General features: G+C 39.9%; 2 protein-coding genes across 6 annotated transcripts; one reads left to right on the top strand and one right to left on the bottom strand.

Annotated features, from left to right (window-relative positions):
* Positions 1 to 8308: 8308 nt before the first annotated feature.
* adm2a (adrenomedullin 2a) lies at positions 8309 to 23518 on the bottom strand. The gene is made up of 3 exons (XM_042511156.2): positions 23410 to 23518; positions 22740 to 23057; positions 8309 to 12614 (listed from the first exon to the last, which is right to left on the bottom strand). The coding sequence occupies exons 2-3, from the start codon at positions 22835 to 22837 to the stop codon at positions 12197 to 12199; spliced, it is 516 nt and encodes a 171-aa protein (XP_042367090.1). The 5' UTR covers positions 22838 to 23057; positions 23410 to 23518; the 3' UTR covers positions 8309 to 12196.
* An 11959-nt stretch (positions 23519 to 35477) lies between these two features.
* sbf1 (SET binding factor 1) lies at positions 35478 to 121078 on the top strand. Of its 5 annotated transcripts, XM_042511531.2 has the most exons (43): positions 35478 to 35690; positions 64454 to 64539; positions 66042 to 66179; positions 66428 to 66556; positions 67365 to 67475; positions 69948 to 70019; positions 74119 to 74148; positions 77718 to 77823; positions 78477 to 78609; positions 79394 to 79502; positions 81121 to 81234; positions 88399 to 88476; positions 88905 to 89018; positions 90016 to 90144; positions 90270 to 90368; positions 90695 to 90902; positions 91639 to 91751; positions 91953 to 92102; positions 92519 to 92587; positions 92797 to 92955; positions 93163 to 93428; positions 94716 to 94888; positions 95003 to 95076; positions 96940 to 97132; positions 97392 to 97519; positions 97609 to 97784; positions 101230 to 101366; positions 101611 to 101818; positions 101917 to 102113; positions 103146 to 103283; positions 103367 to 103462; positions 103756 to 103830; positions 104353 to 104525; positions 105106 to 105282; positions 105400 to 105501; positions 105581 to 105766; positions 108250 to 108376; positions 108539 to 108669; positions 109475 to 109819; positions 113078 to 113283; positions 113485 to 113572; positions 113719 to 113850; positions 115606 to 121078. In XM_042511531.2, exons 1-43 carry the CDS (start codon positions 35636 to 35638, stop codon positions 115702 to 115704), a joined length of 5829 nt encoding a protein of 1942 aa, XP_042367465.1. In that variant the 5' UTR covers positions 35478 to 35635; the 3' UTR covers positions 115705 to 121078. The 5 variants fall into 5 exon arrangements, with proteins under 5 accessions (XP_042367465.1, XP_042367466.1, XP_087928886.1 ...); XM_042511532.2 differs by lacking the exon at positions 69948 to 70019; XM_088072760.1 differs by lacking the exon at positions 74119 to 74148.
* Positions 121079 to 122393: the final 1315 nt, after the last annotated feature.

The raw sequence follows: 122393 nt of genomic DNA, 5'->3' as shown, positions 1-122393 counted from the left end.
ATCAGGAACTGCCACAGAGGCCATTTTGGGTGTTTTTTTTGGTGTGTCACCCCGTTAGTGTTACAGAAATGAATGAAATGACGGCAGAGGTCGAAGATGGATGTGGTCCTAGCAAGAGGGCCAGAAGACCCCCCCACCCCCACCCTATCGCACACCACAGAATTCAAATACGTTATTTACATGGCCTGAGAAAAGTTCAATAAATATTTGTGAACATATCTACTCTCTCTCACTCTCCAGGGTGCACCTGGAATCATAAGGATGTCATAATCCTCACTTTGCTGAGCCACAAAATACTGCTAAGGTAGGTAATTGTTTATTATTTTGTTTGGCCAACCACTGTATAAACTAACAAAGCCCAACAAACTATATGAACCTATGGGTGTTACAGACAAGTGTGGAAAGTCATAAAGTATTTATAGATTACCTAAAACCCTTCTAGTTTTGGTATTTTCATGGAATTTTCTGACACTTACAAAAATGTACACTAACACCAGCCCCATTCTTTAAAGCTGATTGTTTTTACATGTAGTGGAAAAGAGACTGCCATCAGAGAGCTGCATATCAAAACTTAACATTATTGAATATATTTCCATGTCTTTTCCCCACTGTATACATCTTCTCATGGCTTCCCTTTTATATGTTATGCAATAACGCCACTTTGGCAGCTTGAAATATATGACTTTAGTGTGCCGTGACCCCTGTGACCCTTAAAACCTGTGAACCTTCAGACTGTTAAAATTTACACCACACAATTACAGTCAGTCGCTGTACAGCTGCAGAGATGTGGGGCAGGCACTTACCACCCTGAGCCTCTCACAACATGCAGACTATGTTTGACAGAACATGCGATTGCAGTGTCATGTCTAGTTTTCCCTAACATGAGCTGTCTCAGATGTTCTCACAGTGGAAATGTGTGGCTTGCATTCCACGTTTGTTTCCACCCTCACATTCAAGTTAAAAACAGTGAGCGCCAGAGGTAAATGATGTTTGAGCGAAACCGATACAGCCAAACTCATCTGCCTCCTGTGGTGGTGTATTATGACAACCACAGACTGTTCTCTGTGTACAGTCAAGGAAAATGGAAAATGACAGCTGTAATCTCGGTGTGTTTCCGTCTGTGTGTACTTCTGTTTGTATTTCCGACACCAAGTCTACACATAGCCACCTTCCCTCAGTCCTTATTTGAAGTTTTTTAGGTGTGTAAGGCTTTGCATGAATAAGTATGATTGAACTGCGGTTTCTCAAGGGCACAAACCTTTTTTCAAAATCCCTGCCTTGGCCCCCCTGCTAGGGTACAGTAATGTTTTCTCAAGCCAGTGACTCACTGCCATGTTCTTGTCTCAGCAAAAACCACCAGGTGACTACACAACACTTTTCTGAAAGCAGATTCAGGATTTAATTGGACCAAAGTGCAAAAAGATTCCAGATAGTTGATGAAATAAAACTACATTTAGGAGAACACATTTGGCTAGTTTTTATTTTTTGCAAACCTGCAAACTGCAAGCTGGGATAACAGTTGGCCTGGTTCTGTCCAGATTTTTAAAGATAAGTCTCTTTTAGTTAATCAATACACAAACAGAAATTTAGAAACATTCACCTCTATTATTCAGGGATGGAGGCAGATATATGAAACAGCAAGATTTCCAATCTGTGCAAAAAAAAAGTCAAACTTTCTGCATTGCTACATTTCATTGATGAGAAATCATGTGTTTGTACTTTGGATGAACCCTTGAACATGTATTCTGTCAACTCGGACTGGATCCCAAGGTGAGGAAAAACATCGATTGGCAATGTAATGTTTGGCTTTCTGGACTCGTTTTGTTGGCCTTACTGTTTTTCAATAGATGAATGGTGTCGTGTCGACAAAGAGAAGCTAATAAATGGTGGAGTGTAGACAAAGTGACGTCACGCTTGAATATTTCCCACACTGCTTAAATGGATTTAGATAGCAGAACTTTTTTTAGCTATTCAAATGTGTTCATGTAAACACTGTTGGCCCTTCAGATTCAAACAGCCAGAGTTATGTTTTGACTCGGCTGTTATGCTCTGACCCACTACAGAAAAGTTTGTTTCTACCCCTGACTGTAGCAGGAAACAGACCAGACACAATTAATTGTGGACAATGTAGGAAACCAATAACTGAAGTGCAAGTAGATATAGCAGGCTGATGCTGAAGTTGGTCCTGGGTTAGATGCTCATCATGATGGCAGTCTACAAGTACAAGTACTTCAAAGACTGATTAATTAGTTCAGTTGGAAGTAGTACAACCCTAGAAGCTAGAAATTACTCTGTAGTATCACTGAACAAGAACCCGAACTGCTCAGTCACTGCAGGTTGGAGCCAAAGAAACAAAAATTAGAAGCTCAGAAGGAGCAGAGCAACCCAAAACCTTGGAAGCTATCTTTAGGTCATCATTATCTAGGCCTTAGTTATCTCAGTGTTACAGCCCAGCTAACAGATAGTCTCTGTGCACATCGTTCCGTGTATTGACACTGGGCCAGTCACTGATAATTTTATTCAGACAAAGTATCAACTTTTATGGCTACAGTCTTGTCAATTTGGATCATTCAATCACCAAAACATAGAACTGCTGGCTGTTCATGCCACTTCTTATCCTCGTTGGCCTGCTGATATGCTGATATGGTAGCCAAATTCATTGGCGTAGGTTTTCGGGGGTGGGGTGGCACTTATGTTTTAGAGCATATACATTGCTCTTGAATAACTTTATTGACCAACGTAAAGAGCTGAGCAGAAATTAAACAAACAGAAGGCAAAACAAAGCGTTGAACTCTGCTCTGACAGCACCTTTAAGTTGGGAAATACTAAAAAAAACCCTCTAAATTATGAGACTGGCAGTGAATTCAGTTCATACCCCGTTGCCCTGTTAAACCCTTCCTGTTCGCCTTTATTACTCAATGATCTTCTGTGTTGTTTGTCTCCATCTTCATGTTACTACTTTATTTACATTCTGGTCAATGTCTGCTGTCTCTTTAAAATAAAAGCAATTCCGTATTAAGAAAAAATAAACAAATAAAAGCCACATTAAGACACAATGACATTAAAACCAAAAAAAAAAAAAAAAGCAGAAAATGTACAAATTGGTGCATAGAATTTACAAGAATACAGAAAATTAAGTGTTTAATGCTCAAACCCTCTGTTTCATAAATGCAGATATTTAATAAAACAAAAGTCACTAGCTTAGCCTCCTCCCACAAATACTTCCTAAGTTGTCAATTTCCACATAAGCTCTAGTTACTCTTGGCTTCTGTATGTTGGTCTTTTGGTGCATGCTTGGTAACTGACTAAGTATTTTGCCCTTTCACTTCTTGCGAGTCGCTCTCAATATGAATATCAGCTGCATTCCAGCAATGTCAAATGTACATACATGAGCTTCTGACCTTAACAGGTGTTTCCGTCCAAAGTATGTGCCTGGGCGTGTATCAGAGATATAGTGTATCAGCGTTGGTTACATAAAGGTTGGACCTGAGTTCTATCGCATTTTGGAATGTAAATGTTATGACAGTGAAAGGGGGTCAGTATGGATCCAGAGGCCTCTGGGGTCAGGTACATGAGGTGAGGATGGTGTCTGCCTACTATCTGTTCACCAAACCTACATATGCACAGTGTCTAGTGTGAATCTGGTATAGTGTGGTTATCCCTTCCATTTGTAGAAAATGGCTATTCTTGGCTAATTTCCTTTTTTGGTAAAAAGGACAAGGTCTTCTGTGACCTAATGGAATAAATTCTCAAAAACAGACTGATATCATCTAATCTCCATTGTGTCCTCAAAGCACACTGATGGGGCCATATAAAATTATCACCCAACTCTGAAGCTCTTGAAAAGCTCTAATATGGTACTGGTTTAGCTTATATGACCTGCAAATCAGCAGCATCTAGCTACTAAAGATGGAAGTATTTTTCTTATGAGCTGGGGAGGACCAAACTAGAGCTAAGACAGCGAAGCTTTTACTTTCTCGCTCTCATGAAACTGAAAAAGGTGTTTAAAGAACAAAAACAAGACTCAGTGATGTTGCTCTATTTAAGGTGAATGTGTAAAAGATGACATTTGCTTGCTAACATATTAGCTGCAAGATCTTCATAATGCCATGTAAGTAGGCATTGTTTTTCAAGTTGTAATAGTCCAATTTTACTCTACTTATAGCTCTGTTTTTGGTCTCCACCTACTAGTGGTGTAGTATTCAAGATCGGTCTTGGTCTCCCTTTTAGAGGGTCTCTGTCTCATTTCAGAATCAACAGCGTTTGACTTGGTCTTGTCTCGGTCTTGGACATAGCAGACTCCGGATTTTTAATTGAGACCGTTTGAGACCAAAAAGGATTTATTTGTTAACATAATTACTGTGATTGAACTTCCTTCTTCATATTCAGCCAATCATGTAACTGATTTGTAGTTTGCTTTTTTTTGTCACCGATAACAGATGCCACTCTTCATGGAGACTGGAGGCAATACAGTAATGATAAAAAACATTAATTGTTTAAATAACTCTTATGAGCAAAAATGCCAACAACTGATGGTGCCAGGTTCCCACATATAAAAATTCACTGCTCTTCTTGGTCTTACATTACAGTACATTTTGGACTATCCAACACCTTTGGACTGTTTATCACACAAAACCAGACATTTAATGAAGTCACCTTGTGCTGGGAGATTAAGTGAGAAGCATTTTTTTTTTTACAATTTCCAGATGTTTCATCAACCAAACAAAAAATTATGAAGGTAATCAAAAATGATTGTTACTTGCAGCCTTGCATCTACTGTTACTTTTTCTGTCAATTCAAAATGTTAAAGTGCATTACTCTCTTATAACATTTTGCCTCTCTGTCAGCTCTGCTGTGCTAAATTTAGGGTCTTATGTCTATTTTGGAAGTCTTGGTGATGCTTTTTGTGGCTGGCTATTGATGGCGATGGCATGCGATAGTGAGTAACTCATCAGGATGAGGAAATCAACTCATGAGTCTATAAACTCTTTCCAGATCAAGGTTTTTAAATATAAACATAGCGGAAAAGACAGAGAAGAATGAACAAGAGCTGAACCAGCACCCTGTTAGCCATTGTACCGGAGCTGAAAAATAAATTGGAGTCGGATCAGTTTCCAAAAGGATATCAGGAACTGTAATATCCTTTGATTCACCGAAACTTTACAAAATCCTGGACAACACCTTTCAACCAGGTGACTCTTTTTCTATGTGCTGATCTGACAAACTCTGGCGAGAGTCTGTCAGGACAGGTGTGTCAGTGGGAATGTGAGGTGCTGTCCTGTTCCTGCTGCAGGTCACTGCTATACACAGCGTAGAAGTGGCTGTAGAGCTGAGTCATTGCCCATGTTGCTGGAGGATTAACCATGTAGCCATCTTGTTGAGGTCAGGAGGGGGAAAGTTAAGAAGTTTTCAGATGATGCTTTTTCTACAGTGATTTCAGTGTAAGATCCCGACACCAAAAACAAACAGTCGGTTGGAACACTGACATAATTTAAGGAGCATGATGGTCCCTGTTAGGTGGGTTCAAGGGGCAGTGGATGGGTCCAACAAACCCAGAATGTTCATACGGGAGTCCAGTGTTTGTTTCCCATCTGATTTTTTTTTCAACAAATAACCACATGCAGCGTTATCCTACCATATGCATTTGTTGACAAAAGATACAGAAGGATACATAGAGCATAACATATAGATGCAAAAGTCCGCTGCAAAGTTAAAGACTACCAGGACCATCTAGAAACATGGAGAATTTAAAGCAGTAGCCAACAACATTAGGAAGACACACACACACAAAAAAGAAAATTGCAGAGCACAAGTTAAGACCTTCTAATTTGCATATAAGAGGTGAATCTGAAGAGGCCACAGAGCCTGGGCTTGCTTTCCTACTCTGTATATCTCTTCTTCCTCTTCTGCTGTCAGTGTCACATCTCTGATTTACACTGCAGGAGTGCATTCCACTGACTGTTGCAGAACATTTTGCTTATCCCAAGTTTGTGCCCATCTGGCGTTTAAAATTTTGATGGGTATTTCTATTGACTTTACATTATGCAACATGAACTGGATCCATGAGTTTCCACTGCATTGCAAATCACTTGCAGTAAGTCACCTATCTCCAGTCGCCTGATCAGTGCTTCAGTTAGTGGTTAGTGTAGACACAGTGTGCTTTTAACGTGCAATGATTAATCTGATTATTTTTATTACTTATTCTGCTGGCCTAGAAATTGACATGAATATTACAGTCTCTTATTATATGAGACTCACAGACTATGAGTGTCATTTAAAAGCCTAAAATGTAGATGCAAGGAGAGATTGGTCGCTGGTATGTGGCACAGTTTCCACTGGCTGACATAAATCAGCTGCAGGCGGGACATTATGACATCATTCCTGCCCGTGGACTTTTTGGTATTTGTTGTTTACAAAGTGATAAAACGTAAGAGCAAAGTGATAACAGAAAGGCACGAGGACTGAATACACAGCTAGAGAAGGAATGTGCATTTCTACTTTAAAAATCAGAGAAGGCCATATAAAACTCCCCTGTCCCCTCCAGTGATTTAGAATTGCACTTCCACAAAGTTGGGGGAGTTCAACATGTTCAAGACTCACAAAAAGTTTTGGTCCCTACCATCTCCCGAGGGAGATATCTCGGTCTTTTAATTCGCTAAATGTTGCAGCTAGTCTCTAACTGCGTCTGTCTGCTGTTTGATGCTGAGAAAGTGAATTTTCATGCCAAAACTACTGAAAATGCATCAGCATTAATGTCAGTAACTATTTTAAGTAAGGAGCAATGAAAGGGATTGTAACTTAAAATTCAGTGCATTAAAGTTAGTAATCGTAGTAGTGCTCAGTTACTTCAACTTTTTAGGGTTGTTTGCTGTCTTAGCTGTAGCCCTTCGACACACTTTTCTCTGGGCTTGCTTGCATTAGACCTGGTGTAAGAGCCCGGAATGGCAGGGATTTGCATCTCCACATAACAGGGCAATCTGCATACAGGCGTGTCTTTTGCTAAGTGGGTTTCCATTAACCCTGAAATTGCACAATTTAAAATTGCGAATATAAAATACGCCAAATGGAAACACTTCAGTTGAAAAAATCCCCAAAAAGTTTTTATGCTCGCATGAGGTGGTATTTCATGTGATTCAGTGTATTCATAATTGGCAAAACTTCAATGGAAACACTATTTTGGCTTTTAAAGGTCACATGATGCTATGGCTATGTGTCAGTAAAAACCAGATGATGCATGATGCAGCCGGTGCTACAAGAGGTGTTAACTGCATCACGTAACTGTTTAGAAGTTGAGCAGATCATCTGTAATCTGAAATCGTGGACTATCATCTCCCAGAAATCCCTCATACGTGGCCTCTCCCACGTATAAGGGGCTTGCCTTTTCATTATCACTTGCATAACAGGCCTACATCGCCTCGGATTGGAAATAATGACGGCTAGTGTGGTGGCTGCAATAGAAAGAAAGCTACTAATGTTTGGAACATCCATCACCATGCTTCTTGGAATGTTTTCACCAGAGAAGTTACACATCATCACAAGAGAAGTTGCAAAATGTCACTCGATGGAAAAGCAGTCATCTCACAATTGTGTTTTATTGATATTTCAAAAATATCACTTAATTCAATTCAAGTCAATGCAAAACTTCATTGAGGACTGAGCTCATATGCAGGTCCAAAGGCAATAAAACAAAGTAACATTAACAAAATAAAATGAAAAAGGCACACAGAAAAAAAGATATATCAAAATATATAAAAAGTTTTGCACAAATCTGTAATGGAAACCTGCCTATAGTGATATTTAGCTCCTCTAAAGGAAAAGCCAGAATAAATACTAAATTATCTCCAAGAAACAATTAAATTTGCTTTCATTCTAGTTGTGAAAAGTTGAAGTACATAAATTCCTAAATCCTCCTGTCGTCCCTCTTTCCTCTCCTTTACCATATGTGAAATGAGCCAATAGCTAGTCGGCTGATGACCAAACCTCCTGTCACTCATTAACTCCATCCTGTCATACGACCTTCACTGCTAACGTGGCTGCTGACGCCATGGTCATATGGTTCTCACTCACATCCGTCCCTCCACTAGATTTGTTAGTTTTGTAGTGCAGTGACTTGTAATGATTGACTTCTCTGGGAATTACTGGGTCAGAATACTTTAGTCAAGGACAATGTAACATGGAGGAGGGTGGATTTTTTTTTTTTTTTACCAAATATACTTTCTCTTATATTTTGTGATTTTTTTCAGGCCTTATGTTATTCTATTATGTATGTTTTTATGTCTTGTAGGAATGCACACACACTCTTAAAACATCACATTACAGTATAGTTCTTTATTTTACAGAGTGAAGGACATTTTCAAACAGTAACATTTTAACTACAGTTAAGACTTTGTTTCCTACCATAAGGTCACGTTTAAGGAGCAGTGTAAAAGGTGAGATAAATACTCTTTGGTGACATACAGATATTAACATACAAAGATAACTTAAATACATAACTTTCTTTAAATAGTTTGACTGAATATATATCGATATTCACAGGTGCACACTACGTTCACTGTCATCCCAACGCCACATGGAGTGCACTGACGTCTTCAAACACATTTGCAGATAATCTCAAATGCAACATTTTCAAGAGGAACCCTGTCCAACTTTCACGACTTCATTACAATGAGTGAGATTCACACGTGTTTGTGTTAAAGTGCTTTCCTGTGACCCTAAAGGACATCGTGTGACTTTTAAATGGAAACAGCAAAAACAAAACAAAACATCGAACTGGATCCACACTATCTTACAAAACTAACATTTTACACTCTGCACTCTTTGCAACACAGAGCCATGAAAGGTGTTTCTGTGGGGAGGTATTGGCGGTCACGCACAGTTTGCTCACACATCTCGACGTGACGCAACTCCTGACGTCACAAAAACATACTGCGCAGAAAAAAAGAAAGAAAAAAAACAAAGTCTGGGAGCACAATGGTCCAGAGCACAGATCAAACACAGGAGATAAGTGTCCTGATAGGCTTCATACAGCAGCTCAACACATACGCACACACACATCTCGTGTGTCTGGAATAGTACATTTTTAAAAAGCAGAGAGATCCACCAGGATTTTTCAGCGTTTTGAAAAGCCTTTTAATGATCTGTCACGAGACATCGATTAGCTCCATTACAGCAGACAGAATGGCATGTTTCACCTCAGCAAGCCTTTGAACAGATTAGATTTAAGACACCACTGATTATTACCCTGTGACCTCCATGATTATAGTCAGAAGAGAAAAGAGAGCCAGGATGGGGCTTAGAGACTAGATGTATAAAAAAAAAGAGAGAGTAAAGACACAGTAAAATCAAAAGACACAAATTAAGATATAAAAGAATACATTATTATAAGATGCAGATCACATGTTAAGTAATTTGATTTGTCAAGTATTACCAGGTATTTGGTGAATTTAAACTAATCCTTTTTTGGAATACCATATTTGTGAAATTGTATGTAGATGAAAAAGAGTGAAAAATACTAGATGTGATGATCTAAATAACTGTGTTCATAAGTGGGCAAACAGTTTGGCCTCTATTCCCGCTGTGAAACACTCAACCACTCCCTGCAAGTTAAGATCAGGCTGCCCAAACAGTAAAGTCCTGGAATAGACGTGTAGAAATATGTCAGCAATATGTCATAAAATTATGTTTCTCAACCAAAATGTGAGTTTCATATACACGGTTGCATATTTGGGAACATTTTGGCCAAATGTTAGCATGCTTGATGAGTGGAGCGTGACCTCAGTTATTCTCGGTCCATCGCACGCCCACCAATTCAGAGAGGGACATAAAAAGAAGCATGTTGTTTTTTTATGGCGCTATGTTATTTTGTGTACATATTTGAAATCAGGCACACCTAACATTTTGGTCACCGCGGTTTCTCATAAGAAACCGTCTATGTAGCAGTAGAGTCTTTAACTGTCGCTTCAGGACTAACTCAAAGCTATTAAACATACTACTGCCAACAGAATAGTTTATATAGGCCTATGCATACTATAGGCTTGGGTGGTATCATGGTATTACGGTATAACAGGATATTTAAAAATTTGGATGATGTTATTTTGAGTAGCGATAAAAATACGGATGTTCATCTTTCTAATGGATGGAGATGCTGTATCGAGGATGTATTATATGTTATGCGCATCACGCACCACCAGAGATCACTCTACTGGTGGAACAGGCAGCTGGGAAGATGGCAGCTGTGATTGGTGGGGATAATGTTACAGGACTGTAAACAACCTGCTGGCAATGGCAGGGAAAAACATCGTACTTTCACATTTATCTCTGTGTTTTGGTTTGGTTAAAACCAAACCAAAACTGGTGATTTTTGGAACAGTGGACTCACTAACTAAACCACTAACAATACTAGCTTAGGTGGTTTTGGTACGTTTTTTTTATTGCTATAATGAGTTAGCACAAAAATTAAACTAATGTTAGTCTTGGTTCGCTAAAAGAAAGGAACTTGATTTCAGAATGTGTACAGTTGTATTTTTTTGTTTAATAAGGAAAATAGGTGTATTACCTTTCTTGACATTTTGTAAGCTTATATTGTTCATTTATTAGCCAGAAAAAAGCCAAGAGAGTTGGCGAAATATAGCAAACTCACCATTTGGGGAGGGGCAGACAAGGTAGCACTGCACACAAATACGATCATATACCGTACACCCCAGTTTAGTTTCAGTAAAATATGGATACCACCCAAGCCTGTAGGGTTAGTATGAAATGTAAGGAACAGTTGACCATTATTTCTCCATTCTTTTGCAACATTTCTGTTTGACTAACTACAGGTGTATTTGCCAACTTTTAGAGATTTCTACCTCCATCTCAATACAGTGGGGGTGAATGGAATTTTTGCTGTAGTACTCAGCACTAGAAAATGGCATTTAAAACATTCAGTAGCAACATTCTCTCCAAAATAAGAATCCATGTTACTCTGGAAAATCCCCAAATATTCTTCAAAGTAGGGGGAAATTCTTTGTATCTGCAAACCTTAAGGCTGCATATGTGCATATGTATGGAAGCCACATGCCTTGCTCTTCGTATTTATGTATTAACATAGACTGTGTAGACCATGGGAGGTTGAGCCCCCTCCCCATCCTGCTGTGGCGGCACATATGCCTGAAGTGATTGGGTCAGGTTTATTAAACTGCTGTCAACCTAAAGTCCTGACTTGCAAGGGGAACTTATGAATCACGTGAAAAGGCTAATATTTCAGGCTTGGCCTCCTGTGGGGAAAGTGCCAGCAGCGTTGCGATGGAGCCCTGATCCATGGCTCCAAGGCTCACGTTGCCACCTACTGTGTTAGGCCAACAGGCTACTATAATGCAGTTTCTTTGGAGAGTCCTTCCAAGGCACTGGAAGCTGACCCTCTTCTTTTTCGTTTTCAGCATAGAGTTTGTGTGGTTTAGTTGTGACTCAGAATGCTCTTAAACTCGGGTGTAACCCAAGTGCTGTGGCTGGTTTCATATGTAAACTGTGGTTCTGAAACACAAAGTCCGGCTGAGTGAACAATTCCCAACTGAAAAGCTTGTGGAATATTCCAGGGATGTCAGTGTTCATGTATATGCAGTTGTGAAATGTCCTGGGAGTTTCAGAGTTGGCAAATGGAGGCACAGATGAGAGGTAAAAGGGTTCATTGGGTCATTTACAGGGTCTATGGGAATACATTGGTTTTGACAGGGCTCCAGCTCCATGTGCAGGTTGAAATCCACATTAGGGGCTTAAGTGTTTGATCAATGAGCCGCAGGATAACCACCGAAGGGCGGGTCAGTTGGCAGGCAGGACCAGGCCACTGGATGGTGTTGAGGACAAGCCTTCATTCTTATATTAACAGGATTAAGATGTCTCTTGGCTTCTTTTGAGCATTCAAGGGGAGGAGAACCAAACAGACTCTGATGAGACTAGAACGTCCTTTGAAACGCTCTCGGGGTGGTGGGAGAACTCAAATTGTTTTTTAAGCATGATTAAGTCAGTCATGAACTTGAATTTGAATCTTCAAATTCAGAGGCACAACAGTCATTTCTTGGGAGTATAATTGTCATGTTGAGATTAAAGAGATGGACTACATCAAACTCTAATGCAAAGACTACCAGTAATACATTAAGAGATAAATAACTGGAGATAAAGATAGACTCGCTGCCGGTGTTTGAAGGTGTCAACTAACTCATCCATAACTATGGGGGCTCCTGGGGTTGATGGGGGATGAGTCTTCTCTGCCGCTTTGACCAATGAGCTGATAGAGCCGATGGCTGAGATTCTGCACTTGGCAGGTTCCCAGGACGCAACCTACTCTCATCAGCTGGGCATGGTGGGGGTAGTGGTGAGAACCTCGGGTTCCTGAGTGGGCATGACGACGAGCTCTCAATGGCCTCCGCTCGATCTGTGAAGCCTTAGTGGGTCGTGCCCACGCCAGGCTTGGTGAGGCAGTTCTTGCTCCTGAAGCTGGTTGATGCCTCAGGAGACGGAACAGCCAATTGGGTGATTTGCTCGGAGCTGAAGAGGGGATGGCGATGTGACTCTGGCTTTCTGACATGGAGGCTTTATCCTCTGTCCGAGTGATGAGATTGTTGAGGTGGTCCAACCTGAGGAGAAGACAGGAATCAGGTGAAAAATTGTCCTGCAGGTCTCTGAGTATCATTCATGTGTCATCTGACCAACTATGACATTACTAGCTAGCATCGATTATAAAATTAACCTCTGTGTCTTAATGATTGGTGCAGCTTCTGATAAAATGAGGATGGAAAAGGTTTTCAAATTTAAAAAGACCTTTAGTCTTGCATGCACCTGCCAGCATTGTTACTATAACAACTAATGTTGTAAGGGTACAGGTAATTCTGCAGAAATCCGATTAGCCGTGCAAAGCAGCTTTGGTAAACAAATCATTTTTGCCTGCTGTGTGAACACAGAACGGCTCCTTGCACAGTCAACTGGCCACGTGGACACCATGCTCATCTCTTAATGCACAACATAGAAGTTAATGGCTTTTAACATGGGCCTAAAACAGCAGGTGCTTTGAGTCCACCTTCCTTCTTACATTATACAATCAAAGCACCTTGCTGCATTTTAATGCCCAGCTGGGTTTCAGCAAACACTAAGTACAGGAGATTTAGCTGGGTGTAAAGTGGGGGGGGTCTGACCAACATTCTAACCCTTTTTTCCGGACGCCTTGCTCAGACCAAACCCATCTTCAAACGCTTTCATTTTGATCTGTACTACACCGCTATTAAGCGTCCGGATTGTATCTCTTATTGCTGTGGTGTTAAAATCTGTCTATGGGGATTGACTTGCTCTTGGAGCCAGCATCAGATGGCCATAGAAGAGCTGCAGTTTTTGACACATCCATGTTGGCTTCATTTTTAACCCCAAGGGTTGCCACTTGACACAAACTCACAAGGTGAAACCAATACCAGTTTTTGTGTCGTTGTAGCAGCTGATAACTATCGCTGAACTAGAGTTAAATTGAAAAATATGTTTTTTGTAGTTAGTATGAGGAGCCCCTTTCCAAAAAACAGCAGGTACAGGCTGTTCAGCAAACAGCAAGACCATCTGTTCATTGTTTGACAAAGACACTCGCTTCTTGTAACTTGACTCTGCACCTCCTCACCGAACTGTCACTGCTGTGTTTGTACAGCTCAGTGTGACTCAAGTCCTTCAATGTTAACCCATCACCACTGCTGAAGGTCAGGGATAAGTAAATAGGAAAGTGCAATTTTACCAGGCAGCCAGAGGATAAATAACATAAAACAATGTTAAATGTTAGCAACAGATTCTAATTTTATAATGAGGTTTAAATACAGCTTCAGGGCAAATATATATACCCTTTGCTTTTCTGAGTCAAAGGAAAAAATCTTCCACTGCATCAGGTTTGGCATTAGTTTCCCATGTTTGGAGAGCCAGAGGCCACGGTTGATCTAATTATAAAAAGTGTGTTCCACTTGTGAAATGCTGACTCATGTCATTTCACCATGGACAGTCTTTACTCGTAGTGAGAGGTTTAGAAGAAGACATCACAGCAGATGGCTCCTCTAACAGTCAGTGCTGTGGTGGGTTTGGGATCTCTCTGTGAAATGTTAAGCTTCTGGTTTATTCAGCTGGTTCGGCTGCTGGCTCACTGCTGGCAGGTCTGGTAGCCTGGAGGTGACCTGCTGTGCAACAGTGGCTGTATAAATAGTTGCATAACGCCAGGCCGCAGACGGAGGCAAGCACTATTTCCAGGATAGGCTTGGTGTGCCATGATGCCACATCACCAAGTTACACCCACCTGGTCTGCAGAGGGAAAGTGGCATTTGACTGCATAGGAAGGACATTTACAAAGGCAGCAGTGGTGGCCCTGCACCAATTTCTTATTCTGACTCTAATTTTCTAAACAAGACAGAACTGTAATCTTCCTTTATGTATTTTGGTTCCTGGAGGAAGAGAAAAAAAAACCCATCTTAAGTAGGAACACTTTATACCCAGGGCCAGACTAGGAGGTCCGCAGTTAAAAGTTACCTTTGGGCCCCTGTTGACCAGTCCCCCTTAGAGGTAATACTTTACTTTAGTTTTGTTCTTGGCCAGCTCACCATCTTCTTGAAGCTGGAGACGATGCCCAGTTGCCCTTACAATTTTTCTACAACAATCTAACAGAAATCCTTTAACCATCGCACAGAATTGGACTTTGAAGGACTGCAACTTATTCAACTTTAATTCACCACAACCAGTTGGCCAGTCGAAACATCTGAAGTGGCTGGCAGACGTGACTGTGCTAAAACAACAATTACAGAAAGCCTAAGGATTACAGAGGCAGATCATTTTTGCTCTTTCAGTAATATTAGGTTACATGCATTTGTGTGTTGGTCTCTGGAGGTCTTGTTTGGTTTTCAAGATTTCCAATGCAGTCATTTTCTTGCAATTTATCTTTCAGTTAACCACATAAGTACTTTTTAAGTAGTTTTCTAATAGTATACAGTAGTATATGTAAGGGAGGCCAAAGTCAAGGCCAAGCTCCTCTTTAAAAAGACTTTGGACTGCCATGCCTTTCCTTTAGAAGTTAAAAGAATCTTGTGGTAGAGAACTGTCTCACAAGACAGGCTAATTTGGCTTTTTTTAGGAACCTTATCCCAAATCTCCACAGTTATGGAGGTCTTCATGATTGGCAGACGATCAAAGACATCCAAGCTACTTTGCACTTAAGTGCTCAGCCCATTATGGTTCTCAACGCCTTGCATGGTCTCAGTTCAAGGGCTTTATACTAAAATTCCTTTTGACTGAAGATGATTTCTAAGAATGTTACAATTTGATAAAAGGCCAAGCCAATCCCTTTGTGCTACCTTGTTTGATTTTTATTCTGTATGAACCTCCCAGCATGCTTTCTTCAGCTACCAAGCCCTCCCTACCCCTAACCCCAAACCCTAATTAGCTCTCAAGGGTTAGGGTTAACCCTACAGGTTAGGTTATGCTAGAAAAAATAGTTTGTATAATGTGCTGTCTGACCATGTTGTGAGTGTGAAAAATGTTTATAACTCTTCTGAACAGTCATTCTTGACAACAGGGTAAAGTCCTAGAAGACATTGATAGGCTGTTTCCTGACAACTCTGCACAATGTCCAGAGAATCACGTCCAGAGGGAAGACAACAAAGTCTCTTGCCGTTCCTTTAATTTGTCTGACAATTTCTACATAAGCCCTTACAGAAAGAACTTTCGTTTTAGTGTAAAATGACCCTTCCTCTCCATCCTTGCATGTTTGTTTTCTTCCTGTTTTGGGTAAGCCTTGCTGTGAAATCTCCGGACAATCACCTGCACTGCTCACACATGGGTTCAATTGGACATTACGCATTAGGGAGCTAGTAGGCTAAAGTTGGATTAATGTCTGATCCAACTGCTTCTGACATTTGCGTTCTCTCATACAGCTTCCGGGTGTAATATTTTGATAATTTCAGGTTTACAGTTACTTGAGTCTTGCACTCAATTGTACATATTAAAAGTGACAGAAACAGTTGCCCAACCTCTCCGTAAATCGGGCGTGAATGTTGGATTGTTGGTTCTGATGAGGTATACTGGTGCCTTAACCATAACTCTAAACCGAAGCCTACCCCTACAGAGGGAAACCCCTCCCTCACCCTAACCCAAGTGCCATGCTGAAGCTTATCAGGGGCTTTAATCAGCAGTAAATATGGCACATTTGTTTGTAATCTCCCAATAGGTAACAGTGGGGATATTGTGGTTAGCAAAGAGCAGGACAAAAATAAAGGAAAGGTGATTAATTTCACATGGAACACTGGTCCTGTTTGTTCAGGAGCAGGTCTGCTTTCGTAACCTCCTCAGTGGGATGTGATTTACTTTATGCAAGTAAAACTGGACACTACTTAGTAGAGCCAGTAAATTACATAGAAAAAAGGATGGCAAGTTACATTCTCTATATCAGCTCTGAAACAAAATAGCAATGCAAGCAGACAAAACACTTGCAATAACAATGTCAATATTTCAACTCCTTTGTTTCTTAAGCCTTTTGATCCACAATATCACTATAAGCTACTCCTCTTATATACATGTATTTGTATGCAAGCACATTCATGCGTCCAGTACGGTGTGACTTTCTGTCAGGAGCAGAAGCCTGCTCTTTAAGGATGTGGAGGGTGGAATTTAGGTCTTAGCCATTAATCCACAGTGGAATTCATTGCCTGCTTGGTTACAGCTTTTGCCCTCCTCAACTCTAGCCTGGGTTTGGTCAGACTGACCCCCATGGAGCCATACAACTGTTTATGCCGTACATATATCTCAGCAATCTAAGCCAAAATTCCTGTTTACAAGACATACAAGAAGAGGCCTCTCTTGAGATGATTTACGGCAAAGGCAAACCTGGTTTCCATCATTCTGCAATTGTAAAAGTGTTTTTCTGAGAATGTATACGCGATAGAGAGAAAGTTATGTTCTTGTTGTTCCTTGATAACGTGTAAACATGTCAGAGTATAGATAGCAAATCACATGGATGGACCCAAAGCCAACTGCATGTGCAGTGCAGCTCAACAAACATCAACAAGGCAGGAAGCCTCCCTGTGTGAGACGAATTCATTCTGTTTCTCAGGTAAATATTATGTTAAGAGTATCTACGTTGGACCCCACGCAAATCCACCCCTACGACAATGAGTTAATGATTTAGCAAATGGTTTTGGGAAAAACATGAGTTTATTTGACCTTGACAAAGTTTAAGCAAACTTGTGACTGCAACTTCTACACACAGACTGATTTGTCATGTCATCGTACCCCAGTCCCAACAGAACAGAGTGGATCTGCGCAGCAAAAGCTCAACCGCAAATCAGCTTTACATGTCATTCGTCTCGCAGCAATGAGCCGCTTCCCACTCTGGAAACTGTATTGTAAAGCCGCTTCACTGCTAAAGCCATATTTAACTTGTTTGGCTGCGCACCCCGGCTATTTTCCTTTACAAAAAAAACCTCGAGACGTTATGTAAAACGACAATGAAGGGTATGCGCTGCGTGTGATCCCAGGGAACATGCAATTTCTCCTTGTTTGGGAAGCGGCCATCAGGCATTGTTACAGTGTCTTAGGTTTTGCTGTGTCCTTATCGGGACACACTGAAACAACATGGACACAAAGACAGAACAGGGAAGGAATTACAGACATCTGTGCTCAGACACAGAGAAAGTGCCCAACAGCACAAGGAAATGTCAAGTAGTTATGTCTGTTATAATCATGCTGTCAGCATGTGATGGTAACAGAGCAGCATGTGCTTTATGGAGCCAAGAGAAGAGGAAGAATTTACTCTCTTAATAAAAGCAGGACAGGACATTTATGAGAGATGTGCAATGTGAGAAATGTGGAGGCCTGTAAAGCAGAGGGTGTGTTGGGGGAGGCAAATCTGTATTGTCAGAATGAGCTATGTTTGTATGGAGTGTAGTCAGTTACAGTGCGCAAGGTCTTATAAAAGTGACACTACCCAACCACAGGCCCTCAGTTAGTGAACATGCTTAATAACACTGTGATTACTAGGAAGCATTAATGGGATGAAATGGGATTCTCTAATGGGATTTTTGATTTATCAGACTCGAAGGCTGACAAAAACATATCAAACAGTGACAAAGTGTGACTTGTGGCAAAGCTGTTATAAAATCCTGTGTCCTTTTGATTCTGCAGGGAAGTGCAGGCAAACAGAAAGTCGGGAATAGTTCAACTTTAAGCGACAAATTGTGAGGGAAAACTACTGATGGCCAATCGGTAAACACAGTCCAGTGACTACTCAAATTCTTTCTGCATAAAACAGGCAAACACTAGTCCAGAGAAAAATTGTATTATTGTGGCAAGCTACACCCGCCAGTGCTTGGGGTCTTTTCAGAGTAAGAAGTCTGATCTAAAAGAGGCCAGAGAAGTATTTGCCCAAGACCACAAAGTTTCAGGGTTCAACCCTTAGCTGTGTTGACTGTGGACTGGTGCAAATTTGAGGTCATGGCCAGTGAGGGATTGCATACTTGTTGTATTCATGACTTCTAGAGTCTTGCTAGTCACATTAGTGGTTTTGTCGGTACAGCTGGAGAATTCGATGTCAGCAGGATTGAACACGACCTTCCATAATGCAAAACGATGGATGGTCACACAGGACTTTGTCCAAGTCATAAAGTGGGCAAAGTTCTAGAGTGTTAGCACTGATGTACTTTCCTATTACGTGCTTGTGGGGGATGCATTAGAGTTTGCATTTCAAAAGATATGTAGTCAAATGCGTCCAAGACTACCTCTGCAAGTGATCTGAGTGATCGAATCACAATGCATCTTGGTGTTCATTTACATTCGCCTTGTCCACTTGCACCCATGGTGCATGTTAACACAATAAAGAGGCCTCTACTGGTTGACCAGGGTTTAGTTGAGGTTACACCCCCTTGGTGAGGTTGCCATGAGTGCCCTTGTAAGGGAAACATATCAATAACCTCCCCAGAGTCACCAGTGACAAGAATAGCAGTGAGCTGGGAAATGTTATCCAAAGTGAGTAAAACATATGAAGAAACCATGCCTCCTCTGGTGAAGATAGGCAGGTAGAGGTGTTCTTGTTGCAGTTTTTTGAGCATCACCTTACTATGATTTAGATGACATTTTTAGCATTGTTATGTAAAAACACTACATAATGAAAAAACAAGAAAAGAATTCCCCCGAAAATCACAATTGATGATAAAGAGCAGCTACATGTAAGCATGCAAAAAACAAAGATTTACTGTTGATGACCAATGACAGAAAAACAAAATGTGATGGGGACATTACTGAATGTTCTGTGGAGATATGGGGAAGTTTAATCACACCACTAATACTTTTTTACTTAGAAATCCCACTCAACTGCTGCATCAGACAGAGATATATATAACCGCATGTGATGACCCGTGCTGGTAATGACTTTCAAACAGAGATGGGAGTGATGGGGGATTACAGTGCAGGGCAGGTGTTGTTAAGGAGGCCAGAGCAACACAAACAGGAGCATTGCTTCCCTTTATTTCAGTTAGCTTTCAGCAGCAGGTGTTCACCATTTGAACACACACACACATACAAGGGATTGCCACCTGGAGGAAAATTCCACTCGCAGATCCTCTTACATTGTCACTATTTGATAAATTAGATGATCATTGCTTTCTTTCTTGACTCCTGTCTCACTTTAGGATCTGAAACATCCCTAAATGTGGATCATATTTATGCGTTATGCCTCATAACTGAAAATGATACTTTTAAAAGCTAGTTTGTGGTCTGCCTTGAAATTTTGGGTTGACTGAATTTTAGAAGACAAATTGAAGTAATTTTGTAATGATTCAACTTGTCCTCTTGAATTCAGTCAACTTAAAAAATAAGGCAGCCTGGACACTTATTTTTTTAGGTAACCCTTTGAAACCTGAGTGAATGGCTTGATTTCTTGTGAAAACATGAGGCGGAGGTGATGAGCAACTTAAAAAGGGAAGGCCCAAAAAATTCGTAAAAATGTAAAAAAAAAAAAAAAAAAAAAAAAAAGCAAAAGATTTTGAAAATAGAAAAGTAAAAAGAAAATGCCCTTGTCTGTTTTGACAAGTGCTAAATTTATAATTTTTTTCTTTAACATAAACTTAAATATATAATTGAAAAAAATATGAATATAGTTTCCTGGACATTTTCCCTAGTTTTTTGATAATATCAAAGAATGCCCGCATGCTAATGTTCAGGTGATTATTTATTTATTTTTTTGCAATTTGTGGGACATTTTTTTCCAAGATGCTCATTATGCTGTTTCCTGTGTTTTCAAAAGAGATCAAACCAGTATCTTCAGGTTTCAGAGGCTTAAATGCTTGTGAAATGCGTCCGAATGCTGCACAAGAAAACTGATGTCTATCCAGGTTAAAACAAGCAGTAAAGGGTTAAAACAAGTAGTTTCTTTTTACAGTGTAGTGTAAATGTGAGATCCACAAAAGAAAAGAACATCGTATAAATCTAGAAGATTTTTTCAATTCATTTGAAAATTATTTTCTTTTTTAGAAACCTCTCCTCCAGCCACATCCCTTTAAGCTATATTCATCTCCTTTATAGGTATTATTTCGCAATTTTTTCCTGATTAAAAGCACCTAAAAGGGCACGCCCCAGGAGTCTTCCAACTAAGCTGTGTACCACATAACCGCAGCCTAGGGGGATTTTGTTGCATGTCATAGCCCTTTTTCTGTCCCCTTTTTTGTGTCTTTCATTACACCAGCAGTCAAATAAAAGCAAAATGTCAGACAATAATCTTTAGGAGATTAAGTCGGAATCAGCTGTTGATCAGTGTCTTGTGAATCAGCGTTTGCTTTGCTCAGTCACAACTTGAAGGTGATGCATAGTCAAAATGGATATTTAAAAAGAAGTCAGGGTAGGCCCACATTCAAGGTCCCTCCACATCACATCACTTGACCCTGCAGCTGCAGATCCAAAATCCACCAGAAGAGGGCGTTCACACACCAAACTCATCATCCACATTCCTCACTGCTCCTCCACAATGCAACTCCACAGGCGGATTGCATCGCTGGCAGACCTCCCTCACTAATTAAAATAGGTAGACTGTACTGTGCATGTGTTGGACTGCCACTTAGGGGGTGGAAAAGTACAGGTGCCACTCAGGGCCTAACAAGAACCTTTAAAAAAAGTCCAAGCTGGTATTTCTGGCCACACTGTGGGACAAACTGGTTTTCCCACCTCGGAAATCACAGATTTCCATAGACAATCACAGGGAGATCAAAGCAAACAAAACCACGATAAAGTGTCATGTGACAGCTGTTTGGGAGCAAGGGGTGGAGGAAGATGAAAAAATGAATCACTGGAATGTTCAGAAAAAAAAGAAGATATAAAATATTGCCAATAAGCTCATGATAATTAGGTCATAAACAGATACTTTAAACTCTAGCCTACTTTGTCTTTAACCAGTAGTAGGACGATAAGGTCATGGTGAACTTGCAACTGTTACAAACACTGTTCGGCTACAGAATTGCAAACATATTGTAGAAATAATTTGGATTTTCATTTAATAGGGTCATTTTTAATGTTTTCAAATAGTTTTAATGGTTTATTTGAATATGAAATGCCAACAGTATAGCTTATTCCACAGCTGATGTGCGCTCTAATAGGGCTTATCTCAAGTAGTGTTTTATTGTATCATGGCAGAGCCACTGACCTTGCAGTCTACATTATCTGCCCGACATAACACAACACTTTCACTTTTACACAAAAGGCTGGGGCAGCTGAATTACTGAATAGTTAACAAAAATTAAGTTAAAACAACGCATTGGAGAGAGGTGAAAGATTTAGGAACGCAAATGCCTAACGTTTGTCCTAATGTCTGTGGGTGTAGATTTTTTTGGGGGGGGGGGGTGCCTCAGTTTTTACACATAAAATATAATAAATGTGCATTTGTTTCCCCTATTTAAAGAATTTAAGTAGAATAGAGCTCTTATTTTGACCAAGTAAAGACACCCCCCACCCCCCACCCCCCGCCACTTCAGGTGTCCATCCGCAAGTTGAAACAAAACTTAAGCCCCTCTGTGTGTATTTGAATGTCTGCGTACCTAGGTGTAGATTTTTTGGGGGGTGACGCAGGGGACATGCCTACCTCGATTTTAACACATACAATACCATAAATGCACGCCCCCCGCCCTATTCTAAGAATTTAAGTAAAATCAAGCTTTTATTTTAACAAAAATAAAGACAAATCTATCATAAGTTGGTGCATAATAACCACCAAAATGCAGGAAATTAAGTATTTTACACACAAAAATTACCAGTGGGGGACCCTGAAAACCCCCATTTCATATGTGTCCCCCCCGAATGTTGACACAAAACTTACGTCCCTGCCTGTGTATTCAAAATGCACAAAATACGAAAATTTGCTTGATAAAAAACGATGTAAGCTTAACTTAGCAAAAACGTATAGCTCAGTGGCGACTTTTAACACATTTAAAATATTACTTCCATTGAAAAAAAAATCAACACATTATTGAATAGGTACCCAAAACGCCATTATAGCTCAGTTCTATTTAAAAATTCATATAAAGTATTTTAACCCTAAAGCAAGCAGGTCTAAGTGGTCAGTAAGTGCCTACCCGGTGGCGAAAGGATATTTAAATTAACTGCAATGCGGGTCCATGCGCGCTTATAATGTATATTAAAGACTATTGAGCCAATCAGAGGCGCGGAGCGGCTTTTTATACTTATAAAGTAGTAACCAAATAAACCGGGTGTCCTACCTGTTCCTGTCGGGACGCTCCTCCGCCGCCACCGCCAGCAGCTGCTGGAGGGAAACCAGGCTGATGCAATACACAGCAAGCGGGAGAAGGGACTGCATCTCCGGGCCAACTTTTACTGTACACCCTCTCTCTCAGGCGGGAAGGAGGGGGGCGACCTCACGGAGGAGTTTAAAGCCCAAGAGAGGGGGTAAAAAATAAAACTAAAAAAATATATATAAATGACAAGAAAACTAAGAAAAAAAAAATAGCCTAATGTTCCCAAAAAGTTGATGTGAGGTTCAGATATCCCAGTGTGGCTATGGAGGTTGTAGGTGAAACCTTTGGAGAAACCAGGAGTAATAAATGGTCAGTGAACCTGTTGCTCTAAAGACAACTGAAAATAGAGCTGGTGAAAGTGCGCCTTTAATTTACTAATTTCCTTTGCATTCATTTAAATCATTAATTAAACGCTTTAAATCACACTATCTGCACTAAAAATACACACTGATTTTTCATCACAACTTTTTCTTCTTTACCTATTTTTTCCCACAACATTCATTATGCACCACATGAAGTTCCTACATTCTTTAGAAAATGTCCAAAATGCAACCTCATTGCATTCTGCAAATACTTCAGTAAACTACACTTTCTGACTAAATCTGCTCATATAATAGGTAAAGATTAGTCTCACCTTCTTGGTAGTTATAGCTCAGAATGGAGGTGTAATTGTAAGGGTTTTTTTTCCCATGTATCCAAACGTGTTGGTCAAGATCAAGTTCTCCAGTGTGAAGCTGAGCTCCTGGTGACATTGTGGGTTTAAATACTGAGTGGGCGGAGTTCTCTGCCTCAAGTGCCGGTGGGCAATTTCAGAGGCAAAGGTGCTGTAACGTTATTATCTGCCCTGCTGGGAATATCCTGCTATTCATGTGGTCGGAGGAGATAAAGTGAAAGCAATTTATGGCATTTAAAGGTCCACATACGCTTGGAAGACAGGACTTTGGTATTCCTTTGATATATTTTGGAGAAATTCATTCTAACAATAAACTATATCCAGGGGCGTAGCACCAAATTCTGGACCATGAGCAGTCTCAGTGCAGGCCCCCGACTTTTCTCTTCTATCTTCCTCTCTCCCTTGCTTTCTTTCTTTCTTTCACTTTTAAGCAGCATAAACAGTCACTCACTCGACTCTAGCCTGATACAGAGACAAACTGTAGTGCAGGGGTGGAAAAAAACATTTTGTGCCTTTAAGGTGTGAGAGTGGTTCCAGAGAGATTTCTTTTTTTTTTTTTTTTTTTTTTTAAAAAGTTTAACCTTTCAACAGTTTATACAACCAATTTTTATTATAATTACATAGAAATACAGGTTGCACACAAAACCAAACTTTTTACTTATGTTTTTTTTTTTTCATTTTTCATCGTTTGGTTTTTTTTTTTTTTTTGGTCAAGTTTTATACATTTTTTGCAATTTAGAAGAAAATTCTTTCCATTTTTTACCCCCCTGTGTTTTCGAAAGAGATTGAAACAAGGTTTCAGTGGTTCAAATTTTTACGAAATGCTGCACAAGTGAACTGATGTACATCCAGGGGCTAAAGGGTTAAAACAAATAGTTTCTTTTTACAGTGTAGTGTAAATGAGAGATCCACAGAAGAGAAGAATGTCATATATAAATCTATAAAATAAAAATTAAATTAATTTGGAAATATTTTCTTTTAGGGAAACCTCTCCTCCAGCCACATTTTGAAGTTAAAATATTTTTTTTTATTTATTGTTTATTTTTTACAGTGTAACATTAAATACGTGAATGGTCACTGTAAGGTCGCAGTTGAACACAACAGAGACACTATACGTCCCCGGTTGATGGTTAATACTGCTTATATTTACTACTATTCAGCACAATTTTTTTTACGCTATCATAATCCCCCATGTGCATTCTCAGGAAAATAGCCTAATTTGCGTGAATTTCTCAGGCAGTTTGTCTCGCTGACCAAACCCTCTGCTATCTCTTATCACTGATGTCAGCCAAGTGTGTGACACAGATAGACACAAGGAGGTAATCCTCGCAGAATCCGCACCGACAAGTCACATCTACTGTCCCATCATGTAGCATCATTAATACATTTCCTTCTCACAGTTTATTACTGCTTTTTTAAGGTCTGGTTGGAAACAGACAATAATAGATACACAATTCACCAGGCAGCTGCAATCAAGCAGAAATTCCCTTAAAAGTAGTTAGCATGCTTTGTTACCAAACCAAACTCTATTACTTTCAGTTGTGTTTTGAAGCGTGTTAGGACAGATGTGAAGCAGATATGTCACAGGTCTCGACATGCACCGCACAATTCAGTTTAATGACTCAGATGAATTCTATGCAGCGTATTTCATCTCATTAGCGAGGATTTTTGTACGCTGTCCAAGCTCCCTCCTTCCTCTCTAATTCCACTGACTGATGTAGAGACACGCTTGTACATATATACACCTGATCCTGCCTCACATGCTGTTACGCAACATTCGTTTCCAAGGAAGCATGTTGAGCAGGTTCCCAACAGTTGAGTGGACGCCTTTACTGGTGCAACAAAGACGCGGCGCATCCATGTGCCGGAGAGACAAAAACAGAGTCAGAGACTCCATGAGGAATGTAAGGATGTAATGTTTGTTATTTGTCTTCTGGCTGTTGTACAAATCAGCTCGGGCTCATCTAAATAAACATCAGCAGGCCTGCCTCAAGAAAAAAAGCACATGTAGTAGACGTAAAGACTTTTTTTTTTTTTTAAATACAGAATAAACTGACATGGCCATAACCATCTGGATGAAAATAAACTCCCATCTGTCATGACAAAAACATTTTTTTAAACTTTTTTGAGAAGTTTATCTAAAAGCATATCCATACTCAGGGGTGTAGCCAGATGTTGTAAACAATGGTGGCTAAGCCCAAAATGAGGGGGGTTTGGGCGCACGCTCTCTCATGGAGAGTGTTTTTCCCATTTACAGCAGCTACATTTTTTTCAAGCTATTACAATTGTAGAAAGCCTAAAAATCATCTATAAAAAACCCAATAGTTGCCCATAAGTGCGAGCCCTCAACAACATTTTGTGTGGCTCCACAACATGACTTGAAATGCATTTGTTTATTATACATCAATTATTTGCAGTCCATTTCAATACTTAACTTGCAATAGCGAGCCTTTTCTTTTTCAGAATCATCAAATACAACCTCTTGGTTAGGGATTTTGGCGTCAGACACCACACCAAAAGACACCTTTCTTGTAGGATACGTTTAGACGGACGAAACTATGGTGTTTTCTTTTCTAAACCTAACCATGCATTTTTGTTGCACAGGGAAATAACATAATAAACATAAAATATGACATTTTTTGCCATTAACAGAGCAATACTGTGTTCCGCGTTAAATACGGGGATTGTAACAGTTCTTGACTTGACCATCATTTTCTTTTTTTTCTGATTTTGAGTGCTTGTTGAAAGTGGTGGCTGGTGTACTAGGTTTTGGAGTGCTGAAGAGTGTATTTGCAGCTGGGGACTGGGGGCTGGCTACCTCGGTGTTTGGAAACTGGAGGTATGTTTGGAGGAGAGACTCACTGTGGTCAAACATTGTCTGAAATGCTGTTGCAGATGAATTTGAGTCCAGTTTTGATAAGTTGTTAAAGTTCATCAGTTTGCGTCCTGGTGTGACATCATCACGTCCGTCGCTGCGACACCATGAGGTGTTTAACTGATGTAAGTTCATTTTGGAAAGAGACTGTATGCATCTAATGAGCAGAAATTGTACTTTTCCTGTGAAAATGGAGGTGTATTTTGAAAAGGCACAGTGCATTTATCAAGATCATTTGACATGCCGTCTTGCAACACCAACAATAGTCGCAGGAGGGTACCAAACGCATTATATGTAGATGTGAATGGAACCAACTAAGCTGTGATATTTGATGCGTTGGGATGCCTTTTCACAAACATGGTGAAAAGAGTCTGAGGAGTGTGAAAATTATCGTAAAACTAGAAGAAATCTGTGAAAGCAAATGCAGTTTCCAGCTAAGTAGCTTGAGTAAGTCATTTAACTTCCCGAAATCTTTTACAGTGAGTAAAGGCTAAAAGTATCAAGAATTCTTCACAGTCGTGTGTATCGTGCTGTGTAATTGTTGCTAACCCAGGACTTTAATGTACTATGTGATCCCTGCCTTGAGTGTAATGTGAAGCACCGCGAGGGATATTTGCTCGGACAGATTTGTCAGTGATCGTTGCCAACTTCTCACTCCTGTCGCTATCATCTTACAGACCTTTCTTTGATCATCTCGTGTAGTTTCTCAGCAGTTTTAATGCTATCAGAGTTAGTGCCACAGCTTGACCGGCCTCTGACACACTAATCCACGTTCAGATGCATTGAGAGAATTCTTCCAGTCTTCATTTTCATTTTCACAAGCTACTTTGGGACAATTTGTTGCCCAAAACGTGTGGTCCTGACCTTTGACATTCTTCCTGGGTTTAGGGTGCATTTATACACATTGACTTTCACCCACAGCCCACATATTGACTTTGGCTTTGATGACACAATAATCCATGATACATTTCCCATCACAGACAGCTGATAGTAACTCATTCATCACTCGTTCTTGGCTGTGGAATCAGGTCACTTCTTCACTGATTCTGACCCGTTTATGTAAGAGTTCTCTGGCATGTGACAAAAGCCAGTGAATCAGTTGTGAACACAGGCTTCCCGCCGGGTTTGATCTCTCAGTCATGCACTGGTTTTACTTTGTTTTTAGGCGGCAATTAGCAAATATGAGCACATGTACTCTGAGCCGGACAACGCGGCACTTTTTAAAAGAGCCTCCATCTGTGGCTTTGAAACTCGTCCGAAAAGGAGAAGTTGCGGAACTTAGTCAACTGATCAAAGAGCAGAGGGATCTTTGCTTGTTTGTGTGGTGTTTTCTGTCTTTGTTGTTAATCTTTGAATGGGTGAGATGGGGACATAGCCTGTTTTTAAGGTTGCGTAAACAGTGCAAATAAGCAGATGTCTCATTAGGCGGGATAACGGCAAACACTAACTGCAGTGAAATGAACTTTCACATGCATTTAGGTTCACTTGGAGCAAGCCCCAAGTGGTCACTAGAGGAACTGAAGTTTTTGAAATTCTATTTTGGCTTAATTTTTTAGTCCAGCAGGTTGCTACTTGCTCATGGTGCTGATGCAGAAACTTGAACACCTTCTGCTTTTAGATGATAGTATAAAAACAGAAATGAAATGTTTAGTTTCTAAATGCTAATAGATTGTTGATTCAAAGATTAGATTTGTTTCGTACATTCAAAAAAATGCTGTATGTAACAATTAAGATTTTTTTCACCTTTTTAAAAATTTGTTTGCAAAACAAGAGAAAGTAGCTAATTAATTGTTTATATAATGTTTTAAATGTTGCCATGTGATTTATTATTCAATAAAAGGGAAAGGGTTAAAATTATACCCTAAATGGCCAATGTATCTTGGGGGATACAAACTGTAATTTGGAAACTAAAGGTCATGTTTTTTTTTAAAAAAAGAACTTACAGCCAAAATAGACATGTTTCATGAATGTTTCAAGGAACATTTTGGTTAGCTAAAAAAGTTCAGTATTTGGTTGTATTAAAAGACCCTATAAGGAGTCAGATATTAAGTTTTTTGTTTTTCTTTTGGTAAGTACATAGTGTTTTGATGGACTTAAAAAATTAATTAATTGAAATTAGCATTAGCATTATCACAGTTAACAAAAGCTGTAAATGTACTATGCTAACCAAGCTTGCAGCTAGACATATATATTCATTTCTGACTCTATGAAGTAAAAATGGTGACAGACAAAATATTAATCTCAAGGCTTCAAAATAGTCTACGCCAATTATTTTATATTTTTTGGTCTTTTTTGTGGGATTTGCTGAGTAAGTGAAAAATAGAATGTCAGCAGATTTATTGACGCTTTGTCACGTCCGTTGTCAGTCATATCGACATTAAAGGCCGCCTTTTTGTGTCTCAGGGTTTCAACTAACTCACACCGAAAGCAACTGATGCAGTATAACAGGGTGAGAGGGAAGGGAAGTGGATGTGTCAAACAAACACAGGACTTTCACCAAGGAGACAACAGTTTGTGTCCTGTGTGAAACCAAAAGTCAATGATGTTTTAATGTAACGTTGCACTATGTATGTAAGGCTGTTCAGCATTGACAACACTAACTTATGTCATGTTATATTATGTAGCAAACTTCCTTATTTTAACCCAGAACATCTTTATATACTTAACAAAGTAGTTTTGATACCTAAACTTTACTGCAACCATATCATAGAAACGACGTGTTACAATGTGTTTCAGCTATGTGTCACATAGAGATGCTAAAGGGTGTCATGTGTGTCGCTATGAAACGCTAAGGGGTGTGACAAAGCTTCTGTATTTGACCACTGGGTTGAAAATACAACTACTTTTACAGTTTGAGTGAATCAACCCTTTATCCTTGTAGTAAACAGGTTCAACATGTTTTGAAATTTTTTGCTGTGACGTGTTTTGGGGGTTTAATGTCAAAATGCACATAAACATCAGCAGCTTGATGCTGAAGTGTCCTGGCTCTGAAGTAGTACAACACAGAAAACAAATCAATCATCTGAGCAGAGGCAATGTGACCTCAAGTGGCTGAGCCAGAGGACTTCATATACAAATACACGTGACCTGCAGGTTTGAGGAGGACTAATGGCTCCTTTGGGAGAACGTCTGGTTTCTCCTGTTTTCGAGGAAACACTTCATCCAAAGTACATGTTTTCTTTCTCCGCAGCACCTGATCTGATTGAAAACTGAATGTTTTCTCAGGTCTCCACTTCAGTAGCACGTGATTTAGACTGCTACATCCCTGCATCATCACAGATCCGTCTGTCCTGCAGCGCCTCTTCCTCCCTGATTATTAGAAACCACATCTTACTTCAATATTTTGTACATTTCAGCCAGATTTTTTATTATTATTGGTTTGTTTAGTGTTGAATCAAGCAAAATTGACCACACTTTGAAAGCACATGCTGCACTTCTTCCTCCTCCTTCCTTTCTGCACAAATAGGTGACACAGCCAGAGATAATTAATTGCAGCTTTTCTCAATAGACTTTTAATATCTGTGTTAATATCTGCTCGCTGTTTTGGGATATTTTGGACTGCACTGAAGCCAGACTTTTCTCACTTGGTGTCAGGTTTGTTCCATGAGGAGGATGGAAGCATAATGATTGCTGCCCCCTAGTGAACCTCATGATACATCAACAGAATACACTGTAAAGCAGCTCTAGCTGAGAGTGACTCTGTTTTGATGCTTCCCATGAGGACCAGACTGAGTTAACCTCCAAAATACAAAACGAATATCATTTATTAGTATATTTGGACATCAAAAACAAACATTATATCAAAGTGTCGTCTTGGATTTTGAAGTAATTGTTGCACAAGTCCCCCTGTAGACTCAAATTGGAGTCATTTTCCCACTGCTGAGCTGTCAGCATCCTCTTGGCTGCCTCCATAAACTTTATTTACATTGCTTGTTTGAGATGGTGTACCAGCAAGTTTGTTGCCTCAGTCTGAGTCAAGTTTGTTTGCCGTGGCTGCTCACCAGCGCAGCAGCGTGTGGGAGGAGACCTGAGAGGAGGGAGCTAACCAGACAGTGTTCTGCCAGTTTTGTGGACAAATGAGAGATTGGATTACAGTGTGGGAAAGATGATGGCCAAGGACAGAAGTGGCTGATAACAGCCGCAGCTCCCAGGAATCACAGCATGCAATGAAGAAAACTGAGCTTCCACATTTGTGGCAATTTTTTTGGGAGGGAAACCCTCCTGTGCACAAAGGCCTTTGAGTCACAGCTTACGACCTATCAGCGTTTTTATGTGTGATTCATGTACGCTATTTTGAGTTTTGATACTGCTTTTCTCTGTGCCATTTTTTTATAATGTCATTCTTTTTACCAATTAAATTAAAAATACAAAGCAATACTCATTTTTTTGTGCAGGAGGCATAGCAAATTAATGACGCTGTTATGATTCCCTGTCTGTGGTCATCTTGCTCGGGTGTTATGGGTAAAAACATGTTAGTTACAAATCAGGATTTACAGCAGTTTACTGTAAACACAGTCTTTTGCCACATCCCAGAAACAGAGGAGCTCCAGTTACAGCAAAGGGAAGTGCTGTGTTTATGGTTCATCATTCACGACAGAATAAGTTACCTACGTGAGTATCACTCACAGTGACAGTATTCAATTAAAACATTGCTGTGACTGTGAGCAAATACGTTTGCCAGCTCTGGGGAATTAATCTCATGGCTGCACAACCTGACTAATGAAGCGTTTTCATGTGCTATGCTTCACCTGAGCTGAACGGAAGTCGACTGCTGGAATAGCCTCGTGAAGAGCAATGATGTGCAAGAGGCCTTGAAACCACTTCCTGTGTGTTGGTTAGTCTGCAGGAAGTCACATGGCTGTTGCATCCTGCACAGAGTGAATTTTTGCTCTGATTGGGCTGTAGGTCTGAGGAACCGGAATCAGTGAGGGGAAAGGTACCTAGCTCTCTGTCTTCTTCATTCCTAAAAATAAAAGGTGACCAGAAAAAAGTAAGATGATGACAGAATATCAAAATAGCAAAGCTCTCACTGTACATTGACATCACTGATAAACATATTGGCAGTGAGTGTGGCTCTGTGCTGGCAGGGTTATCTTACACTCCTTCCTGCCTGCTGCTGCCAGTGCATGGTGAAAAATCATAATTACAACAGAAATGCACATGAATGATCCAACAAAATTATAATTGTGTGGAAAGAGTCTAGATTATAGTGAGCTTTAAGTTTTGTGTTTTGTAAATTTTAAAAATTTATGTACAAATCTATGCCTTTTCTACAGCAATTTGTAGTGTAAATGTCTTTAGTTTTGTTTAAAAGTCATCTGCTTTTAAGCATTGTAACTGTTGTTTTCACACTATTTTCTGACATTTTATAGACAATGACTTGAGATAAAAACCCTTAAGGACTGTTTGCCGCAATCTTTGGTTCTAAAATCCTTCTGAGAATGGTGCAAAACAACCAATGCAATGTTTTAGTAACGTTTTCAGTTTTCTTTTAGTTCCCAGAACATTCTTTTTAAATCTAGGGTAACATTCTCTTTAAACATCAAAAAATGTTTTTTTTTCAGTTTGTTAACATATCACATAACATTACATTTTCATTTTTAAAAAAGGTCTATAATCTCAGCCCTCACTGACATGTTCTGAATGGTGCTTTGAAAATGTTCTTCCTTTGTTCTTATGTAACATTGGGGAAACATTTTATAAAAGAACATTCTATGATCTGTCACCAAAACAGCCTCAGAATGTTGCAGTTGTAATGTTACGTCTTTGTCAGCTTATAACCTTACAGGAACATAATTTGAAATTATAAACATCCTTAAAACATTTTTTGAACATTAGATTAGAATGTTTTCTTTAATGCAACTTGTTGGTAACGTTAGCCAATGTTGTGGGAACGTTTCCTGCTAGATGGGGAGTCCACTCTTGTCTTTGTCTGTCTGTCTGTTTCTCCTGCTGTCTGTCTCTCTGGCAACTTGTCAAGTGTGGTTCAAGGTTTCAGTACAGTAAATGTCAACTGTAAGAATCCAAACCACAGCGGTGACCGAAGTGTGACACCCTGAAAATAGTACCCACAAACCGGTCTGAGTTTATCTCCTGTAGCTCAGGTTGTCAGAGGCCGTGCTTATAACAGAGCAGCGCTGTCCTCCAACTCTCCGATAACTGTGTGAGAAAAGAAGTTGTTACTGAGTGATAGGAAAACAAAGCTCTTAAAGAAAAATGTGACATCTCATACTCCGGATTGTTTTCAAGCAGAGAGTGATAAGCGCTATGGGGTCAAAGGTCACAGCACAGGAAGTGTCAGAATTCTCTCGAGGCTACTGACAGCCAAGGACGGGCCGTGCGGATGTGTGACATCAGGTCTTCCTCATGTCCCACTCACATGTTATCTGCATAAGTGACACTATAACATCATGCCAAGGTTTTCTGCAGGCTTACTTAGCATGTTTCAAGTGTTTCAAGTTCAACATTTTTTACGTTTGCTATATTTTCCGGCTTGGTGCTCTGAGGTTGGTCAGTGGGGGGGAAATATCGGATATAAAAGTGATGGATATTGGAGTTTTGGAAAAAGTTTGGCCGCAGAAGCTTGGATAAATGATGACCAAGGTGAAATCTATCTCATTGACATTTTATGCTTCTGGAAGCTGTAAAAGGATGTTTCATTAACTAAAGTGGTTTGGCACAGTGGTTATGTATAAAGCTTAAGACTGAATTCTAAATTAATGGCTGAATTTTAATTTTGAACTGTATGTGCCTTTAACCCTTTGAAACCTGGAGCAACATTCCTTTTCTTGTGTTGCTTACGGATGCCTTTTCACAATTATTTAACCCCTTGAAACCTGAGCAATATGACTAAATCTCTTTAAAAAATTTGAAAATTACCCCAACTTTTCAGAAAGTTACAAAAGACTTACCTGAAAATTAGCACATGAAAAAAAAAACAAAAGAAAAATGTTTAAAAAAAACCCAATGAAATTGGTGGCAAAAAAGTGCTAAAATGTAAATCTAATTATCATTAAATATATAATTATAGTTAAATTATATTTTTTTCTCTTCTCTGTCATTTTGAATTTTATTTTGTTTTTTTATTCACTTATTTTACAAATTTTCAGTCCATTTTCAGACTTTCCTAATTTGAATGCAATTTTCATGCCAATCTCTTGACAAGTTGCTCATTGCCTTTTTCTTTTTAAAAGAAATCAAACCAATTTGCCTGGATTTAAACTCTGAAAGGCATCCAAAGGTAACACCACAAACTGATGCCGGTCCAGGTTTCAAAGGGTTAAACCTTTCTACCTTAAGCACACTGGTGCGATTTCACCAGAAAAAAGTGAATAGCAACTTGGTAATATATGTTACACAGATTACAAGAAAGTGGTAGATTTAGAAAAATACTTTTCAAAAGCTAGGGAAAATTGTCTAAGGAAAAACTCTATGTATAATTCTCATAATTATAGATTTAAAATCACATTACAACTCTCATTTTTAAATAATTATTAAGTAATTTTATTTTTTTCTAAAGTAATTTCTTGCAGATTTTTGGATCATCTTGTCTTTGGCTGCTTGCAGAATTCTTCAGAATTTTTAAGCCCATTTTTTGTTGTAATTTCCTTTTTTTATTTACTTTCTGCTATCTTTTTTTTTGCCAATGTTCTGGTAAATTTTGAACTTTTTTAAAATGTTGTTTTATTTTATTTCAGTATTTTTTTTTTTGCTTATTTTGGGGTCATATCCTCTTAAGTTGCTCATTGCCCCCTCCCTGTGTTTTTGAAAGAGGGTTTCAATGAGTTAAATGACTACATGTTCCCAACATTTCCCTCAGTTGACTAACTCCCAAGCTAGCAGAGCTACATCACATTAGAGCTGGATCGTTCATTAAAGTCCTGGCTACGACACAAAGAGAATATATTACAGCTGAACTTTTACACACCAACACCCAACCACATCTCTTCCTGGCCACGTCAATAACAACTGCACTCAGATCAGTTTATGACTGGGACACATCATCTTAAATGTCATTCTTGTGCAGCTGATTTCAATAAACACGAGGCTTTCACAGTTTTTAAAAGTTTTTGATGTGCAGGTTGAAAAGCAGAGATAGATAATGTCAGCATTCTAAAACTTGCAGTCTTTTATGCTTTTATTTGTTTATTTGTTTTTATTTTATCTACGCTGAGAGAAGCCTTGCGAAATTTGATTGTACCTGAGTAAAAAGACAATAAAGAGTATTCATTCATTCATTTATTCAAACACGCCACCCCTACAAAATCAGCACAATATTCTTCCCCAAACAATCACACAGTTTCAACCAAATACTGAACAACCAGCACATACTGTTAGATAAGGAGTCCCTTCTTTAAAGCACAGTGAGCAGGGGCGTCTCTAGGATTTAAAGACATTGGGGGCTCAGCCTGCACCTTTGTAAGGAGGTCGCAGGGGGAAGATGTTTTTGATGAACAAGCGTTATTTTGCTGCTTTTTAAAATGCACTCTGGCACATTATTTACCCTTAAAAATATTTGCAACTGCTATATTAAAAAAAAAGATATACCAGAGTTGGGAAAAATAGTAACATGTAGGCATGTATTCATGTTAACATTGGTGGAATGTAACTAAGTATATTTAAGTTGCGTATAAGTATAACATATAGTATAGACAGACATATTATCTTTTTAGAATTAGGCACAAACAGACACACACACACACACACACACACACATATAGCCTGGGCATTAGCACAGAGGGCATTAGTGCATGAATACATTCAAGCCATATATATATATATATATATATATATATATATATATATAGATGTATGTGTGTGTGTGTGTGTGTGTGTATTGGAAAAAAATACATTATTTTGTTTTCAACAGTATCTTCTGTACTAAAAATCTGGGGCAATTCGGGGCCCCCAGAAATAGCCTGATTCTGCTCTGGGATGACCGTTTTAAAATAAAGCACTGAATTTATTTTTTAGTTTTAGGGCTACCAGAATCACCACCACCTCTCACCCCTCTAGAGACGGTCACGGTACTGTTGGGTTTATTATAGGTTTTGGTCAGACTTTTGGCCCCTGAGCTGGTTTGGCTTCTCACATGGGACATTCCTGTCGAGTAGCCCCTCCCTGGAGGTCCCTGAGTGCGCAGACTCGCGGCTGTCAGGGCACGGCACACTGACAGTATGGCGGCGGGGTGCAGCTGGAAGGATGCTACTGTCGCCCGTGATGTGTCTATCGCCGGTAGGACGTAAATGGACAATTGACGGCAAAAAGCGAAGAGGATTTAGCGAGAAAGGCTTGTCGCCGTGAGCTCCAAAGATGGCCAGGCTCGCCGACTACTACGTGGTGGTCGGCTACGACCTCGACAAGCGAGGTGGGTACTTGAGTTAGCCTGTTCTGCTAGCTTCAACGGCGTATTATTAGCTGTGGGTAAATAGGAGGCGGGGAGGGAGGCGGGGACGGGCCGGGCAGACACTCACAACAAGCTGACGATAAGTGCAGTCGGCTGGCGGTTAGCTTACAATTTTGGGCCGAGGCTGCGCAGGCCTCACCGGATTAGTGTGCTTAAATGCCAGCCTGTCAGCTGGTGTCCAGCATTTCTGTGGGGAAAACACATTGAATGCACAACTCTAGTGCAGTGCTTAACTTCCAGGTGTGATTTAAAGTTAGCCAAACAAACAGTGTTACTCTGTTGACAGCAAACTTAAGCTAACTTTATCTGGTAGGAGCTAACGTTAGCCGGGCTAGCTCTGAGGGGGGCTGGCTGGCTGCTTGGTCGGCTGTGACCTAAGACGGATTTATTCACCCTGCATCTTTCTCTGTCGTCATTTACAAATTATACTAGTGCAACAGTCGTCATTTAAAGGTAGCATTTTAAAGGCATAATTTTTTGGACAGTGAGTCGTTAGTGTTGTGGCTGCAGGGTCCTGAGTAGGTAATGGGGCAGCCGGAGCATGAAAACCCTGCTGATTTCCGCTTGCACTTTACCTAAAGCGTGATTTTTAAACTGGAAATCGATGCTTCTCCTCTGCGGAATTGCGGATTGTTTTCTTTGTCTGTGTTTTGTGTGGATTAACCCAGATGGCTTTGCCCCTCCCTGAGCCCCCTCGGACCGGAGCTCTGTTCCCTTGTGTTGTTGGGACGGGGTTTGGACCGTTATCTGAGCCCCCCCTTCCCTCCCTTTAGCCGGAGCCTTGGCCTAGATCCGTGCAGTATAATGGCCCGTTTAATCATGAAATATTCAACCCGCCTATCCAGTGGAAGCATGCAGCTCGTAACGTGCTACAGTCTTTTATTCAGAGTGGATTTTTGCCTATGACTTATTCAGGAGAGGCAAATTGTAACATGACAAGCCCTGTGCAGCTAAAAGCAGCCAGGGCTTTTAACTTGATGATGCTGGAGCAACCTACATCAATTTTCTGATTGCACTTATTGCATCTTGTAGGGTTTTTTTGTGTTTTGGGGTGGGGATGGGGGGTGTTGAATGCAGGATGTTATAACGTGGACACTGCAAACGCTGCAGAAACTCTCCTTCCTGTTCTACCCAGCCTGGATGCAATGCAGAGCAGAACACGCCTGTAAAAAAGCATCTGGGAACCAGACATTAAAGCCACAGTGGCTTTAATGGATCAAGGCTCCCATGGCTTGTAAAACCAAACACTTAAGGGCGATGATGATTGTTGGCGTTGCCCCACCACTGCTGCTTCAGTGTTTACAAAAGGTTTCTAGGTGGAGGGACTGTGTTTTTCATCTCTGATAGCCTCATTGAGGTGATTCTCATCATCATTGCCATCATTTTATGATGCTCTGGCAATCATCATTAACTTCCTATCCTCTGCAGTTAAAGGGATAGTTCAGATTTCTTGCAGTGGAGTTGTATGAGGTACTTTTCCAGTGTTATGCATGCAGTAGATGTTAGTCGGCACACCCCCAGTTTGAAGAATCAGGCTGGAGTCCGAAAAGGAAGCCAAAGAACATACTGCTGTGGAGGGGTCAGCAGCAAAACATATTTAAGTAGGGCTGTACCTACTTATTATTATGTTGGTCGATTAAGATTTGGGTGTTGAATATGAATATTTGACCATTTTTTCCATATCAAGTTTGTTTATTTATTTAACATTTATTTAACTGGGGTGGTCCCATTGAGATTAAGATTCTCTTTTTAAGGGAGACCTGGCCAGGACTACAAAGTTGCAGACAGAGATACAAAGGGAGACAAAATACAATTCACAAGTATTACAATTTGCATTAAAAGAGAGCTATCTATGAGTCAAAGTGTCTCTTTCTCTGTGCTGCTGCATTGCATCCGCTGCAGCCTCTACCAAAGAGTACTGCGACAGTCAAGAGCACTCACTACGCATCAAAGTCTGGGGACAAATATCTCCCCAGAAGCACTAGCAAGAAGTTAACAGCTTCCTCATCAAACCAGGCTGTCTGAACGAAAAGATAAAAGAGGTGAAAATAATCTCAATATAGTGTACACTTAAAATGATATTGATCTTTTGAAGTCAGATGTTTTTTTAGGTGGCTAGAATAAATTTTATTGCTGGTCCGCATCCACAGCAGTATGTGGCTTAGCTTTCATGTCAGACTCCAGCCTGCTAATTCAAAGTGGGGGCGTGCAGACTGACATCTACTGTAGGTAATACACTGACTTTGGTAAACCCTTTGAGATCAGTTTTCTTGTACTGTGTTCACACGCTTTTCACATGCATTTAAACCTCTGAAATCTGACCAAACTGATTTTATTTCTTTTGAAAACATGTCTAAAAAGGTAATGAGCAATTTTGCAAGAAATGTCCCACAAATGACCAAAAAATTGGTGAGAGAGAGGATATTAATAATAAAAGATAGGGAAAATGTTCAGGAATTACATTTGTTATTATTATTATGATTACTATCATCTGTTTTATCTTAATATTTATTTATTACTTTTTATTTACGTGATTTATGTTATCATGTTGTTTTATTGGTTGTTCATTATTATTATTATTATTATTATTGACTTTTTTATTTTTATTTGTTTTTTTTAATTTAAATATTTTTCTTGTCTTTATTGTGTTAAATTTCAGGTAATTTTTTTGTAACATATAACTTCTTCCCATGTTTTTTTTTATAATCTGGTCAATTTGCTTAGATTTCAAAGGGTTTCATAGCTCATACAACCCCACTTCAAAAAAAATCTGAACCATCACTTTAACTTCCTAAGTGCATCCTCTGCAGTTGGATCAATATGCTTCTGTACAGTCTTTATCACCAGGCTTCCACAGTAAAGTTACAAAGTGTTGAGACTGAATTTAGAGTCTGACGCCAAATTTTTATACGTTTGTACAATAGTTTTTCATTGTAATTAAATCCTTTCCAGTCATAATGCTGTTGGCACTAAATGAATGTAAAAAAACCAAAACAAAACACTTGGCTGTGAATCGAGAAAGAACAGTCCTCGATCATAAGAATACCAGGAATTCTGAAGCACGGTGGAGTTTCCTCTTGTGTTTAAATATTTCATACATCCTGTGTGTGTGCGTGTGTGTGCGTGTGTGTGCGTGTGTGTGTGTGTGTGTGTGTGTGTGTGTGTGTCTGGTTGCTGGTTGTCACTCAGTCAGTGGAATGTTTCGCAAGCGTGGGCACTGACAGGTTTTCAGGGCTGACATCATCACTGCTCATCTGCCTTTCCAAGCGCTGTCACCAGCAGAAACCTTGTGGGTGTTTACAAACAGGAACATGCTGCAGGCAGAACTGTTTCTTGCCCACTTTTTCTTCTGATTTTTAGAAGCAGCTCTTGTTCCTTGTTAAAACACAGTGACAGTTTGGCTTGTCTAATCTGGAGGGAAGAGCCTTGAATCTCCCATTCACTGTCTACATTTGTCTCTGAAGTGTCAGGTGTCACATTGTGCTCAACCTAGAGGCTATACGATCAGTGAATGTTACTTAGAGCCAAGATGGCTACTCTTTGGTTATGAAGGGACCATAGTTGCTGGGGTGTGGTCCTCCTAGCAAGGGTCTCGTGAGAAACTGCACAGCATGTCACAGTGTTTTGACAGCAGTTCCTCCACAGCGCAGAGTCCTCAGCAGCTAAATGCATATGAATTCTGACGCTCAAACAGGAAACTGGCGAGAGGACCTGAGGGAGACTTGTGTTTAGATCGAGAATCCAGATTGTCTCCCTCTGCGTGTCTGAAAACCAGGAAAGGGGCGTTGTGTTTGCGACTGTGCGAGGCGGTCTCATTCAAGACAGTGAAGAGACACATGCTGCATTCACACAAACACACACGCAGATGCTAACATACAGGCTCTATTGTAGCGCCATCTGTGTGCCTCCGGCGCTGCAGTTTGAGAGTGTTGGTCATTACAGCAGCAGCAGCAGCTCTAAACAGAATGGTTGTTTTTAGGCTGGAGTGACAGCTCAGGCACACACATCGTCCACTGAGGCCCGGCCTCTTGTACACACACATACACAAACTCCTACAGCTCGCAGTCAAGCTAGCACCATTCACAACATCAGAGGCCAGTGAGGACACAAAGAGGAGCACCCAGGGCAGACTGAGCGTGCATGCGGGCTGTTTTGTTTACAAATCTCAGGTTGTCTCTGTTGCTGCGATACAGTGTGGTCATGATGTGTGGTGTAAGGGTGCTGTGATATCAAACAAAAGCCATCAAGCAGTGTGCTGTGACTGTTAGCTGGGACAGCTTTGTATCAGTTATGGTGGCTCTGTAAGCAAAATAGTTTCATATTTCACTTCTGACACCGGTTTTATCTCCAGTGTTGCCTATGATTTTAAATAATGAGGTGACACCGGACTGACTGACAGTGATATTTCTGTTCAGTTCAGTAAGGGCTGGCTATCAAACCTCAGTAATGCAACATACTGAAAACTGTCTTTTATATTATGCCCAATTTTAGACTTTTCTATCTGGGCAAATCTTTTGTATGGCCGCTTGTGTTTAAGTTACATTTAACATGTAGAAATTTAGGCTTGTTGAAACACCTGCAGAGTTAGATACAGAGTAAGGTATAGACAAACAATTATGTTGGTATCTATACTGAAACTCATGTATCATATTGACTTTAGCAGGGTTTCCCACACATTCATTTAAATGCGGCAGCCCGCCACAACTAAAAACATCTGCTGTCACAAATAGATATTTTATTATTGGAGCTGGATCATTCATTAGGAGTGGTATTGGAATACATATACTTTTCAGTTGTTTATTGTACAACACTCTGGGCACAGATGGAGCAGAAGATCGTCAGGTGCTGTGAAGTGAAACTTGAGGTTTGAACAAATGGATAAATCAGTTATCCACCCTGAAATTTACATATTGCTGCTGAGGAAATAAAGAGAGCTCGACCTGCAAATCCTCTGAATTAAGAGAGGGGGCACAGAATCATTTAAAGTGACACATCTGGATTTAAAAGAAAAGAAAAGTTTGCTGTTGTTGTCATCAGCTATAGCCACAAATACACTCTCATTCTGTGGGAAACACTGCCCAGTATTATAACATTTCAAATTAATTTCATATGTGAAAAAAATCAGTCTAAATTATTTAACTATAACTTGACTCCAACTACATCAGATACACCACGCTCAACTCCGCCACACCACAGACTGTATGGGTTATAGCTGCTGCTGCAGTGGGCCAATCACACGTCACCAATCGAAGAATGCTTGCAGTGATCGGCTGCGAGCAAAACAAAACAAATGGCCATATTTTTTTCTAGGTACAAAAACAGTTAAATTCAGGTATTGTTTGACTGCAAAAGTTTAGATGCTACTTGGTACAGGGTCATTTTCCATTTCTGTTACCCAGTCTTAGATAGAACCTCAAATCCCCAGGCCACCAAGCTGTCCGGCGTCCGAATAACTCTGGTAAAACTATTGAACATTCATAAAGTATTTAATTGAGATGCTGCAGTGTTGAATAGGGATTTCCATTATTGTGTCAAAGCTGTGACTAATTCATGTTGCGCTCACAGGTGCACTCAGCCGAGTGTGAATGCAAGCAAGGCTCTGCATGAGGCTGCATAAGGCTCCGAGGGGAAATAGAAACCTCTCAGATTGAAAGCAGGATGAAGTGAGTGGAGGAGAGAGGAGAGTGTGTGATGCTGCCAGCAGTGCCTGCCTGCGGGCAGCCACTTCCTCCATCGCTCCCGAGCAGGGCCGCAGCCTTTCAGGCCCTCCAGAAATAGACCCTCACAATCTGCCTTTCATAGGGGGACAGAGTGACGCTGGGTCGTGGCTGCGGCGCACTGACGCTTGTGTGTGTGTGTGTGTGTGTGTGTTGGCGTGAGCTCCTTTCCAGTCTGCCATTCACATGGCCGCCTGAATGATTGTGGCTGTCTCTGTGTGTTTGCTGCGTTACCACGGCAACGTTTGCCCCACTGTGGGCTGCAGGATGTGGTGAGGGATTGTCGCATTTTGACCAGTTTGTGACAAATCTTGATGCTAATATTTCTTGGGTGAAGATAGCAGCGGCACCTTTTGTGCTTATATGCAGTCGCTTTGAGTCTGAGCAGTTCTTCAGACAAAACAAACTTTTTTATTTCAGTAAACCAGCATTTAGACCTCCACAGGACATCAGTACTCCTCTGGCACCAAACTGAGGTAGTCATTTTGGTGTTAGCAGCTCATAAAGGCAGGTACACATCAGCTTTATTATAGCAGTAAAGCTAAAAAAATAATCTTATAAATCATAATTATGCAATTAAAAGAACAGGAAACATGTTTGCAGCATTTATAGACAGCTGTCATTGTGCTGTGGTCAGGGGGGAACCTCCAGTGTATCACTGTTGTGACTTTGCTCTTGTCCGACTGTGTGTGTGTGTGTGTGTGTGTGTGTGTGTGTGTGTTTTTGTGTGGCTGTATTACAGCAGTCTGTCCGCTGTGCTGAAAGCTTGTTATTCATGAGGAAGACAGTGGCCCCAGGGCCCCAACGCTGCCCTCATTCCCTCATTCCTGTTACACAGATACATGCATGTGTGTGTTTGTGTTTGTGTGTGTGTGTGTGTGTGTGTGTGTGTGTGTGTGTGTGTGTGTGTGTGTGCGCGCGCGCTTATGCTGGGGGTAGGGATGCAGATTTGTACACATGTTGTGTTACTTACACATGGCCTGCAGACAGGGATTCTCCTGTCATACACTTTATACTCAAATTGTAATTCAAGGCTTTTTTTGTGTGTGTGTGTGTGTGTGTGTGTGTGTGTGTGTGTGTGTGTGTGTGTGTGTGTGTGTTGCTAAGTAAATGTGATCTGCAGCCTGCAGGGCAACAGAGGGCTTGGTCTTTCACTCTGCATTTAGACATTTAAAGATTCAGGGCAATTAGCAGCATATTTCCTGTTCTTAGGGGCTTCAACAAAGGTGCCTTTTAACCCCTTGAAACCAGGATCAGCATCACTTTCTTGTGCTGCACTCAGATACCTTTCATAAGTTTTAAGTTAGTTTCATTAGTTGATTTCTTATAAAAACTTGGGGAAAAAGGCAAAGAAATGTCCCATAAATTTCAAGAAATTACATTTGGGAAATGACTTTTAAAAAAGCTAGTAAAAATGTCGAGAGAGCTATAATTATCAGAAAATATTATATATATATTTTCTTTTTCAAAATTATAAATTTCAAGCAGTTTTTTTGTGGTAATTTCCTTGTAATTTTTTTTGTTTTTTTATTTTTCTCGTTTTTTATTTTATTTGATTCTTGCATTCAGGTAATCCTCATACTTTTTTTTACTAATTTCATACTAGTTTTTGGATAATGTCTTCTTAAGTTGTTTCTTGCCTTCCCTGTGTTTTTGACACAGATTTTGCTCTGGTTTTGAATGGTTAATATTCACATTGTTTTGGTATTTACAGCCACACAGGACGTGTGTGTGTGTAAGGGGGCATTAGGGATGCCCTGCTCCTTGGCGCTTTGATGGTTTCCCTGGAATTCAGAGAATGTCTCTGTCCCCTCTCAGTACAAAGGCTGAGTCAGTGCTGCTCAAAGTCAGCCTATTGGTGCTCGAGGGAGCAATCGTTTAAGTCCCTGAGGGGTGATTCCAGCATGTCCGGAGCAGTTTTGATTTGAAGATAGGGGGTTGTTAGGATTAGCAGAGTTGGCTGTGTGGCTGGTTTGTAACCACATCACTGCAACACCCTGTTTGTGTCACACTTTAGACTGTGTATGCATGGGGTAAACCCTTGCACATGCAATATTATTGCCATTTTTTCCTCATTCATTAGAGATAATATTGTCAGATGTGTGCATCATGATTCATGATTGATTTATTTCATAAATGAAGTGTTTGCGCTCTTTTTTGAAAGTGCAATTTGACTCATAATCTTGGAATTTCAAATCTTTATATTTTTACCTCCATTAGACATTGTCAGGTGCGTCTGAGCTGCGTGTCAGCTGCAGCACATCTATAGAAACGGTGGCGCGTCTCTTGTTTTACTCGTGTTTGTTGACTCTATACCATTTTATACCGTAGTTTAAAGTCGCTGTGTCACAGAGGTGTGGAAATACAAAGATGTTTGTTTTACCTCAACTTCCTTGCTTCCCTTTCAAAACAAAAGCTATCTGACTGTGTCTCTGTTGACAGAATGCCATCAGTTGCTGATACAATGCATTTTATTTTGAAACATTTACAGGACAGGGTTGTCAGCTGTGCAGGAGCTTGTATAACTTAATAGAGGAATATGTGCTTATAAATATGAAAATACATCACTCATATCAGCAGGCAGCGGTATGCCTGAAGGCCCAGTTAAGGCTGGACTATTCTGATGCAGAAAGATTGTACTAGTTATAATTATTTTTGTTAGAGAAAAGTTATAGTGCTATTAAAATTGCACTAATTTTACTATAAGATATTTTGTTGGACTGTTGGATTTGAGGTTTGTTACTGTAAAAGTGACTTGAATTTTACATTGTTTTATTTATTTTGCTGTTGGATTGCTAACTGTAGATTGCACTACATTCCTTTTACTTGAGTGGAACAAGCTCTTGCATTAATTTTTTTTTGGAGAGACTTTATATCAGACTGTAAAATACAGATTACCAGTTAAGACTGGGCTATTTTTTGTAAATTCATTGTTATATTTATAGAGTAATAAAAAAATAATAGTTAGATCAATTAAAAAAAATCTAGAGATTAATCGATTAATCAAAAAAAATATATATAATAATATGTATAATACATATAATATATGTCGAAATAACAACAATATAAGATAGTTTTTGAGAAAGTACTCTCCTTATCTAAGCATATCCAAGGCTGGATTTTTATTGATTGGCATTGTTACAAATATCAACAGCCCCTCATTTTCCAGTTAATATCTCTGTGATGCTAAATAAATGCATCAGAAACACCAAAGTGAGTGACTGATGGTAAAGGATTAAGCCTCATCTTTATAAGGACAACCTCAAGATCATATCTGTCGTTCAGAAAAGAAGGAAATCTGCCTCCCAGACGTCCACTGTGCTCGCTGTAATCTTGCCGGTGATTAGATCGACTATACAGATTAAAGGAGTGTTATGGGTCCAGACCTGGTTTGATGTCTCTGTCACTGTGCTGTATTAATGCCACGTCTGCTGCTCTCCCCTCCCCCTCGAAAGAGGTCTGTGCTGTTTAAAGGTTACTCAGATTAAAGGTGAAGCAAAGGGCTTTAGATTTGACTCCCGGTGGCAAAGACTCGGAAATATGACCAAAATATTACATCATGCTGTTTGAGGGTCTCTGCTAATAACTTAAAAATGCAGACTTTGTTGTATACACAGGGTACCGTTTCATCATTGCATCACTCAAAGGCTCGTGCTCATGTGAGCTCCACTCTAAAGCATGTTCAGACATGCAAGTACACTTGCATTTAATGGCACTTATACATGCTGGTCACATGTCTGAAATTGAGCCCGAGTCAGGTTTACACTACGTAAATGTCACAATTGCAGTAATACTAGTTTTGAGTGAGTAACATTTCTATAAATACTTCGAGGCAGCACAACTCAGAACATGCTGTTATTACTAATGGAAAGGCTGCAGCAGCACAAGGTTAAATAAGCACAAAGTGAGATTAAATGTACATCTTGTTCTGTCCTATGAAGAGCACGTTACATTTTGGTTGAATAAAAGTTTAAAAACACCACCAAACACTGTGAATCAAGTAAGATAAGATAAGAAGCCTTTATTGTTATTATATCACAAATACAATGAAATTGTGACTGCCCCTCTCAGCAGTGCTTTAAAAAATTTAATCATACTGGAACACATGCACATAAAAACCAGTCATAAAACAAAAAACAGGGGCAGGGAAATCGTGCATTAGTATAAAATAAAAACAAGTAGAACAAATAAAATGACTGTGGTTGTGTGGTAATAATATGGGGAGATTCTTCTTATTTCACATCTATGTTTTTAAAATGTTTTCATTCCCATGGCTATGTGGGGCAAACGAGGTAAAGATGAAATAACATTGCAAAATCAGAATATTCATCGACCACTACTATTTTAATAAATCTTACAACTGTACATTCAGGAAAACACTTTAAGCATCTCGCATGCACATGACGAACATTATTTAAGATGCTGATAGCAAAATCTGTTTTAAATCTGTCAGTTGTTGACATATAGACAGCTATTGTCTGTCTTAATTGACAAATTATGGAGATTGGAGATTGAGCCATGTCTGAAGGGCATGAGCGTAATGTTCAAAAAACGTATCTTTGAATTAATCTGCTGTTGCAATAAAATTAAATGAAGTACTGATATCATAAAGGTAATTAGAGTACTGTTATAATAAAGGTAAATAAGGAACGGGTTTAATGACGGTAAATAGAGTACTGTTACAATAAAGTTAACTAAAGTACTGTTACATTGAAGATAAATTAAGTAATGTTTTAATAAAGGTAAAAGTACTGTTATACTAAAGTTAACAAAAATACTGTTAATATGAAGTTGAATTAAGTGATGTTATAATATAGGTAAATTCAGTACTATTACACTAAAGTTAATGAAAATACTGTTACAGTGAAGGTAAGTTATTTACTGTTACAATAAAGTTTGTTAAAATACTTTTCCAGCAAAGTTAAATTAAGTACTGTTATAATAAAGGTAAACAGTGTACTGTTAAATAAAGTTACCTAAAGTAATGAGAAGTTAAATTGGGTATTGGTATAACATAGGTAAATCAAGTGCTGTTCCATTAAATTTAACGAAAATACTTTTACAATAAAGTTAAAGTGCTGTTACATTAAAGTTAATGAAAATACTGTTTAAATGTAACTGAAATGTTGTTATAAATCAGAAGGTAACCACCGGAATGAGAGAGAGGAAATGACAAAGCCAGTCTCACGCTGGTGGCTTAAACAAAATGACGGCAATTTACACTTTATGTTTGCGATACAGTCATTTTCTACTAAGAGTACAATCGACATATCACCCGCCCCTCCGCTGCATTAAAAAGCTTTTGAGGCAACATGAGACCCAAGCACTGTCTCTTAAAAACCGCCAGCCATTGTAATATGCTGTGTAAGGAACTGCAGGCGCATTTTGACGGATAAGTGATATCAGTGATATACCCAATTTAAGTGATCATTGCCAGTAAATTCAGCAACCACAGATAGCACAGAAATGCGCTTTTATGGGTTAATTATGTGTGTTGCATTTTGCTCCTTTTGTGTTGAGGAGAGATGAAAGGAATTAACACAAGCATTTTAACCTTTGAAACCTGAGCAAATTGGTTTGATATCCTTTGAAAACATGGCTAAAAAGGCAAGGGGCAATTTTGCAAGAGATTACCCACAATTTGCAACATATTAAAGAAAAAACGAACAAGAAAATGACCTGAAAATTCGTTTTTGAAAAGAGAGACAGAGAGAGAAATTATATTAAGTTAATATTTTGTAAAAAGGGAAAAATATATATAAAAAAAAACAACAAGCTATATTAACAATTTTTGTCAACGTTTTTTTATGTCTGTCTGCCTGCCTATTTTTCTATCTTTCTGTTTGTCAACTTGAACCATTTTTGTTTTTTGTTGTGCTAAATTTCAGATAATGATTTTACAACTCGTAACTTTCTACCGTTTGCTCAGGTTTCAAAGTATTAAAAAGGTTTAAACAGGCCAGATAAAGTCAGTGAGCTTCTGAACCTAGCTGTCTGCCCCCGTTGGTTTGTAGTCACTTGGTCTGGTTCCTGTTTGGTTATGAGACATCATGCACGCGTCTGTCTCTCGGCTATCAGTTGCCAAGGTAACGAGATGTAATTTCCGGGCCATGTGCGTACGTGCTGTGGTAGGAGAAAGATTTTTGGGGTTATTTTGCAACTCAATAAAATCTGGCCCTATAATATAGTAGAGGTGATAAATGAGGAAAGAAGAGTGTTTGGTTGAAGTGATTATAGAGGGATGTAAAGTAATGCTGCTGAGGACAGACAAAGGTCTGCGCGGCAGAAGATAAGTTGTGATTGAGTACGTTAGCCCACAGCTATCGTGTTTCCTGTTGCAGTATTCTGGGGTAGCACACGGAAGTCTTGTTTGCGTCTAAGGAGCTGCTTGCATTAAGACCATATTTCCTGTATGTCATTGTGTCTGTGGTGATTTCCTGGGTTTATTAAGACAACTGATATCCTCTGGTCAACTGTGACTGTCCTCCTCGGAATCCTGATGCTACAAGTACAGAGGGACGATTTAATGACGTCCTCTTGACATCTTGAGGCTGTTTGTGCACAGTGAATACACGCTCCTTTAAGTGCCACTGGACTGAACTTTATCCGTGACAGCATCATGTCAGCATGCAGGCCATGTGCCTTCCTCATCATGTGACAGTCACCCACTGATGAGTCCAACACACTGCCCCTGATTTATGTCACTCATGCCCCATCACTCTTGGAAGTCAGACCAGCCTCAATGTTATATTCTGGTCTCTCTCTTTACATACTGCCAAACATGCTTACCTCATAAAAGCTGACTTGCAATGTGTCCCTGACCTCCACTTGATCTTTTTTTCTCAGCTTGTTGGATATTTCTCAAGGCAACACTTACTTTAGAAAAAGCTTGATTTTAATAACTTTAAGAGATCTGACCTCGTTATTTCCACTCACGAAAATACACTTGTTGTTGCCGCTTGATAAATTACACATGTTCATTCTCCGCTGATTCATAAATTATCTTACTGTTATATTCTCAAACGTGACGTGGATGTAAATATAAAAAGGCGACTTTACCTCAGTAGGCAGGTGTCCATATGCCCTCAAATTGCACGAATTGAAATTGCAAATATAAAATAATTGAAACATGTTGATTTCTAAAAAATTCTTTACATTTTTACATCATACAACTTTAAATCAGTGATAATGAATCATTGATCATGATTTGGTATATCAGTCTAGATTGATGTATAGTTAAATCCCGACTGAAGAGAAGACAGATCTCAGAGCAAACAGCCGTCTAACTACCACTGATCACCTGGCCTTTACTTCTTTGTCCTGTGACGTATCTCACCTAAAAAAATATTTCAGTTGACTAATCCCAGGTACATATTACCGGAAAATGTAGCCAATTTTGGACCTGATTACCTCCTATCAAAAATAACCAGCATAGCCCCGGGGTTTTTGATGGTTCTAAAGATCATCTTGCCAGATTATCCTGTGGTGTGAGTAGGGATCGGGATCAAAACCCAGTTCTGTTGAGGACTCGTTTCTGAAAATCAATAAAGTTTGACCTTATCGATACTGCTATCGAATCTCGTGGATCTGGCAATATAGCATTACATTCAGTCACGTCATTTAATCCAATCACTGGTCTGCATACATCAATTGTCCAATAAAGTTTTTGAATACAATTCAGCTGCCAGCCGAAAGGTATCAAACCAAGCGAAGAGGAAATCTGATGGCTGAACGTGAGAAGAGCTCTACAGTTTGGCTACATTTTACCAAAGCAAAAGATGAGGAGGAGTCAAAATGCAATTCATGTTGCAAAATCATTTCTTTCGCTGAGGAGTCTCGACAATGGTATCTACATCAATAAAAATCAACAATCCCCATCCCTAATTGTGAGGTATGTTAAGAGTTAAATCACGGGATCTGTTCAAGAGTTTGCAGATTTTAAACACATAGAATATCTATGACGTATTGTGGGGGGAACCCTGAAGATCGCTGGTGATACTCCAGGTTTCATAGAGATTTAATGTAATGTTAAAATGAGATTTAACTCAAAGATTACTCTCCATTTGCTCGAATTCTAACATATACAGTCCATGTTCACATTGTCCGCGACTACATCCATATTAATTCATTTTTTTCTTCATGAATTTTCTGTTAAAAGTAGTGCACAAACTAACAGCTAATTTTTCCTGCCCATTGTCCAAATTGTTTTTTACTCTGGCGTCACTTTTAATCGCAAAGGATTTACAAGACTTCTGGTTTTGAGAATTGGAGACTCTGGTTGTTCTTGAATGGAATCTCTTAGTGTGTGGTGTGCTGTTTTGCCAAATTTTTGCTCTTCACACACAATAGGAACAGAACTGTTTATCATTACATGGCCCGATGTGTGGGGCCTCGCACATTTTCAACATCTGTTAAAATTTGAAGTCTTTTCATTATGGGCCAGTCTTTAAGTCCTGTGTTAGCAAGTGTTACTGCAGACGCTGGCTCGGGAATTGCTAAATTGACATTATTATTCTGCCAGATTGTTGTCATAATTATTCTGAATTACTCTTGGCATCCCCAGTTCACTTCAGTAGACTTTGCAAGTGAAATCAATTATTGCAACTTGCTTTGTGGTCTGCAATTTCAAAATAATTCAAACTAGTGTAGAGATTTAGGAGCAGGATATGAATCACTAAACAAGCCGAGGTGTGTTTGTGTTTTAGTGGAAGCATTATCCTGGATGTTCTTTAGTCTAAGACACTGCCCGGAGTGAGTGCAAAGTAGATGGCCTGTGTTGTGTGAGCGCTGGCAGGTTTCCCTGCTCCAACAGTCAGTGTGGTGGCTCAGGCTGAAGCAGAGCACACTTGCAGACGGCCACCTGTAGCTGCGGAGGCGAAATGAGAAGTGAGAGGAAATAAAACTCATGTTATCAGTCATCGCTCTGAAGCAGTCTGCTACCTACAGCTGAAATAAGTTCAGTCTCTCTAGCTGCTGTGTCCCTCTGAGGCCATTTCCCCTCTTGGAAAGCCTCCGTTTTTGTTTGGATGTTCGGGTGGTGGACAGCATTAGTTTTGCAGGAAGGATGTGAGTTTGCTGAAGAGCTTTTGCACAAAGAAAACGTCCCACATTGTCTCCAGGGCGACAGCGCTTGCCAGAGAGAGGTTTTTTTCACCCTCTGTTTGGTTCCTAAATGGCAGCTTTGCTCAGTCGGGTGTTCAGCACGGACTAGCTCATTTATTTATGCAGGATTATCGTCTTTACGGTCATCTGACACCAAATTTAGACAGCTCTAAATGTCAGGTGTTACTTATTGATGTGCTGATCAGTGTGTTGCCTCTGACCCCATGAGGGGCCCTGATTCTGGAGGTGCTGCTTTTAATCAGAGTGACTCACACTTCTTTGCATTACTCAACAACACTGTCCTGCATTTGTGTGTATCAGAAAGAGAGTGCCCGTGCATTTGTGTGTGCATGAGCAAACTGGGTGGACAATAGCTGAGGGAGCACTGTCAGAGGGTGCGGCATTCAGCCTTAATATCATGATGTCATAGTTTTGTGTGTTTTGACTTCATCTCTGTGGATGTTTCTGGAGATGTTATCTTAACTCAGTGCAGATAGTGTTGTTGGTAAAAGTGATGCAGTGATAGCAGCTTCTCTCATGAACACTCTGATCCCTCTTAACATGCTGTGTACTGTTGTTATGTTGCTGCAAACGGTGCACGAGATTTAGAACGACTGAAGTAAGGGTGAGCGATGTATTGAATACACTAAATGTGGGGCTTGTTCCCCATCTGACGGATGAAATGACGATATCGCAAACATCGGGTTCAAATTAGGCCGCTTTCTATTAACCCTCAAATTGCCCAAATTGAAATTGCAGATATCATCAATTTAGAAAAAACTCCCATCAGGTGGTATTTCAGACAAATCGAAAGAGCTATATTTGGCAAAAGTGCAATGGAAACAGTTGTTTGGCTTTTCTAGGTCACATGATGCTATGGCTACGTGCTTGTCAGTAGGAACTGGCTCCCTCATGATGCAGCAGGCACAACAAGATCTTTTATTGCATCACATAACTCTTCAAAAGTTATGCAGATCATCTGGAAGTTTTGAACCCATAATTCCTCTGTAAATCTTCATGTTTAATGGTGCCAAAGTAAAAGTTTAACTTTAAACAAGTGTAACAATAGTGTGAGTAGTTGACTGTTTTTGCATCTGCAGAGATCTGATAGTGAATCTTAAGTCACATTTTCTAACCATGAAGCACTACTGCAATTTACAAATATTGTTAATATATGTAGAGCTCTTAATTTGTTTCCAGCTCACACAGCGATTAAATCCTCACATTCAAAGGCACCACACCAACTAACTGTTGACCCAATGCTTCAACTTTAAAACAAAACCATCAACACTTCCAGCCCAAGACAAGATGGGTGCTTCAAAATAAGAGCACCAGGAGTTCTGCTTAGATTTATTTAACTACAACAGCACTTTTTAACTTTATTATAACAATATTTTATCAAAATTGAATTTTATAGCCCATAGTCATCACCAAACTTGTAGTTTGTAGTTTCCTCCCTGGAGATGCTTTGCCAGGCCTTCACTGCAGCCATCTTCAGTTGCTGTTTGTTTGTGGGTCTTTCTGCCTTCAGTTTTGTTTTTGGTAACTGGAAAGCACGCTCTATTTGGTTGAGGTCAGGTGACCTACTTGGTAATTGGAGAATAGTCTTTTTTTTGCCTTCAAAAAAATCTTGAGTTGCTTTTGCTGTATGTTTAGGGTCATTATCCATCTGCACGTTGAAGCACCGCCCTATTAGTTTTCTAGCATTTGGTTGAATATAAGCAGAGAGTTTAGGCCTATATAACTCAGAATTTATCTCGCTACTTCTACCAGCAGTCACATCATCAATGAACACTAGTGAGCCTGTTCCATTGGCAGCCATACAGGCCCATGCTATGACATTGCCTCCACCATGTTTGACACATGATGTGGTGTGCTTTGGATCATGAGCTTCTTCTTTCCTTCTCCATACTTTTCTCTTCCCATCATCCTGATATAAGTTTATTTTGGTTTCATTTGTCCAAAGAATCTGATTCCAGAACATTTGAGGCTTTTTTAGATGTTTTCTGGCAAAGTCTAATCTGGCTTTCCTGTTCTTGAATGGTACCATTAGTTTACACCTTGTTGTAAATCCTCTGCATTTATATTCATGAAGGTGTCTCTTGACTGTAGATTTTGACAATGATACGTCTACCATCTCCAGAGTATCCAGAGTATAGCTATAGTCAAACTGTTGCCAAATGCCAAAACACTACCGAATATCAACTCCAGACCTTTTATGTGCTTCATGTGTTCTGAGGGAACGGGGTAATGGAACACAGCTGACCGATTAACTTCTTGTCCATCACTTCTCATATCCTCATATCTTTGATTCCTTGAAAATAATGGTATTCTGCTACAAATGACTTAGACTTGACATAGTAAATACCATATTTTTGTGAAACATCTCAAAATAAAGCTAAAAGTCTACACTTTCATTACAACTCCATTGCTTTATTTAAACTCCATTGTGATGGTGTACAAAGGCAAATTATAAAAACTCTGTCATTGTCCAAATACTTTTGGACCTAACTGTACCTTTAAAATATTGCAATGTTTTTAATGTCACCCAGTCCTATATAAAATGCACTGTAGTTCTGTTTCTGCAAACTCTGCATGAGATTTAACAATGATACATGGACATTAGTTGTCTTTTATGCAAGCATGATATTTTCAGTATTATATCGTACATTTTTGTTGCAGCAATGATCTGCTTATAAAAGAGTGTGTCTTTAAATGGCCACAGAGCTTGTGAATAAGTAGAAGAAGTGCATACCAGCCACACAATGCATCAGTAAAATATTGTTTCATTAGTAATAAGTAAACTTTGTCTCAAAGAGCCTTCTGCAGGAGTGAGCTTACTTCAGTCCAAACTGTATTCCTTGTTTTGTACTCCAAGTCTGCACACAAAGACGCATGAAAACGCACAAGGCTCAGTGCTCTTTTGTCCCGACTGCTGCAGTCGCTGTGGAAACCACCCGATGTCGTGTCATTGTGGTTTGGAAGCCTGCAAACGAGAAGCTGTGGTCTGGTTGAACACCAAGAGCATGACAGACACACAGACACAGACACAGAGACACACACACACACACACACACACACACACACACACATTTCAGCTCTGACTGCCATCATTCAGTGATCACATGACCCAGGCGGTCTCCTTCCATCCTGTGTCACAGAGTATCACTGCGAGTAGTCATCTGTATGAGGAGTCACCGCCAGCTCTGACACACACATGCTCACACACACAAACACACAACCACTATGTTTGACCCATATTTCCTCCCCTGCTCCCGCCTTTCATCCTCTTCAGGCCTGCCTCTCTCTCTCTTTCTTTCTCTCTCTTTCTCTCTCTCTCTCCCTACCAGATTATGTTTTTTTTTCTGTAACCTTTATTCAGCTGTGTTATCTTAATGTGTGTTATTTCGAGGAAGCAGCCTGCTTGAGGTTCATACTGTGGGCCACCTGGTTGATTGCAGCTGGCATGAGGCTCTGATTGTATTTACGCTATTGGTCTGCAGTATGGTTGCAGCTGTATACCATGGTAAACTGTGGCACGAAAAGTGACAGTAAACATAATGTGTACATTTGCTTATCTACAGTACTGATAAAAATTAAAACCAGACAGAGAGTCTCACCCTTGTTTTAGTTATTTTTAAAAGGCAGCCTTAATACACATACTTAAAAAAAGTTTTTAAGTTTCAATTATAGCACTAAAGCGTTTGTCCAACCAAAAAAAAATTTCTGCATTCATTCCTTTAAGTTTCATTCTAACTGATATTATGTATGTATATATATATATATATATATATATATATATATATATATATATATATATATATATACATACACACACACACACATATATACATATATATATATATATATATATATATATATATATATATATATATATATGAAATCTATCGTTGGATATATTCCTCTATTATTGCACATTGTTGTCTTGCTTTAGCTAACTGTATGCTGTCTAATGCAGTCTCATTGTGGAAAGAAAATGACGTCAGGCTCTATGTACTGTATTTAGCATAAATTAAATAGTGAACAGATCTCTTTTCATAGACTTTAACAAATGGACTTTGAAAGCTTTCCAGTTTCGAACCACTCTGAATGCCTACAATCAGTTCCTAGAGCGTTTTAAAATAGCCAGGCTGAACTATTGTGTATGAAACAAAATGACTTTGGTTGGTAAAGCAGGAAGCATGGAAGCCTGATTTGGCTGTTACTGGCTGCTCAGAGAGAGAGTTCAGCGGTGGTCCAAAAGCCTGTTGACAGTCTGCACATTGATTGGGTCTCTTTGGTTGCTCAGCACTGTAGGAACTGAATGCACTGATTGTGACTTGCTGATTGTGTTGCTCACGCTGCCAACACACAGCTGCTGTTATACTCCTTCCAATTCATGAGGTTGTAAAAATAACAAGTAATACAACAATACAGTGCAGGAGCCTTACAGCACATACTAATTTCATACCAGAGTGTTTTATTCTTATAAAGTGCTTCAGGGGTGTTAAATCAGGTTGGTGGCCATGGCTTTGAGGTAGTGTGCCTTGTGGTCACTGTTCTTTTTTAGTACTTTTTTTTGTCATGCTTTTTGTTGGAAATGAGGAGATGTTATTATGAGTGTGGTTGTGTGACGTACAGTTTTTGCATCAGCTTTTATAATGAGAGAACAGTCCTATGCATGTCAGTTAGCACAGTTCTGTGAGAAAGCACAGTCAGTAGCACTTAATTTTCATTGTTAAAGCAAGACGTGCATAGAAAAGCCGACCAGGAGAATTTTATTTTATTTTTTTAATTAATTAATGTAATTTTATTTTGTTTTATTAGGTGATGCAGACATAAAAAAATTAAGGTTATTGCAAAAACAATTCTATGTGGGAGAAAAGATGTGTGAAAAAAAGTATCAGTTGACACATTGAATTACAGTTACACATCATGCATATCATGATATAATGCATTGTTAGAGTTACATGCACATCATGTGTTTGTGTTGTGGTGCTGCTCATATCAACACAGAGATGGCTTAACCCAGTCATTACTACGCAGGTAACGTTAGCTGTGTGATGCAAACAGTTATCCCGGTCACTGTGTGTGACCGTCCCCAGTGCAGCAGTAGTGTCATGATAAACAGAGAGAGAGAGAGAGAAAAAGAGAAAGAGAGAGGCGAGGAGGGGGTGAACAGATCAATATGCTGCAGGCAGTTCTACTGAAAAGAGATCTACTTAAATTGTCAAATTTGCAGTAAATTTGCAGTAATTGGACAAAATTGCAAGATCGTGCAGAATTCAAGATGTGCATTTATTGTTGTCATTGTCTTGAATACCTGGAGTGACTGAGAACAACCTACATGTAGAGTTCATGGTCATATTCTTTGTTTGAGTTTGGAGGAAATGTTCTAATTCATTTGGTGCCAGAATGAAATTGTCCAAAACCTAGAACTGTGGTGTGTAAGATTCAACAGCATAGAGATAATGATCGTGTCTCAAAATGAAACCAATAGCCTTCTAGTTAGTGTTCTGTTGTTATTAAAGCTCCTAGCTGCATGTCACATACCTGCAAGGCCACTCCACTTGTTTGACATTCCTCTCACACAGCGGACTGATAGTGGACTGTTCTTACGTCATCATGTGCAGATGTGCCTGCAGACTGCCCACTACTGACTGAACAGCAGCACTCTTTGCTGAGCTCTAACTTTTTTCACCTGCTGCTTAAACACACCCAGTGTGGAAGTTTGCCAGATCCATTTGTGCCTCTTCATCCTGGGCTGTTTGATTGTGGTTAAAGGAAAATTACTTTAATTGTGTTTAAATATCTGCACTCACGGCTTTGAATATAAACATCATGACTTTGTTCTAAAGCAGTGGGAGGTCTAAGTGAAATGAAGTGTTTGATGACGATTTGTGTGTGACCTCTTTAGCCCGCACTACAAGTGCTCAATTAAAGATGAGATGCAGGGTTTGTTGAATAAAACATGAGTAAAAATGTCACAACTTCTCAATTTCAACCTGAAGGAAATACAAGTATTTGGAACTAAAAGCACAATTATTTAGTGTGATACATCTGTGCGCCACCGCTGTACATGGCGGCTCCTTTGCACACAACCTACTGGAGCTTTGCCAAGTCTCGATTCATTCAACTGGAACTGACTGGAAAGCAGCAGGTGTGACTCGAGGGGGCCCATATCACGAGAGATTTTAGTCAGATTCTGCTGCTGTCATTGCAGTCCAGGTGTGGTTACCTTGAAGCTTGAGTCATTGGGCCTCATGCAAGAAACAATACACAAAGAAATTTCCCTTGTTTGTGCTTCAGAAATTGTTTGAAAGATCAGCTTGAAAATAATGGATGATTTTGAGACTTGAACAACTCAGTAAACACTGACGGGCGGACTCACACACCATGAATTGCGCATCACTTGCAACCACTATTTGCCCTGTTCCTAGGTCCGATTCCCCGAAGATTTGCACTAACGACATAACAAACAAACACGTCCATAAAGTATTGCAGCTGAGTGCAATTTTCCCCCTTTTTTTGCGCCTAAATGCAATAATCCATGTGGCAAAGTATAAATGTTGCCTTTGTGCCAAGAACACAATGGGCAAAACAATGACAGAGAGAGAAACTGAAATTTTCAGACCGCAAGCTACAAGTCCTTATCCAAGTGCAGAGGCATTTCCCAAAATCTCAGGCAAGGAATTTAAAGTGTATGTGAAACCGAAATACTGTGATATATTTTCCAGTGAAACAGAATATTTTAGAGCTATACAGTCACAAGAGGCATTAAACTAAATCTTTCGTATTTGATTGGACCATCTAAAGTGGGCTGGCTGAGAGTTTCACATGATATGGAGCTACAGCTGACTTTTCACTCCACACACACACACCTTCCTCACCGTTACATTAAGGGAGGACGAGAAAGAGATGAATGAATGAACGAATTAGACCTCACATTGTTTTGGAAAGGAAAACAAAGGTTTGATTGTTGTTGTTAGGAGTGTCCTAACAGTGAGGCCCCGACTGTGTACACCATCGGTCACCACCCTATCAGAGAATCAGTGTTACAGTTATAGCCGACTTGTTACAAAACGTAATTACCCATCTAATCAGATTCTGTGTTTTCACATTATCATTATTTGATACTCTATCATTTTTTGATACAGATATCTGATTTCCCATCATTGTCCACTTCAAACTGCTGCCCCGTGACCTTGATTTCTGAGCACAGTGTTGAGAAATAGTGCTATCTGCAGGTGCAGGTGGGCATATTGCAGCATGTCTGTTTCAGTACGGTGTTGCAGAATAAAGTATTATTTCTTAAAAGTAAACATTTTCATCATTGCTTTTTTTTCCCATTTCATCATCCTTAATAATGCATTAGTTGCAGTTCCAGACAGCTCTGTCTTTCCACCTCATATTGACATGGGTGTGATTCCTTATGTTCACACACTGTACCAGGTACAGGACTGTCACTGTATTGACATAATTTTAATTTAACTTCATTGTGCAGGGGAATTACAGGTAGTATCACGAATGATTAGATATCATAGAACTTAGGATTCCTACCCTATTTCTCAACTGCAGAAAGAACAGATTTTTCGTCAAGGTAAATTCTCACTTTGCTTAAACAGAGACTGTTAACCCTTTGAAACCTGAGCATATTGGCTTGACTTAAGACCCACAACTTAGAAGAAAAAAAAGTTGAAAAGTATAAGAAAATTACCTAAAAAAAAGAGAAAAAATGGAAAAAACAGTCAAATAGAATACAGTAAAATAAGGACGTGACCTGAAAAAAAGAATTGAAAAAAGAATTCTATAAAATACATTTAATATACAGTTATGATAACTATAATTATAGTTCTTGAGGACATTTTTATCTGCTTTAAAAAAAAATATTTCCAGTTCTACTCTTTTCCTGTAATTTGTGGAACACTTCCTGCAAAATTTCTTATTGCCCTTTTATCCATGTTTTCAAAAGAAGACAAAGCAATTTGAATGCAGCACAAAAAAATGATGTTGTTCTGGGTTTCAGAGGGTTAAAGTAAAGGCTACATATAAAAAAGGGATGCGTGAAAAGTAATGGCAGGTTCTACTGTTTCTGATGAAGCTGGGAGGCCTGCGTGTTGCCTGATACAAGTTAAATTCTGCCATGTTGTCGCAGACATTTACAAGAATAATACTCCATTGCTTGTACAGTCGTCTAATAACTTTCCCTTTCTAAAATATAAGACAAAGGCTTGCTTCTTGTAGTTACTGAGTGTTGTCAGTTGTTAGTAGATCCTGCTGTGTTTGGTAGCACACTGCTCTGCCAACAAACCATGGATCAATCCAGTGACACGCAAAAGTATTTCTGCAGGAGCTGGAAAAAATGAGATTTAATAATGGGGAGTTTGATCCAAACAATTTGAAGGGCCAAAGACACATGCCAGCTGCAGTAATGAATCCCATAAAGCATGACAGTCCTGAATGGTTGAACTCTTGTGGTAGATCTTGATTTCTAATCAGTTTGTATTTGCTCTGCTTTATTTGTGGTCTATGGCCAAAGGACACGTGTGCATGTGTATTTTATGTACCTTGTATGTGGATACAAGACATGAGGTTTTGCACATTTGCTTTTTTGTATTTTTTTGCCTCCACGCCAGCAATAGCTGAGGCCTGAGCCATTATATTTTTGGGTCGTCCAAGTGTACGTATGTACCATTCTTGTGAATGCGATATCTCACAAAAGACTGAAAGTAATTCCTTCAAATTTAGCCCAAACATCCACTTAAACTTAAGAATGGACTAATTAGAATTTGATGGTAATAGGTCACAGGTCAAGTTTGAGGAAATTATCTCAAATTTGGCATTAACATTCATTCGGATTTAACAGTAACTGATTCGATATTGGTGGTCAAAGGTCAAGGTTGCTGTGACCTTGCATCTGTCCCTTCGTTGTGAATGCAATATCTCTAGGATGCCTTAAGGGAGTTTTTCTGAAATCTGGCACAAACATCCACTTGGATGTAAGAATGTATTGATTAGAATTTCATGGACAAAGGTCAAGGTCACTGTGACCTCAAAACATTTTTTGGCCATACCCAGAGAATTTATATGCTTATTCTGACAAAATTTCACACAAATGTCTGATAGGATAAAATGATGAAGTAATGACATTTAAAATCCAAAACATAACTTCACTGTGACATCATAATGTTTTGCAAAAACTAACTGAGGAACAGAAGGGAGACATTTGGTCCAATCCTGAATTGGTGACACTAATCTTTGGTGTCAGCGTTGAAACTGTGCTGATTGATAGAGAGATCTTTTGTGCTGCTGGGGGAAAGATGTGTGTGAGGCATCCATGTTTGCACTGATGCTGATGTATAATGTATCTTACTTGAGAGATGCACCGAGGCATTCAACCCCCAGGTGGAATTTCTAGTTTTAAATGCGATCAACTTGCCATGGACTGCAGATGAAAATGAGCATATTTACATAATTGACCCAATAGGAGGTTTTTGAGTTAAAACAACATTTTGCTCCAGTAAAAGCTGAAAAGATAACCTCCCACAAACATCTCTTACACTCACTTTAACTTAGAAGCTGTGGAATGACCTCTACGCATGCAGTCACTGTACCTGCCTCACAACCAGGATGTTGGATCGGCGCAGCGAACTTGAAGCTTTTGTCACAAGTAACAACATTTCATAATGAGATATCGATGCTGGTCAGCATGTTCTTGAGATAGCGTCTATTTTTAAATATTCAATTAGTTTTGTTTCACAACGCCCAGTTATTTCAATCTTTTGCCAAAAAGATATGACGCATTATGCAAGTGTTTCACTTGAAATCAGAGCTTCTGTTAAACCTGTACAAACACTCACCCGTTCAGAAGTTTAAAACAAACATTTGCATCGTGGAAAAATAACCTTTTTCAATTGGGTGTCCATTATTTAAGTTTGCATCACACTGATATTCATTTAATGCCAAAAGTTGTTGCTGGTGCAAGCAGGTAATATGAAAGTATCACTGCAGCTCCCTGATAGGACCGACAGGCTCCTAGCTTGCTGCTTGTTCGGGGCGTTATGCTCTCCTGTGCTGCTGCAGCTGTCTACAGAAACCCATACAGCTGCAGAGGTTGCTTTCGCTTTTTGTTGCTGGGTTGATTAACCAGAAAAAGGCCAAGAGGTTACAGGCTTGTAATTTTATTTCAGTTTTATGGTCTGGTTAAAGGCTGACAGTGTGCTCTTAAATTGCTTTAGGAGTATTCTCAGACTGTTGTTTGCACTGAGGGGAAAACACTGCTGCTTCATGTGTGCTCTGCTAACAGTAGGCAGCTTTCCATTAACCCTTAACTTGTGCAAATTGTAATTGCAAATATTAAATACGCCAATTGAAACACGTCAGTTAAAAAAAAAAAATTTTTGAACTCACATAAGGTGGTATTCCAGGCAATTTTAAAAAGCCATGCAAAACTGCAATGGAAACACTTTTTGGGCTTTTGCCCAAAAGTCCCTCATACGTAGCCGGGCTTGCCTTTCCATTATAGCTATAACACGCCTACATCGCCTTCAATAGGAAATAATGATGGCTCGTGGGGTGGCTGCAATAGAAATAAACCTGCAAATGTTTTGAACATCCATCTCCATGCTTCTTCGAATGCTATGGCCAGAGCAGAAGTCTCATGACATCGCAATAGAAGTTGCATAGTCATCTCGCAGTTGTTTTTTAATCATCATTTCGAAAATATTGCTTATGTTTTGTGCAAATCTGTAATGGAAACCCGCCTTGTGATCCATGCTGGGTCACTGACTGAGTGGGTATCAGTGGATATGAGCCCAGTTAGCTCTGTGACTAACTCAGAGAACATGGGGAGCGCAGAGAAAACGGCAGAAAGGTGCTGGTCTTTGGCAGATCAGAGTGAAACAGACTCTGCGACTCCAGCTGCAGTGAATCTTGAAACATTCACTGAAACAGCACGTTGAGCAGCTTTATATCGTCATAAAATGACAGGTTAGGATTTTAGCTGCATGGAGTGGAAATGGAAAACCTTTTTGTCTTTTCCTGTAATTTTCTTTTATGTAATCAAAATATTTTGAAAGTTATGAAGTAATTGAAATTTGCAGTGGTTGAAATTAGTTTCCACATTGGTACAGTCATTGTTTTGCTCTGTAGCTTCTCATTTCTCCGAGTAATTGCTGGTTTTGTGAAGTCAATTGGAAGCCTTTAAGTTGTGTTTACATTCCATAGATTCCTTTTGTATACACGCACATATACTTGACATCATGGGATCAGAGGGAAAATTAGCCTCTTGTGACCAGGAGACTCTTGTATCTATACCTCTCCATAAACCAGCCCGATTCAACGAGTGAGCTGTTGTGTTGAGGGGGAAAGGAGCAGAACAAGAAAGGAGCTCTGTGTGTGTGTGTGTGTGTGTGTGTGTGTGTGTGTGTGTGTGTGTGTGTGTGTGTGTGTGTGTGTGTTTATTTGAAAGGCCTGCGTGTCACTCCCAGCAGACTCATTCATACACTCCTCCCTCAGCTGCAGGATGTCCTGCTTTAACTGGCTGTGTAATCCCCACCCTGCCTGACTATTGGCTGATAGTGTATCTGCACCAGCCCCGCTTTGCACTGTGTGTGCCTGGGTTTTCTCATTGTGTGTGTGTTCCTGATACACCTACAGCTTGTCATCCACTGTTAACATATTGTTACAGAACACAACATAAGGCTGTATCAGGGGACACGTGCACTGCTTTTTAAGGTCTCTAAGGCGGTGGTGAGAGGTTGGTCAAGTCACATGTTCATGTGTCATAGCAAAGTTCACCACTCCCTTTTTACAAGCACACTGTGATTTGTTTTGTTTTGTCTGTTGATTAATATATGACACTGTTAAGCATGTTGCTGCAGCTCAGTTGTTGAAAACAGTCTAATTATAGCTTGTTATTTTTATGGAAACCTTTAGTAAAGTTAGACGTGTGCTTTTGCAGTGCATGTGGCACCATGGATGAATGAAAATCTCCGATTGTACAACCTGTGGAATCTGCAAACACACTCTCGCTTGTGGTGATGTGCGGAGTCTTGCGTGCTGTGTTCGAAATCATATACTATGCACCACATACCCAATATATATACTAACATACTTTGGTGTACATAAACAGTTGCATTCACTTTTTTTGGATGCACTGTGCTGCAATAACCGTGTCACTTCTCCAAAGCATCCTTGCGGGTTGGAGATGCATAACCGTGGTAACCGGTGCCAACTAGGGCTGTGACGGTAACCGCAATACCGCAGTAATATGATGCTTACTACGGGACTGAGCTCACTATTGTCATCACCGCAATTTTTTTTTTTTCTGGTGAAAGTTAAGGGAACGCATATGATGTGTCATATGAAATATAAACATACTAGTCACTGTTCAGTTATCATCATTAACTTTTTTTCCATATGTTCAATGGAATCTGAAGAAACACAAATTTTCCACTGCTTTCTCCTTCAGGTTACCATTAGCAAGGGGCAGTGACAGGACATCAAGTTAATGGGGGATTTGTTGCTGGTGTGTCTGATTATTTCTTTTATTTTTCACGTTGTCCTCTGTGTCAATGCATTATGGGATATTTGTGCTGGTGTAGTGTCCAGTGTTTGTATACTGTAATATTTCAGCTGAGATAGTATGCAATTCAGGTACTTATGGTTTTATACTAAGGTTTTAAGGCGTAAATAGCATGTTGGTATGAAATATCAGAAGCAGCCACAGTCTTCATTGTATGAGGTTGAAGGTCCCTCTGGAACTCAAACAAGGATATTTTTTGCCTACAAGTTTACATGGCACTCAACATTTTAGGCCTGTGATGCCCCTACTCATGTGGAATAACAAACCTTTTCACCAGTGATGTTTTTAACTCTGTTTAGGAAAAATACCCCTAAAAAAGCTACGGACTAGAAAGTGCACTTCAAGGAATTCCCTCTCCGGCTTTCAGTTGATGCCAGAGCACTTAAGAGCGGGCCGCGGCTCATAGACGAGGGCCAATCATCTCAAAACTAAATGGAAATAGACTCTTGTCTTTGACAACTTGATCCAAGGACACCACTCTCACAAGCGTCTACATAACCCTAGTTCTGTAGGAAGAGGGGATGACTTAAGCAATTCCCTGTGTGTTTTGGGAGCTGGCCTACTTTCTGTTTGTGTATTGTCTCTGTGTATCCATGCTTCTGTTTTAGTTCCCTTGGTAAAGGCCTAAAGGCTCCGTTGTTTTCTTGAACTGTCCAGGTTCGTTCTAAATGCTGGTGAAAATCTCTCCTTTATCAAACATGAGATAATATTTAGTTTTGTGCAGTTTTCTGCTAGATTGACATCCTTTGTATTGGGAGGATAAGTGTATTCTCTGTGTGGATGAATGCTGCCATTAAGCAGCCTGCAGGGCTTCAGATGGAGCTAAGCTGAAAGACGGGCCTGTGGTGGTTACATAAGTCGGCCTTTGTTGTGTCATTGTGCCACTGTGATGAGCCAGGCCCTGGCCAACAGTGGACATGGCCTCATTAACCAGCAACAAATAAGCACTTTAACACATCACACTGCTGTTTAACAGGCAGATATGAACTCTCCTGAAGACAAGACAACAGTAAACACACAACAGCAAACTTTTTTCCATCTTTTTTTAAATGTGTGTGTCCCTTTTTATCATTCTGTGTCCCCTCTCTAAATTCTGAAGTTTTTGTGGCTCCGTAAACGCAATCGTGCTCTCCATGAGTTTTTTTTTATGTCAGCAGCAGCTTGTGACTGTCGGATTTGTTTTTTTGTTGATTATCAGCATGTTGATAAGGCTTTAAAAAACAACACAAAGGAACTTATTTAAGAAACAAACACACAACAAACAATGTCAGTAACATGGACTGACCTCTGTGCTTGCCTCTCTCGGTGTCTGTCTGCAGTGGAGGGTGAAGGTCAAGGTCGCATTCTCCAGCGGTTTCCTGAGAAAGACTGGGAGGACAGCCCGTTCCCACAAGGCATAGAGCTGGTAAGTTAACACTTGTGGACATGCTCCAGTGTAGCTCAGTGACTAGAGCAAGGCACTTAACCCTGTCAGGGTTAGAGGGTTAAATTTCTTGGGCAGCTCAATGTTTGGAGCAAGACACTAACAACTGAGCTAGTTTTAGTTCCTGAGCCACATGCAGCCTGAATTGATAAAAACCATATAAAACCATTTCATAATAACCTACAAATAACAATAAAATCCAAGTTCTTGTGTAAAGAACGTTCATTCATTTATGAACAGATGATAAAACAGCCTGAAAATAAATAACAGCAATTTCAACAGTAAGTCTCACTTTTTGTGCATCCAGTCAGTCAGTTGCTCACTGTCATTACTGTCATTTTAATTTTTGCATACATTTCCACTCCTGTGTAGCAATGCTGGCATCATCACACACAAGTAATGTGTAAGCTATTAAACAAGCAGTTTAATTGATCCGCTGCCTTACAAACCATTTACAAGTCAGGAGCCTATGGCGGGCCGGTTCTGGTCCATGAGCTGTATGTTTGACACTCTTGAGGTAGAGTATCAGTTATGGATAAGTAAGCCTGTTGGAAGGTTTGAGCAGACTAAGAGTCAGCGCTCTGAAAGTCTTGTTTAAAGTCTTGTTATCTTGAATGAATGGTTTTATGCCTGAAGCTGCTTCCTTTGGTTTGTCTGAGATATAGCCCCTTCAGGCTCAGCATATTTAAGAAAACACATTAATTGTACACGGAAAAGTGAGGAAACTTTTGAACTTGAGAGCTACTGTGGACCAGTTTAACCTAGATGGCCTGATAAGACACAAGGATGAGCTCACAAGGCTGAAATCTTTCTGAATCTGCATTGGAGCAGAAAAAGTAAGATTGCTGCATCCCTAACATGACTTTAGACCAACAGCTGTCAGGTCTGTAGAATGTGCATGGATTCATAAAGAGGTGAAAAAGTTTGTTAAGGTAAAAGCATATCTGCTCTGCGAATCAGAGGTGAAACCGACAACTCAAAATTGCATCGTTAACGGTTTTGGTGTGACATGTTTACACATACCAGTTACAAGCCAACTTCACCTCAAGTCATCAAGTGAATGAAGAACCTTAATGAATAATGACCATAACATGATAAATGTTATATCGTAACAAAGACGAATGCTAGTATTGACTTTGTATTGTTTGCTCACCTCAGTCAACAGTGACAGTATTAATTGCTTCATGTACTTACTCTTGTTGTGGGAGTAAATATTTGAAAACAACATACCATAACTTCTTTGACTTGACTATAGTGTGATAACAAATGAGAGCAGAATATAGTTTCACATCTATTCATTAAAAAGTGGATGGAAAGTTTTCAGAACCCGTTTTGTTGTGTTAATGATAGCTTATGCATGGATGAATCACGCTGTGGTGTAGTAAGAACATGTGTCCTGTTGCTGTCTTTCTCTTTTTTTCCCCGTTTCTTTCTGATGTTAACCCTTGTCCCCGTTTCCCCTCTGACCTCCTCCTCCTCTCCAGTTCTGTCAGCCCAGCGGTTGGCAGCTGGTTCCCGAGCGGCAGCCTGCCTCCTTCTTTGTAGCGGTTTTGACTGACATCAACTCGGAGCGTCACTACTGTGCCTGCTTCACCTTCTGGGAGGGCCTTGACAACCCGCAGGTCAGACAGGCTGATTTTAAAAAGCATTATTTGGAATATTAAGTACAGAAAATGTGTTGGCGAGATGCAGCCAGGTGAACAGCTTTTATTGGAATGAATGTGTTTACATCCATTTAATGCATTATTTGTGGGTGAGTATCTTTCCTGCTGCACCACTGGTGTGTATCGTGATAATTGTTAATCCTGTTTGTAAACCCGTTTGTTTTAATCTCAGCCTGATGTCTACATCTGTTCCTTTCTTTGTTTAGCTGCAGAAGGCCGAGGCCAGCGAGGCGGATGAAGTGGATGAGGAACTTGCTGTTGTCCAACAAGCTCAGGTCTTTGCCCCCAAGAGCCTGGTGCTGGTTTCCCGACTTGACTACACCGAAGTGTTCAGGGTACGGCAAATACAGCAGCCTCAAACACTCTGTTGTGCATCTTTTGTGGAAATGACACCAGCATGTGTTTGGGTTTGTGTGCACTGCCTTTCAGTAGACAGTTGTAGTCTTAGCACCTTATCTATCAAGACACACAAAGACAAACGAAGGCCAAGACACAATCCTGAACAATTTTTGCATCTCTACGTCGGTGATAGCAGTGGCTGGAGGCCGGGTTGTCAGCTTATCCACTTTGTAACGTGATATCTCAAGAATGCCTTGATGGAATTTCTCCAAATTTGGCACAAACGTCCACTAGAATTCAACAATAAACTGAGTAGATTTTGGTGGTAAAAAGTTTTCACTTTGACCTTATATCTGTCTCATTCTAGTAAATAATATGTCTCAGGAACGCCTGGAGGAAATTCCTTAAAATGTGGCACAAACATCAACTTGAGATCAACAATTAACTGATTAGCTTTCGGTGGTCAAAGGTCAAGGTCAGTGTGGCCTCACAAAACATGTTTAACTAAACTCAAAATTTCATGCGTAACTGGATATGTAATTTAAGTGATGACATTTTAGATCCAAAAAGTCTAAGGTCAACTTAACTGTTCATAATATTTGACAAAAACACTTTTTGGCCATTACTCAACGTCATAACTCAGGAACAGAATAACGGAACAGAAATGTATTTAGAGACATTTTCTGCCCGGCACTAATTTTCTTTGCTGTTCATATTGTGTTATTACAGTAACCAGTCTATGTGGCTCTGTGGCACGCCTTTGTTGACCCTTGACCTCTGCAACCCCCCCTCTCGTTTGCACAGAACTGTCTGGGTCTGATCTACACCGTCCATGTAGATGGCCTGTCTGTCCCCTTGGAAACGGTGATCGGAAATCTCCTCACCTGTGTCATCCCCATTGCTGGAGGCTCCCAGGTAACTGCTGACTGTTAATCTCTTCCTCACAATAAAACTGCACTGCCCTACAAAGGCAAAAGACAAAGTCTTGATTTGATGTCATATAAACAGAAGCTGTTGATAACAGTTAACCAAGGAGAAAGATTGACAGTGACTCAGTATTTTTCGTCTCATCTCTTTTGCTGTTACAACTCTTTGGCTTTGCTGGGTGGTACACACTCTATGTTAGCACATGCCTTGCTCAGCAGTGCAGTTTCTTCAGGCAGAAAGCAGTGTAGAGACGAAGAGCTTGGCGCAGCCTGCTATCTTAGTGCCTTGTTCAGCATGAACAGCTGGTATCGCTAAACTTGCATTCATGTCAGCCTGGTACAACAAAACAGTATTAACTGTGGTCGAATTCTACATCCCTTAATGTGTACTGTATATGTATGCGTGTAAAGGGATTATGATATGCACATGCAGAGGTGCTTGTAACGTGCAAGCACACTGCGTTGTGCATGCATAATTAAATAATTTATGGATTACTTTCTACAGAGAGTCACGTGGTTTTAAATATGTTCTTCTAATGTTCTTAAAGAGCTGGTTTTACAGCACATCTTTGTTCCTGGAGTGGAATGTATATACAGTGCTGTCAGTTGTGCTGTAAACACAATTTAGTAGAGAAATTTTTAGCATCATCTCTGTTCATTTTGTTATGGGTGGGCCTGTCACAGTAATTATGTCATTGACTTGATATATCGATATGAACTCAATTATTTTGCTGAATTCAATATTTTAATTTGCTGACATGCTTGTTTGTTAACATGAGGATGTCACTAACATGACACCAGAATAAACAGCAGGGTTTTCCCGACCACAATAAGACTTGGGTGTAGCCATTATCCCTTTTTTCCTCTCCACCTGCCTACTTGCCCAAAGAAAAAAAAAGCCAAAAAATAAAACAACACTACAAAGCTAACACAGGGTAGCTCACCGGTAGCCTGCAGCTGCACTTCTGTGGAGGAGTGGAGGAGGTTCACTTCTGATAGTCATTAGCTCAGCAACCACTTATAATGAGCCAAAAAGTTTGTCATTTGTAGTTTTAAATTCCAGCAACTTCACCTTCCACTCAATTTATCAGCAAGCCCCCTAACAGGTGTTAGTTTCTTTCATATTCCAATTCCAATGTTTAAATATTCTTAACAATTAAAAGCTTACTGCTCTTTGGAAGGATGTACTGACATCATGCTAATATATTGTAATATAATTATGTTAGTTATATCAGTAAATGGTCTCAAAAGACAATAATGTGATTTATCACAGTTATTTCTGACAAAATATTAGGGGTATGGGAAAAAATCAATACAGCATAGGATGATAATTTGCCCGGCAATACTGCATCGATACAAGGTTGCAAAGTACTAGTATTTTTATTACATAAATTATTAATTTGCAAATACAAATTCGGCTTATGATAGCTTACTAAAATAAAATCAGTTGCTCTGTCAGTACACTAGACACATCTTGCTGCAATCAAAATAATTGGCTGTGAGATATACAGATATAGATATAGATAACAAAATTTTAATTTTGATGAAACAGATGTTGACAAAGTTTACTTTCAGGGTCATAATTAGCAGTTGAAAATAAGTAATATATAGCAACATGTCATGGCAATACTCGCAAAACGTTTAAAATTGCAATAATTTTGTGTTGTGACGCAAGTATTGTGATATCGTATTGTGAGGCCTCCAGGGATTCCCACCCTTACCATATAATATCTAAGAAAATATTTATCGTGACAGGCCTAGTTATGTGCTTTCTGGGAGACATTTATTTCAAAGCTCTGCGAAACACAAAGCCTCCTTTGTGTTTGATTAGTGCTTCTTATCAGATATACACAGAATCATTTCATTTTGCAAGCAGACAGCAATCCTTCCATTTATAACCAGATAAACAAAACAATCATGTCTGTGTTTTCTTTTAACTGGTGTATCAAATCTGAAATCCCAACTAAATACTTTAGACCAAGCTTTTTTTTTTTTTTATTTGTTTTTTTTTGTTGATATGTTTGTGAAGTCAGCCAATGAGAAAAGTTTTTTCCCTTCATGCTGAAGTTACAGGAAATACATGAATTACATGAACCAGCAGAATTGTGTGTTACTTTAGAGCATGTTTGGGCTACTTTGAGTTTTTTTTTTTTATTTCTTATTCTTTTATTCTACCATTTCTCTCTCTTAATTCATTTCATGTAGTTTGTAAAAACCACGTTTTGTTTATCTTAGCTGAAGTAAATAGGGGCTTCTGTCTGTATTTTTAATGATTTCTGGAAGCACATAAACATTCTTTCATACCTCTTCATGCCGATGGTGAACAGTACAGTACAGTAGGAAGTGTCTGTTTTCTCTGAACACACATCGGTTGAAGCCTCCCACTGTGGTTTCCACATGTTCTAACCCATGTGTGTCATTTGTGTGCACCCCACTGTACACTGGTTCCTCTGTGTTACAGATAGATGAGTCCCCAGTTTGTAGTTTAGACAAGGTTCCTCAGGCCTGTGACTGGCTGCTGGCCTGTCTCCAGGTAACTTTCCCGTCCTTGCAAGCTTGACCAATCAACAGCCAGCTCAATGTTATTGATTCTGTTAATCAAACAGAACCGAGTTTGTTTTCTTTTCTTTAAGGAATGTGTTCTTTCTTGCAGTCATTTCAAATCATGCGTGATTGATGGCGCTTGACCTGCTTTTTTGTGTGTTTTGTGATCAAACAGTTTCTACGGAATCATATTAATCATTTAAAACATTCAGTTATTTTTGTCATCCCTCACTTTTGTTATTAACTTGATTTGTTGCAGCTATTTGGCATTTTAAAGCAGATTATTGACAAGTTGTCTTCCCCACACACACACATTCAAAGTGGTTGCTGTGCAGGTCGTAGTTTAGTTGCTGGGTGACCATATGGGACGGCAGATGGCTTCCTACCGGGCAGCACAGCGTCTGAATGAGAGAATCAGATCTAATCAGTATTAACACACAAACAGACCCAAACAGCAGAGGCTAATGCGCAGCTCACCTCACACACTAACACACATGTGAAAACACAAACACTCGTTGGTGCACAGGCAGTTTGTCTCTCTTAAAACAAACACTTACTATATATAATATTTGCTGCGTCTTTCCATCCAAGCACAAGCAGTTCTGTACCTTCGACTCAGGACGACGACAGAGTTACACAAACACACGCTTACACACATTCCTTTAACTGTTTAATCACACAGGATGTTTCTATCAGCTTCACTAAATGTCTGTCATTACCACAGTCTGTCTGTTCAGGTCAGCCTCAGCCCAAACACACACAGCAGAATAACTCCAGCAACGTGACACCGAACTCATCTCTGACATTAGTCATGTTGTCGTGGCAACATTGGCGTACACCAAACAGCTTTTGACTCAGACCTTCTGCAGAGGCTTAGTGGAGCTTGCATTTCTATGTCTTTGTAAAACTGTGTTGGTGACAGTGGTTAGCATTACATAATTGTTCATGTTACAATGATTGTAATAAATGGGTGTGGGTATGTTAGCACCATGTGATAATATTTTCCTGTCAGAACTCTTTCAAGTTATTTAAAACTTTTTTACTTGAGAGAGAGAGAGGCTCAGTGTGAATTCAGAAACTTAAACGTCTTACATGTTGAATTGTTATTGTAAAAAAGAAAAGAAAGAAAAATCGATATTCAAACAGGGTTGGAAAGAGTTTTATGTTTCTATTAAAAGACATTTTAATAATCTCTTTCCTTTGGTCACACATTTTGGTTAGTCCAAATCCTGAAATCCTTTTTTTTACATCAAATGTTTTGTTTAAGACATTCAACACATTCACATAGCAGCAAAACAGTATTTGCTATGCAAAGATGTCTTGAGCAGAGACTGAAGTTTTGCTCCCCCTGTTTTCACCATAGCGTCTCTGCTCTTTATTGAGGTAGATATCCCGGCATAACATGGTTTTTAGAGCATGTGAGTCCCTGTGTATATTGCCCAGTGGCTAACTAGTTGATGCCACTCTGCACTATGCTCAGACTGTGGTTACCTCTGAGAATGGCGTCCCTATCCATAATAGTGAACACCATTGTTTCAGAAGCATAACGCCCACCCTCTGGTTCCCCCTAGGTCAACAGTGTTAGCTTTCTCAGCAGTCCTGCTGTTGTTAGCACCATTCATGATGGTAGCACCATTTACATTGGTAGCACTACTTATGCTGGTAGCGCCATTCACACTGGTAGCACCTGTCATGCTGGTAGCACCTTTCACGCTGGTAGCACCTTTCACACTGGTAGCATCGTTCACGCTGGTAGCACCTTTCACGCTGGTAGCACCGTTTCCTGTGGTAGCACCGTTTCCACTGGTAGCACTGCTCCTGCTGGTAGCACTGTTCACACTGTTACTTCCATTCTTGCTGTTAGCCACTGGCTCAGCCACCTCCATATTGAGGACTGTGCAGGTACCCTACTGCAGCCTGTGAATCATAGATATGCTTTGAATGTTCCATGAAGCTTCTTTAAATGTTGGCATTGTAAACTGCTTATTCACCGTTAAAGAAGGGAAAGTTTAACCAGCGTAGCAACAGAAACTAAAGAGATGGGACTTATTGAATGGTCAGTTTGGCAAAAGCTTGATCAACTGCCGGCACCTTAACTTAAAATCTACAGTTACATGCACTTGTATGTGGCAGGCTGTCAAATTAACATCTGCTGACTGACTAGAAGGGGTCTGAAGTCCTGCCATGTAACTTTGGACTGTGAGTGAACTGGACTAAACTGTCCTCATTTATCTTTAAAAAAAACTTCTCAGTTGCAGCACTTTACAAGTGTGTGACTTCAACAGGTTTACAAGCAGGATGTTACAACACTGCAGTCGTTTATCTGAGTCGTTTACACAACCCTAATGTGGAGTGAACTTCAGGCTGTTGGCCTGACGCGAGACATGGTGAATGACAAAGGTGGAGCAGCAGGGTGACCTTAACACAGAAGTGACAAACCATTGAGTTCTTATGCATCCTTTCTCATTAAGCCCCCTTGAACAATGTAGTAAATCCCCACAATCTGTACAATATATGACCTTGAGCATGACCCTTCTTGTAGAATAGTATCAGATTTCCCATGATGTGGAATGACTTCTGTTTACAATGGAAGAAAGTCAAGTGCTCATCCATCAGCGATTGAGCTGTTACAGGAAAATGTGTGAATCTGTCTCGAACATGAATTCATGTGACAGAGGGAATTCCAATCCCTGTTCCTGTTACACTGCCAAGCGCTCTGACTGACTAAATGTGATTTAGGAGGAACACATTAGAGCTGTAAGGCATAACCGGCACCAAACTGAAAGTTGTACAAGTTGTTCTGCTGGAGGTCATTGCCACTTTTTGTCAGTCGATCACATGGTGAGACACACATCACGTAGCCATGTGAACTTCAGTTTTTCCCTTTACCTCAGATCACTACAGTGTGACAATGAGTTTGAGGTTAGAAGGTGATTTCAGGGCAGGAAGTCAGCTGTTTGCAGTATTAATTTGACTACTTGGTGTAGTTTAAAGCCAAACAGTGGTCTGACGTTCCCAGTTTCAGAGTTCTTAGTTAAGATTAGTTGTATTTTCTTTACTTTTTCAAGGCAGTCGGTTTCCATGATTATTTTAAGTAACATCAGCTTTACAGTGTGTTTGTGAAATAAAACTCAGTAAAAGTCTTGTTCTCACTAAGGAAACGGTTTTCAGCGTACAAAAATAAACAGGAGGTCTGCGTGGCTGCAAGGTGTGGTTATATTTCTGGGGATGTGCACATCAGGCTGCAGCATAGGGTCTACGCATAGCCCTCATACAGCATCAGTTTGATGCAGATGTGTAAAACCTGCTTTACTGTTACAGTGTAATTTGAATACTAAATGTAGATGGAGGAACTCATTCCATATCTTCTGATCAGTTCTCTTGTCTCTCACAGGGCAGAAGTAAACGTTGTGTTCAGTAAGGCTCCTGTGTACCTCCATAATGTGTGTGTGTGTGTGTGTGTGTGTGTGTGTGTGTGTGTGTGTGTGTGTGTGTGTGTGTGTGTGTGTGTGCGTGCGTGCATGTGCGTGCGTGCGTGTGTGCGTGTGTGCGACCTACAGTAAACTGAGTAATACTAATCTGTATACCCCTCTGTTACATTATTGTTGTTATGAAAGTCATTTATCAGTATTTGTACTGTTGTTGCTCTCTGTGTGTTCGTCTAGAGTCAGGAGTGGAATGACATTATGGATCACCTGTTGCTGTGCTGCTGAATGCTAAATGATGGCTATTTATTTTGCATGCGTGTCTCTCATGTCTTATGTTTGCACTCATCTTTATTTTTTACACTCCATCATCCTGCAGATCATGTTTTCGACGTAATTATTTGTGCAGCTTAGTTTCTTTGCCATGCTGATACATTACTGTCATAATGTTGTTATGTTTGGGTCACTCCTGTAATTTCTAACCTGTGTCTTATCCTGGGGGTTGTGTGTGTGTGTGTGTGTGTGTGTGTGTGTGTGTGTGTGTGTGTGTGTGTGTGTGTGTGTGTGTGTGTGTGTGTGTGTGTGTGTGTGTGTGTGTGTGTGTGTGTGTGTGTGTGTGTGTGTGTGTGTGTGTGTGTGTTTTCGTGCTGGGTGCTCATGTAGCCGGGCCAGGAGGAGAGAGAGGAGAGTTTGGTACGCCAGCCTGACTTCATTCTCCCCCTCGCCACCAATCAGCCCCAAACTTTCTCTGCTTCCCTTTTGCCACCCATTCCCCTCAGCCGATCCACGCACGCCTCCTGTGGCAGGAGAACCAATCAAAATGCTTTGACACAGACTTAATATGTGACCAACAACTGATCATTTCAAATTAAGTACACATCAGATATGAGCCTCTGAAGTTGTACTTTTTTCACACAATCACAACACAGATAAGGTAGTTTTGAATAAATGTACAGGTAAGGATTATCCCTTAAACCCCGAGTTTATAACTTAAAGACTCCATTTAGCATCAATAAGCAGCAGATTCATAACACATTCCAGGGTTTCCCCAACATTCATTTATTTGTGACGGCCAGCCACTATTAAAACATCTGCTTCAAAGACTTCAAACGCTACTTTGTGGGGCACTTAATTGTCTTTGCAGTTTATTAGTTCCTACAATGCAAAATCTTTTCAGTTGATTTTACTAAAGAAAATCTATGAAACACATTGCCTTAAAAAATGCAACTAAATCTAACTTTACGACTTAATTTTTGTTAACTTTACATCTAAGTTTACTTAAAATTTAGTTATATTTATTGAATTCTGTGAAGTTGTTGCAACTTAAAAATAATAATAAATCAAATTTACCCTCCTAAGTTTTAGCAACTTTAATAAACCAAGGATACTGAGCTATATATTTGTATTCTGCTGGTTCCAAACCAGTCATATTTGTATTTTCTTAAACATATCAACAACACAGAATTCACAGATCTCTTCTTCATCATTAGCAAAAACCACTTTGTGATGATCAAGTTGAGTCAGACTAACTTAGTTTACTGAAGTTGCCAACACTTAAATTGAGTGGTAGAGTACTCTGAGCACAGGTGAAGCAGCAGAATACCAGGTGCATTTAAAGTGAAACTTAACCATTCATTCTGCTGCATCTAAAAGTATTTCAGTGAGTATGCATTCATCTGCAGCAGCTGCTCTTCTCATCCATTGATCTGATCTGATCTAATCAGCTCTTAATAGATCAAAAGATCAGTTATCTACTTCATGAGTCACAAATTGCTGCTGAGAAAAAAAAATTGAGCTCCGCCTGCACTGCATTCAAGGACCTGCAGAGACCCTTAGAATTTAAAGAGGGGACACAGAATGATACATCACAAACATACATCATACACATGCATTTAAAAGACAAAACAAAGTTTTCTGTTGTCGTCACATATCTGACCTTCATTTTCAAATCTCAAAGGCCAAACAATGAATTGGGCACACCTGATGATCAGATGTTGGATCACAGTATTGTATTGCTAACAGCTCGCCTCTAGTTGCTGATGCTAATTCTGCTGCTGCTGCTGCTGCTGCTGCAGAGAGCATGAAATAATGCTGCACTTTGTCCCCCTCAGCTGAACACATTCATACTGACTGTGGGTACATTTGAGACACTTCAGGTGAAGCTCTCTTTCAGAAACTGGTTTGTGAACATTGAAAGCCCTCTGGCAAAATGAAAAAATACAAGTGGAATATCTGCTGTTGTTCAAAATAGTATTCAGGTGTTGATACAAGTGCTTTCATGTAATTTTGTTCTCTCCGTGTACACTGCATGGAAGTGTGATCATCTGGGAAAAATATCTGGATTTTTATTTTGCCCATTATTGTGCAACCCAAATTGATGCATAGAGGCCTGTTAAACATAAAAAATTGTACCGATTTTAAAGTGATCAGTCATTTTTGTAAGTGGGGTTATATGGATCACTTATTATATTACATATTACAACTAGTAGATATCAATAGTAGTTTGGAGAAGCAGGCTAGAGTCGGACACAGAAGCTATGCAATGTACTGCTGTGGATGGGGGGCAGCAACAAAACATATTTTAGCTATCAAAAAAGTCCAGAAAAATCAGTATCAGTTTAGGTTTAAGCTAGATTGTAAGTATTTTTACTGCTTTACCTCAATGTCGGGCAGTGGTTTCTAATGGGAAAATAAAGCCGTTATATCACTCTCATCAAAGCCAGACTCAATCGATGGAGATCCGAAAGGCTTTCTTGTTGAAACAGGCTGTCTGACAGAAATGTAAACCCAGGAAAATACTCTTAACCCCTTGAAATCTGAGAAATTGGCCTCATTTTTGTTGTCAAAAACATGGGAAAAGGTCACCAGAAATTTAAGAAGAATTTTCCCAAATTAAATTACAGGAAATTAAATATTACAAAAATTACAAAGAAAAAAGTAAGCAAACAAAAGCCGTTATCAGCCCCCCATTGAACATTTGTTCCCAGCTTTTTTAAAAATGTATTTATTTATTTTATTCAAATCTACTGATTTCCTGCAATTTGCATAACATTTCTTACCAAGTTGCTTTCCCATGTTTTCAAAAGACCTGAAGGCACCTGAATGCTGCAACAAAATAAGTGATGTCGATCCTGCTTTCAAAGGGTTAGTGTAGTATACACTTAAACTGATATTGATTCTTTTTTTTTTTAGGTGGCTAAAATACATTTTGTTGCTGGCCCCCATTTACAGCATTACATTGCTTAGCTTTTCATCTCCAGCCTTCTTCTCCAAACTGGGGGCATGCTGACTGCCATCTGCAGTATGTAATACACAAACCATGGATTAGTAGCCCATACAACCCCACTTAAAAAAATCTCCTTTTTAATTAAAATAATGAGTCTCAGACGTTTCACATACAATAGAAACCATGTTCCCAAGGTATTCTGTGTCCAGTAGTCATGTGATCTTGCCTCAAACAGCCTCATCTTGTGCTAAAATGCTTAGTTGTTTTGTATTATTTTAACCGTACTGTATTGATTTGTATTTTTGCAGTCTAAATTATTCTCATTCCCACTCCCGGATACGCTTGTTATCCTAACAACACACAAGTCGATATTTATTGGCTTAGTCGTCTGTCTGGAGCATAGTAGACTTCCAGATTTACAAAGTCAATGTAGTTATGTAATAAAGGGCATATACAGTAGACACAGTGTAGTGCAAATTAGAGATGCTGAATTTCCTCCCTGTGATAAGCAGTGTCTGTGCTGCAGACACTTTGTTTTTTACAGATTACAACTCAGATCAGATTCTACAGATTTAAAGGTTAATTTTATCCCCAGACATGCTTCATGACCTTAAGCGAATCATCCATACAGATTCATCCTGATCAATCTCATTTGCTCACATTCAACTGTGGTGGAAAAATCGCCTGCGCATGACACCTGCCATGTCGCTGGGATTTCTCTCTCTCCCATAAAGGCTCACTGACACGGGGCTGCCGGTGTTGTTTTCGCAATAAGGCCGTTGGCATGGAGTCCCACCCGGCTCCATTCATGTCCCGATCAGCTGGAATGGCTTGTGTTTTATTTGTCATGTACCTGCTAAGCTTCCGGGATTCTCCATCTCTCTGTCGCTGACTCACGCTGCTCACCGGACACGCACAACTGTGATTAAACCACGCTGTCAAACCCCTGATTTTCTCAGAAACACCAATCGTTCTTTGGTTTCCTCAACCTCCCCTGTTAATCCTTCTTTTCTCTCCGCTCTTTTTTCATCTGTAGAGGACAATAACGTTAGGTGCTGGCGACCGGCAAGTTATCCAGACTCCCATCGATGACTCGCTGCCTGTCAGCGGCACCAGCGTGGCCCAGCTCTTCAGACAGCTTGGTATGGTTTGAAGATGTTGATAATTGTCTTACAGAATGTCTAGAAAGCCTGCTATAAGTGCTGTTTCTAGTGCTGCATTTAGATGCCTATGACAAATATTTAAACCTAATCTAACCTAACCTAATCCCCAGCAAATTGTTGTAATTTCTTTCAAAAACATGGGAAAAAAGGCAGTGAGCAACTTGTTAAGAAATGTTTAAGATATGGCAAGAAATTAGTGGATTTAGAAAATTGTTTCTTTTTTTTAAAGCAGGGGAAAAATGTTTAGTGGGAAAAAAAAATAAAAAAAGCAAGAGAAAAAAATATTGATAATTATCATAATTTAGTTACATATTGAAAATAAAGTCACAGAAATATTATCATTTTTAAGAACTTTCTTCAGGTCATTTATTTTTTTATTTTTTTACTACAACTTTTATTAACTTTGAAGTGTAATTTAATTCTGTTTTAACTAATTTTCAAGTTAAGCTAATTTGCTCAGGGTTACAAGGGTTAAACCTCTAGCAAATGTTTTTAAATTTCCCATCACAGCAGAATTTTAGCTCATGAGATTACCTGGATAACTAACTTGCACTAATACTGGTAGAATATATGACATTGTTTAGCGTCCTGGACTCCCTGTGATGTCTCGTCTCTGCTCTCTCGTCCCTCAGGTATAGTCAACGTATTGTATCTGTTCTGTGCCGCACTGACGGAACATAAGATCCTGTTCCTGTCCAGCAGTTACCAGAGACTAACAGATGCCTGCCGGGGGTTGCTGGCCATCATGTTCCCCCTCAAATACAGGTGCGATTCCACTCCTCAGTTTCTCCTTGCATTCGTCTCAGCGTTGTGAACATGATATCTCAAGAATGCCTTGATGAAATTTCTTCAAATTTGGCACTAACATTGGCTTGGACTTAAAGATGGACTGATTCGATTTTGGTGGTCAAAGGTCAAGGTCACCGTGACCTTGTGTCTGTCTCATTCTCATGAACCAGATATCATAAGAACAACTTGAGGGAGTTTCTGAGAATTTGGCACGACTGTCCACTGGGAATCAATGATGAACTGTTGTTTTTTGTCAAGAAATCATACACTAATTATGACAAAATTTCACACAAATGTCTGGCAGGAGCTGCTTACATTTTTTATTTAAAAGGTTGAAGTACAGCTTCACTGTGACATCATAATGTTCTGCAAAAGTACTTTTTTTTTGGCCATTAGTCAGTGTCATATCTCAGAAACAAAAGGGGAAACATTTGATTAGAGATTAAATTGGTGACACAAATCTTCAAACTGTGCTGATTGTAGAAATCTTTGTCGGGTTGAAGATATGTGTGATGCATCCACATTTTAGAAATTATAGCTTCTTTGCAGCAACATCCATATTTGAAACATATTTGTCTACTGTCGTTTTTTTTTGACTCTGGACAGACGATGTAAACTGTAACTGCAGTTACAGTTTTTGACTGGTTCACAGAGGTAAAATCACAAGGAAGTAATTCTAGCTGTTCTGAAACAATATTGCAAGGTTGAATCAAAAGTAGTAGTAGCAGATGTGCTAAATCATTTTTTGTGTCCCTTCCAGCTTCACCTACGTTCCCATCCTGCCGGGGAAACTACTAGAGGTCCTGAGCACCCCCACCCCCTTCATCATCGGTGTTAATTCATTCTTCCGCTCTGAGACACAAGAACTGGTGGGTTCTCGTGTCAGGTTTTTTTTGTTGTTGTTTTTTTTGTAGGCCTGAAATGTATGTTTGAATTATAAAAAATTTAAACAGATACTTTAAGTCCATATGTTTGAACTGAGTATAACAGTGATAACCACTGGACTGGAATTTTTCGACCACAGTATTTCACTAAAAGCAGTATGAGCAGTGCTGTTACAATATCAACACTCAGTGTGACAATACCGACTTGACAATACTGTCGCTCATTCGTCTCCATAATAGTTTTATTGGAGATTGTTGGCGATGCGTTCTGAGAGAGAAAATGAACAGACATAAAGCAGCCAGGGAAGCAGTCTGAAGCAGCAGAAAATGTTGGCACCTCACAGCCAGCTGGAGGACAAAATGCCAACTACACACAAATGCACTCCATCAACAATAAACAAACAGCCAGTATCATTAAAAAACCCAGCATGCACTGTGTGCAAGATAGACTGGCTGGAACACCTGCTGCCAGTTTCCAGCTGTGGGAAACAAATGAGATTAAAAACAAAAAATCTTAGTGTCAAAGTTAAACGCATTGTGCCATAATTTAACCTTTTGAAACCTGAACTGACACACTCATTTGTGCTGCTTTGAGGTGCCTTTCACAGATATCTAAACTCTTAAACCCCAAGAAGGCAATGAGTTCACTGGCAAGAAATGTTCTCCAAATTGATAGAAATTTGTAGATTTAGAAGATTATTAAAAAATCAAGGGAAAAATGACCATTAAACTATTTTTGTTTTGTTTTGTACATCCCCCCCCCCATCCGTTTTCTGGTACTTTTCTTTAACTTTTTTTTTTTAAATTATTATTATTTAACTTTATTTTTCACCAATTCCTTGCAGTTTTTTCTTTAATTACTTCTTTAGTTGCTGATTTCATTCTTCTTTGAAAGAAGTCAAGGCAGTTTGCTCAGGTTTCAGAGGGTTAATAAACTTCAGGGGCTTTCAAAATCAGAGGTCAAACTATTCTATGAAAAAAACCTGTTATATACTTTAATTTATAGCCTCGGTTACTCTGACATGGATCTGACTTTTGATTACAATGAAAAGAATGTTTCATTTAAACTCTCACTGACCCATTCAGCAATGGTTCATCCGTCTTTTAATAAACTGTCTGATGCAGTGCTCTTTACAGACCTTGCCAAGATAAATGATACCAACATACATGACAAAAGTCACTGTCTACATCTGCTGGTCAAAGGAATAATTATCTGCTGTCTTATTGAAGCCTGATGAGAGTGTAATGAACCTCCTGTTAGAGATGTCTGGCTGTGTGCTGCTGTGTGCCGCCCTGATGTAGCCATTGTGTCACATCACAACGGGACGCTGTGTTTTGTACTGTAGTCACATGCCCTTCAACAATGTAGGAGCCGTCGTCAGGGTCAGAGGTCAGAGGTTATCACTGGGGCATCCCCTTCTGCCGTCTGCATTGAAATATGACTGTTTTTTGTTTGATAGTCAGCATCCTGAAATGAGCAGCTGTTGACAGAGATAACCGTCTCTGCATTTGTCTTTCAGTTGCTGCAATCAGCTCATGTATCATGCTTTTATCAACAGTCTCTGAGATTAAAAAATAAATAATTAAATTTATGTGTTTTCAGTTGGATGTGATCATCGCCGACCTGGACGGTGGCACGGTGACCATCCCTGAGTGTGTCCACATCTCCCTGCTGCCTGAGCCGCTCCTCCAGCAGACCCAGACTGTGCTCTCCATGGTAAGAGCTGCAGCGCTGAACACACCCATAACACACACTAAGAGTCTGTACTGGGAAACCTCATTAACATCCAGTGGGTGGTTTCTACCAAGCAGTAAATTCCCCAGCGGCGCTTTATGGGATGAGATGCCAGGAAGTTCTTGGGGGATTGTTTTCTTCTTATTTCTCTGCATCACTTATCTTTCGTTTTGGCTTTGGTGTTGTTGATTTTTACAGTTTGTTTTGTTTTGCAAGTTTTTAGTGATGGATTGGATCTTTATGCCTCTGGGCCAGCCGTAGTTGTTGTCAGAGGCATTATGTAGCGTTTGTCATTACGTTTGTCCGTCTGTCCCATTCTCGTAGACGCGATATCTGAAGAACGCCCCGATGGAATTTCTTTAAATTTGGCACCAACGTCCACTTGGACTCAGCAATAAACTGATTAGATTTTGGTGGTCATAGGTTAAAGGTCAAGGTCACTGTGACATTTTCTGTTTAATTCTAGTGAATAGAATATCTTCAGGGATTTTCTTTTTCCAGATGTTGCACAAATGTCCACTAGTACTCAAGAATGAACTGATTGGAGTTTAGTGGTTGAAGGTCAAAGGTCACTGTGATCTCACAAAACATTTTTTCCATCCGTCCATCTCATACTTGTCAATGCAATATCTCACGAACGCCTTGAGGTAATTTTTTCAATTTGGCAGAAACGTCCTCTTGCACTCAATGTTGATCTGATTAGGTTTTGGTGGTCATATGTCAAAGGTCAAGGTCACTTTGACCATATCTCTCTAGTTCTATTAAATGGAATATCTCGAGATAGCCTTTAAGGAATTTATCAAATTTGGGACCAACATCCACTTAGACTTTATGACCTGATAAGATTTGGTGATCAAAGGTCACTGTGACCTTTTTTTATTGACTAGGTTTTGTTGGTCAAGGTCAAAGGTCAAGGTCAACCTTTCATCTGTCACACACAGCATACGTATATACAGTATGACGTCCTCCATTGTCTTCAGCAATTATTTATTAAGGATGGTGTGGTTTTGGCCCCTCTAAAGTTTATTTCCATATTTTTTCTGTACATTTTTAAAACAGGACATTAATTCTTTTTACTGTACATTTAAGTATTTTCATTTATTTACAAATGGAACAGTAAGGTTAAGTTTCAGTAAAGGTGTCCATGTTTTTTTCTTTTTTTCTTGTGGTTTAGTTTCATTTCAATAGAAGCTGGATGCTATGCTGCCACCAACTCGGCTGGTGTTACAACCATATCGCCATTGTGTTCATATCACACAATCACACACTTCAAATAACGCTAGCTTATATCAAGCACTTTAATGCATCCTGCAGCGTCAGCCCCTTCCAGTATTTCAGTGCCAGCCCATTCTGAGAAATGATTGTTTTTATCTTTTAAAGCATGTAAACAAATGATTTTCCAGCTTCCCTGTTCTCTTATTGATATCTGCAGAATGTATTAGTTTATTTCCTGCTTCCTTTTGTTGTACTGTGTGCACATTACATAACAAATGTGAGATGACTGTCAAACAGTGGGATGTGTTATTTCAGGTGTGAGGATCACAAAGGTGCTGCTGCAGGAAATTCCTCTCAGTTTATGATTAATTTACTGCATAAGTTTTTACAATTGTAGCCACCTGCATAACATGGTATGTAGACATAAATAATTTGACATATTGGCAGTGCTCTAGACTTTGCTGTCATGCTGCTCTGTCAGGTCACGTGCTGTAAACAATCTGCTGCACAAACTAGTTTCGATGTCGCTGTTTTTTTACAGAATTAAACAGCACTCATAAAACATCTGCACTCTCTTAACTATATTATGGTTTATTCCTTTACTGCATGAATAACAGTGGATGTAATTTGGATTTTATGACACTGATTACCAGAACTAAAAGACGGGCCATACAGCCTACCTCTGCCTGTGCGTGACGGTGACCTCGATAAACTGCTGCGGGTGGCACGTGTGCACTGTCACAGACTGTCATGCTGTTGCAGCGCCATTTCCTGCCAGCATCTATCTATAGAAAAGCCACAATAAGACAAATGAACAAATTCTGTCCATAGAATGCTAGAATTTGAAATGGAAAGGTATAGTATTAAGTTAAAAGTATATATATTTCTTTCTTGTCTGTGACATATTCTGCTGATAAAAACATTAACCCTTCTGAGCTTGAGCAAACTGGCTTGATTTCTTTAAAAACATGGGAAAGCGGCAATTAGTGATGAAAGGAGAGAGGATCCAAAAATTGGCAAGAAATTAGAAAATAAGTATAAGAAAATTATCTAAAAATCTCGGCAAATTAAAAACGTAATAATATTTTTTTCTAAAAATTCTGTAAAATTATTTCAAATTTGTAATTATGATAATTATATATTTTTTCCCTAGCTTTATTCTTTTTAACACAGAACATTTTGTTTTCCCTGACCCCCCCCCCCCCGACAGTTTTACCTACCTTTTTTAATTTTCTCCTATTTTCTACAGATTTTTTTTTAACCCCAGACCATTTTTCCTAGCTTTTCTTCATTTTAATAATTTAATTTTATTAATTTAATAATTATTCCTTGCAATTTCTGAAACATTTCTTTGCAAGTTGTTCATGACCTTTTTCCCCATGTTTTGTGACATTTTCTCTTAATTGATGTTGAAGAAAATCTTGATTCACAGAAATTCACTATCACAAACAAAAGACAAAATCAGCTGCTTAATGTCTCTATAAAATGGATTACTTCTAGTTATCTTTATGGCACAGTGTTGGGAAAATCCTCCTACTGTGTGCTATGGTGCCAAGTCATCTCTTCCTGGATAATTTGTTTTGTTGTAATTGCAGACATGTTTAAACACTGTGATTCACTTTATTTGATTACTGTCTCTCCATAAAATTGAGTAATAAGTTTCTGGTAAAAGGTTGGCAATGACCGAGCAGAGGACAGATTTCCCTCTGCTGGTTGCACAGCGTCAGATTGTTTTGGAGCTGTGATGTCACTGAGAGAGAGGGTAGGCTGTGTTTATTTGGCTGGAGCTGCCATCCTCTGCTCTGTCTCAGCTCAGTTATGCCAAGTGTGTATTTGGATGCTGCGAGGAGCCTAAATTTTGGAGTCCAACTAGCTCTTCCCATGAACTCTTGTCTCAAAATATTTACGCTGTCAGAAATGCATTGTCCTGTTTTTGTTACTTTGAGAAAATAGAAGCTGATGATATGGTCCATCTCATGCAGACAAGCTACAATAAACTGTACATGATGCTCTTCTGCATGATCTGCATAGAAGAATGGCACATTTTTATTTTATGTCACTTTGTGAACTTTTTGAAACCTGGATCATCATCAGTATTTTTTGTGCAGCATTAAGATGCCTTTCACAAGTATTAAAACCTTTGAAACCTCAACAGGTTGGTTTGATTTCTTAAAATTTGGTATTAAGGGCAATGAGCAACTTGGCAAGAAATGTCCTGCAAGATGAATAAAATAATAAATAAAAATAGTAATTTCTCAAAAACAAGGGAAATGTTAAGTTTTAATAAAATATTTTAAATTCTGTTACAGAAAATAAATAAGTACATTCATTTAATTTTTTTTTAGCATTTTTAGGGCACTTTCCTGATTTAAAAAAAAATTATTAATCATTTATTATATCATTTAATTTTTTTTACTTTTTGGGGGGCTTATTTTTGGGTAATTTCATTTTTATTAAAGTTACTTTTGTCTAATATCTTGCACATTTTAGGGCCATTGCTAAAGCTGCTCTCTGCTTTCTTCCCATGGTTTTTATTTTTTATTTTTTGAAAAATCAGGTTTCAGAGGGTTAACTATCTAAAAATTTCCAGGACGTCCTGCTATTGAAAAATATTGATGTTAATCATTTCTCCCCCTTCATCAGCTCCCCTGTTGTCACTGACTTTACCTGCTGCCCTCTTATCTTCCAACACACAGGCACAAAATTTAGCCACATACTTAATGCTCAACCTTGTGCTGTGTTTCTTTTATCTTAATTATATCCCTTTACGTGTTTTATCTTTATTTTTATCTATGCCGATGTCCTTTGTCTAAAAACAAGAAAAACAAACAAGCTTATAGGAGAAGCTAATTAAAAGTTTGACAAGGTGACTTAGTGCAAAGAAAACAAAACACATTTTTTTCTCATAGTTCATGTTTGTTTTTAATTTATAACTCATCGTACGCAATCCAAAGAAGTATTTTTTAAATAATTTTTTGCTCCCACCATCAGATGTACATCACAGTAGGCGGGTTTCCATTTCAGATTTGCACAAAACTTAAGCGATATTTTCCAAATGTTGATAAAACACAATTGTGAGAAGACTGTGTTTCCACTGAGCGATGATATGTGACTTCTCTACTTGCAATAACATTCCAACAAGCATGGTGATGGATGTTGAAAACGTTAGCGGCTTTATTTCTATTGCAGCCACCACACTAGCCGTCATATTCCCAATCCAAGGCCACGTATGCGTGTTATGGAGTGATAATGGAAAGGCAAGCTCCTTATACGTGGGAGCGGCCACGTATGAGGGATTTCTGGGAATTGATAGTCCACAATTTCACAATCCAGGAATTGTGGATTAGAAACTGGATGATCCGCTCGACTTTTAAAGAGTGATGCAGTAACAGGTCTTGTAGCTCCTGCTGCATCATGCCCAAGGGAACCAGTTCCTACTGACAACATAGCCATAGCATTATGTGACCTAGAAAAGCCAAAAAAGTCTTTCCATTGCAGTTTTGTGAAATACAGCTGTTTTGAATTGCCTGAAATATCACCTCATGCAAGCATAAAAACTTTTGTGATAAATTGAAGTTTTTTCAAAATTATTTCCATGCATGGTGTATTTTATATTGCCAATTACAATTTGCACAATTTTAGGGTTAACGGTAATGCACCAAGTGCTGTAAAGCAAAGACACTGAACCTCAACCCACTGCCCGGGGCATCTGGCAAATGCCTGAGATGACAAGGCTCAACGTTTTGTCATTCTAAAATGATTTTATTGCGAAAGACCATCCCACATGTTTTTGTCTCTCTGTGCACTTTATGGCTTATAACCTGGAGACTCTTGTCTGTTTTGGTCTTTGCTCTGCATTGATGGAATGAGTGATGGAAACAAGTCAAAGAGAATGCACTGGGTTATGGGTTTGTGTTCTCAGCTAGCTAAGTTGTGTGTGTGGATGCCAGCACAGATTTATAAACTGAATTAGGGGAGGAATAATGACCAAAACAAACCCAAAAGTATCAGCCAATCTGAGCAGCTCATATAGGTGGGACTGAAGAATAGATAACTGCAAAAATAAGAAACTAATGAGGTTTTTTTTGTAGCAGGTCTTTAATTTGATGGATTGTCATAAACTGTTCCCTTGGGAAAAGAGAGACGCTGGTTGGAGTGAAGGCTCCCGGAACAGCGATGCTGTAGATTGTTGGACAGCAACCGTGAATCAGAGCTTAGCTGCTGTGTTTTCCTTTTACTTAACTGACTAAATGTTCATGTCATGCCGTGAAATCAGAGACTATCTTTAAGGTCGTATCTGTCGACAGCATCTGTTGACTGAGCTCTAGATACGCTGCCTAATGTGTCCTTCTCACATTGTAAACCGTAGAGTCTCAATCATTTAGCTGTCCTTGACGCTCAATTTAAAATAAATAAATGTATATATAAATCCAGAAAAACCATTTTAGGTGTTTCCATTTTTCAAGCTTTTGACCAAAAACTGACTCAATCTTAAAAAAAAACAACAACAGACATTTCATTCATCAGTGTCTTTTTAAGAAAAATACCTTCATTTAAAGGCCTCCAGCAACACTAATAAAAACTACAGTGCTCATTAAAGAAGACTCACATTAATCCTTTGATACCTGGAGCAACATCCCTTTTTTTGTGCTGCTTTCAGATGCTTTTCACAAGTATTTAAACTTTTAAACCCTGAGCAAATTGGTAAAATTTCTTTCAGAAACATGGCGAAAAAAGGCAATGAACCACTTTGTAATAAATGTTTCACAAATTGCAAGAAATTAATAGATTTAGAAAATTATTTTGTAGAAAAGGAGAAAATGTTTAGGGAGATTACATTATAATTACATATTTAAAGATGTGTTACAAAATTGTTACAATTCTGAAAGCACTTTCTCAGGGTCATCTCCTTTTTTAAATTTTTTCTTTTGTTGTGTTTTGTTTTTTTTAAACAAATTATAAAATATAAATTTCTATTTGCTCATTTTTTTTCAGGTAATTTCCTTGTACTTGTAGGTTTCAATGGGTTAATTAAGCCAGCCTTATTGAATATCAAGTTTAGCCTTTTTGTTGTTTGAGTTCTCAGTAACTAGTATTGTTGCAATATTCATTAACATTTTTGAAAAAAAAAAGCCATCAGTAAAATGCCTCTAAAAAACTTTGCTTGGTGTGCATTTTATCCCTTTTTTAAATATATATATATATATTTGGCACTCAAAAGCGTAGGGAGACGGAGAGAGAGTTTTCTGTAACCATAACTGTAACAAAAAGCAGTTACACTTAATGAATAGTGAATAGACAATCAGATGGTGTTGGTGGATCATGGATTAATATGCTGGATATTTTCTTGAGTAAAATGATAGAAAATTATTAAAAACATGTCTCACAGAAATGAGAAACAGAAAAACATCAAAATCTTCACTGCTGCAGAGCTGGAACCAGAAAATCTTTTGTTTTTGCTTCAAAAATGACAAAACTATTACTAAGGTATCAGAATAAGTACCTGATTATCTTTCTGTGGATGGACTTATTGATTAACTGACTATTGGTTGCAGCTCTAGTCGAAAGTATTGCCAAATGGGAATGTTAAATTGACAGGTTATTTCCAGTCAGTGCAGTGCATGAATAATACAGCATTGCCAAAAATGTGGCAAGTAAAACAAATATAACTGCACAGTTAAAAGAAAACACATGGCTTGTGGATTTGAACTTCACTCACTGATTTTGCAATCACATTGTTATTTGTTATTTTCTATCTCAGGTCACACCACACAGTCTGCCTGTCCCTAGAAATCACTGGATGTCTCTCAGCTCTTGACTCAATCACCCAAAATTCAGCTAATGCAGCAGGAACAGGCTACAGTAGAGCTACAGTAGGTCTGAAAGGAAGCTAATCAGTGATTGATGGTGACTTCATGTTTGTCATTGTAGGTTTTGGATCCAGAGCTGGAAGTGGCTGATCATGCCTTTCCCCCACTCTCTGCACAACCCTCCGCACTCAAGATCCAGGTAAGAAAAACACTGGACTGCGGGAAGGAAGCAGGAAGTCCTGTATTAATATTAAGATTTTAATCACGTTAAGGTCTTTATACTGCAATTTAAGATCTCGCCAGGGTAAACCATTGGTACAGTCAAGCTGCTGTTGTCTAAAAAAGGCAGATGTAGTGCAAAATCTGTACGCTCTCACTGCTCTGATAGGCTTGTCTCACTAGCAAGCTCTGTTTTCTTTTTTGTTATTGTTGGCATGGAAAAGGTATTAAAGATCCAAAATCTAACAGGATTCTAGTTCAGTTCCTCATTCTATTAATTCTCCAGTTATCGTGTATGTATGTGTTGACTTAAACTTTTGTGTGTGTGTGTGTGTGTGTGTGTGTGTGTGTGTGTGTGTGTGTGTGTGTGTGTGTGTGTGTGTGTGTGTGTGTGTGTGTGTGTTTCAGGATAAGGAGATCCGGGGAGTCTTCCTGTGGCTGTTTGGTCGGCTCTTCCAGGGCTATCGCTGGTGTTTACACATCATCCGCATTCACCCGGAACCAGTGATCCGCTTCCATAAGGTCCGAAAACAAAACTGTATTTGATAACAGCTCAGACTGTTTGTGAGATGTAACCATTTTCTTTGTGTTTAAAAGAGAAACTGACTTTTAAGAAAGTTCAAAAAGAAGTGGATGTAGCTTCAGAGTCTGAAAAGTTTAAAAATGACCGCCAAGTGGGAGTTGCCTTAAAGCTGCATCCTTTTTAATGGCTAGCAGGGGGCGACTCCACTAGTTGCAAAAATAAGTGACATTGTTGAACACTTCAGGGGGAATTGACCGTCTCTGGGTTACCTCAGTAAACATTGTCCAGTTACTAGTTTCAAATCTTCTTCAATACAGCACAATGTTCATTTTGTAAATTATGGTCCCAGTCAGAGTAAAGTAAACATTAAAGCAAGGTTTGCTTCAGGGTGGGGCTACATTATGATTGACAAGTGGGTACCACGGTAACCTGTCATTCAGGATAGAGGTGTAGCAGTGAATATCCATGGCACTGTGCAGTACATTTAAATAGACATTGATTTATTTTTGGGTCTTGTCTGTGTTTTCGTCTTGGAACTTTTACCATTCACTGTTTTTTTCAGTTCATGAAAGTTAATTTGAACATATTTTGCCCAAAAATATAGATGCACCTTGTGAAACAAGCTAGCCAGTGCTCATGCTAGTGTTAGCTGACGCCTAGTTTCTTCGTAGCTCCACCCTCTCAAACATGACCACCTCTGGCTCCAAAAATAACAAGATGGAGCTAATCAATCTTTGTAAAAAAAAAAAGTAACATCTCTATGCTGTCTAGATGAAATATGCATGTGCTGATAACTGAATTTTTGACAGCAGTTTGAAATCTGTCTTTCCATGCACAGACAGCTGATATTCTGCCCCCTGGTGGTTAGCTCAGGCATAGTGGGAATCTATGGTGCATCTATGGTTTCTCACTTGGCATGTAGCTCACTGGGATAATAACTTGCCCTTGGTGTCTGAGGTGTTGTCAGCCGCTATAATTGTTCTTGTGTTTCCACAGGCTGCCTTCCTGGGTCAGAGAGCGCTGACAGAAGATGACTTTCTCATGAAGGTGCTGGACGGCATGGCGTTTGCAGGCTTCGTGTCAGAGCGTGGGCCTCCATACAGAGTCACCGACCTCTTTGATGATGTGAGTCTGTCCGCAGATTGTGTCTGTCATAGTTTGACTGTGGGTAATTGAAAATATGTGACTTGGATATGAAAGATACTTGCTAAAATTTGAGCTAAGCTCACTTCTTTGCCCTGTTTCCACAGCTGGTAGCCAATCAAGTGGAGCGGATCCGACAAGAGGAGACCTGTCCACACAAAGTCATGAACCATGTGAAGGAGCTGGCTGAACAGCTCTTCAAAAATGTAAGTTTTCTAACTAAACTGACGACAAATAGCACTTCTCAGATAATACATATTACTACCGGCCCCTCATTCTGACGGTTTCCTGTTAGACCTGTTGTATCCTCTTTCCTATTCTTGAGTTTTCCTCTTGTGAGACTCTTCTCTTTAACCCACTTATTTCTTAACTTATCCCTCCATTTTTTTCTCTCCCTGTCTCTAATAAATTATAGTGTGAGACATATATTATATCCTTCTCTATTATAACTCAGTTTTTCTGTTTTTGCTTATTTTTTCCTTAACTCACCAGTCGTCCTTTTTTTTTCTCTGTGTCTTCCCCTTTCCTCCAGGAGAATCCTTACCCCGCTGTGGCGATGCACAAAGTCCAGCGACCGTCAGAAAACAGCCAGAGCAATGCACAGAATCAGACGCCGTTCCCTGTACTGGACGAGGTAGCGGTGCAGCTCTTCATCGACCATGCTGCCGCCAAACTCAAGACTGCACCCCCTGTGGTCAAGGCGGAGGTGAAGGGCATGGTGCCATCTGGGCCCCCACTGGGTGAGCTAAACTCCAGGAGCTGTATTCACAAAGCCTCCTAGTACTAAGAGTTACTCCTAGTGATGAAATTCTTGGTAAATTTGTAGAATGATGAGGTTTTTGAGATTTTCCCTCAGTTCATTTCATTTCCACTGGGTGTCACCTTGCAGGCTCAACCAATCTTTTAAAACAATGCATCATACAGCCACACCTCTTCACTAAGATAAAAGTTTCTACCCCTTCCTTGCTCAGAGTTGCTCTGAGAATTTTCCTAAATCACTTCTAAGCTGGGACTCCCTGCAAGAAATTTTAAGACTAAGTCAGGAGCTCTCTGAGTGTGTTCTCGTAATGTTTTTTAATAAGGTCCCAGATCTTAAACATGTTTGGATCAGTTATAACAAAAAGACAAAGAAAAAGTGGATTAGATGTGCAGTAGATGTGGATTAGATGTGCAGTAGTAGTAGCAGACTGTGTGGTGTGACCTGAGTTTGATGTTTTTAAAGACACAAACCTGGCATTGGTTTGACAGAAGGTGGTAAATACTTGACAAAAGTTCCTTGTGAGGCAGCACGTTTCGGGTTTGATAGTTGCATTTGTAAAAATGAAGCATCAAGTTTTAACATCTCCATTTCCACCTCAGACTTCCTGTGTGAACTCTTCACCGCGACCGTCTGTCTCTCAGTGTGTGTTTAATGAGGTAGAGATTGGTGTCATGGTGATGAACGAGTGTCTGAACATTTCACCCGCATCTCCGCAGGAGACATCGTGGACAGGAACGGCCATGTGATGGCGAACAGCGCCCGCAGGCTGGAGGTGGTTAGGAACTGCATCACGTACATCTTTGAGAACAAAATGCTGGAGGCCAAGAAGGTGAGAGCAACATATTTATTCTTCTCAGCAGAAACAAAACACACAAGTTTGGTTTTTCTTCTAAACTTTCGAGTGTCTTGTCCCTCTAGAACTTTAGGTACTTGTATTTATTTTAGACATGCCCTAATTATGTACTGTGTGTTTTATTTTTGTGAAGTGACAGTGTGTGACTCCGCTGTTGTTCTCATCTCCTCTCTTCAGTTAATGCCGGCTGTACTGCGAGCGTTGAAGGGTCGGGCAGCCCGGGTTTGTTTGACCCAGGAGCTCAATCAGCATGTCCTACAGAACCGAGCTGTGCTTGATGACCAGCAGTTTGACTACATTGTCCGAATGATGAACTGCACCTTACAGGTGACAACAATACAATATCACTAAAATCCATGATATAACAAAAAAAAAACAACTTAAGATTAGACGTTCTTCGTTATTAAACTGCAATATCATTACTATTCACCCTAACATGGCTAAAAAATGACTTGAAAATATTAAAATACTTGATTTGATTTTTTAGTGCAAAAAATATTTTAGTCAGACTTTATTGATGCTGAAGGAGAAATAATGTAGGAGATCTAACATAGGAGATCTACCTGTTTTCTAGATGTATAGATGTGCTGTTTAAAAACCTACAGTATGAAAAGCAGATACAATGAACATTCCAATATTTACCCTCAGATGATTGATATATATATATATATATATATATACACACAGATGTGTATGGTTTTTCAAGCTGTTACATCATTCTTTGCTCATCTGTTTCTGTTCAGGACTGTTCGCATATAGATGAACACGGTATTGCAGCTGCTCTCCTTCCACTGGTCACAGCTTTCTGCAGAGTAAGTTCACAACCAGCATCAACAGAGTCAATGCACGTGTCCCAAATTCAGCTTTAAACACAGTTAAGAACACATTAAGTCACTAAGAACCCAGTGTTCCCCCGTGGTTTACCCTAACCCTAACCCTGATTTTAGGTTGCTGGGAGATGCTTTTGTCATTTAAAGTTTTGTGTTTTCCCCTTATTAAAGTCTCCTTCTTTGTTTGACAGAAAATGGGCGCAGGCATCACCCAGTTTGCCTACAGCTGTGTGCAGGAGCACATGGTTTGGACCACCATGCAGTTCTGGGAGTCCATGTTCTACAGCGACGTCCAGAACCACATCAGAGCTCTGTACCTGGAGACGGACGAGGGAGAGCAGAACAGCTCCGTAAGCACCTGCCTCACACTCTAGAATGAACAAAGAAATGTTGAATGAAAGGCTTTTACATTGTTAAAAGTTTTTGTGATTTTTTTTGAAAGAATCTGCCACCACAGCTTGTAGTTTAATGACTCAGTCTCCCCACCTGCCGAGCCGAGTGTCATTTCCGTCTTGAGATGATTAATCATGAACGAACCGCCTTCGCTTTTTTGTCAGGAGCAGCAGGACGGGTCGGGCAGCGGGAGGGAAATCAGCGCCCTGGAGCTGGCGTCGGAGCAGAGCCGGCTGTGGCCGACACTCAGCAAGGAAATGCAGATGGAGCGCGTGCAGAAGGAGGAGAGCACGGTGTTCAGCCAGGCCATCCACTACGCCAACAGGATGAGCTACCTGCTGCTGCCGCTGGACACCAGCAAGAACCGGCTGCTGAGGAGCTCCGGCCTCGGAGATGTGGAGAGCGTCAGCAACAGCTACGTCACAAACAGGTATGGACAGCTGTCAGCCCTCACAGGGAGTCACAAACATTCACATAGGCCCGTAAAAGAAAAGTAAAGACTGCTCGCCTTCTCACAAGGGCTGGGCGATACAGATAAAGCCAAAATATCACTGTTAATAAGAGTGTCCAATAAACCCTTGAGTTTTGTGCAAATCTGTAATGGAAACCCGTCCTATAGAGAGACAGAAAACATGTACAAGTACATACGACAAAGGCCCTCAGACAGTCATTAACTAGTAGTGTTGTAGTCAGTGTATGTGATGCTGACATTTCTTCAGAATTAAATAAAAGGAGGAAGTGATGACATTGTGTCACAGCTAGATGCTTTACTTCAAATACAAAAAAACCCAAAAAAAACCTCAGTTGCACAGTTGGACTGTCAATTTAGGTAAAATATCACACATAATGAATTATGAATTTTGAATTCATATGAATTAAATCTCCTGATTTATTGAGGTATGAGAACATGAAAACTTATCAGCTCCAACCCGGTGAATATAAACAGCACACATACACAGGCATACAAACACGGCCCGCGTGTGTGTCATTTAGATCACTCATTACAACGTTAGTAAATCATTCAGCTCATCAGGAGAAGTTTTTTTCCAGGTTAAAAATCACTTCCATTCGTGATGAGTGGCTGGTGTGTGTCATGGTTCATTATAAAATGTAATCAAACATTTACACAAGTTTCTAGCGGATCCTTAAAAAGTGTTAAAAAGCACTGAATTCATTCATCTAAAAATAAGGCCTTCATTAGAATTAAATTAACTTAAATTACTCTTTCAAAAGTCTTTTCAAATGTTCAGACATTCCATAGTGAAATCTCAAAATATTGGTTAACATCTTTTTTTCTGGTTAAGTAATTTAATAAATTCCTCTTTCTTAACTCGTCATGATGGGAATCAAAGCAGTGGAGTCTCACATGCAGAGTGAAAAACCAAATACGTACTTTGATGATAGTGTAATATGTACATTGTCTTCCATGTGTTTCACTCTGAAAAGGTTTGACATAGATAACATTTGACATAGATAATCTAAAATTTTCACTGGATAAAAAAACAAGTGTTCCATGTCAAAGTAAACATTTGGGCAAAATGAAAGTCCTTCAGTTTTTCAAAAATTGGTCTTAAACTTAACTAAGAGAGGCATTTAAAAGTCTTAAAGATATTAAATCTACCTTGCTTTAACTGCAGGAACCCTGTTACACTTCAGTAACAAGTTTTACAATCAGATGCCGCATTATTTGGAATGTGAAAGTGTTTTTCTCTTGCAGTATTGCAGGCAGCATGGCGGAGAGCTACGACACAGAGAGCGGCTTCGAAGACGCCGAGAGCTCTGACGTGGCCAACTCCGTGGTGCGCTTTATTAACCGCTTTGTTGACAAAGTGTGCAATGAGAGCGGCGTGACCAACGAGCACCTGAAGGCTCTCCACACCATGATACCAGGTATGGAGGCGCCATTCAAGCTACACCCACTGATTTCTCTTTGCACCGCAGAAAGAGTCACACCAAGCTTCATGGCAACATGTGTCACTTCTGTCCTCCTTCCTTTCTTTGCAGATATCGTTCAGATGCACATCGAGACGTTAGACGCAGTCCACAGGGAGAGCAAGAGACTGCCTCCTATCCAAAAGGTAACCAATTCCTATTTTTACGTCCCACTGGACAAAGGCCATGCAGAGCCCCAGCCAGCCCCGCCCACTCCCCTCTCCACCACTCCCTACAGCTCAGGCTCACAGTGTCACAGCAGGTACGTCTGTCCTCCGGAGACAGAACTGTGTGACTGACAGCACGCCTGAGCAGTGCATGCTGGGTGCTTGCTCCCCCTTTGTTGTGCCGTTTTGATCTCTGCGGTGCAGCGGAGCACGGTCCGGCTGCCGCAGCTCCCCAGGGCCCCGCAGAGCCGAGTGCCTTCAGTCTGAAGGGTGCAGTGTGCTGGAGAGGGATGGTGGCTTCGCTGAGCCTAACGTGACATGTTTTGACATTTCACTAAAGACTTGTGAGTGGAACAGTAATGTCTCCCCATGTGAGCAGACCTCTCACCCATCATCCCCATGCCTCTGCTCGTAATATGTCCTGTCAGCACTTTGTGTTGTAGCGTGCGTTCATGTCTGGAGCAGGCAGGTTTGTCCAGCTAGTGGATTTTAGGTTGTGGGCAGAGCAAAAACCCCAAAACATTTGTGTGCAGTTTACAGCTAATTCTTTGTAGTTTTTGTAGTTTTTTTAACCTGTACCCCATTTTTTTCCCTGTTTTTGTGTGTACGCAAGTAATGGGAACCACATTTTTTGAAGTTGTCCCACATTGAGCAAGAAATGGGCTGCAGTGTTTATTTAAATGTCTGATGTTTTTGCCGATAGCAATTTCACGGCTGTTTCAAAATGATCTATTCTTTAACAAAAAGGTCTATATCTGTAGGGATCCTTTCCATAATGTCGTATAATAACAATCTGAGCCTGTAAGTGGCAAAAAAATTACTGGTGCTCAATTGCTCCTAATGTCACACTGCACACTCCTATTCTGGTGCTGTTGGCTGCAGCCCCTTTTGTTCAATACTGGAACAGTTTCAAAAACACTAAAACAAGGGAAAATAGAGTCCAGGTTGAAAAATACTGAAGTCATCCTTTAAATGCTTTCAGAGGAAACTGCCTTTATTCTGCTGTGTGGACACATGCAGCATCAGATGTTGTGTAACAGATTAGGAAGCATGTTAGTTGTAATTAATTTCCTCTCAGAGGTGGAGTTCCTAAGGAAGCTATTCGGGCCTCACTGAGGAACAGGAAGTGATGTAAAGGGCCAGAGGACAAAGCCGGCTTCATATTTCATGCTGTTGGTATTCAGAAAAGCTCAGCAGCTCACTAAGGCCTCTCAGTCTAAATACGGCAGTCCTGCAGTCAAACTTGGGATCCTCTGGGACTCTCCAAAACACAACGGTTCTTATTTTTTAAGAAATATGAAATGAACATCCCGTTGCATAAACACAAATGAATATTATTTCTTTCTGTGTATTTATCTTTTATGGTTTGCAACATTATCTCTGCCAAGATCCCACCAATCCAGAGCATTTTTTGTGTGTTATGCAACAGAAATACATTTCAGCCTCTGTCAGTTTTTGGTCTGAACTTCCCAAACAGTCCAGCCAGTAACCTCAGCATGGTTGTTAATGCATGAGAGTTTGATGAGTGGAGTGGTCGTTTGGTTATGAAATATAAAGCATATGCTGTCGGGCTGCACAATTAGTCATACTTAATTGTATGATAGAGTTACAGATGCTACATTTAATTATTGCAGTGTGTTGGCATTTCAGAAAGGAAAAATTGGATTTTGGAATTGGTTTTGTCTGCAACACCATCAGCATTATCTCAGAAATCACTTTGCAACTGTTTTTTATTCATTTCTAAGTTGTTCTGGAAATCCGACTGTTCATATGGAAATATGTGGAGAAAGAATCTGTATAAATATGGTCATTAATGTTCCTCCTTTCGTTGTCTCTGTGCAGCCCAAGCTGCTGAGGCCGACACTGTTACCTGGCGAGGAGCTGGTGATGGACGGCATGCGGGTCCACCTGATCCCAGATGGCCGCGAGGAAGCCACGGGGCTGATGGGTGGTCCTCCCCTGCTCCCCGCTGAGGGCGCCATCTTCCTCACCACCTACCGGCTCATCTTCAAGGGCACACCCACCGACCCGCTGGGTGAGAGAGAACATGTACACACACACAACTCTGAAAGCTTGTAACATAGACTCACTGTATATCGTACACTTGCGATGGTAAATTCGCTTTGCTGCCTTAATACATGCACACACACACTTGATTGATTACCTTGTTTCATGAACAGAGTCTTACAAGTCAAAGCAAGTTTGATATTGGCATATTTTGGACCAATTATTCGAGAGATTATTGGAGGTCTTCTAAACCCTGCTTTTTTTTCTTGTGTGTTTTCTTCCTGCAGTGGGAGAGCAGGTGGTGACTCGCTCGTTCCCCATCGCTTCTCTGACTAAGGAGAAGAGGATCTCAGTCACTTTACCCATGGACCAGTTTGTCCAGGAGGGGCTACAGCTACGCTCCTGCACCTTCCAGGTACTCTTACAATATGAGCTGCCATCACAAATGTGCTCCCCCCTCCCCTCTCTTTCCTCTGCTTACTGACCTCTGATCTCTGTTTGTAGCTGATGAAGATTGCGTTTGACGAAGAGGTGGCATCAGACCTGGCAGAGGTTTTCAGGAAGCACATGCACAAGCTGCGCTATCCTCAGCACGTCCAGGGCACATTCGCCTTCACTGTGGGCCAGAGCGGGAAGATGGTGGTGGAGCACAAGACCAAGGACAAGAACCAGTCGCTCAAGTAAGGAACCATCTATGCAGAATTTTCCTGTGCGTACATAAAGGAGAAACTAGAGAACTAAGCAGGGTTCCCACGGGTCCTTAAAAAGTCTTAAAAGGCATTGAATTCATTAATATAAAGATAAGGCAATAATTGGTAATAAAATGTCTATAATCCATATTTCAGAAGTCTTAAAGACGCTGAGACATGGCAAGTATTATTTTATAAGTCAGTGTTTTTGGCATTGCATTGTAAAAAATCAAAAATGATCTTCTTTTTTCTTCGAAAAGGAAAACTCTCCAACAAAAGCCAGGTATTTACCACTTCTAACCAGTTCTAACTGTTTTGCTGGACTGGAATGTTTTATGTTACAATAAATATTTGGGCAGAATTGTCCCTAACCTTACATAAAAAAGGTGGGTTCTTGTTTTTTTTCTTTTCAATTTTGGTTACTGTAAAATTGGTCCTAAATTTCATCCATGGTGACATTAAAGAAGTTTTTTAAAGTCTTAAATCTAACATGCCTCAAGCTGTAGGAACCCTGACTAAGAAGTATTCTAGTTCTTCTCCAAGGAACCATCCATCAGTAACTCAAGCATTGGGCGGGCAAGGGAGACAGCAAACTTTCAGGGTTTCTTTATTTAATTTGTTTCTTTTTTCTTTTAAATGTGTGTGTGTCTCTTTGTATCTCTCTGTGTCCCCTCTTGGAGCTGTGAACACAGCACAGGCAGAGCTTCTCATGAGTTCCTTTTTCCTCGGTAGCAGTTTGTCACTTGCGGGGTGGATAATTTATCTGTGGAACCATTCACAGCTGATCAGATCTGATCGATGAATGAGAGGAGCAGCTGCTGTGGGTGATTGCAAACTTTTAGACCCAGCAGAATGAATGATTAAATTCCACTTTTGCTGTGCTTGATGTTCTGCTCCAACTGTGCCCAGAGTACGCTCTGTGAAAGGTGCAATGCAGCTTCAAAATTAGAAAAACTGTTTGTGATGGCATTTATTTTAATAGTGGCAGGGCGCCACAAATACATGACTGTGTTGGAAACCCTGATCTATATGTTTCAATGGTATCCAGTAAAAGCGGTGTATTAATGGTAGCTCTGTGATTGTTAGCTCAGTGAGTATTTTAGCTGGACAGGTAGAGAAGAGAAAACACATAGCAGCAAGTTAAAGGCTTATTACATGCCAAGCTTCTGCTAAAACATGAACGTTATTTTTACCCCATCAGGAAAGGATTACAACTTTGGAAATATACCAGATAACACTTTGTTGGCAGATCGCATTGATGTGCAATTTTATAAACGTTAAACTAGTTTTACTGCTGACTTTGGACTGCATAGTATAGTTGACCAACACGTGAGCAGCAGTTTGAGGTTCATGAAAGTATACAAGATTGAGACTGAAGTATTTAAAGAGAAAATAGATTCCAAAAGAAGTCCAAACAAAGTCTGTCTACAACACTATTCTTAGCTGATGTTACTGCAAACCTGCAGAAAACACAAGTCACTTAAGTACATGTCAGTTCTTAAGCCAAACCTGGTTCCCCTGTGATTTGGCTTTATGAACCCAAACAATGTGTGTACAAAAAGGAATGTTTTTCTGCAGCGGTGACTGCGGTTTAAGAAACAGGATTGGAAGTTATTCGAAAGCGTTGCGTGTCATGGGATTCATGCGCATGTATGGCATCTCTGTCACAGTACAGTGCATCAAGACATGAGTGTGAATACATGCTCTCAGTTTTGCAAAGAGGGAGTGGAAAGCAGCTTTTAGTTCCCCTTGGCTGCACAGTGTCACATCTTCCTCTGAGCTTTGGCTCCATATCATCCACATGATGCTTTTTAGTATCATCTGAAAGTGTCTCACTGGGCTTTATGTGCTGCAGGAGAACTGGCTTTGGCTCTCACAGTAAAAACAACATGGAACTTTATGTGTTTTTGCCTCCAGTTGTGGCTGAAGGCATTTTGTTTTGGGGTTGTCGGTCTGTTCTGTTCTTGTGATCATTATATCTCAAGAAACCTTTAGGGGAGTTTCTTCAAATTCTGCCCCAACATCCACTTAAAGTCAGTGATGAACTGATTAGATTTTGGTGGTCAAAGGTCAAGGTCAGTGTGACCATGTTGTTGTAATTCTTATGAATTTGGTATATTAAGAATACATTGATGAGATTTAGTTTTAAATTTGCCCTGAACATTCACTTGGACTCAACAATTAACTAATTATATTTTAGTGGTCAAAGGTCAAGGTCACTATGACCTCATCTTTGTCATTCTTGTGGACGTGATAGCTCAAGTACATCCTAAGGGAATGTTTTTAAATTTGAGAAAAACATCCACTTGGACTTAACAATGAACTGATTACAATGTAGTGGTTAAAAGCTCAAGGTCACTGTGACTCTTGTGACCACTCTTGATTATGTGATATCTCCACAGGGCCTTTAGGAGTTTTCCTTAAATTTGGCACAAACGTCCACTTGGACTCAAGAATGAACCGATTGTAAACTGGTGGTCAAAGGTGTGACCAAACGTGTGACCTCACAAAACATGTTTTTTGGCTAAAAACCCTGGAATTTCTACACAATCTAAGAGACAAATGTTTCATAGGATGTGTGGATGTGATGGATGAAGTGATGATGAAGTGATGACATTTTATATCTAAAAGGTCAAAGGCCAGCTTCACTGTGACATCATCATGTTCTGCAAAAATACCTTTTTTTGTCATTATTTGACACCATGTATTAGGAGCAGAACGGGAGACATTTGGACAGATACTGAATTGGTGACACTAATCTCAGGTTCCCACCTTGAAACTGTGACTGTACAGATCTTGCTTGTTGCTGAGGGTAAAGGAGTGTGTGTGAAGCATCTACACTTCCGCAGAAGTAAACAATAAGTGCAAGTTGACTGATGCACAAAGGCATACAACCATGGGACAGTAATTCTGATAATTTTAGTTATCTTTTAGTTTCCTGCCTGTGTCGTTTCAAATTTGTCTGCTCTTTTGTCTCAGCAACAAACTCTTAACCCCCTTCCAACCCCCTGACCACACACACACACGCACACATACACGCGCGCGCACACACACACACACACACACACACACACATACTTTCTTTTCTGGAGAATGAAAGGAGCATGAGAGAAGCCGTTGCATAATTCATGAATGGAAAATGTGTCAGCTGTTTTATTAGCCTTGTTGTTTCCATCTCTGCACTGATGTGTGCTCAAAAACTTCCATTCAGACATGTTAATTCAGACTGAGGACATGTGGCTAAACCTGCAACACACCAGTGGATTCATGGCTCTCGATTATGCACCAAGTCGAATCAGCTCATTGTCTGCTGGACTTGGACACTGCTTCAAGACGTAACAGGAAGTGAAGGCCAAGTGACTTTGAATGGGACATACTGTTGAATCAGCTCAGTGCTGTATTTAAAAACTTTCCCTTTTCTGTCTCGGCTTTTCAGGACACTTTCCAAAAACCTGGTGAAGACTGCCAAGAGGACCATCGGCCGGCAGTATGTGACCAGGAAGAAGTATTCTCCCCCCACCTGGGAGAACAGGAGCAGCTTCCAGTCAGAGCTCGATGAGGACGAAATCTCAGGTAATCAATGTTTTATGACCTTTTCAGGGTGTTTCTGATTTATACGTTGTTGTTTATTGCATGAAATTGTCAAACCACGAGCTTATCATACTGGCAGGAGGAGGCATTCAAGTGTCACTTTAACCTTATCTTTAAATTAAGTATCAAGAACGTCCAGTAAAAAATGCAAGAAACACAGCCATGTTTGCTGTGGAAGTAAAAGTAATAGTGACTGTGCAATAAGTTGTCCTGTTTGTCTTCATAGTTTCAGAGGAAGTGGACCAGAGCTCCCTCACACTCTCCTCCACCATCCGCTCATCTGACAGGCAAACCATGAGCAATGTTGTGGAGCGTGCTTGTTGCCGCGACTACCAGCGACTGGGTCTGGGCACGCTCAGTAACAGCCTGACGCGTTCTAAGAATGAGCCTTTTAGGATTTCGACTGTCAATCGCATGTACACTGTCTGCAGGAGGTGAGAGAGCACTCAGATGAGGGGGACAGGTTGGAGTCATGCATAGACAGTATCTCTTCAGTGCTTCATGTTTGTGTTTTTGTGTGCGTGTGTCACAGCTACCCCGGCCTGCTGATTGTGCCTCAGAGCATCCCCGACACAACTATCCAGAGAATCTGCCGCTGCTACCGGCAGAATCGCTTCCCCGTAGTTTGCTGGAGGAACTCACGAACAAAGGCCGTCCTGCTGCGATCTGCAGGCCTCCACGCCAAGGGGGTGGTGGGCTTCTTCAAGTCCCCCAACGCCCCTGCTTCAGGTGAAAAAATCTTTTTTCAGCACCTTGTTAATCATTTATGTAACACTGAACCTTTATGTGTTGCTGGTCGTTTTTTGGGGATGTCCTGCTTCATACATCTGTCCACTCTTTTCTTTATCAGTCCTCAAACACGAGCTGATAAAATTTGACACTCCATTAGTGAAGGCCTGACCTGTAGTAAGGTGTTTAGGGGTCAGAGGTCATGATTACTCTGACTCTAGCAATCAGGATAATATATATAAAAGATGCAAGAGTTTTGATGAAGATGCATTGCGACAGCCATGGCCAAAGGCATCATGTTTTCTCATGAATGGGATATCTCCAGAACACCTTGAGAGGATTTCTACGAATTTGGCACAAATGTTCATTTAGACTCCATAATGAATTGATAAGATTTTGGTTGTCATAGGTCACTTTGACTTCGTCTGTCTCATTCTTGTGAATGCAACATCTCATCAACACCTTGAGGGGAATTTTTCCAAATTAGGCTCAAAAGTCCACTTGGACTTCAGGATGAACTGATTGGAGTTTGGTGGTCAGAGGTCAAGGTCACTGTGACCTTGCATCTGTTTCATTTGTGTGGGCACAATATCTCAAGAGGACCTTGAAGGAATTCCCTTCAAATTTGGCACAAACATCCACTTGAACTCAACTGTAAATTAGTTTTGGTGATCATAACTATAACCTCACAAAACATGTTTTTAGTGAAAACACAAGAACTCGTGCTAATCAAGAAAAAAATTCACACAGATGTCTAATAGGATAAAATATTAAAGTGATGTAATTTTATATCCAAAAGGTCGAAGGTCAACTCCACTGTGACATCATGACTTGACTGGCATACCCGCTAGGCCGTAATTCAAGTTTTTAATGCCCTTGTCAAAAAAAAAAATGTATTAGAACTGCAGTCTTTTGCAGCTCATATACCAACCAAATGTATTCTTCAGGAAAACTGTTTACATGTATGTAAAAATTTAACAGTTAGCAAACTGAAACATAAAGGTTTGCTCATGTGTTTTCTTCTCTGTGCAGTGCCCTCCCAGGCAGACTCCACCAGTCTGGAGCAGGAGAAATACCTGCAGGCCATCATCAGCTCCATGCCTTCATACAGCGAGAGCAGCGGCAGGAACACACTCAGCGGCTTCACCTCCACACACATGAGCACCTCCGGTAGGTGGCCTAACAAACACTCACATAGCACGTAATTTTCACTGACTGTATGTTCACACTGAGGGTTTTTTTTCTGTCCACAGACTCCTCAGACAAGCTGAGGCAGCCCAAGATCGGCGCTCTGATGAAGCAGGTGATGGGCACCAAGGAGGATGTTCCTGGAACTTTCAGCAGAGGAGGTGAGACATGTCAAAGTGTCCCCAAGTGTCTTCCTGTGTTACCTTTAGTTGGGGGTTCAGTCCTGGCTTCAAACCAAAATGCATGAATAGTGTTTTAAATGTGTGACTGAAACTGGAACTGAATCAGGAGGATGATGAATAGCGTTGAATAGTAGCGTTCATTCATTCATTAGGATCTGTGTGTGTGTGTGCGTGCATGTGCGTGTGTGTGTGTTTATGAGTGTGTATGAGTGAAACCATCCTCCATTTGTGGCATTGTTGGTTAACTGGTCATCTCTGTCGTTTGACCTCAGCTCTGGGTCAAAGGGCGAAAGTCATCTCCCTCTCTCAGCCCAAAGTGTCTGGCAAGGCCAGGAACCCTCCTAGAGGTACAGTAGGCCACGCCCCCTCCCCTCCCTCTGCTCCTGTCTAACCAATCAGATCTCTTTAACAGTAGCGTCAGTGTGTTTGACGTGGTTCCTGATGGCGTGCTGTGTCTGCAGACTAATGTTCTGTTGTCGTTGCTGCAGTGAGTGCATGCTGCCGCTGCAGCTCTGCCGTCTGCCGTCTTCTTCGTTGTTTCCTGTTTGATTCTTCTCTCTGTTGAATGTCAGCAGCAGTCAGAGCAGACTTTGTTCGTCATCATGTAGCATCTGTCACTGAACTAGATGTAATCAACTGGGCTGGGTAGCGTTCAGTCATTTCTGCCTTGTTTACCAGCATGGCTGTCAGTAGCTGAGAGCATCTTAAAGGATCATTCCGGGTTATCACAATGAGGATCATAATAAACTGAAATGATCCTTTGATGGCTTTTTAACACGGGAAGGACTTCCAAATGAGGCTTGATGCTTCTTTCCTTATGATTGATTTAAAAACTCTACTTTGTTTGTTTGTATGTGTGTTTATCGCAGGTAAATGGGGCAGTATACGAGGCAGCGGGCGTTTAAGTGCCTATAACCCAGACGTGGGGACGCGCCTGGCAGGTAAAGAGTCTCCACAGCCCAACGGAGGGCCGAGCGAAGCGCTGTTTCTCCGCCAGCAGAAGGCCTACCTCTACATCATTGGAGACAAGGCCCAGCTTAAGGTAACCGCTGATTACTGGGATGTTTAGAGTGTTAACTGTGATTAAGGGCTAGAAAGGAAAAGGTTAACGGAGAGGCGAAAAAAACAGGAGGAAAGGTAAATGGTGGATAAGTGGATAAATGTTCTTTGAAATTGTACAGGTTGAAGAAAAATTAAACATAAGTCACAAGAGGCATTACTTGGTTTTGTTTTTGTTGGCCAAATTTTGTATTAAGTCTTAAACGTAGTATTTTTGGGCTGCTATTATAAATTTGTATAATAAGGTGTCACTTTCTTTTCGTATGAAAAATTAAATATATGTATGTATGTAGGTATATATATATATATATATATATATATATATTTAGTATATCAATTCCAATGTCTGAGTATTCTTAAGAATAGAAAATAAATTGCTCTTTGCAAGGGTTATTATGCTATCACCATATGTCATTATTGTATCAGCGCCATTAAATGGTCCTAAATGAAAATGGTATTATTTATCGTAATTATTTCAGGAACAATATATTAAAATAAGTAGTTATCATGACAGTCTAGTTTTGAGTTTCCAGTATTAAGTGGGATGCTGTTGCTGTGCTTAGGGAGGGAAGCAGGACTCGTTCCAGCAGTGGGAGGTTGTCCCCATCGAGGTGTGTGACGTGCGGCAGGTGAAGAACAGTTTCAAGAAGCTGATGAAGGCCTGCGTACCGAGCTCCCAGACCTCCGACCCCAACATGAGCTTCCTGCGCTGCCTGGAGGACTCTGAGTGGATGGCTCTGGTTAGTGCGCTCTGCTGTGTGTAGGAGAGTGCAGATCATTCATAGCTCACTGTTTGACCTCTACTGACCCTGTGTGTGTGTGTGTGTGTCTGTGTGTGTGTGTGTGCGCGCGTGCAGCTCCACAGGGTGCTGCAGGTGTCCGTGCTGGTGGTGGAGCTCCTGGATACGGGCTCGTCTGTCATGGTCAGCCTGGAGGACGGCTGGGACGTCACCACACAGGTTTGACTGACACCCAGCTAACTTTATTCCTTCAGACTGTCTTCTGAGCGAGGCTTACTGTGACGTGCTGTGTATGCAGGTGGTGTCACTGGTGCAGCTGCTGTCTGATCCGTACTACCGAACCTTTGACGGCTTCCGGCTGCTGGTGGAGAAGGAGTGGCTGTCATTCGGACACAGATTCAGCCACCGGGGCGCACAGACGCTGGGCAGCCAGAGCAGCGGCTTCACCCCCGTCTTCCTGCAGTTCCTCGACTGCGTACATCAGGTGGGTGTGCAGCACTGCATGTGAGCTTTTAAGTCTTTTCACAACAGGAATGCTGTTATTTTAATGTTGGGTATCCTAAAAGGGAGGACAACAAGAGAGTATCTTTAGGTCTTTCAGCGCTGCGAAGAGATAGCTGTGGGTGTAGCCATTATATGCTATCCAGCTATCCATACTAACCATTCTCACCTGAATGCTATATTTCAAGAACACCTTGAGGAAATTTCTTTAAATTTGGCACGAACATTCAATTGGAGTCATTGATGAACTGATTAGATTTTGTCAGTAAAAGGTCAAAGCCACTATGACATTGTGTCTGCTTGGACTCTAAGATGAACCCATTAGATTTTGCCAGTCAAAGGTTAAGGTCACTGTGACCTCACTCTTCCCATCCTAGTAGATATGATACCTCAATGGATTTTTTTTTCAAATTTGTCACAAACATTCACTTGTACTCAACAATGAACTGATTATAACTTGTTGGTCAAAGGTCAAGGCCACTGTGTTCCTGCATCTGTGTTAACACAATATCTCAAGAACACCTTGAGGCACTTTCTTCTAATGTGGCACAAACATCCACTTGGGCCTAACTGATCACCGTTTGGTTGTCAAGGGTCAAGGTCCCTGTTACCATGCTTCCACCTCATTCTCGTGAACGCAATATCTCAAGAACACCTTGAGGGAGTCTCCTCAAATTTAGCAAAAACATCCAATACTCAAGAATAGACTGACTAAAATTTGTTGGTCACAGGTTAGGGTCACTAACTTCAGAAAACATATTTTCGGGCCATGAAACAATTCATCAGCTAATTCCGACAAAACGTCACACAAATGTCTCATAGAATAAAATGATAAAGTAATGATGATGATTTTAAAGTGAGCAGCTCACACACAAAAGAACACCCCATAATACAGTAGCAGCTGAGGCTGGCAGCAGATAGCAGTAGGTGTGTGTGTCAAGTGAAGGTTGCAGCCCTCTTTCCTCTTACTATATATATGTATGATGCTCTCTGTGTGTTTACCTGTACGTCTGATTCTATTTCCTGTTTGGCTAATCAGTGACGTGGGTTCTGCCCTCTTATCACATGCAGGAAGTGTGCTTTGATTTAGCTTCAGTGGCCCATATTGTGCTGTCTGACACATCAGATGAGCGTGCAGCAGTTGTTTTCCGCTTTCTGTTCAGCCTCTGTGCTGCATGCAAACAGCAGCTATAGTAATAGTCCATTAGCCAGCCTGTAGAGCCCGTTCTGAACCTGGAAATGTGGGGTACCCCAAAGTTTTATGTTGTAAATGTACAGTCTGGTTAGGAAACAGTTGAATGCTAACTTGCATATGTTGGACAATTTGCATAATTTACCGCATTTGCATAAAAGCATCATATATTGACAGTATTTTAGCCTCTGCTTCGTCGAATTGGACATTGTTTGGGTGGTTTTAGGCATTTTTGAGGATTCAAAATTAATTTCAGATATTTTCAAAATCCAAAATGTATGTTTTAAACCAGAAGTCTGCATATTTAACTGCAGTTGGGCTTTTTTTTAAATTAATTTTTATTCAGTTTGGATGTTTTAGAGAGCATTGAATGGACTGGATTAGACAGGTAACTAACTCTGTTTTATGTAATTGAAAAAACTTCAAATTAGTTAAAAATAGTACTATATTTATAAACGCACGAATAGAACAGTTCTTGAAGTTAACATTTGAATTCACATACCATCACACTGAGTTGATGCACAGTTGATAAATGTTGGTAAGAAAGGCAAGTAGCATGGCAAAGGTAGAAGAATAAAGTTGCAGGTGGGAGTTTTTTTTTTACAAAATGATATGCAAAATTATCAGAAAAGAAAATTGTATGTACACTAGTTACATGTGTTATAACAGGTGATCAGGGATGGATTCAGCATCCTCAAAAAACCCTAAAACCACCCAAATAATGTCCCAATTGGCCAAGCAGTGCCTGAAACACTGTCAGTATATGTGATAATGCAAATTAATGCAAATTAGGTAAATTATGCAAAACTTCTGGATGATCCGCTCAACTGCGTTCTGCGATGCAATAACAGCTCTTGTAGCTCCTGCTGCATCATGCCTGAGGGAGCCAGTTCCTACTGACAAGCACAAAGCCATAGCATATGTGAACTATAAAAGCCAAAAAAGTATTTCTTTTACTGTTTTGCGAAATATGGCTTTTTCAAATCACCTGAAATGCCACCTCATTTTTCAAAATGTATGTGTTTCCATGAGGTGTATTTTATATTTGCAATTTTAAATTGTGCAGTTTGAGAATATATGGAAACCCACCTAATGTAATTTTTTCTACGTGGTGTCAAAAATGGTCTTTTATTTCCATGTTGTTCAAGGCGTTGTATCAGTAAGAAGTTCCAGTATCCTGACAACACTACTATGTAGTACAAAGCACCCTGTTTTGGAACATATCCACCCTTTTAAACAGTAACTAACTCAGGTTTCTGACCCTCCACCCTCAGATCCACCTCCAGTTCCCCATGGAGTTTGAGTTCAGTCAGTACTACCTGAAGTTTTTGGCCTACCACTACGTGTCCAACCGCTTCCGCACCTTCCTGCTCGACTCCGACTATGAACGCATCGAGCTGGGTAAGAACATTTCTGAGTGTCTGAAATGCTGTCGTTCATTAAACAGTAACACTGCTCCATCTGTAGAAACACAGTCGTGTCATAGACACAGTGTGAGTGTTCCTGACAAGCCCTGTGTGTGTGTGTGTGTGTGTGTGTGTGTGTGTGTGTGTGTGTGTGTAGGAGTGCTGTATGAGGAGAAAGGAGAGAGGAGAAGCCCTCAGGTGTGTAAGTCTGTGTGGGACTACATCGACAGACTCAACAAGAAAACGCCCGTCTTCTACAACTACATGTTCTCTCCTGAAGATGACGAGGTGAGAGCGCTGCACTCACACACAACACGCTGATGATGTGTGTGTCGGCGTATGAGAACCAACAAACCCACTCTCTGGCAAATTAAAAGCACTTAAATTTAAAGACATGATTGTTGATTTCAAAACGGTTCAAATCATGTACAGAGGTAAAAATCATCTAATACCTAAAACAATATTCAAAATGAATGTGAAATAAAATAAAGTTTACATGATTTGAGAGGACTTTGTATGTTCAGGAAACAGCTAGGGAGGACAAATGCAAAATATAATTGTATTACAGTCAAAGGGGCAATTTATGGAACAGCTGTAGTGTGGAATTGAAAATATTTACAACATTTAACAAATTTAAACATGTTTTTAAAAACAATATTGTTTTTGTATTAATTCTTGTTCGTTAAGATCAAGGTGTTTATGGTGAATACTGGGGCAGAAATTGGGAATATTAATGTTTAAAATTAGGTTATTTTTTATGAAAAAAAAAGTAAGAAAAGGTGGTAGGATTTGATGCGTATTCACGTCCTTGTATTCCTTCTCGGACATGAAATACTATATATGTTCGATAGGCATCCTGGTGTTGTTTTCCTGCTCATATTTTATTTTCTTCTCCTATTTTATTTGGCATGTCGGAAATAAAGATCTTACCATTTCAACAATAGATCTAACTATTGTTAAGATATTCACGTCCTGTCTACAACACACACTACAGGAAATCACCGGATAAACATCTCCTAAATATTTGTTGCAGTTAACTGAAAGATTAACATTGGGACAAAGTAGCCTCATAAGTCTGTCTTGTGTGCTCCAGGTGTTGCGGCCGTACACCTTCAACTCCAACCTGAAGGTGTGGGACTTCTACATGGAGGAGACCCTGTCAGAGGGGCCGTCCTACGACTGGGAGCTGAGGGGCCGGCAGGAGCGCGTGGCGGAGGAGACGCCGGAGAAACCCGACAGCAGCGGCCCCAAATCTCAGCGCCGCATCGTGTGGCCGTGCTACGACAGCCTGAGCAAGGCTGTGCCCGACGCCATCACCAAGCTGCTGCAGGACCTGCAGAGCCTGGAGGCGGAGCTCGGCCAGACGTCGGAAAAGTGGAAGGACACGTGGGACAAAATCAAGACCACACAGAGAACGGAGACCAAACTGGAAAGCAAGGTGAGAGCAGCAGATTAATTTTCCAAAACATCGCTTTGTGTTTTTGCACTAAACACAGTTTACACTCTAAAGCTTTGTGTTCATGTGTATTCAGATGATTAGCGTGTGAATGCAACTCTATTTTGCAAACATGCTGAAGTTTTGGATTTCTGAGCTTCATCCACAATTATATCCTTAGCCTGCACTTTTTCACAGACTGTGGACTTTGGACAGTATTCAGTTAATTTGTAAAATATTGCTCCCATACTGTGTGTTTCTACTGCTTTCTAGTATTTACAGTGTTATTGAAGTTACTGCAAATTAAAAGAAATATGTATTTCAATCTGCAGCATGACTCTCAACTACTTTCTCTCATTTTAGTTTTATTTGCACAGTGTCTGCAGGTCCTTGAAGAAGTCTTAAAATGACTTTATTCATTTGTATAAATACAAGACCTTAATAGTCATTAAATAGCCTTAAATGTGAAGTGCTGGGACCTAAATTATCACACACATTTCATCTGATTTAATCTCTCCATCTTTTCATGCCTCTGTGCTGGTAGTAACTGTGGCCGGAGGCTTTATGTTTTCAGGTTATCAGTCTCTCTGTCCCATTCTGGTGAATGTGATACCACAAGAAGGCCTCAAGGGAGTTTCTTCAAATTTAGTACAAACGTCTTTGTCTCAGTGATAAAGTGATTAGAGTTTAGTGGTCAAAAGTCACTCTGACCTCACAAAACATGTTTTTGTCCATAACTCAAGAATGCATAAGCTTATTAAGACAAAATTCTGCACACATTTCTAAAAGAGGAAAAATAAAGATGAAATGGTGATATTTTGCATCTGAAAGGTCAAAGGTCATCTTCACTGTGACATCATAATTTTCAGCCGAATCATTATTCTGGCCATTACTTCACATGATATCTCAGGTACAGAGGGGGACACATTTGATCATATACTGAACTGGTGACACTGATCTTGGGTGTCCACATTGAAACTGTGCAGATTGTAGAGATCCTCTCTGCTGCTGGGGCAAAGATTTGTGTGCAGCATCCGCATTTTAGAATATGTGAAATATGTAGCCTCCTTATTTGAAGCATAGTCAGCTGTCATGGCACCATATGAGTTTGGACAGACATGGATGTAAACTGTACGTGCAGCATGTAGAGAAACACAGTCGCAAAGCTGTAAATCTACTCTCTGTCAAAATGAGTCAAGCTCTTTACCTGCAAAGTCCACATTTCTGATGTTACAAATTCCTCAACCTACAACTGAACCTTTATCTTACTTTAAACTTGCCTGTTTGCAAAATGTAGAATAACTTACCTCTTTCCAATAACCAGTACTGCATACCTCTACACAGTACTGTATACAACTTAAATCTATTCTTCAGTGCTTGTATAAGAATATATGTCAAAAATCAGTCCTAAATTTGGTTAAAATCACCTTGACAAGGTCTTAAAAAGCAATAACTTTAAATGTCTTATGCCTGTAAATACCCTCATTTGTTTAGTTAGTTCAGCATTCCCACAGTGACAAGAAAATACATATACTATTATTCAAAAAAGAAACTGTGCTTTTAAATTACATAAATGAGTAAAAAATAAATAAATAAGATAGCCAATATCAAGACAGTAGCCTTCCAATCTGTTACACCAGCTGTCTTCAAGGGGCAGCACTCTTGATATATAACATAATATCCGTGCTGTCAACAGAAGCAGTCTCAGTCGTCATCCTCAGCCGCTCTGTGTATTCCAGTGTGTGTGGACTCCTCCAGTTGTGTGAGTCGAGCTGCTGTAATTCAGCTGCAAACTCTGCTTTGGTCACCACTGGAGGCGACAGAGACCCATCGGTCTCCAAGGAGATATATTTGTGGGGATTCTCAGAGCGTTTGCCCCAGCCACTCATCAAACTTCTGCAACACCTTCGTCCACAGAGGGAGCACTAGAGACCACTCACACACACTATCTAAAACCGTCCTCATCTCTTGCCTACACGTCAGTCCTGGGTTAAACCCATTTTACACAGTCTGTGTGGAGTCAAATTGTATCCATCTACAATCTCTTCTTTTATTTTATTTTATTGTATTTGTTTAATCTTTAACCAGGTTTGTCCCATTGAAATTAAGAATTTCTTTTTCAAGGGAGACATGGCTAAGACAGCCGGCAGTGGAAACACAAAGTTGCAAGAAATCAGAGACAACATACAATTCACAAGCATTCAAATTTTTATTAAAATAGATGAGTCACAGGGAGAATTTTCAAGGAGTTATTTGTACAATCAGGCAGTCTAAAAACATCGACATCCTGTAGAATCTCCTTCTAAGTCTTTCGTTTTAGATTTAAAAACCTAAAAGCCCTTTTCCCAATTTCTGTCCGAGTGTTTGGGAATGGTGAACTTAATTCCTGCTTTGGAGACAACCTCTGCCAAACTTCTTCCATTTCAACGTATTAAGTCCTTTTGCCAGTTAATCATAGACTGATCCTCAACTATTTGAACATTTTATGATCACATAGAAAAACACATCTACACTTTGGATATGAAATGTGTGGAATTAAGGGACATTTTTAAAAGAATCAAAGAGTGGATGTTGAACAGAATAAGGTCTCTGGTAACCAGTGACTCTAGTACACTGTTTGCACGTTTTTTTAATCTTTACAGACAGGTGAAGTTTATTTCACAGTAATCAGTTGAGTATCTTGTCAGCATGAAATAAACATGTATTTATGAGCAACTGATTGTGAACAACTGGCTGTCAGGCTGTTTTAATTACAATAATAACAATAAAGTCCATTTATATAGCACTTATCAAAACCAATGTTACAAAGTGCTGTACACTTAAAACACAACATAAAAGAAAAATAACAACACAGGAAAAAATGTAAAAATAAATAAATAAAAATAATACAACACAGGAAAAAAAATGAAAAATCAGTGTTTGAAATTAAAATAAAGAAAAATTTAGAGGGAAAGCTAAAGACAGATGGTTGGAAATGGTTCCACTGACATCTTGTGGTGAAAAATCAGAACACACACCGTGTGTTTTTTTTCCAAATAAAACATGTTTTCAGCAACACAGAACACTTTTAAAATACTCTTTTTTTTTATTCATTTTGGAATGTAAAACAACTTGCAGAGACTTGCTTTTGATGAGTATTTTGTCACATTCAGACTGCTGTTTAGCTTAAGGAGGAGACTATCACCAGTGTTTTTGAAAACATGCCCACAGTTTCACCGACTCAAACTCAGTGAATCCTCTCTGCGTCTCCCTCCTCCACAGCCCTCGTTCTCCAGCTCCTTGCTGATGTCGTCCAACCTGAGCCACCAGCGGCGCTCTCAGGGCGTCTACCTGCAGGAGAGCGGCGTGGGATCTTCCATCAACCTGGCCCTGGACTGCGAGGCCAGCGCCACCTCCACGCCCGTCGCCGGTCGGCCGAGCACCAGCACGCTCTACAGCCAGTTCCAGAGCACCGAGAGCGAGAACAGGTCTGTACCCATCACACTGAGAGGAGGGCAGGTGTGTGTGTGAGCGTGTGTGTTAAACGGAGCCAGTGTGCAGAGACAGACACTTGATGGCTCTCTGCTGTGCTGCTCTGTGATGTAGGGCCATCTGTGAGTGAAGGGTGTCAGATAAATCCCTAAAAAGTCAAATATCTCTTCATTTTTGTTTTGATCTTGTCCCATCAGGAGTTTTGAAGGCATCCTGTTTAAGAAAGGGGCGTTGTTGAAACCATGGAAACCACGGTGGTTTGTGTTGGATAAGACCAAACATCAGGTGAGACGGAGGGGAGCTGAAAAGAGTGGAGCAATGACAGAATTGTGAACATTCAAAATAATTACTTTCTTAGGGTGAAACAGATTTTTATTGGCTTAAAACAATTTTCTGTTTATTACCTCTGTTTCTAACGATGCGTCCCCCAGCTGAGATACTACGAGAGCAGGCAGGACAAGGAGTGTAAAGGGGTGATCGAGCTGGCCGACGTGGAGTCTGTCATTCCAGGAACGCCTGCCATGGGAGCACCGAAAAACATCGAGGAGAAAGCCTTCTTTGATGTAAGTTCACCTCCACTGGACTTTATTTAAGCAGCAAGCTTAACCCTTTTAAACCTGGAGCAACATCACTTTTCTTGTGCTGCTCTCTAACACCTTACACAAGCATTTAAACCTTTAAGATTTGAGAAAATATCTTTCAGAAACGTGAGGAAAAAGACGACTAACAACTTGGTTAGAAATGTTCCAGAAGTTGCAAGATATTAGTAGATTAGAAAATAGAAAATTATTTTCTTAAAGCTATGGAAAAACTATATTTGTAATTATCATAATGAAAATTTGTGACACGGAATTATGAGAACTATTATTAGGTCATTTCCTTGTTTGTTTTACTTTTTTTGTTAGTTTTTAAACTAATCTTCAGGTGATTTTCTCGTGCTTTTCACTAACAAACAAAATCACGCACACGGCTGCACCTGATGGATTTGTCTTTCCTGGCTCCCTTACAGGCAAGAGGATGGCGAAGATAGCAAAAATGGGAGCTAATTCATCTCATAACCTGCCTAACTTTAGTGGATTATAACATATTGGTTATGGAATTAATCTGCAGACCAAACTTTGCTATCTGAGGTCAGTTTTGAGCTACAGTGAAGGCCCAAATGTGGCCTGCAACAGACAGTAAGGTTTGTTGGTTTTAGCTGAACAGATTAGCAGAAAACTTCCGGTCGGTTAGAGAAGTGAGGAGTCAACTGTCAGTGATGATATAAAATAGTCAATAAGATTGTTTTTTTATACAAACGCAAATCACACCAACCACAAGACGTCCTTGAGCATACAGTTATAAATGTGCACACGAAATATTAGGCTGACTGGTCCAGTAGTTTGTGCGATTAGCTGAAGACAGTCAGATACACAGAAACACTCAACCAAATGCATGATCCCTAGCAGGCTCACTCTAGTAGAGTCTGATAGGGAGACGCAAACCGATGCAGATCTGCTCAGGCCGCCACAAACAGAGAAACATACAGGGACCAGTGCTGAACGTACAGACGCCAGAAAGGCGAAGGTATGCCTCACATTCAGTGTGGTCAACCGTACAGGGATCCCATGGCCATGGAAAACCTGGACGGTCATAAAACTAGTGAAAACTTTGGAGTTGTGCAAAAATCATGACAGTTAGTTGTGTGCAATAAATCAAATGACATTCATGTAACATAACGGTAAATTTATTTATCTGTAGCTTACGACGTAACGTAGCTCTAATGTGACGTAACATTTTGGGACTTTTGTGTTATATATACATTTTTGTATTTATTTTACTGAAGATTTCTAAAGAAAAATACAGACTTAAAGGCATGTTTTCTGTAAAAACTTCTTTTATTCTTCTTTTTAAATGTTTGCCCTTTTTTTTTTTTTACAGAAAACTCAAGAAGAAATTGGCAATTTTTGGGTGATTTGGGGTGATATTTTTTTTTCCTAAATTTTTTGAAACACGTTTTCCTTAAAAATTGCTAAAATTTCATAATCATTGCCAATAATTGGAAAAGAACAGAAAATAGATTTTCAAATTTCAGATGGCCCTTCAACACACCTTGTGGGATTCTGAAATTCAGGATCTTATTTGTTTGAAAAACAAAAACATCGGGCAGGGGGGCAAGAACAAACAAAAAATATTTTGGACCCTTGAAAAGTCATGGAAAAGTTTTGAAATTTTGTCAAATGTGACAATGCGTGGGAACCTTGACCATATGTTTGCATAGCATGTTTGTGTAATCTGTGTCTGCAGATGGAATTAATTTCTTGCTTGTCGTCTTTCAGCTCAAGACGACCAAACGAGTGTACAACTTCTGTGCCCAGGACAGCCTGAACGCACAGCTGTGGATGGACAGTGTTCAGAGCTGCCTGTCAGACGCCTAGAGAGGAGGCGGGACTCTTTACGGAGCAATGCAACCAGGAACGAATGAGCAGTGCTGCGGCACCTGACGGACATCTCTGCCGGCCCATCCCAGCGGAAGCAGGGAGGGAGGAGGGGCCTTTCACCACTTAAGCTCTGTTCTAGTGTTGAACTAATAACCTCGCGTCACAACGTTTCAGTGTTTTTGTTATAAAAAAAATCCAAAAAAAAGAAAAAAAAAAAGTCCCTGAAGAACCACTCGCTGTTGTCTCACCTGCAGCCTCTCACCTCCCCGACAGTCTGATGTGCGCTGGATGTCCGTGTGTGCAAAAACAATGGATTTTAAAGCACGTTGTTGCATCTTTGTGAGGCAGCCTGCAGCATGAAGATCTTTCCAGACCCTCCACCTGTAAACCACATCCCGCTCTCCCTCCTACTAACCCTGCTTGCCCTTTAACGTACTCCGGGGAGGAATGACGGAGGAGCTGCAGTCGGCCAAGCCACATACAGGACCCGTTAGACTGCTGCAAAAAAGGATCTACAAGATCGACCGGTAGGGTTGACGGACCAAAACAACCCTGAGGAACACATGCTGACGCTCTTTATTCCAGTCCTCAAAGGTCTCTGCTCTCTTTGCCTCTCACTGCCTGATGTAGCTCGTTCACAGTATATTTACACAAATTGAAGAGTGTGACGCTGCAGCTGCAAGGGGAGAGAGTGGACTCCTCAATGGTTCATGAAGGATTTCTGTTTTTCTTCTCCAAAATCTCAAATCTGCACCAGATCAACGCTCATCGTCTGTCCCGAGCGGGCGGCGATGGCGATATACTGTGAAAGCCATGAACCAGTCGCAGAGATCAAAACCAGGAGAGCCAGTCGGAGGTCGGAGTCTGTCAGGTATTTGAGTGTGTCGGTGAACTTTCACTGAGAGTGTTTACAAAGTAGACAAAAAAGTTCCCTCACTAAGCTAAACTCTGCTCTTCACCTGTGTGTTTTTAATCAGTGCAACCACTATTAACATTCAGATTTTTAAGGGACGCCGAAGGAAAAAGGAGGGACTTTATTTTGTAGTGATATCTTTAAAGCAATCTATAGAAGGAGATCTGGAAGGTAGGAGGGATACTAATGAACAGAGTGATATTATGGGATGCTTCAGAGAGACTACGGATTTCAGATGATGGACGTCGACTCGCCACAGTGCTCTAAGTGTTGGAAAATGGATGTTTGTAAATGGACAATTCTGGTATTTCCCAACCTCAGTCTTAATCTCATGATGGAGCCCATTATGGGACATGCTGACTTTGCATTTTGTGACGAGAACAAAAAAAAATACACACAGTTTGTTGAGGCAAGCAGTGTCAGCCACCAAAAGCTTTCTGGAAGATATCAGTTTAGTTTTGAATGTCCAATATGAATTTTTCCCTATGCCTCCTTTCTTTTTTTTGTTTGTTTGTTTTCATGAAGACAGTCAAGCAACACTGTTAAACTGCCGGATTTTTGACCAGGGTTTGGTGGGACATTCACGGTGACAGCAATGTGCATGTGCAACGGTTTTTGCCAAAACTAGATATCAAACAAAAGCTAGAGACTGTATCGTGTGAAGTTCTTGTGAGCTGTAAATTCACCCCTTGTAAGGAGAAGGCAGACGGTCTCAAGCCTGACCGTGCAAAGCTTCTCTACCATCAGGCAGCTGCCTCCATCTCAGACTCACTCTGGGTCTGCAGCTTCCTGTACCCGCTGCAGACATCTTCACTGAGCGGATAGGACGACTTGACGTAGTGTAAGGATTTTACCCGAGAGATTATCCACAAAAAAGGTCCACTGACCGACAACCCCCTAAAAAACCTGAAAAGTTTAAGGCGACTAAGATCTTGAATTTTCTTACTTTCAGGGGGCAGCCCTGATCTATTTTATTTTGTAAATAATTTGGCCTAAAATTCGCTTTTTTTTTTTTTTTTAAACCCGGCCGGAAGTAAATGCAGAAATTATTATCTCTAGATTAGCGACTGCGAGCTGATTGTATTGTAAACAGCTGCGTTAGCAAACTAGCTGTACGGTTAATGTAGCGTTACGGTTGATAAACAGGCAGCTGCTTGGTTAGCCTATACTCTATGCAGTTAGCTACAAAAGCTAATTCAGGGAGTTAATATCTGTGTTAACTTTTGTTTGCACTCTTAGACAAGTGTGAAAAATGATGAGTGTGAAGTTTTTTCAGAAAGCTTCAGGAGGCTGACACTGCTCATCCCCGATATACCCGAGGAAAAAACACATCAATTAAACATCAACCTTTTAAGAAAAATGACCACTTTTCAGCTGTGCAGTGTGATTTTAGTGCTAATAGTGAATTACTTTAATGTTAATTTAGCTTAAAATGTATGAGAATTTTCACAACCCACAGAGAAATCTAGCTTAAGTTTCTCTAAAACATTCAGAATGACAGAATTTTTAAACATTTGTTTTTTTCTTTAAACCACAATATGTTGTCTACTGGAGTCACTTTTCTTAAATGTGTTACCAGCTGAGATGGTGCTGAGTGCAAATTCATCATGACTCTGTCACAATGGCCACAACTATACAAACAAAAAAAAGACTGAGGTTGAAAAATAGCAGAATTTTTCCTTCAAGGATTCTGGGAAATGGAAAGTCATTCAAACGTGTGTGAGAGCCGGTCACATATATACAAGGTTCCATCACATTCACTTATACTCAGTTCAAACTCACTTCCTGTTTTAGATGCATCGACAGTCTGCATCAACAGGACGCCACTGTCCCCCTCTGTGCTGAAGCTTGTACATAAACGAGTCGACATCTGTTAGAGAGCTCTAGAGAAACAGTACGTTTAGCTAAAAGGTTTCAAACATCAAGTCACTTTTATTTTTCATGTCATTGTTTTGTCCCCCCTCCCCGCCTCTGTCCTCCACACACACACAAACCACTCAGACCCACACTTGTTAACACATCCCCCGCTCTGTAAAATAAGGTTCTACTGCTGTCTTTGTTGAACTTAAAATTTGAAATTGTAGATTTTTTTTGTGTCTAATAACTCCTTTGTATATACTACTCCAGATTTGTATGTAACGTTTATGGTAGTAATTTATTTAACTTGTCTCCTCAGTAAGAAAGTTCCTCAAGCACCACTTTATTTTTAAATTAGGAATTCAATGTGCCATTTGTTTATTTCTGTATTAATGTGACTAATGTTTTTTTTTTTTTTTTTTTTTGGAAAAAATGTACAAGTAAACCCTCAATGTCTTTTTTTCTTCTCTTTTTTTTTTTTTTTAAACACGGTTGTCCTTACGCAATACCAACCACTAATGCCAGAGTGTAGACGGTGTGTTAGTGGAAGAGGAAGCCTCTGGGCTGCTTTTTAAAGGCTGGTTGGATTTGACTGTGTTGCTCACCCACAGTGACGGGGATTTGGGGATGGAGATTACAGTCACAATAAACGTTAGACATATGAAGTTTCCCCGCTGCTGGGTTCTGCTGCTAGCACAATGGTATCCATTATGTGACTTCAAAACAGGCTGCCAAAATTTGCAGTTTGTCAGTCTCAGTAAATTAACTGAATATTTGCACGTTCATTTGAAATCCACAGGGTAGTCAAAAATAATTACATATTTATCAAACATGCCAAACACACGAGTGTTATTAAATGGAGTTATTTGCGTTCATTATGTTAATGAAGGGTTTGGGGGATGTGGTTTGTTCAGTAATAGGTTTCAGTGCCCTCTGGGTGAAAGTTTCAATCAACCTGAATACACACCCAATAGTTATGTCGAGTAGAGTACTGCTGCACCCAGCATGTACACTTCTACATCACATCTGCAGCAAAGTGAGAAGCAGAGCAACAACAAACATAATGTTTTATCTGACCAACAGTTCAAAACTCAAAGATGTTAAACGGACAAAAAAAATCAACCAATATTGACAACTGAGTAGCTGAAACTGGAGAATTTTTGTCGTTTTTGCTTGAAATTGATATAAAGGTTCTTTATGCGACAATCTGAGCAATAATACAGCAGCAAACAACTATTTGCTATGTAAAGATATAGTGGAGTAATGCTTCCTGTCCTGAGCAGAGAATATCACACTCTGTGTGTTTAATTAGAGCCTCTCGGTTTTCATTGTCATCTGACCTTCTCTAGTCTTTGTTGTCTGAGCTTCTCTAGTCTTTGTTGTCTGAGCTTCTCTGTTCTTTGTTGTGCTCGATGGTTTGGCTTTGCGTGCATGTTAGTGACTCTCTGTGTTTATGTCACACAGGCTAGCTAATTCCTGACACTCTGCACTGCACCCAGACAGTGTTGCATGTGGCTACCACTAATATCAGCAACGGCGGCATTGTGAAAGTATAGCACCTACTCTCCAGTCTACCCAGTTAGCACTGGTAGCTCTGCCAGCATTGTTGCTGTTGTTTGCATTGTTGGCACCGTTAGGCACTAGCAACTAACTCAGCCACCTCCTCTTGAAAAGCGTGCACAGACATAGCCAGTCCTATCTCCTGCTGTTGTAGTGCTGGAGAAGATTTGGCTGACTTCATCGTAGTTCCGCACTAAGGGGAAAAAAACACCGTGGATTGTTTGTATTTCTTTAACCAATCACAGGAGGGAACCAGTTTTGGTGGTAGAGGAGAGTGATGGTATAAAGTGATGGTGTGGTGCTCGCGCAGAACTTGTTCTTTCATGCACAGCACCAAACACAGTATGGAGAGGTCTGACTATGCAGAACTAGTTTCACAGGGATTGTGAATCGGCCAGTGACAGCCTTTATACCCACAGTCAGCAACGTGTGAGCCAGACATCATAGACTTGCTCTTATTGTCGTATCAAGGGCCTTTAAACAATTATAATCCATGAGTAATAGGTCAGTTGGTGATAAGTTATTTACAGTAGAGGCCTGATCCATTGTATTAATAAGCATGAGGATAATGTTTACAACGAGGTCTAAAGCTTCAGTATCCTGTGGTGTTTCAACTGCAACTGCAACAACAGCATCTGTTCAGAGTTTTCTGGAGGTCCGGTGAAAACTGCAGTACACAGCCAGCATCACCATCATACATCGTTAAGTTTCAGGTGACCTTGAGCATCTTAAAATAATCTTCCCCAGAGAACAGATGGAGCAAAGCGACAGCAGCAGCAGAACCCCGCGGCTGTGGGGAGACTCAGTGTGTCCTTGTGTCCTGACTGCAGTCTGCATCCAGTTTAGACCCAGTTCATCTTTTCACTTGAGTTTTCTCATCTCTACAACGGCTACATTAACCACAACAATATGACATAATCCTTTTTTATTTATTTTTCTTCTTTTTTTAAAAATTAGAAATGACTTTCTGAGCCGGGTTATGTTGTCAATCATGTCAATATAGTTTTTAGAATCCAAATAAAAACTGTGGGTTTAAATGTTTATCAGTGTTGTGTTTGTGTATTGACTAATTTCTAAAGGTCACCTCAAGTAACATACATTTTAGCATTTCTTTTTAGATTTTCATAAAATATTTTTGTTTATTCAGAGTTTAATAATATTGAATGTGTGTCTAAAATGCACCAAATTCAACGTTGTACATCTTTACGGTCACACTATACTATGATGTTTTTGTGCCCTTTTAGATGTCATAGTACACTATGACATTTTGGACGATATACTGTGATGTTTCTGTGCCATGTTTGAAAACATACTATAGTATAAAGTTTTATCGCCATTTTGGACAATATAGTATACTATGATATATTTTTGTCATTTAGGACGGTACACCATGCTCCGTAGTTTTTGTGCCATTTTGGATGACATACTGTACTATGATGCTTTTTGTCTTTTAGCATAGTATACTATGCTTCATAGTTTTTGTGCCAAAAACGTCATCATATAGTATGTCATCCAAAATGGCAAGAAAATGTCATAGTTTAGTATGTGGTCCAAAATGGTATGAAAACGTTATAGTGTAGTATGTCATCAAAAATGGCCTAAAAACGTCATAGTTCAGTATGTCGTAAGAAATGGCTTAAAAAGGTCATAGTATAGTATGTCGTCCAAAATGACCTAAAAATATAATTCATTCATTCATTCATTCATTGTTCGTAACTGCTTGTCCTCGCAAGGGTCACAGGGGGGCTGGAGCCAGTCCCAGCTATCATCGGGCGGAAGGCAGGGTACACCCTGGACAGGTCGCCAGACTATCACAGGGCCGACACATAAAAATATCATAGTACAGTATGTCATCCAAAATGGCCTAAAAAGACCATGGTACAGTATGTCGTTCAAAATGGCCTAAAAACGTCATAGTATAGTATGTTGTCAGAAATGGCATAAACACGTAATATTATAGTATGTCGTCTAAAACGGCATGAAAAAGGTCATAGTATAGTATGTCGTCAAAAATTGCCTAAAAACGTCATAATATGGTATGTCGAAAAAATGACCGAAAAACAACATAATATTGTATGTCAAAAAATTTCAAAATATGACGTTAAAAAAAGGTCTGAAAACACATCATAGCATAGCATGTCAAAAAAACAACCGAAAACAACCAAAAACATCATATTATAGCATGTGGAAAAAACAAACAAAAATGACATAGTATGTCATCAAAAATAACATGAAATATTCATACTATGGCATGTCATCTACAATAGACTAAAAGTCATGGAAAATATGCTTTTTCTCCCTGATTATTCTGATGTAATTTTATAATTTTTTGATATCATGATATATTTTTAAATGA

The sequence above is a fragment of the Plectropomus leopardus genome, chromosome 22, assembly GCF_026936395.1.
Source record: "Plectropomus leopardus strain MGB_pleo_1.0 chromosome 22, ASM2693639v1, whole genome shotgun sequence".
Lineage (NCBI taxonomy): Eukaryota > Metazoa > Chordata > Actinopteri > Perciformes > Serranidae > Plectropomus > Plectropomus leopardus.
The sequence above is the reverse complement of the archived record's forward strand: the minus strand, read 5'-3'. Positions and strand labels throughout refer to the sequence as shown.

Bases quoted from the DNA above. Each gene is read 5' to 3' on its own strand.
- sbf1 (XM_042511531.2), top strand. From the start codon at position 35,636: ATGGCCAGGCTCGCCGACTACTACGTGGTGGTCGGCTACGACCTCGAC. The intron at 64,540-66,041 runs GTAAGTTAACAC...CCTCCTCTCCAG, and splicing joins TCCCACAAGGCATAGAGCTG to TTCTGTCAGCCCAGCGGTTG. The intron at 66,180-66,427 runs GTCAGACAGGCT...TTCTTTGTTTAG, and splicing joins AGGGCCTTGACAACCCGCAG to CTGCAGAAGGCCGAGGCCAG.
- adm2a (XM_042511156.2), bottom strand. From the start codon at position 22,837: ATGCAGTCCCTTCTCCCGCTTGCTGTGTATTGCATCAGCCTGGTTTCC. The intron at 12,615-22,739 runs GTAGGACACCCG...TCTTCTCCTCAG, and splicing joins GAGCGTCCCGACAGGAACAG to GTTGGACCACCTCAACAATC.